Raw genomic sequence first — 139,506 nt, 5'->3', positions numbered from 1 at the left:
ACCCGACCCGCGAACCTGAAAACCCGTTTACCCGACCCAACCCATTTATTAAATGGGTTGGCGGGTCGTGTCGGGTTACCCGTTTATTAAACGGGTCGGGTTCGTGTTTGCCACAGCCGACCCGTTTAATAAACGGTTCGGGTTCGGATTGAGGTATGCTGACACGCCAACCCGACCCGATTGCCACCCCTAGTCAATGATACACGCCCCCTCCTCCTCATGTCCCCCAGTCTACCCTGCTTCAACTTTGCATCAGGGGATGCCCCTTGTAGGTTTTGAACCTTGGTTATCTCATGTTAGGTGATAAAACACATCATGTTGTTGATAATTGTGACAGCTTCAACCTTGCGGCAAGGGATGTCACCCATAGCTTTCAAACTTGCGACATATATTATGTATTGCAAACATATATTATAGACACAATGTAAAAAATATTAATGTCACAATGATAAAGCAACAAAATCATGATATTGTAAAGGGGGTGATATCTTGAAAGTTTCATGATCTTTAGGGTTTTGTCGGATTTAAAAACATCATGATAAATATGGTATTTCTCAAGATAAAAACAAGAATTTTCAAAATATCGCACTTGTGACTATGCTTTAAAAGCGTGAAACTGCATGCTTATGAAGTATTAAGAAGTGTTTCACATAATGAAAACTTCCTTTCCATTGTTGTAATCGATATTTTGAAAAAAAAATCTCAAACAGATAAGTATATATAAATATAATATAAATTATTAGTGTCAAAGACACTACAAAAAGATGTCGATGCATTAATACTGAGTTAAAAACATGATATATAAAAATACAGTGAGATTTTCAAAATATCAGCAATATTTGTTACATAGGTTATTAGCGACAGGTGCGTCTAATAAAAGGTTTAGATTATCTAGCTGGCAATTTCCATCCTTGTCCAAACATGACAAAGCACTAGAACTAAACCATAGTCACAAATCTCATTATCTGAAAATTAACAAGAAGAAAAAAATTCATAATACTTTGAACTATGTAATTTATTTGTAAATCTTGAACAAATAGGTGCATATAAAAATATAAATATATATAAATGTATAAAAAATATAAATCAAAGTATAAATACTATAAAAACTATAGTCTAGGCAAACTTTTCTATCGCATTAATATGGTGATAAAAACAAGATATTTTTAAAATAGGTGATATTTTGAAATTATCTTGTTTTTATTATAAAATGACGATACATTATCAAAATACTTGGGATACTTATGACCATAGTTACCAGGAAGCGATGCATGAAGTGGAAGCTGGGAAGCGAGTGTTAAAAGTAATGTGGAGCGAGAGAAACAAGATTCGTTTTGGAAGCAAAAAATGGATATATCACCATTTGCTTCAGAACCTATAAATTTCTCCAAAAACAGCCAAAAATATAGGTATCACGATAAGTTTTGAATAAAAACCACGATATTTTCCTTTCTTATGTTATTTTTCCAGATTTTATCTTCCAAAATGATGTGGGTTAAGGAAGAAGCCGATTTTTAAGGTATTCATTTGAGAGAGTTCATGGTTCCACGATTTATTGATATTTTGTCACCCATTTTTAGAAGGTTTACTTTTTATTTTTGCTATGTTATCTTTCTTTTTTTTGTTCTTTATTTTTCCTTTCACTTATGGGTTTGCCTGAAGTCTAAATGTTCTTAATTATGTGCAATTCTTTGCAGGTTGCACTCTATTTTCTATTTTCTATTTTTTTCTCATGTCATTCCTTTTTGTTTAAGTTTAAAACCCTTTAATTTATGCTATAATTTTTTTTTTTTGTGTTCCAATAATGTAGTAATTTTTATTTTTCATTTTTGTTTCACTTGAACATTTTCTTCTGTAGTGAAAATTGCCTTAAAAAAAGCATGCTTTGCAGTTTTTTTGTCTTAATCTAACTTCACATGGATTTGTATTAGGGGTGTCAACCGGTTGGGTTTGGTTCGGAACCAGGTGAAACCAGACTTGGATCAGATTTTTGAGTATGGTATCGGGTCTGGACCCAGATCTACTATAAGAGAAACAAAACCCGGTCCCCATAATAACTATATGAATCAGACTCGGTAAAATAATATTTATTATCATTTTTACATTTGAAAAATTGTGAGTCTTAATCGGAACTCGGGTCGGGCACGGGTCTGGTATAAAATTTAACAAACTATACCCGGGTCCATGTATTAATCGGACCTTTGGATCCGGACTCGAGTCTTAATCGAGTCTTCTTTGTCACCATACCCGGACCCTATAGGGTTTGGTCCAGGTCAGGTCTGTGTAAAACCGACCCGTTGACAACCCAGTTTGTATATAATACACATTCCTTGATTACATTTTTTTAAAGATTAGAGTGCCTCAAATTTACTGTTTTTTGTGTATATTTTAATAATAATTAAATTATCGATAAAATAAAGATACATAAGCTATATATAGCCGATATGCGATGGCAAACGATAAGTCGCCTATATATTAACTTGTGTCCATGGGTGCGAGTCGAGTGTTTGCTCTTGATATGTTCTCTTGTCACTCTATGACCCTCTCTGTCCATCGAAGGCATAGAAGAAACTCGCGCATGAAAGCAGGGGTACTTTGGTCAATTGCTATGCGTTTCAAATCATATCATAACAAACGAGTCTGCAAAGTTTGCTTACCTGCCCCCACATGACCTCGCACATGACGTCAAGAGCTGAAATGTTCAGCACAACATTACCAAAATACCCCTAAATCTGAAAGTCAGGAAATCATGACTCAAAGTTTCGAAGGAGAAAATCTTTTCTCCTCCATTTCAACATCCCTACATACAGAGCTAGAGAGGTGGCAACTTTAACTCAAACGAAGGAAGGTTCGCTCTCTAAGAAATATTTAGGGTTCCCAATTTTCCAAGGAAAGCTTAAATCGGCCTTGTGCCCCTCTTTGATTCAAAAGATGCAGTCTAAATTGGACTCTTGGAACGACCATTTCCTCTCAGTGGCTGGTAGAATTGTTCTAATAAATTCAGTTCGGAGGAAAAGTATTGAATTTTGGTTTGATCACTGGGTTGGTCAGTTCTCCTTAGTTAAATTTTCTGTAACCCTTCTTTGCAGGTTAATCATACCATCATTAGGGATGGCAGTGGACTTGGGGAAAACGGGGCTCCACCCCGCCTTGCCCTGTTTGGACTGAAAATGGAGGACATGAAATGGGGATGGAGGTTAAAATCAAAACCCGTGCGAGGATGGACTTATGCTTTCCTCCGCCCCACCCCATTCCCGCCTTGCCCTGTTTGGACTGAAAATGGAGGACATGAAATGGGGATGGAGGTTAAAATCAAAACCCGTGCGAGGATGGACTTATGCTTTCCTCTGCCCCACCCCATCTCCGCCTTGCACCTCCCCGTCCCCTATCCTTTTTTTATAAATGGCAGTAGGCCGAGATGCAATGGATCCCTCCCTGTCTTGTCCCGTTTGGATCGAGGACATGAAACGGGGATGGAAGCAGAAATGGAAGTTAAAATCAAAACCCGTGCAGAGATGGAAGGTAGGATTTTGAGACAGGGTGAGGGTGGAGACCTTGTCTCCCGCACCCGCCTCAGTCCACTGCCATCCCTAACCATCATCAAGCTGTTAATGGAGTCTCTAGAAGACCTCACCAAGAAGACAAGCTGATGTGGATAAAAGCTAATTCGTTCTCTGCAGGTTCAGCTTGGTAAGTAGTAAGGAGACCAGGTGAGAAATGGAAGTTCAGCAATTTAGTTTGGTGCAAGGATCATAGCCCAAGAGCAACTATGACCTTTAAATTTGCTATTGATACGGTAATGGTGACTCTTGACCAGTTGAAACAATGAGGAGTTCAAATTGCAATCTTTTGCTTAAAGGGAAGAGGAGTCGGTGGACCATTTGTTTGTCAACTGTCATTTGGGTAGCTAGAAGCATTTTGGGAAAGGTGGGAAGACGGTCTGAGCAGCGTAAAATTCTAAATTCCAGCTTGGAGGAACTATCAGATTGGTGGATAAAGAGAAGTTTTGAATGCAAGAAAGTTGGGAAGGCTTGGTAGGTAGCTTTGCAGCTCATTGTTACAAGTATATGGGAATACAGAAACAACATGTTCAGAGAGGAAGATTATCAAAAGGACAGAATTACTAATTCTGCTTTGAACATAATCAGGGAAAGAGTAATGTTTTTATGAATTTGATAAGATGGTTGAAAATAGTTTTCAAAAGAATCTGAAGATTTTCCAATCGGATAGAGGAGATGAATTCATTAGTTGTTCATTTTTTAAAAATATTTGAGAAATCATGGGATTCATCAGAGTTTTTTGTGCCCCAAAACTCCCGGACAAATTGGTTAGGTTAAAAGGAAACATTGTAACATAGATTTATCTACAATGTTTCATGGCCATGTACCTAAAAAAGCAGTGGGTTGAATCTTTTTATATTGTTGTATGGTTACTCGGTGAAAAGATCAGATGCAATATGATTGCAAGGCGTGATGGAGGGCGATCAGGTGCTTAATGCACAAATTTTGTGCCATGTGTATGAACCCGATCCGGACTAGGTTACTCATCAGGTTATCTAGTACCGTTTTGGGCATGATTTCTTCTTTCTAAATAAGATGGAAAACAAATCAGAATATTCCTACTTAAGAGTTTTTGGGTCACCATGCTTTCCATGCCTTCTAAACACCATAAAGGACATATCTCCATATTCTCTGATTGGGTTTCATGTGATGATACTACCGTCCCAAATCAACTGGGTCAATGCGTTCAGGATAAACCTGCTTATAATGATATCACTAATCATCGGAATCATACTTCTACTCCAGGTAATGATAAATCGAAGAACAACCCTATGATCAGGTCAACCATGGTCACCTGACTCATTTGAATAATGTCCAGCCTCACAATGAGAGTGAGCCACAACAACCGGGTCAAGGTACTACCACGATGAACAATGTGTCAAACACTCATAGTATGCTTATTCGAGCCAAGGTTGGTATCGTCAAACCAAACCCTAAGCACTTTCTACATAGACACATGAGATACCATAAGAATCTAAGAGCATAAAAACTACTTTAATCTTGAAAATTTTACCTTGGTGAGCCAGGCAACTCAAATTGAACCAGTGAGCTCGAAGGCACGCATAAATACATTATCTTTCAAGCGATAATTATTTCACTTAGGATCAAGTCCTCAATGCAATGGGTATTCGTGCAACTATGCTCCAGGATATAATTGAGCTTTTGTCTTCTCGTGATTGATAAAACTACGCCCTGCACTGGGTGATCCCAGTAACATCGACATGGACCACCTAGAACAACTTCTTGACTAGGGTTGAATCAGGCATGGATCATGGGTTTGGATCCAAACAACAACTAAGTAAGGGTCTAATCAACAACCAGATCTAGATCCTGAATAAAGATCCAAATGCAACTGGATATGAATCCTTGCACAACTATATTTGGATTCGAATCAGTGTTGGATTTGGGCTAAACCAGATCTGGATCTCTTTAAGAAGATCAGTTCTCTACTTGAGTTTGGGTTTAACCTAAAAGAAAGAAAAGCACCAAAATAAGAGAGAGAGAGAGAGAGAGAGAGAGATCTCAACTCAAGAGAGAAAAGAGAGCAGAGCTCGAGATAAAGTGGAGAGAGTAGTGAGTGATGAAAAATGAGGAAGAGGAGTTGGGTTTATATAGGCTCTCAACCCCCAGGCTCCATTAGAGGGTCATAAAGTGAACCAAACGGTCCACCATGATATGTGAAATGGTTTAGCAAGTCAGGTCAAAAAACCAGGATAAAAAGGGTATAGGTTGGGTCTAAATTGACCCTGTCAGACCCTTAATCATCCCTAGACTGGACAAAGTCAATGGTCAACAAGTCTAAGGATAAGGAAGGTAGATCTAGGAATGTTTGAGTCTTAAAGGCTATGCAAATCGTTTTAGATAATATCTGAACAGATCCAAATAAGATAAATGCATAGTATTATGGCTTGGTCAACGGACATATATGGACTTAGTATCAAAACCATCAAAGTGCCAAAAAGGACAAAGCCTAGCCAAACCAGACAAAACCGCAAACATAAACACAAACCCATATATAAATATATATAGTTTGTCATCCAAAATCTAATGTCCTTGATGGCTATGCTCTCTAAGGTACCACCCTCCTATATAAGGACAAAGAAAGTTTCTACAACCTTCAATATGGGACTAAACTTTTATAGAGAACCCTACACCCATATACTTAGGAAAAAATGAAAAGATAGATGATATACTTAGGTAGTTTTGGGCCAAAAAATTAGCAATCCACCACGTGAATCAAAACTATAAGAAGAGAACTCAAGAGACCGTTTGCAAAGATTCAGTGCATAAGTGAAGGTACCTTTTGGGTTTGAACCCCCACGTTAGTGTTACATAGTATTACTCGGTTTGAGATCTCAATAATGTTAGCTTTGAATTGAGAATCCTAATTAACCTTTCTAATACACATTTTCATTTTAAGTGGTCATAGTTTGTCTACCAATATATAGAAGCTTCACATTAAGAGTCATGTGTTATATCCCAGTTTCATGAGTGCTCTAGAGAAAAAGTCTAAGTCTCATAGAAGGCGACCCCCACCTTCTCACTCACATAGATAAGTTCATCAAGGGCGTAAACCTAATTGAAACACCTCAGTCATAAGGCTTATAGATCTTATTAAGAGTTCAATTTAAACTCAACCTCCTTATACAGATTTTGAGCACTTGACATTAGGAATGAAAAAAAATTTAAGTGTTAAATCCAATCACTCAGAGACATGTTCTTTCTATTAAACCACTCAACATGGTTTAACCCTTGTCGTGTGGTTGGATTTTCATCAACAATAATTATTTTTATAGACTTTAACCTCATTTTCCTCAATGTCTTAAATATGATATCTTGAGAAAGCCCCTTTATCAACAGATACGCCAAGTTTTGACAAGAATTCACATATTTAACTAAGATTACTCATTGCTTGAGTCAACTATTCACATAATTGTGCTTTAGATTGATATGTCTAGATTTTTTATTATAAATATTATTTTCTGCTTTGTATATAGTTGCTTGACTATCGCAACACATAGCTATCAGAGGTACTAGCTTATCTCTTAATGGTATCTTTATTAAAAGATTCTTTAACCTCTCAACTTTCATACTATCTGATGTTAGTGCTATCAACTCTACTTTATTGTAGAATAAGTTATCACAGTTTGCTTCTTGGATCACCAAGCAATTGCTATGGATCTAAAGGTAAATATCTAACAACTTCTAGATAATGACTCACTGAAATTAGAATTTCAGTTTGCATCATTGTACATTTCAAGTATAATGAGTTCTCTTTCTTAGAATATTTCATATTCTAGAGTTCTTCTCAAGTACTTCAAGACTCGATATATTTCATCTTAATGATCTTGTCCTGGATTACTCGTATATTGGCTCAACTTGCTCATGTTAAAAGCTATGTCTGGTTTAGTTTCATTCACAGAATACATGAGACTGTCAATAATACTTTCATACTCCAATTGAGATATACTTCTTTCAGTGTTAATCGATAGCTTAATACTAAGATCAATCAGAGTAGCAATGAGCTTATAATCATAATGATTATATTTTCTTAATGTAATGGGATTGAGTTAATACATAACCACTATCTTGTATATTCAATTCAATACTAAGTATAACATTAGCTAATTTCATGTATTTTATGTCAAATTTAGATGAAAGAAAACTTTTGGTATTATTTATGCATTCTACATTATTACTCATGATTAGCATATCATTCACATAGCGACAAATAATTATATCCTGACTATCTTCTAGTTTGCTAGATATGCATTTATCAAAGTCATGAATTCTAAAACCATATAAAATAATTACTTCATCAAATTTCTTATGTCATTGTTTAGGTAATTATTTTAAATCATTCAATGACCTTAACTGTTTGCAAACTTTCTTTTCTTGAACTGGTGTGATATAACCTTTAGGTTGTTCTATATATATTTCTTCTTCTAAGGCACCATTCAAAATGGCAGTTTTAATATATATTTCATGAATTTCAAAATCATCAATTAATGTCAAAGCAACCATAATTCTAATAGATGCAATCCTATTTAAAAAAGCATATGTATCACAATAATCAAGTTTGGGTTTTTATTTGAAACCTTTAACTACTAGTCTAGCTTTAAAATTTTCAATAGAGCCATCAGTTCAAAGTTTTCTTTTGAAAATTCATTTGCATTCCAAAGGTTTAAAACCAAGAGGTAAATCAACTAAAACCCAAGTTTTATTTTCTATAATAGAATCTAATTTACTCTCTATAGCTTCTTTTTAAGAAGAAGCATAAGGAGAGGTCATAACTTCAAAAAAAAAAAGATCTCTATCTATCACATAGAGATAAAAATCATGAGCAAAATCTTTTAATTTTTTTTATCTCTTACTTTTTAAAATTTTTGGATTTTCAAGCTCATAAATTCTTTTACTTGGATTATTTTCAATAACTTTTAAAGCTTCAAACGATTTTCAAGTTAAATCTTTCTTAAATTCAGCTTGGATAGACTCTAAAATCACTTTGCTTTTAATATCAATAAATTTATATATCCTATTATTTTAAGAATATCCAATGAAAACACATGTTCTAGTTTTTTGACCTAGTTTGGTTAATTTTAGTTTAATAATCTTTACATAAACAATACAACCCCACAGGTTTAAATAATTTAAATTTGGTTTTCTCTATTTTCAAAGTTTATAAGTTTGACTTAAAATATGAAACTATATTTAAGATATAATATGAATTAAGCAATGCATCACCCCACAAGTTATAATCTAAACCAGAACTCATAAGCATTGAATTAATCATATCAATTAGAGTCTTATTTTTACTTTTAGTTGCACTATTATATTGAAGAGTATATGGACCAGTATTTTGTTTATATATTCTATAAATTTCACAAAATCCAATGAACTTATTCGAAAAATATTCATCACCTCTATCAAATATAAAAAACTTTATTTTGTAATTATGAAAGTTTGCAACCTCTGCTTTAAAAATCTTAATTTTTTTAAATGATTCATCTTTTGTTTTCATGAGATAGACATAAGCATATTTTGTGAAGTCATCAATGAAGATTATAAAAAATAATTGTTACCCCCATGAGTTGAAATATTTTTAAAATCACATACATCACTGTGTATTAAGTATAATAATTTAAAAGTTCTTTCAACACTCTAAAATAACTTTTTCTTGAACTTTACTTTAATACAATTATCACATTTTCTAAGATGTTCAATTTTGCATTTAGGAACAAGTCTTAAGTTACTCATGCTTCTCAAAGATTTATAATTTATATGTCATAATCTAGCATGTCATAAATCATATGAGTCAAGTATATAAATAAAAGAAGAATTAAATTTATTACTCAAATTGAATTTAAATAACTCATTGGTGGAATAGACTTTGTCTACAAACTCGTGGTTCTTCGACAATATAATACTGTCGGATTCTATTACAACTTTAAAACCATGAGTTATAAGCAAATAGACAGATACAAAATTTTTTTTGACAGTAGGTACGTGACACACATTTTAGAGGGTTAAACATTTCTTGGAGGTGAAGTAAAGTTTGACACTCCCTTTTTCATGAACCTTAGATTCATGCTTATCACCCATATAAATTATATGATCATACTTATATCATTGCATGAATGAATCATTGATTCAGAATCTACATATTATTTTTTATTCAAATTAATTATAAATATCTCACTAACTACAACCACTAGGTCATCATCGAGTCATCACCCAGTTTTCAATACTCAAATAAACCAAATCATGTTTGTAAACTCAACTAGGCTCTACATTGTCTCAAACGATATGCTCGAACATAGTTTGATATACTTGTGAGGTATGAGATTTTATTGCAGTGTTGCATACTCCTCTTTGTTTACATGTTAGAATGCCCAGTGACAGATACTCTTGCTTTTGTACATTGATAATATTATTATGGCAGGCAAGCAATCACTTGTTTGACCTTATTCACAAGTTAAACCAAGAATTCTCAATGAAAGATTTTGGTTATATATACATCATTTTCTTGGAATCCAAGTCCAATGGTTCAATGAAGACCTTTTTCTAGATCAAAGTAGATATGTATATGATCTTCTTGATCGTGCCAAAATGACAGATTGTCACCCTATTGGTAATCTCTTGGTTGGCTGACTTCAACCTTCGGATGTTGATGAACCATTCAAAGATGTTTGTTTCTACCAAAGCATTGTTGAAAGCCTACAGTACCTTTTACCAGGACGGGCTTATCTTTCAAAGTAAATTATGTTTGTCAGTACATGCATGCGCCTAATAAATTTCATTTCCAGCTTGTCAAACTTATTTTACAATACATCAAAGGAACAATTTATTTTGGCAATCGACTACTAGCTCAGGATCCTATGGTGTTATACAGGTTCTTTGATGTGCATTGGGCCGGCTGCCCATCCACGCATTGATCCACTACTAGGTACTGCATATCTATCTTGGAGGCAACTACATCTCTTGGAGTGCCAAAAAGCATTTAATCGTTTGTGACCAGGTCAAGTTCCGAAGCTGAGCCCTCACATCTACTACTGCTGAAGTCAGTTGTATTACTTATATTCTGTGGGACTTTGGTGTTAATTTTCATATCTCAAAACCCTATTATCTTTATAGACAATATGACAACTTTCCACATGACCATTAATCTGGTCTTCCATAATTAATATCCAAGCACATCGAGATCTATTACCACTTTGCTTAGGAGAAGGTTGTTCAATGACAACTTATCACCAGGTCCATCCCCTCACACTTACTAGTGGCTGATATCTTTAGCAGGCCACTAACCAAGGCAAATTTTCAAACTCTAAGGCCCAAACTTGGCCTTTGGTGGACACCCCTGCCAAGTTTGAAAGGGGTATTAAGCTAGAGAACCAGACCCAGACCCATTATCTAAAAGATTCAGATGACTAAGAAAGGATAAAGCTCAGCTCAAATCAGCAATCTGTTCACACGCCTTTTGGAGAATGCGGTCAGCTAGCTCGTCCAATAACAGTGATTATCCTGCAAAAAAGGAAGGAATATCAGAAACAATAGAAATATTAGCAAAATAAATATAAGAACTATTACAGCAACATTATCTTCTATTGAGGAAAACTTATCGTATATGCATGGAGAACCATTATATATGTGTAAAAAGCTTGGTGAATGATAATTAGCTTTTGAGGGTTTGATCTGTGGACGTTGGCACGTAATATCATCTTTGTTTCTCTCTCTTTCGTTCTTGTTTTGGCTCAAGTTCTTATTTCATGAGACTGGCACACCAGGTATGGCTGAAGATTGGTAGTGCATGGGACTGCCTAAATCGTCCGTACCTATTTGGAAGGATATGGAGGGTCATGCTTACCAACATAGACAAAAAGTTGAAGGCAGATGTAGCATGTACCGACCACATGACATGGGTATGGTTAACATGCATATTAGTCAAATCCTTATTTTTTATATAATATATTTTCAAATTTTTAGAAATAAATAAAGTAAGGTCATTAGATCTAAATGGGTGAGGTATGGATGGATTCAGTTACTTGGTCAGATATGGAATTGCAATTGTTTTATCCAATTCTTTCTAAAATTGGGATGAGAATGATGATGATATGTTAGCTACAAGGGCGTGGATGAGAATCAACCTGACCTCCACAACCAGCCCATTTTCAGCCCCCAGCCTCTAACAATGATTCTTTGAACAATAATAGAACTGAAAGGTCAAGTAATTATCATGACATGCTGCCAAATTGTACATAATCACAGGTACATATGGAATTAAAAGAAAGGTGAAGGAGATCATGGAAAGAAACTTTGACAAGTTATACGTGGCAGTAGATAGTTTTCAGGACTTATCTTTCAAACTCTCCTCTAGTTAGGATGTATCATTTTCATTTTCCTTTGTACTTCGCTCAATTCATCACCCAGTTAATTCAATCTCTATAATCTTTTTTTGGAAAGTGAACGAAACCTGCAGCCATCTTGCTTAAGATTTTCTATGCATTATTTTATTCTCTTCATTAATATAGGGAGTGGTCTAACCTTGGGCTGGGGTGATATGGATCCGATTTGTCAGATTTTGATCCAATTCCATCTTAGTTTTCTTGCATATGGATCTTAAAATAAAATCTACATTTGTATTTTAACAAGATTAAGACTTATCACACTTTTTGGATTCAGATTTGAATTGATATTATTTTCACTCTGATCTATATTCAGTTCCAGCTGAAATCATCCATTTATACATTTTTTTTTCTTACATGCAAAATGCTTGTTTGTAATCATTTTCATAGGATCCAGCGTTAATGTGTAAAAAATCAAGTCTACCACATTGAACCTCATTCACATTCGGACTTTCGTATGATTTGCGATCAGATTCAGATCCACCATGATCCGTCCCATATCCATCTGTTTGCACCCCTTAGTCTAACCACTCTTTTGAGCTGCCTAGTGACCTATTGTCATTTGTCACAGGCTGTCACCGGAACACAGATATGGATGCGAGACATGGATACACAATTTTTTTCGAAAACTAAATTATGAGGGCACGTTTTTTTTAATTGATAAAATATAATTTTTATATGTTAATATCTAATAATAAAAAAATATTAAGAACAATATTTAAAATATCAAATTAATAATAAAAATGTAGGACATCTCATGTGGTGTGTCCACATCTGTTGTATCACCTAGACACAAGAGCTTAAATAACGTGTCCCTGTGGATCACATGGTACTCTAATTTACTCGTCTGTTGCCTCCCCTTCTATATTCTATTCTTGGTGAAAATTATATAAGGATAGTGTCTTCCATGTCTTTTTAGTTGTGTCCATAAGAGATGTACTGTGACTTTCACGTAGGTTCAAAGAGGTTTCTTTGTCCTTGTTCTCTCAGCCCAAGTTGGTTTGGACCACACCCACTTTTCTAGAAGGTCTCTTAAACCTACTGGGATGTGTACCTACTTTACTATGTATGTGGATTTGGGTCATTATAATGTCATTTTCTCCTAATGACAAGATATACCAGAACAGCCATTTATTTAATTTTCACTGAAGATTAAAATAAGACAAACTGTGATGCCCTAAGGCCCTAAACTACTCGTTCGATTGTAGAACTAAGTTACAATGCCAGTTGGTTGAGAATGCTGGTAAGTAAAATCATTGGTGTAACAGCTCAACAAACCAAAATTGGCCCAATGACTTCAAAGTATGTTTCTAAACTCCCAGAGATCAACTATTGGCCCATATCACATTGAAAAATGGCTTCCATTCAATCAACATTCAACTAACTCTTAAACTTGATAAAGTGGGTATTGCGAGCTCGACCTAGTAATCAATCTTAGACAATTGTTCTGATGAACAAAAACTAAAATAAGAGAGAGAGAGAGAGAGAGAGAGAGAGAGAGAGAGAGAGAGAGAGAGAGAGAGATCATAACAGGTTGCTTGCTTTACCAAGCCATCCCGGCAAGTTTTATTTGAAATCTTGATTTAAATTAAGGACCCAGCTTTACCCTAATACCAATATTTTAGTGACTTCATGGTAAAAGCTTCTGGTGTGTACCTTGCTGCTGTGGGGTCCACCCTGATCATGGACTTCCAACCTTTGCAAGTAGCATGTGCCATAAGTGTACTGCTTGCTTAGAAAACACTCCTCATTGTGGTGATCACTAAAGGCTGAGTCGTCTTCATTTCTTTTTATCTTTTCCTCCTTTTGTCTTTGTTCACATGATGCCATACTTTTGTACCAACCATCAACCCTATTTTGATCTAGCTCCACTTCATTTTGGGTGGTAATCGATCAAGATAGATCTCGTGCTGGTAAATGAACCAAGTTGTGCTTAACTCAGCTTGGTAATAAGCTCGTTCGGACTCATAATTAACTCATTGTAAGCTTGTTATGCCTGCCCTAAAGGGGTTTGGCACAGTGGGATGGAGCCTAGGCCATTAGGCAGGTGGTCTGGGTTCAAATCCCATGGGTGTCACCCCTTGCGCAAGCCAAAGTGTGGTGACTTCCTGAGGGCAAGGGGTAAGTCCACGAAGTTTTACACTGCCTGGACAGTGATAGTAAGTACGGTAGGCAGAACCAGCGCGGTTAGGTCTCTGATCCTGGGGTCAGTTTCTCTGTGTAAATGCAAAAAAATAAAAAAAATAGTTATGCTTAATGAGCCGAGCTTGAATGAGGGTTGCTCAGCTTGGCTCAGGCTTGTCTTGAAAGATAAAATATATGCTTTTGAGGGTTGTATCACATGACAATCCAACACATACTTAAATGCAGTATGCTGGGAGTTCAATTCTTCCTTTGTCCCTCATTAAAAATTTTTGTTTTATTTAAATGAGCCAGCTCGGCCTTCACTCAAGCTTGTGATGAGCTATTGAGGCTCAACTCAAGCATTCAGGCTTGAAGTTCATGTTCTGCATAAGCAAGCCAAGCTTGAACAATGTAAGCTTTACTCGTTAAGCTCATTTACCAGCACTAGTGGGTCCAGTTTGATTAGATCCAACTCGAGAGGACGGATACAATACATTTACTTGCCAGTCAAGTTGGGTCGGGTTTGAAATTGATGTGAACTCTTACCTGACTAGATCCCGTAACTTTTATTTTATACTGGCAGGTACGATTATACTGATATGAGTATCTTGGATCAGACCTGCCCACGTAATGGTCTCATATCCGAATCCACCCACATTTAGCCACTATATATTTTATTTCTTTGTACAGTGGCAAATGTTGCTGCCTACATGTGGAATCATCATCTGAAACTATTAAACTATACTTGCTTAATGAATTCATTATTAAAAATTAAGATTTAGAAAGTGTAATTTAACAATTCATGTGACGCTGGCCAAGTTCATGAACAATTTTGTGAACTTGGCCACGTTTGAAATGATGCCAAACAAGGAATTGGGAGTTGGAGAACATGATCAAGTTGCCAAGTATACAATTAATTTTGGCTTTTATCCTTGTTAGCAGGCTGCGTACAAACCCTAGGAGTTCCTCAACCTCTTTTCTCGAGATAAAAAAAAAGGAACTTCATTTTCTTAAAAAGAATGCAGTACCATTGGAGTTCACAAATTTGATCACGTTCCACATGTTACCATATGGAAGGAAACGTTCTAACCCATGAACTTGAACTTGTTTTATTAGCCTCCAGCTAATTCTTTTTTCTTGGGGTACAATGATTGGATCTTCTTTGGCCCCTTTCCCAGAACCCAATTAATAATGGATCATCATGGACCATATAAAATTGACGTAGTACCTACTTTCGCTTGAATATATATATATATATATATATATATATATATATATATATATATATATATATATATATATATATATATATATATATATATATATATATATATATAGATATATATATATATATATATAGAGAGAGAGAGAGAAACTAGAATATCTAAACCAGCAAAATATGTAAACTAGTATAAATCGGGATTTTCATAGTTTTTTTTGAAAATCTAACCCTGCAGATGCATTCAGCATAGTCGAGACTATTGGATCATCGTAATCAGATCAAGAAATGTGATTTTGTATGCTTGAATATTTACAAAAATTCTTAGCCGTTGATTTTCAAGCCTTAAAAGATCCTTCCTATACATCATAACCGGATGACTTATATGGTGAAATTTTAGAAAAAAATAAAAAAAAACTATGAAAATCTCGATACATACCAGTTTACATATTCCAGTTAGGGCTGTCAACACGTCGGTTTTACCTGGACCAAACCCTATGGTGTTTGGGTATAGTGACAAATAAGAAGACCCGGCTCCGGACTCGAAGGCCCGATTAATACATGGACCCAGTATAGTTTGTGAAATTTTATACCAGACGGGCCCGACCCGAGTTCCGATTAAGACCTACAATTTTTCAATGAAAAAATGATAAAAAAAATATTATATTATCAGGTATGGTCCGGATCTGGTTCATGTAGTTCTTATCGGGCCTGGGTATGGTTTCTCTTATAGTAGACCTAGGTCTGGACCCGATACCATACCCTAAAATCTGATCCAAGTCTGGTTCCACCTGGGTCCGAACCAAACCTGACCAGTTGAGACACCTAATTCCAGTAACCCTATATATATATATATATATATATATATATATATATATATATATATATATATATATATATATATATATATATATATATATATATATATATTAGTCCGATGGATCAATTAGAGAGTTGGCGTGCCAATGCATTTTGCAGGGTTGTAAAAATAAAATATTTTGTGCCAAAGGAGTGTTTGAGTTCGTGTTATTCAGCAGAATTAGTTGGAAACAGTGGCAGAATTCCACTCTATTGTGGAAGCAAGTGTTTCGTTTAAGCCAAACTGTTTTACTGGATGAATTCCTGAGTTCCAACTATCTTTGTATTTGGAACCGTCCGCAACAGTTTGTCAGAACCAATCTAACCGGATTAACAACAAATCTAATTTATCTATCCATTTCTCAACTGGGTTTGCATTGTGAGAATAAACTTGCTTCCAACAACGTCCTTTTAAGTTTTAATTTGGGCTCTGTCTTGACCTAGAATCTGGTTATTTATTTTGAGTCAAAGGTGTGTTCTAAACTTTGATTTGGTGATGACTGATCAATTAGATTAATTCTTGAACCCTTGTTGGTTCATTCTAGCTTTCTGCCTTGAAGCAGGCTGACTGGAAAGGCAAGCTTAGACTAAATCCTTTGACAAAGTCAAAACCCAGTCTTGTATTTTGATACTGGGATAGATCTGCTAATACAAATAACTATTGTTTTTTTTTTAATGAGGAGGAAGCCTGTCCAGCATGTTGGATCCAGGTGGATTCGAATCTCAAGTGGATCATACCCCTACTTACACAGAAAATAAATGTTGGTCATTTACCCCTTGGGTTTCTATAGGTTTGACCAATGGAAAAACCAAGATCTGGACTCTGATCAAGACTTAATTGGTAAAGGCCCCATAAAAGATAGGCCTGGAGATTGCCCTTCTCAATTACCAAACAGAAGGGTAAAGATTCCATGGATTTTACATGATGAAGGCAATACAATGCAAAACTGTAAGAATTGAGGATAATAACACCCAGAGGAACACGATTGACACTAACAATTGAGGTTAGTAACATCTAAGAGGAACAGTCAAGAAGCAATTCTTCCAAACAAGCCCCATATCTTGGTGTATATTGCAGGGACAGTGAATGGGCCACAAAGATCTAGCCTGTCCCCCTTCCACAGGACCAAGTCTTGGTCACCTAGCAAAGCCACCAAGGTTCATGTGCTTTGGCAGGTAACACTAGAATACTAATGTCCACTACTTTCTGAAGCATGGACCCTAACACGGGTTTGATCCAGTACAGTAGGCTCCACCTGCAATTTTAATTATAATGTATTGGCAGGCAGACCCACCTGAACTGCACCAAAGCATGGATCAAATAGTACCTCCAAGATTGCAATTGTAAGGCAAATGATGGGAGTGGAAATTGATGGTGATATCGATTGGGCGATTAGGAAAGATGTTCAACAGCTCATGATAATGGACCATACAGTCGGGTTGCCTGTAAGTTTGTCTATTTATCAGGTTTAGTCCATATCCAACCTACTTTAGTACAACATCTGGTGCTATGATTTGGAATCAGGTATCTCACTGCAACTAACCATCTCAAACCTTTACTAATGTTTCTGAAAAGTTACAATTGATTGGAGCTAAAGGTCTCTATACATGTGGTCACTGCTCGAGCTTATCTCATGTGATGTCATGTTTTGAACTAATGTGCAATCAATAGGAAACATAGGCTTAAGCATGATCCATAACTAGGAGAAGAGAAATCTCTCAAACCAATCCTCTTGAATTGGATCACAAAAAAGTTAGAAAAATAAAAAAAGTATTTCACAAGAAATTTGGAAAAATTGAAAATAGGGTATTGAGATCTTTTTTGCATTCATTATCCTCCAAAACTCTCACCATATTTGTTTAGATGCATAAAACCCCTATTTGTACTAATGGGTATCATGCTCCTTAATTAGGTTATATTTTCTTTTCTTAATTAGAGTGAAATCCTGATACTATTTAAAACAGAGATTTCTTAACAAATTAGGTAAGTTGCATATTCAAATTACATGAACTAATATCTATTTAAAGCTTGTTGACTACATCAATTTTTCTTTTTGAATCATCCTCAAAACTACTGGATAAGAAGATAATCAAACTTTACTATATATAGTAAAGTAAAACTTTGACTCTCTCGTTTGACACACTAAATGAGCTTTGGATGGACCCGAATATGAACGAACACAAATAGTTTGCTAGTTGTAGCCATTGAAATAAGTTTTCCAGCAGCTCAAGAATTATCGAATTCTGATATAACAAAGTTATGACCTATTGAAGTTGCATGTGTCGGTTTGCTCTCTTTATGAATCCACATAATAATCTCATTGATCTGAATTACTCTTAGATCCACCTGGATCAAAGCAACACCAAGTACAGAACAAGCTTGTTTAAGATTATAATATAAACTTCCAGATCAAAGCAACACCAAGTACAGAACAAGCATGTTTAAGATTATAATAATACACCTCAAAGGGGATAGCATAGTTGGAGCGAGCCTTGGCTGTCAGAAAGTCGGTGTTCGACTCCGGCAGGCAGCACTCCCCATGTATAAGCCGAAGCTGAGTGCGAAGGTCATAGCCCTGTCATTTGCCTGGCCCCGTATGGCGACTGTCTCCATACAGGGCGTGGGGTTACCCCAGGTTAAATATGTTGAAAAGGAACTATAAATCCTTTTCCTTTTCTTTTTAGTTCAGTAGTGAAAAACTGGAATATCTTAGATGCTACCAAACCTGAAATAATGCAACTAGTATGCAAGCAAACATATAACCAACTGTTAATTATTCGGAACACTTGTAACTCTTTTGACAAGGAATTTGAGCTGGAGCAAGCAAGCAAGATGAGCCAAGTAAAAATCAAGCTTGACTGGCTAGGCTCGATATTCAGCAGGAAACCCATGGTAAGCAGTCTAAAGATTTGATTGGCTCAGCACATTTACATTCTTCTTTGTCCCAACTTTCTTTAGACCTGGTCCTTGCAAGAACCAGATTTGGGTCAGCACTACATCAAATCAAATTATCTCAAACTAGGACCTAGATAAGCCCCCTTAAGAGCTTGAAGCTGGAGCCAGATTGAACTGGAACCACAAACGATTATATCACTAAACAAAATTATTAAAAGGTTAAGACATGAAATATGTTAAGTTTTTTTTTGCTGGGCCAAGGGGAAAACCCCATCAGACCACAGATTGGCAGGCCATCAGAGTTTCAAACTGTCACATCAACTTGGCGACTTGGCGACGTGTTCACAAGTTACCTCGACTAAATGAGCGAAGCCCTTGTGGTTCTAATAGTTAATCAGAAGCAAAAGGTGTGGTTCCATTGCCACATCTCGATGAATTGTGAGGATAACATTTTTACAGTTATGAACTCCATCATCCAATGAGGAATGGAAGGGAGGGGTATGTGAAGCATAAAGTGCCCTGAATTATGGCCGGAATATCAAATCACAAAGGAATACATTCTTCAAGGCACAAGGGAGCAGACAAAAACACAAGCATAGGCAATGTGATCATGGAAAAGGAAGAAATCACATTAAAAACAAAGGAATAAATCGCATTAAAACAATTCCAATAAATGATTAAAATGCACCTTGTTCTTAATGCTGAAATAAACCTAAATAAGAAAATTGGAAAATGACAAAAAAAGCCAATTCTTGGGATGAAATGACAGTAACAAAAATTAGTACACTGGGTCAACAGGGCCATTACTTTCTCGCCCTACCTGTCTTGGCAGCTTTGCCACGCCCACGGGTTTGCGCTGAGCTTTTCTTCTCAGATGAAGTCTTGGATGCAGCCCTACCACGGACTCTACTTGAGCTCTTACGCGGATGTGATTTTTTTGTCTTCTCAGACACTGAACCATTCTCATCATCATTTCTGTCATCATCATCATTGCTCTCGTCTTCGGTGTCTGATTCATCCTTGGCCTTCTTCCTTTTGTTAGACTTTCCAGCAATGCTAGTAACAGCTTTTTTCAAAGACTTTTTGGTCGGCTTTCCTTTGCTCTCAGGTACTTCACATCCAGCTGCAAATAAGATTGAAACTCCATAAGGATCAGGTAACAGCTTGATCGATTAATTTTACCACCAAGAGGATGGAATATGTTTATTTCTTTTCAAAGAGCAATACAATTCCAGTCAAAGTTGTTACTAAGAATGTTTCCACTTTCCTGCACTCAGATGGTTCTATGCACAGAATCTCCAAGTTAACAAGAAATAATAGCATCAAACTGTTCATCAGCTTCTGCATTCTGATGGTTCTATGCAAAAAAATATCCAGGTTTTCAAGAAATATTTGCACCAATTCATTTCGATTAACTTTCATTTAAAAGTGTAAAAGTTGTGTTTCACTTTCTGTTAATTTCCTTTCAGAATGACATATAAGCTGCAGGTTCAAGCTTCCATGTTTTGGCTCTGCTTGTTCAGGCTCAGTACATGTTCGGGCTTGGGGTCTTGCTCACGATGAACTGAAGCTTAGTCATCTAGGCTCAGGTTCATTTCACAATGAGCTCAGGCTTGTCTCACTGAAGCTTTTCTTTATTCTGCATTTATTTCTTACATTTTAATGCCATGAAAGGAAGAAGCACATAGAGGAGAATTGAATTATTGAATAGTTAACCTCTATAATAACAGCTGCACAGCACAAGAGCTGCACCATAAGTTCACAATTGATCTCAGTTACATGATCCATGCTCAACTTAGCCGAGCAGCGGCCGCTTAAGCTCAACTCATTTCCACTAATGACCTTGGGAATGAGGGTCAACATCAGTCCACAAAATACATTTTCCATATCCCAAATGAGCTATTGGTTACCAAACTCAAACAGATCAGCTCATTTACTACCCCTAATTTCTTTCCTCAATTTTCAGGATACAGTAGCCATGTTTCCACCAATAAAATAAAGTCTTAATAAAAGCAAATACTACACTGTAGTTTACCTTCACTGGGTCTCTCACCGTCATAAACCGCCAACTGTAACATAGAAAGGAGATGTATTAGTTGAGATCCAAGGATTAAATACATTTGCTATAACAAAATCAGATCAGTTTGGTCATTGCAGTGTCAGAAGGACAAAAGAAATCCCAGCTCATGTATCAGAAAAAAAAAATTCTTCAGATATGATAATGCACCTGTCACAGGGACACACCATTTTGGCTGTCACTGGTGACACGAGTGGACATGTTGACACACACACTACATACGGCATTATTTTAATAATTTTAAATTATATTTTAATTTTATTTCAATAAAAAGTCATTTTGTTGTTAAAATATTCAAGAAATAGTTTTTATTGATTAAAATTTTTAAAAATTCCATGTCTTCATGTCCCATTTTGAAAAAAAAAATCAAACTTTCGAGTCAAATCCAAATCCCACATCCTCGAGTCCACGAATCATTGTGACATAGGAAAGCACCATGCATCTTTAAACACTTCCCAAAATCTTACTAGGAACTGTATAGATCATAACAAGGCCTTTGAGGGCATCCAAACAAGGACTAGCTATAAATGACCAAACAAGGACTAGCTATAAATGAGAATTTAGTAATACACCAACACTCGTAAGTGGTTGCTTGCATGGCACAGAAAGGATGCCACTTCTGTACAAATTGGAAAGGAATCATTTCTGTGGGCCCACAGAGCAACTTTCCTCGGGCTTTCAAACAGCAAAGTCACCCCTTTTCAGCATAAACAAACTCAAGTTCATTTTATGTCAAGTACACATAGGAACAAATCTCAGTATCAGGATTTTCTTAGAAAGCAAAAATCTCATAATAATTTACAAAAAAAATGTAATCTGCCAAGAAAAACCCAGTAAATAAAAAAACAGAAAATATAAAGAAAACTAGTGTAGCCACAAAATCGTGATAAATTTGTGATATATGAAAAAGGAGAATTTTTCAAATATATCGTAATTTTATATGGAGTTTATTATTTTTCAAACTTGTGGCATTAAACTTGCAAGTATTCAAAATATCAGCAATTTTTGTGACAACCAGGACCAAACAGCAGCACAAAAACCCAACACAGAAGAAAACTGTAGTACTAGGAGGTTGGTGCAAGTGCAACCAACACGTGAACAGAATGAATATGGAGACTTAGTATCATAATATTACCTGATCTAATCGGTCGGTAACATTTTCTCTATCTACAACAATCAAAGAATGGCCCATACCGCAAGCAACACTGTGTTGAGAATTAACAATGAGCATAATACATTAGCAGTAAAACATGGATGAATGGGACATGAAGCAAGGAAAAGAACAATCAGGCGCTTACCTGATGACATGCACTCCATCCAGAATGTCAACTTTTTTAGGATTTGCAGAGGATCTGTAGACAAAAAGATGATCATAAATATAAATAATCTAACTAAAAAATGGAAAGTTTACTGATACAACTATAAAACTTATTGAAATCCTAGAACGAACAAAGAACCAAATTTTAATTCAGAAAATGCTTGAAGACATACTTTTGCCCCATAGGTCCATAGCCAAGCTCTCCATATTGAGCATGGCCCCAACTTATACAAGAGTCATCAGCACCACAAAAATGGTGCAGGTTTCCTGAGTCCATGCAACGAATGTTCCAGCCACTGCAAATTAAATGAAGAAACCAAAAAGCGATATTAGTGAATATTATACATACATCAAAGCAATATGTGACAATTTTGACTTTGTAGTCACTAATGTGGGGAACACCATATTCCATAAATGGAACCCAAAAGCCGAAATGAGGCCAAGGCAAATTCAAACAGCCCAAAATTGACCAACCTCTTGTACGTGAGAGAACTGATTCAATTAGACATCATATTGACCACTTGTTGAGGAGATATACCATATTGTGTAATTTACAACGAAAATTGAGCTTGAGAAATGTTAAGATGAAATTATCACATTAAACTTCAAAGAGGAAAATTGATGATGGCATGTGCTACATAATACTCGACCAACAATTCTGTTTTTTTTAAAGAACCAACCCATACACCAAAATCATGCCACTCAACAACATGAAATGTGTCATGAACCTTTGGTTTTGCGGGCGGTAATAAAAAATTGGTGAATATTAAACATCTTATCTATTTAGACCTCTCTCTCTCTTACAGCCATCATACAAGGCTTTTGGAAGGTATTTTAAAAGTTTTTTCTCAAATCTAACCATACACATGTATTCTACATGCATGATTCTATAAGAATCAATTCTTTGACCATCCAATTCTGACACATGGTAGGTTCTTATAATGTTTGAAAATCAACGGTTTAAATTTTCATAAATATTCAAGGCTTAGAAAATCATGTTCTTTAATCGAAAAAACACAAACCAAGTGTTATTTCCCAGCAAATTGACCATGCCAAATGTAATGAAACTAATCTTCAATAGGAGAATCACAATGCCACTTATGGGCAAGAGCACAAGTGCACTAAGGCACTCACAAAATCACTAGAGCACACACTTAAAAATAAAATATTTTATTGCTTGGATAAAATGCATAAAACATGCATTAGGAAACAAATGAGGGAGATGTCTTACATATACATGGATTAAAAACTACTAGCTGTTAGACTAGTCCCAATGGCTAGTAGGCCCTAGCTATATTAAAATATATATATATATATATATATACAAAAAAAGAAAATAAAAGAAATAGTTACAAAAAGAAAGAAAACCAAGATTGCATCAATACCCTACGTACAATCTACTATGTACACACACACACACACACACACACACACACACACACACACACACACACACACACACACACACACATATATATATATTATTTGATTGCATATAAATAGCAAGAGAGCCCCAATGGAGGTTGGCATAGTGGGATGGGTCCTTGGCTGCTAGACGGGCAGTCAAGGTTCGATTCTCATGGGTGTCGCCCCTCTGCATAAGCCAATGAGTAGCATAGGCCCCAAAGCAGGGGTCCTAGAATCAGAGTTTTATGCTGTTGACACGACAATCGTAGGTATGGCAGGCTGAGCCAGCGCGACCAGGTCTTTGTGTTGGGTGCAGTTTCTTCGGGTTATAAATTCAATATATATAGCAAGAGAGAGAGAGAGAGAGAGACTCAAATGCTTTTAGCACTTTCTTGACAAGGAAAGCATGTGTCATTTTCTAAAAATTTGTTTTTGAAAATTTTGGGAAAATCTCAGATATTTTAAAATAAAAAGACAAGTAATAATCAAATAAATATATATATATAAGAAAACAAAACCACACAAAACCATATTGTCATATGAAGATTATGGCATTTTCATTAAAGACAAAAAGAAGTAGGTGGTTGTAAGTAGTAGCATATTGTTACCCGTATCGATCGGGCCCAAAGTTAGATACGTATCATAGCATATCATAAAAAATATAATTTTTAATATAAAAACCAGAAAAAATAGCAAAATTGATAAAAAAATAGTAACACATGAAAAAATGATGAATTGCTCAAAATACAACCATAAAATCACATGAAGCATTTGTCTCTATGAGCTGCATAAGACATCATCAAGAGTCAACTAATATAGATAATATTGCATGCATATATCACAAGAACAATGCAAAATATTAAATATCTTGCAATAGCTCTCATGCAAAAGCCCTCTCCCTTGCGCAGGGACCAACACCCAAATCGCTGTCATGCCTCCTAAGGTGTGTGGGTTCTCCTATAAAGGCCTCTACACAAATGACATAATAGGCCATGGGAGGTCTTTAAAACCCAAATATAAAAAAGTTGAGTTTCAACCCTTTTATAGTGCGCCATACACGTATCATATAATATACCATATATCGTACAATGCGATATGATACAGTATAATATCGTTGTATCGTACAATACATCCGATATGGATACAATGCTTCCGGAGAGTTTCGGCATTGGTCCTCTCGGCGTCCATGGAGGATCGCGCGGACGAGCTTCGACAATGAAAAGAAAACTCGAACGAGAAGGAATGATGGGCGGCATGGCAAGGGAGTGAATGGCAGAGAGAGAGAGAGAGAGAGAGAGAGAGAGAGGAACCTCTTCCCTCTGTTTTCAAAGCGGATATAGCAAGACGAGAAAGCGAGGATAAACACTTCCCCTTTTTCAACTTCATATTTACGATTTTCCCACTCCATGTCCCTCCCCTTCGTTGACCCTTGGATTGCAGTGGGTGAGGGTGACCTAGCTGCAACCAAACCCAGACATGATTGGAGATGTTGATATCGGGTCTAGACTCGAGTCTAATCGGAACCACTATAAGAGAAACTATATTTGAATCCTATCAGGATTACATGAACTTGACCTGACCATACACCATAAAGCAATATTTTTTATCTTCTTTACATTGAAAAATTGCAGATCTTAGTCGGAACTCGGGTTGAGCCCAAGTCTGGTATGAAATTTCACAAATCAAGACCGTTGGGGGCCCAACGACTCTTTGTTGGGACCCCCAATGGGTGTGCATTTAATGCATAAAAAAGACAAAAAATAAAAAAAAGAAATAAGAGAAAAAGGAAAAAGAAAAGAAAAAAGAAAGGTAAAAAGACTACAATGCCCCTATTGGGCGAGTTTACAGAAATAACCCTTATCGGGTAGGTGGATAAATATTTATATATATATATATATATAATTATATATATATATATATAAATATATTGATTACATGTATTTTAACAGTAGGATCATCAAAAAGTTCTCCATCATCCAGTGTTATTAAAAATGTCTCAAGGCGTGCAAAAAGCGTGTCTCGCCTCAAGGCGAGGGGCTTTATGCCTTGAGGCGCATGTACAAAGCGCAAAAGCCCCGAGGCGTGCACCTCAAGGCGCGAGGCGCGCCTCAAGCCGAGGCGTACACGCCTCAATTTTTTTAGTCAAATGAAGGTCAAAGCCCTCATTTGACCAAAAATGAGGGGTTTTTTACGCAGTTTTAACTAAGCCGCTAGTAAAAAGGGCATTTACTACCTTGTTCAAGCCCGCTAACCGTAAGTACGTCCGACAAAGCCAACTAGGTCTCTAATCCTAGGGATGGTTTCTATGTGTAAATATAAAAAAAAGGGCATGATAAATGCACAGGCAGTGCCAGGTAGGGGTGTCAATGGGTTGGACCTATGTTAAAATGAGTGGGAACAAACTTGAATCTAACTAAGTAATGTAGGTATCATATCAAGATTTGGGTTTAACTGGATTTTTATAAGAAAAAATATACCCAGATCCGATAAAAATTACATAAACTAGACCCAGTCCATACCTGGCAAAATAATATTTTAAATTATTTTAATTTGAAAATTTGAAAATCTTAACTGAAACTCCGGTGAGACCTGGTTTGGTATAAAATTTTATAAACCATACCCAACTCATATAATAATCGGACCTCATGGGTCCAACCTGAATAATTAATCAGAATCCCTTCTTTACAACCCAACCCTGGCCCTATAAGATCCAATATGTGTCAGGATCGGGTCATACCCAATCCATTGACACCCGTAGTAGCAGGTTCACCAATTTGCAATCTAACAGACACTCAAAGCAACCACGTTAATGAAGTCATTAAGATTAGTTGCTTCGTTTCACAGAAAATTAATATCACTATGTCAACTTGTTCAATGTATTCAATTTCATAGCAGCAATAATCTCTTCTAGAATGTGACGTAAAACCCTTTTAGTGGTAAAATCAAGTCATGCAATTACATGCATTAACATTTGGTTGTTAATGCTAAAATGCATTTTCTAATTATGACATGATATTGTTAATGCTAATATGCATTTTGTTGTTAATGTTAATTTTTTATTTAATAAATGCTCATGTTTTATTTCTTAGATACTTACATAGATCAAGTTGTTGCATTAATGTTATTTTTACATGTTAATCTCATATTTTTTCAGTATTTATTTGAGATTTTTTATTTCTTGTTGGTTGTTGCTTCATCAATAAAGATTTTATTTATTTATTTATAATTTTAGATATTTTTTATAGTTTTTTTAAGTTTTAAAAAAAAAACTTTGAGGCTTACGCTTTAGGCCTCGCCTCAGATTTTGGTGGAGCGCCTTACTACGCCTCAATGCTTTTCACAACACTACCATCATCAATTCTCATTTTAACATTGACAACTTATGGAGTATCTACTTTCTTATAATCTGTAATTTCAAACCTATAAACAATATTAAAAGCAAATTTAGATTGAGACATTAAATACCCAGGAGGAGGAATAAGCAACTTCAATTCCTATAAAATATCTTAATAAACTTAAATTAATCATTTCAAAATGAGTTTTAAGAAGTTTTTTGATGTTATCAACTCCCTGTTTATCGCCTCCGGTGATGATCATGTCATCCACATAGAGAAGAAGTATTATAATCCCTGCATCAGAATTCTTAATAAACAAGGCAGTGTCAGTCAAACAGGATTGAAAACCAATATCAAACATAACATGACTAAACCTATCATATCAAGCTTTTGGTGCTTGTTTTAGCCAAAAATAGCTTTTTCTAATCAAAGAGCTTTACCCTTAGGGATACTAATATCAGGTGGGGCTTCTATATACACTTCTTCAACTAGGTTTTCATTTAAAAAGCGCAGTTTTGACATCTATTTGAAATATGGACCATTTTCTAATGGAAGCCAAGGCAATTAAGGTTCTGACAATGGTCATATGATCAACTGGGGCAAAGGTTTCTTCAAAATCGATGCCACATTCTTGGGCATAGCCTTTGGCCACTAGTCGGGCTTTACATCTTTCAAGAGTTTCATCACTCTTGGTTTTAACTTTGTAAATCCATCGATAGCCTATAGGTTACTTACCTAAATGAAGATCTTGAATAGTCCAAGTAGAAGCCTTTTCAAGTGCATCCAACTCAGTTTTCATGGCTTCTACCCATTCTACATGATTTTTGACTTGAAAGTACGATAATGGTTCTTTCATATAAGTGTATTAATGCAATAACTACTCTATATGTGGGTGAAAATGATTCATAGGACATAATTTTATCAGGAGGCCTCGAAACTCAGGATGACCTTCTGGTGGATACTTCGAAATATTTTTCTAGTGCACATGGAAGATTTGACTCTCTTCGTCTAGAATATTATAAACTAACATCCCTATGGATTTATTCTTCATTGTCATCATTGTGTTCGAAATCAATAGTACTTTGATCATTGCCAAAGTCACATTCAAGATCACATTCAATAGGTTTTGAGATCAAATCTATTAGGAAAGAATATTCAGTGACTTAGGTTTTTCAAAATCAAAGAAGCTTTCTTTCCTAAGGAAAGATACATTTCTTAATACACAGATTTTCATTTTGAAAATCAAAACACCTATAGTCTCTTTGATTATAGGCATATACTAAAAAGGTACAGGGAATCGTACGGGGAGAGAGTTTGTCATTTTTGTTAGTGAAAACAAAGCACTTGCATCCAAACACTCTCAATTTAGAGTAATCCGAAGAAAGATTCACAAGTTTTTCAATTGGAGTTATATTTTTCAAAGAGGAAGATGGCATTCAATTAATAAGATAGGTAGCATTTAGGACAATTTCTACCCAAAATTCCTTTGGAACATGATTTGCTATTAATAAAGTCCTAGTTGCTTTCATGATGTGTCGATGTTTACGTTCGACCAATCCATTTTGTTGCGGTGTATATGGACAAGACCTTTGATGCGTAATGCCATGTAAACTGAAATAGTTTTTGAATTCTTTGGACATAAATTCTTCCATGAATCTGTGTGAAAAATGGATATATCATTTTTAAATTTGTTTTTAACTATGTTATGAAATGTTTGAAAGTATGAAAAGACTTCTGATTTATGTTTAAGGAAGTAAATCCAGGTAGGACTACAAAAATCAACAAAAATGACATAATATGCAAATCCACCATTTGAAATAATTAGTGCAAGACCCTAAACATCTGAATGTACTAATTCATGTGGTCTGGAAGAAACAAAAGTTCTATCATGGAATGGTAATCTTTTCATTTTGCCAAAAATACAATCTTTATAAGTACAATTTTTAGAATTACAAAATTTTCCAAGACTAGGAAAATATTGAATTTTGGCCATATGAGGATGACCAAGTCTTTTGTGCCACAAATCCAACCTTTTTTTATGAATATTATAACAGAAAGCATTTTTAGGCAATTCCAAAAAATCCATGTAATAGAGTCATTTTTTATAGCCTTCCCTAATCAGCTTTCCTCACTGACGATCATGTACCCAACCATGAAAAGAAAATGAGACATTACATCCATAATCAGATATTTGAGAAACAGATAAAAGATTTAAATTTAGTTTAGAAATATATCTAACTTCTGGAATAAAAAATTTCTTAGTTTTATGGACCTTTCAAAATTTCTTATTCCTTCTATTTCAAGAGAGGTTCCATCAGCTGTAAAAACTTTTAACACACTTGACTTATCTTTGAAACATTCGGATAAGCTATTGTCATTTGGGGTTATATGAAAAGAAGCACCAGAGTCAAGAAGCCAAGGAAAGTTACATAGATCAGAAAATGATGAAATAGATACTCCACTTGAGGGTTCAGATGAGGAAGCTCCTTTGATAAGGGGTTGGAGAATCTTCATTAATTGAGCCATAGAAACCGGTGCATCTTGATCTTTGGGTTCTGATCAAACAGTCGCAACTCTCTTTTATCTTATCTCTCTGAGTTTAGGACACTGAGGCCTGTAGTGCCCTGGTTCATGACAATGGTCGCAAATAACTTTTCTCTTGTCAAAGTCACCATTTTGTTTATTGAAATGAGGTGGCCTATAAGAGTGTACATGGTTACCCAGTTTAGACACAGTTAGAACGGAATAATCATTTGGTTTTGGAGTATTCTTTCTAATTATATTTTCCTCTATAGTATCAACAATAGAGAGAAATTTTCCTCGATGAAGAAGAGTTGATTTAGTCAACTCAAATTTCGGTCTTAAACTGTTTATAAATTGATAAAAATATTCCATATCAAGTTGTTTTTTACGGAGCTCAATGTCTTCGGGACAATGTCATTTTAGCTCTAAAAGAGTCAGTTTCTCCCAAAGTTCGGACAACTCATTGTAATATTCTTGAATGGTTTTATCTTTTTGAGTCATTGTCCGAACTTTGTCTTGTAAATTGCACACGTGTCTAATATCTTTAAGGGAATACATATTTTTAAGGTATTCCCAAGACTTATCGGCATGTTCGAACTTAGCAAGGTTAGAGCATTTTTTAATGTCTATGCTATTAATTAGCCATGACATAATTTTTGCATGCCCTATCCTCCACTCTTTCCATTTCTTTTCATAAGTGGCTAACGCCTTGCTCTTCTCCTCTTCTGTTAGAGGAACTTCTTTATCACCCTCTATTTTGGTGAGAGATAGTTTAGGTTCCGAATCGGAACCATCCATTATACCCCATAACCCTTTTCCCCAAATGTGTTGCTTCATAATCGAAGCCCACATTACATAATTAGTATCATTTAGCTTCATGGGTATGATGGTGATCTTATCAATGTCATCCATCTTTTACAAGGGTGAGAAAGGAATAGATGAGAAAAGAGAAAGAGAAAAGAGTATAAAAGAGAGGATGAATAATACAAATTTTTGTAGCAAAAGTTTCTTCAATAGCCTTCTTTCTTCAAATGAATCTTCTTGAGCCAAGAACAAGGTGATGAAATACCTTTTGCAAGTGAGGCATGAAAAACGAGACGAAAGCTCTTCAAGATCTAAGATCTCCACAACTTTGATACCATGTAATGAAATGGTGGTCTTCCACAAAAGCACTTGAATCCACCAAAAGAGTATCTATAAAGACACTTCAAGCAAAACCCATAAAAGGGTATAAAAGGAAGAACACAAAAATGAAATAATAAATCTTTATTGATAACAAAATGCTTAAGAAGCATTGATACATACAATGGAGGGGTTCATCCCTATTTATACAAGAAGAATGGAATGGGGAGAGCTCACTTTTAGCTCTCCCAAAAAGAGTCGTTGGACTCTAGTCCAATGGCTCTCGTCCAATGGCTCTTATTATAGCCGTTGGACTCTAGTCCTCCAACGGCTAGAACCTAGTCAAGTTCTAACTAAGAACTTTACTAGATTATATATCTAGTTCAAACTGAACTAAATATATAATGAAGAAAGAATAAAATAAAGAAAAAATAAAAAAGGTAATAAATATATCTCTCTATATATATGTTACAATTTACATTTTAACACTCATGGCTTTAAATTAAGACAATTAAAAATTAAGCTAATTTTTGCCAATGAATTTATTGAGAAAATGTCATGTTAATGATAGTATTGTAAATATAATATTTCAAAAAAATTTAAAGATGCACCCAATCTTATTGATCGTTTTCTCCGCCTTCTCCAATGAGTGGTCTTTCTTCTCTTTGCAGTTCTCGAAATTTGTTGTTTCCATGGAGAACCTAGAGATACATACATTTTAAGGATGAATCAATTATAACAAGAGCCAAAATAGACTGAAGAGCTATGTAACATGGCACTTTAAAACACCTAGTATACCCAAGTCTATGTTGACATATCATGGTGTTGATGTCGTGCACTTCTACACACACGCATAACGTATTGTTCATACATATAATTTATTTTTATATGTGCTCTCTCTCTCTCTCTCTCTCTCTCTCTCTCTATATATATATATATATATATATATATATATATATATATATATATAGGTCTACTTTACAAGTCATGTTTCTCCACTTGTAGGTCCACTTTACAAGTCATGTTTCTCCACTTGTTCCTATCTAGAACTATAATTTGGGCACCTTACAGTACTTCCATTGAACTTATTTATTCAAAAAGATGTGGAACAAAATAACTTGCAAAGCCATCAATTTGTGCATACCAAGGACGAATTCGCGCCAAATTTGCCTATAGAAGTAAAGATGCCCCCATAAATATTGTCAATTTTTAACCTTAAGAATTCATAGGATAATTGGCAATTAATTGGTTGTTGCTAATTCTATTCCAAATTACTAGTAAATATTGAATTTGTAGGCTTATTCTAACATTTTACAGATGCATGAATCCATAATTTACAGCAAGAGAAAGGACTATACATTGTGCCAATACGTTCCACAAGATTGAAAGTTTCCTCGGAGTCAAGACCACGCTCCTAAGTGTACCCTTTTGCCACTAACCATGCTTTATAACATTCAATGCTCCCATCACTCTTGTACTTAATTTTGAACACCCAATGACAGACCACAACATTTTTTTATCTCTGGAAATTGGAACTACATCTCATGTTTGACATTCATGTAATGCTGAAATTTCTTCATTCATAGCGTCTACCCATCTGGGATTCTGGCATGCCTTATGATAGAATTGTGGCTCCTTTTGATGAACGAGAGTTGCTGCAAACAATTGAAATTTTGCAGTAAAGGTAACATACGAAACCCATCGTTGTGAAGGATGTCTAGCTCAAATACACAATCGAGGAGTAGGAGATGATGGACTGTTTTCAGTTGTAACTAACTCTGGAGCAGCAGCAGATGAAGTTGGACTTGAAGTAGAGATTTCACATTCAGATTGAACACACGGGCTGTTGTGTATGAGCTGCAAACTATCTTCAGAACTTGAGTGGAGAGGTGCAGCTGGTTCGTCTAGCATAGTAGACGGCTGTGCGTCCTTCTTACAAGTGTAGACTCGAGGAAAAAACTGAAAAAGTTGATGCAGTTTGTTGATCTAAACTGTTATGATCAGATCTGTTTACTTCTCCAGATGACGCCACCATGGGAGTACAAATTGTACTCTCACTAGCTGCAGATGTATTTTGTAATGGTGAAATATGGAAAATCGGCCAAAATGACCTAAAATCTGTTGCATCATATTTATTTTCTGCACATATGCTGGAAACATAATCATCTTCATGGAAAACATGTCTTGAGATGACTAATTTCTGAGAAACAGGATTGAAACATCTATATCCAAGATATTCATCATCATATCCAACAAATTGGCACTCTTGTGACTTAAGTGTAATACCTGCAAAAATTCGTTTAATATAACTTTTAAATTCGAGCAAAATTTAGAATAAATTTGGGTTAAATTCAAGCAAAATTCAAGGGTTTAATTTAAATTATTAATCTTGTTTAAATTGAGTTTAAAATTATGCCTAATTCGAATCTACAGTGAAAGCAAAAGTTGGATTTGAATTTATACGTGTAACCCGATTTTAGTTTGAATTTCAAAGTGAATTTAACTTGGATTTAACTTTGGTTTAGTATGGAGATTTATTTAGTTTAAATCTGAAATTAAGTAACGTATGGGGCCCACTGGGTCACTCTCAGTCCTTAGGGGTGCCACATGTCAATGTAGGGGCCCACGGAGAGTGTGAAGGTGGTCAAGGGTATAATGGTCTTTTACACCTTCGCTATGCCAAGTGGCGAGTCCACAATGCATAGAGATTTTTCAGGTGGGTCCCATAACATTTGAAATTTAAAATGATTATCTAAATAAAGTTAATTAGGAGATTTAGTAAAATAGAAAAGTTACCAGAGTTTGGTAACTCTCTCTTTTCCTGATAATGTAAATGGAATTCAAATTAACTAACTAATTAATTTTAATAGAGGATTCCAGAAGAGGTTGGGACGCCCCCCTAGTGGACCCCACATGGTAACTAGGTTAGTTACTTGGTTAATTAGGTTAGTGGGGTTAAAAAACAAAGAGAAAGAGAGAATAGTGGGTCGACCCCCTAGTGGGGCCCACCAGGATAGAGATGAGAGGTAGTTTAAGGAACCACCTCCCTACATTTTGGGAAATAGACCAGGGCCCACATTAGAGAGAAGAAAGCGGTTAGGAAACCACCTCTCATCAAAAAGAGGCTTTTTTTTCCTCTTTTATCTCCTTTTATAGAGGAAAACTCTCTCTCTCTCTCTCTCTCTCTCTCTCTCTCTCTCTCTCTCTCTCTCTCAGCATAGAGGTTTGAAGTTTTGCAACAGGCGACGAAGGTGTGAGAACCTATACATGCACATACGAGGTAGAGTTATTCCTACTTTTAGATATAGATAGGATATAACGCATAGATCATGTGTTTTTCGTGGTGGGTTCGATTAGATCTAAGGTTAGATCATATCAACACATCTCCAAAGATTTTACAAGGATTGAAATTTGATTTTTTTTTTTTTTGAAAAAAACACTAGGTTTTAGTACTCAAGTACGGTTTCTTTTAAGGATTAGCCAAAAAAATGTGTGAGTTGTGTCAAAACCTATTGTTCTCCATTAAACTCATGCTACTTGGTTTATGTTTTAGCATATCTTATGGTTTATATGATGATCCTTAGCAGGTTAATGAGTTTTTTATGTTTATTTACATTAGGTTTCATGTGTGCTCATATTTTGTTTTGAAAGCATGTTTTAGCATGATCATGCTTAGGGCTGATTTTTGTTGTCATACCTCATAAGCATGTTGATCACACTGAAAACATGAATATTAGATGTTAAATTATAGGTTTCTTAATGATTTTTATGTGTTTTATCATGATTGAACATGAAATTAGTTCAATACGTTATGTGCTATTTTGTGGTCTCGCACAGCAGTGATTTTTCTATCCGACCAGAGTCAGTAGAAAAATCACATAAATTAGAAACGATGTCCGACAGCCGTAAAAATTTATGGAGACCTTAGACACACGTAGGAGAGATCACAAGAAAAAACAAGATCCATTTGGTGTTCGGAAGTGGCCCAAACAGATGCTGCAACAGGCAGCAGATTTGTTGTCTTGTGCACAGGACCTATTTTGGGCAGACTGGAAGAAGAAAAATCCAGAAAATCAAGTTTAACTCGAATGAGTCTGATTTTCGGACAAGGTCTACTCGACCCGACAATGAATTAGAGAAAAATAAAACACAAATTTCAAGCCTTACCTGTGAGGCCCAGAAGCTAGCCCAATTCGGGTGAGTTTCGGGATTTTGCAGAAATTCAGAATATGAACTGCGCCCGGACAAGGTTCAATGCAGAAAATCTAGAAAATCTAAGGTAGGGAGTTTTTCAACAAAATTTGATTCATTGGAAAGCCGTTGAGTCGAACTATCAAAAAAAATGTTGTCAGATTTTGATTGTTGAATTATGAATTGTTAAAAAAAATGTTTTGAAAACTGAGTTCTGACCTGTATGGTCAATACAGAAAAACACACTACGGTCCAAAAATTTCTACGGACAGTTGGGATGGAATTTTTCCGAGCTTTCACTTGGAGATAAAAGTTGGCATTCCCTGTTATGTCCTGAATTTTTGTTGGGCCTATGTGAGCTCTGTAGAGGAAGTTGTCGAGCCATGGATAGTAGAGAAATGTTTTCGTGCACAACTTGAATGTTATGTGTGTTTTGACTAGTGAACCATTTTTTAAGTTATATGTTTTTGCTTAGACATAAGTAAAGTTTAGCCTGCATGTTCTTATTGGTTGGATTATGATATAGAATTTATATCCATGTGACATGTGAGTACTTTGTTTTTATTATGCACTAATGCATGTTAGTCCACATGAGAGCCTATGGGGTTTAGGCACTTAGATGAACCGTGTGGGTGCAATGCATAAATAAGTTTGTTGCATAGGTGTGTGGTTCATATTATGTAGGTTTAGATTGCATGTGTGAATCAAAGAGTTTGTTAGTGTAGTAAGCCATGAAATGCATGCATACACTGGCTCACAACTGAGTCGGGTCAGGTGCCAAGGTGCATCTGGTAAGTTAAAAAGGGGTAACATACTCATTACACACATATCAGCCTTAAAGAGGCAGAGATCAGGGCTACCTTGGAGTGTATGTGGGGGTGTTACCTATGAATTTTTCGAATAGGCCATCTTAGTGAGCTAATGGTACCTTAGAGCAGATGTAGAGGTATTGGGCTTAAGCCTAGCGAGGCATCATAATGGGTTACCAAGAGTGGAACTTAGGACTTAAGAGCCCAGTGCTTAGCGCACCGAGTTTACTAATGAGCCCATTGTCATGAATGCCCAATAGCCCATTTGAATCCAGTCCTACCTTTGAGAGGGTAAAGATACACACGACCGACTAACCACGTGTTTTCGAAGAGCAAAAACGTCTCCTGGTTCCCAGTTGTCAGTTGTAGGAAACTAGGCTACCAAAGAAGCCTAGGTGGGTAGTTCTTCACTCTGCAGAGTAGGAATCAGGATTCCGCAAGGACCACTATGATGTTATCATGGCCACAAGACGCTCTAGTGGGTAGTTTAGACACTTTGCATCCTTGGAAAAATAAAATACACAATTAAATATACACCCCTTGTGATAGATGAGTTGAAGTAGAGTCCTTGGAGTGTACCCCCGGGTAATAAAGCATAACAGTGTAATAATGTGTTCGGGTGGTTCACAACATTATATTTTTAATTGGTTATAATATGGATTTCATGCACATTTGTCGAGTCTGCATGCAAATTTGAATTTTATGATCTTGATTACTAATTTCTCATCGGTGAGTAAGAGAGGTTTGTGAATGCCGGTATGTCTATTGTGATTATAGATATTGTAATCAAGATATGTATGTTGTTATGCTATGTCATAATCTGCGTTATGAGTGCTTTGATTTCTTGTAAAAAATGCAAGACTTATGTGGTTTATTTCTCTTTATGTCTATGAGTTGAAATAATCCTACTGCCGGCCTGACGCATATTACGGTAACCAATGAGGCTAGCTTGTGAGGACGGGAGGCTCAAGGCTGCACCAGATCGTTCACAGATTTTCCCATGGCGCCATATTAGATTCTACAGTAGCATTTAGACTTTATTTGATTTGAACTTTTGATTTAAATGTAAACTCTAATCGATTATGAGACTAGTTCAGGATTTGATATGTCTTGAATTAAATGTATGGTTTGATTAAATTAATTTTAGTCTTGCATGTGTGTGTTGGAGATTGTAACCCACCCAATACTTGAATCGGTTTTCAAATTAATCTGAGTCTTTCGATGTACCCTAAAAGCGATAAGTATTTAAAAAAGAAATCCTAAATTTTTCCAGTTTATAAAATTGTGGTGTTACATTAGGTGCAAGTTTGTTTCGTAATGATGCATGGATGTGGACAAAGCACTTGCTCCCAAAGACTCGCATAAGCGCATAGTTCGGGTGCTTGTCATGCAGAAGAGAAAAGGAGGTTCCTCATAGCTTCGCTAGAGGCATTTTATTGATGCAATACAAGGTTGTATGAAAAATCTTTGTCCAAAGATCCTTTCGAACTCTGGAATCTAGTAGCATCGTTAATGTTGTCTCAACTATGTTACGATACTTTCTCTCAACCACCCCATTTTGTTGAAAGGTTTTCGGGCAAGACATTTCACATATTATACCATTTTCATGCAAATAATCAATAAAAGCGAAAGAAATGTATTCACCACCACTATCACAATGGAAATGAAGAATTTTTCTAGAAAATTGAGTTTCAATATAGGACTTGAATCTCCGAAAGATTTAAAAGATTCCATCTTTATGTTTTAAGAAATAAATCCAAGTATACTTTGTGAAATCATAAATGAAAATAACGTAGTACTTGGATTTAGACATAGAAAAGAATGGGAGTTGGGCCCCACACATCAAAATGAACCAATTCAAATGGGAATGAAGCTCATTTATTAACCAATTCAAAGAGCAATTCATGACTTTTACATAAGACACTTGAAACATAAAAAGGGCACTTTTGAAGCCGTATCCTTTAAAAGAATAAGACCTTTATTACATAGAATTTGAATAAAAATGAGAATTGCAATGTCCAAGCTTGTGATGCCACAGTTGGACTTCTTTATTATTGGGACTGATTACATATGACACAAGAAGAAACGATTCACTGTTGGGATTTTGGTGAGCTTCATTCATGACATAAAGGTGTCTGACTCTTTCACTTAAACAAGGGTTTCCTTCGTAAGAGAGTCTTTCACAGAAAGAGGAGAGAAAACAATGTGAGATTTAGTTTGATCAATCAATTGAGAAACAAAAATAAGATTTTGATGAATATTGGGAACAAAAAAGGTATTAAACAGATTAAGAACCCCATGAGAGGTAGGAGTATTTGCAGTTCCTACGTGCGTAATAGGGCGGTGTTTACCAACTCCTGTGATAATGATGTCATTTTCACAATAAGGTGTAAGACTAGAGAGTTTACCAGAGTCTCCTGTGACATGATAGGCTGCACCGGAATCAACCAGCCAAGTGTTTTGTATCGGAGAGTTAACATTTGATGTTGCTGCCCAAGTTGGAACATGCTGGCCAGCAGCCCAAGTGTTTGGATTAGCAGTATTATGTGGCAAATTCCCAGCAGCACTATGCTGAAATCCAACTTGGCTGAAAGACATGCTCATAGCATTGATATCACGACTCAATCTGGCAATAGATGGAGTGTACCCTTGTCCACCATGAGGTGGAAATCCAGAAGATGAAGGAGATGGTAAATATGCTCTAAAACGGGGGTAGATAAAGTACATTGGGAGGCCTGTAGGTAGGAACATACCGCCAATAACAATCGGAGCAGTTGTGCCCGTTCTTACCACACATCCGACAGATAAGATTTGGTTGAGCGCCGCGCTGTCCACTACCAAGGATAGGAAGGAGGCCACCGCCCCCTTGAAAGTTGTTGCCCCCATATCCTTTTCCACGCCGCCCAGATCTTATTGCATTTGAATTTGACCGAAGAAAAGAGGCAGCCATGAGGACTTCATGACTGCTATGTTGTTCTTTCTTGGACGCAACACGGAAGATAGATTCAAACTCTAACAACATTGAATGCAGCTTGTCAAACAAGGGTCTTGGGCTTTGTCCCACGTACATAGCCACAAACATGTATTCTGGACCTAATCCTCGAAGGGTCCAAGTACAAACAACTTCATGGGAAATAGGACTTTCTATGGCATCAAGCAGGTCTGATACAACTTTGAGCTTATTATGAAACTCGAATGGGCTGAAATTACCTCTTTGTAAAGCCCCAAATTCTGACTTCAAGTGATATATCTTGGGCACATAGATTTGCTCAAACCAATTATGCAGGATGAGCCATAGATCTCGTGCAGACACGCTTGTGGGAATGTGCAAAAGCACTTCTTGAGATAGAGTAGTTGTGATGAAGGCTACAACGGTTTGGTAATTTTTCCTCCATGAAACGAAAAGGGGATTCCGAACAAGTGAGGGTAGTTGTGATGGAAGAGTCTCCTCTGATTCCTGACTCTTCTTACCCTCGAGTGGAAGGGCACAAATTCTTAAGGCATGGGCTCAGTTCCCTCAAGATGCCCCATGAGATCATGGCTGCTGATAAACAGAATTATTTGATTTTTTCAGGTAAGAAAATTATTTTCATTCAGCTTATCGGTAACAAGCTGATTGAGGAACGAGGAATTAAGTGGAGAAGAAGAAGCCACGGAAGAATCACTGAAGGGAGACAGTGAAATCAGCAGTGCAGGAAATATGCAGCAAAACGCCTTGCTTGTTGTAACCTGCAGTATTTTAAAAGCAAAGTTGCTAAAGATAAAGAAAGAGAAAATGAAGAAGAATAGATGAAGGAATTAAATAGGAAAAGTAAGATACACAAACAAGAAAGTCAATTGCTGCAGTAAACAACAATATGATAGTTGTAGGGAAAGATAAGAGGAAGGAAATAAAGAAAGGAAAGGAAGATTAGAAGTAAATTAGAAAGAAAATGAATACGGAGATAACAGAATAAAGGCAACAAGAGATTTGCTAACAAGGAAGATGTGACCAGATTTATTGGAGAAATAAAGGCAAGAAGTAATTCTGTTGTAAATACAGAAATTTTTTTGACCCAATACGACAATGTTTGATATTGGCCCCTTTTTCAGAAAAGAAATGCATCCCCTTTGAAAATATTTTTTGAGGACTGCACTTAATCAAGGTGGTTGGTGACTGCTGCAATCAGGTTAGGTGTTGCAATGAACAGCAACAGATTTTTTTTGGGTATACAAGAAAGACAAATGATTGAAAATGAATGAATAAAAAGGAAGGAAAGAAAAAGGTAAAAGAAGGTAGAAAAAGGAAGAAGAATAAAGAGTAGGTATGGAGAAATTTACCTGGGAAAATTTGTTTTTTAATAATCAGCAGCTTTGATCTCACCGGGTCTTATCCTTGTCCTACTCTGATACCATGATAGAAATGGACCTGCAGAACTTTACCTGGCTACCACACAAATGTGAGAGAGAAGAAGAAAGGAGAACTTAGAGGAAAGAATCTAAAAGTGGGTTGTGTATGTGCTGGTCATGTCCCATCATATATATATATATATATATATATGAATCTGTTATAATAATGCCCTTGACTATAAGGGTAAAATACAACACACATTTATGAGATACAAAGCACAGAAATACCCTTATATATACATGCCATTTTTTTAACATTCTTAACATATAAATGCATATCTATGTCACAGGGACTCGGCCAACTGGGTACCGCACCCGCGTCAACGCGATGCGGGTGGGTGCGGCACCCAGTGCGGTCAACCTGAACCTGGGTGTGGTCAACGCACCCAGGGTCATTTATGTCCAACTTTTGGACTTTATATATATAGTTTTTTATTTTTGCCGCACCACCGCACCTGCACCAGCACCCATGTGACATAGATGCATATATACCCTAGCAAATCTGGTACTATGAGTTCAGATTGGTCCAAGAGTCAGATAAGATAATATTGGAGATGTCATGGATTGACTTGTTTTGGATGAAAGGAAGATGAAATCAAGATAGAGGTTCAAGCTCAATGGCTGAATAAGGCTGTTGCCATGTTCTGTTCGCTAATGTACACTGTTGTTGATTAGTTTGAGTTATAAAGAGATAAATATGGTTAAAATCCTGGAAGCGACTAGCTTGATCAAGTCTGCCACGCACCAAAACAGACCTGTGGTCACGTCTTAGGATTTGACTAGGGGCTGTTCATTTCTGTCTTTTGAGTCTTTAATAAACCTGGCATAACTTTATAAAAAAAAGAATATGAATATTTAAAGAACATTTTATACAACTTTATCTAATCTCAACTTTCATTACAATTTTTAATAGAAGTTAAAATACAACTTTCGAATGATTACAATGTTTTCCAAGAGATAAAACTGGCAAACTAAATGACTAAACTATAGGTTAAGACACGTGACTTCCTTGTTGATATCCTTGTCGAAGTATCTTGTGTCGCTCTAGATTCTTGCTACACCTATTAAATTTCTCAGTATGAAACAATACTATTTCAAAATCAAATATTTCAAGTCATTTAAAACTTTCATTTGATTTTCAATGCTATATCCGATTTCTAAAATACATAACTGGTCTCATCTCTCTCCAAACCTAACAAATTTTGATAAACTCAAAGAGGGTAATATCAACAAAAAAATTTGCGTGCATTCAATTCAAACAATGATCAAATTCATAAAATAATTATATTTTGAAACAACTAAACAAATAATTGATTTTCCAAACAATTTAGAAAATTAGTTCAACTTGAAAAAAGTTGTTAAACCAAATAAAAGGCAACAAACTTTGTGATTCATGAAAAACTAGTAATTTGAGAAAATATGAAAGTTGCAATCAACTGTTTACTATACCAAGTGTACTACTAAAGAAAAAGGACTAACTTTTAAACATTCAAAACACAAGGTACTTAGTTTTCAAGAGTTATAATTAATCAGTTACTTAGAAGAAAATTAACTTGTGACAAACTTTAACTGTAATTATTAGATTTATGGTTATCATGAAACTCATTTCAGAAATGCTAGCTTTAATTATAGAAATTATGATTAATTATTTATAAGAAGAATAATTTATGACAGCTTAATCCTAATTATCAAGATCATAATTTCTTACAAAACTAATTTAAGAAAAATATCCTCTACTTATGAAGTCATAACTATCTACTTACAAAACTTGACCCCTACTATCAAAACTATAATTAACTGTATAAAAAACTAATTTAAGAAAGAAAATTGAAACAAAATTATAATTAATTACTTATCTGGTGATGTGAAGCTCCTCAAGTTGTCTCGACACCCTTACTCCTAGCCCTTCTTGAGGCCCTAAGGCAGCAAGATGGTTGGGGGGGTGGGGGGGAGGTGGATGTAGATCAGCAAATGGATCCAAGATAACATTATAAGTATATGTCCTCATTTACAATTATTTATTTTTATTCTTTATTTAATTAAGACATGAAGTGTAAATAAGCAAATACCCCTTATTTAATACCATTAAAAATAGTTAAAAATTCAAATTCTTGAATAATAAAGAGTCAACTCCAAGGTTTTAGTGCAAAATTCAAAATTGCAAATGATTCCATTACACCTCTAAATCTTAGGTATTTATTTGGAATTATATTTTAAGAAAAAAGGCTATTTTAACAACATATTATTATATTGTTTCAAAGGACCGAGAGAAAATTACTTATAATTTAACTATTTAAAAATATGTTCCCACTATAGACACATTTTACAGCACTTGGACAGATAAGGAATTCTATATGACTTTTATATAAATCACTAGAATTGAGGAAAACTTAAAGTCCAAATTGCGGATTAATTAGGGTCTATGTCACAGGGATTCGGCCAGCAGGGTGCCGCACCCACGTAGAGGCGACGCAACTCGGGTGCATTCAAGCCGACCCTGGGTGTGGTCAACGTATACAGGGTCATAAATGTTCAAATCTGGACTTTAAAAAAAAATAGTGTTACTGATGTTAACTGTTATAAATTATATATATATATACCCTCCCGCACCTGTGTCCAAGTTTTTTTAAGTGCCGCACCCGCACCTATGTGACATAGATTAGGGTGATATGTCATAGAGTCTTGTCATTTTGACATAAAAAGCCTTGTCATGCATATATGATTAAAGACATAATCTCTCTAGTTTGGTTGAGATTGATGGATAAGAAAAAATAGATCTACTTAAGAACATATCTAGACTTGAATCCCTCCCAAGTGAAATAAAAGTTTAAGCCCTATTATGAGTAGTTCAGACTCAATAATTCACACTCAACAGAATATGGCTTGGCCAAAATCTGATACTGGTGAAAATAACAAATCACATACTCTAGAAAGATTGTGCTTATTGTAATAGGAAACAAACAATAAGCACTAACGATACACCTGAATCTGGCCTATTATCAGTCAGTCCATTAACTATGAGATCATAAAAGTGCGACCAGAATGCAGACCTTCTGAATCCCTATGCATGATCCTCATGACTAGCATGAGGCAGAAATGGACAATGAACAAACAGTAACAAAGAAAAAAAGTGACATGCACACTTACAAAGTGTTAGCGCAGCAGCACACTAAGGTATTAAGCCGTAAGTAAAAGTAATTTTGCATTGCAGCTACTCTTTTTAATGGCTTTGCCTTCCACATACAAGAATCTATTTCAATACTACTCAGAACAAGAGAACATCCGAGGGGATTTATGGAATTTAACCAGTAATTCGTTTTCTATAGACTAAGCAATCATATAGTTCAGGTTGACTGCAAAATAATTGTTTAAGAACTTCTCAGGCATCCAAGTAAATGTTTTAAGTGCTACGAAAAAATCAGTAGTCAATCACTTATGTGAGTCTGATGTGATTCCTATTTAACTACATAAATAAATTGCATTTTGTGCATTTAGAAAACAATGTAAGGTGGCTCTGTTTGGAAGTTGACGGACAGAGGACCCCGGAGCAGAAGCGTGGAATCTACAGCACTCAACGGATGCTTGGGAGCATGGAAAACTGGTATCAAAGGGTGTTTGGTGTGCATTTATGGACACCAAATCCACAAACCGACAGACACCACAGGGAGGTGGTAATTTCCAAAGTCTATTCTGATGCCCACCTACCTTATTAATTCCTTAATCACTTCAACGAGATACCTTGGAAGCCCTAGCAGCTCTCCTATTTCCTTTTCCCCTTCTCTGCTGAAACAGAACTACCGGCTGTTGTGCTTACTATGCAGAACATCTCAAGCAGGTAACATCTCAAGCAGAGGCATGGTGTTTGTCCTGTTTCTTGTTCAAGTTTTTGCGTCCTTTTTATGACAGTTTTTCTTCGTTTCTTTCTTTCTCATTTTTTCCCTTTTTGTTGGTGGTATTTTTTGGTAGTATTTTATGTGATGACTATGTCCTTGATAACTTCTTGATCAATTAGCTCCCAAACAGAGGCCAAGGATCTGTTACCAATACCTTCACTTAACCACATGCATAGAAAACCACTGCATCTGCAGCCAAAATCAGAGTTGACAATTGCACAATTGTAGCCCTAGGGTAAATGCTTCCTCTGGTGGTAGTATTTGCCAATTTCATGAAGTGAGGGCCGGCTTTTACCTTTCGAATTTCATGAACTCCCCACCTATGGCCAGCACCCAAGCATTACCCATAATTACATGAATTATCCACAAGTTTCACACGTATTACAAGCAATCTGATGTGCCTGGGAATGGCTGGCCATTTCAAAATGTCAAGACCAGATGAGAAGCAGAGCGGTTCTCAAAATGAAGAACTCCAATTATATATGATTTGCATGGACCTAGTTCAAGCATTTTGAATAAGTAGACCACTGGGTCACAGGTCAACCTAGTCAAAACTAAGTCTGAGCCTTAACCTCTCAAAAAAGGGAAGTACCATATTCGAATATCTGTTTGGAAACTTGCACCTGAAGAGGCAGCTTTGAAATCCACACATCCTCCCAAAAAAATTCAAAAATGGATTTCACAAGTGCTTGCCGGAATTTTGAAGGTGCTCCCAAACAGGCATGTGGGAAGTACCAAATCCACAGGATTTGTGGATTTCATACTTCCCTCCTCAGCTACCTCTGACTGGCAGCTCCCAAACAGAGCCTAACTGGAAGTGAAACTGGAACTAATTGGTCATAATATTCATTGACAAATACTTGGACATGAAAGCAAGTTGGGACACTTGAGAGCCAAGTCTAGATGTCGGTCCAGTTACCATTTATATTATGAACATCCACGGAAATAAAAAAATCCTCAGTACATGAAATAAAAAACTATTCAGACCAATGTTGTCAGAATTGGTGTGTATCGGGCTGTATCGGCCGTACGTATCATATCAGCAGAAAATCGATATGTTTCACCCCTGAATTGGCTATTTTTTAATAAATATAAAAAAAATACTTTACATTTTTTTCTAATACTATTTTAATGACTTTAACACGTGTCACGTTCTGATTGACACGTATTTTTTAATTATTTTTTGGCCGATTCAGAATGATTCACTTGAGTATCGGCTATCGGCCAATTCATCTGAATCATTGACCAAACGATACAGGGCCGATACTGATACTGATACTGACAACATTGATTCAGACCAAATGCTGCATTCATGAGTTGCACAGAAGCTACTTCAATAACTTTATAGCTGCTTCACAAAGTTTCGGAAAAGCAAATGTTTGAAACAACAAAATATGCTTAGACAACATGCATTGAGAAGCTTAAAATAAATAAGCAGAACAGAATAATGAAAAATAATCAAGCAAACAATCAAAATAAATTCATAAATTCTATACATACATATATATACTGAATAACATAAACAAAAAAGGAGATCTTGAAATAACCTCAAGTCCATAAGAGGCTTGGGGTACATCCACTCATCGCCTGTAATCTTCAGCTTGCCCCACATGTACAACTGCCCTCCACCTAAAAATGCATAATTATCATCAAATATCATGATCAAGAAAAAAAAACCTACATGCATATTTACATAGTGCTGAAAGAACATGCTCACAAAATTCTTCCTAGCTGTTTTTGAAGTTGATAATGGATAAAGATATTCTTTTTTCTTGTCCCCATGATATTATGAAATGCCATTTCCTGCACAATGCTTCAATGATATGTAGAAAATAGAAATGTAGATTGTAGGGACATATGGCACTTATCCAAGAGGATGAAGATTCAAGTCTTGAGGTCCGACTTTAACCTTTATCCTATCACAGATCATAAGGATTTAGGGCCAAAACCATATCTAATTATAATTGGATGTGGATATGGTTTTCATTTGTTGCTACCAAATCCGATGAATATCCGATTTGACGGATATCCAAATCCGTTTACATGTAAAAAGGCAGATTTTCTATGAGATTTTCACCATTTGAATCCGAATTCAAATCCATTTAGCATACATGTGATTAGTCGGAAATGGTATTGGCCACATCCGAATCCGAACAGACTACATCCCTAGCAATAGGCTGTATGTCTAAAACGATATTTGAACAAGGTCCCACATTTACTAGAATACACTGTTATCAGACTATAGCATCTGAAAACCTTAACTTCAGCTATGTGGTCAGACACCTTAAGATCCATCACTGTTGTTATTAAGATGACTTTTTTCATAATGCAATATTCATTATTTCTATGTCCCTACCAACTATAGCATGCTTTCATAAAGCCATGGAGTCATCCCAATAAAACAAATGTAATTGAAATGCCATGGCATGTGAATCAGTAAGCAGAATGTGGGTCATCATATCACACCTGTAACAAAATAAGCACACAAACAACAAATAAATGCAATTAAGCAAGCCAAAAAAAAAGAAATATAAAATTGACCAAGATATGTCACTTTACAGAGTCAAGCAGTGGCAAAATTGCATTGTAATGGCATACCAGCAGTACATGCAGAATTAGCTGAACCAGCTGAAACAATAGCAGAAGGAGGCAGCACATTGTGCCTTTGGAAAGTTTCAATAAGTCGAGGTATCCACTCATCCTTCTGCTCCCTATGTCCCAGCCTGTAAAGAAAGCATGTCAAAACTGTCACAACAATCAAAACTAGATGGAAGAAGGAACAAACAACAAGAGAGTGACCAAAGAAGTTCAAGGGTAAAATAGATAATGAATGTCAATTAATTACTTATGCACAGCACAAGACATGAAAAATAGATGTTAAAACCCATACCTTCCATATCCACCAAATCCCCACCTGAAACAGGAACAACATCACAACAAGAAAATCAGATCATGTATGAAAATGATAGGTGTGTGATTTGTTAAGATATCTAGCATAAATAGTCATGAATCCAAGGCTACTTAACATGATGGCCAGAAAAAAAATGCACCAATGTGAATGAAAGCTTTGAAGCGCCCATATGCATTTGGCAAAGCCATGTCACTTCAGAAGATGAGCTCCAATTTTACCCCAAAACATAAATTATAACAAATGCAAATGTGACAATGGTAACAAAAGTGTGCCCAATAAGTTGCACAAACTTTCATGCAATTTCTATGGTATCAAAAAGGAAGATATGGTTAATAGGTACGTACGTGTAAACATAGCCATTTGAATCAACCGCAACTGTATATATACCACGCAGTATCATGACAAAGGTTAGTAATGAGTACCAAAAATATTCATAAACAAGATATTCTAAATATCTAACTGAAGCTACAAAAGATGATGCATCAAAAATATCTAAGCATGAAATAACTAAATACTTGAAAAGATATAATCGAGCAAAGAAAAGAATTTGGTGTTAAGCAGCAACCTGTGTGATTTGTCCCACATGCAACTTTGACAATCATCTTCTCAGCAAAATAAGCTACAGCTCGTGGACGAGGTTGTGGTTCATAAGCAAGTTTAACTGAACCATCCTTTGCATTGTACTGAAAAGAAGGGTGATATGGTTCCCTACAGTGTTCAGTCAAACATGGAAACAAGCATTCGACAAATGGAAGTGAAAAGGAGTTCACATGCCTCATTATCAGTCCCATGGCCAAGTTGTCCATATTGAGGAAGACCAGCAGTCCTGCAAACAAACAAATTATTGCACATTTAAAAATAAAATAACCCTTGAACTTAAGCAGGAACTTATCAGGAGATAAGTAGCATCAATTGGCTGTTGAAAATAATATTTTAAAGAATTTAGCAAGAACAGAAGATGTGCAGATCAGCAAACCATACAGTATAGTTGATCCTTGAATCGAAGAAAGCCACACAGTGAATTCACCCCCACAAACAGCATTTGTTGCTTGAGAAACAAGGCAATGGACTGGAGACATCTCAATTTCTGGATAAAAAATTAAGACAAAATATCAATTTTGCAATAGAAAAGAGGAAGCAACTAATAGCAGAATAAATGGAGAATTATCACATACAAAAGAATAAGTATATCCTTATCAAAGGAAAAAACAAAGAATAAGTATAGCATCTTTAAAGAACCACTGTGATCATAGGATATGAAAATTGTGCACAGCATAAAGTGTCTTTTTGTTATTCATCTACAAAAAGAATGAATATTGGATCTTTCAATTAACAGTTTTTTATCTTTGTCAGACAATAAATTCAAAAAATAAAATATGAGGATGGTAGCTCCTATGACACTTGATGGTCTTGATAACTGAAAACCACAATCGAAAGGACATGTTTTCTACAATTTAGCCCAAGAAAAAAAGCAACTATCAATGGAAAACAAAAAACACTGAACTTGTCAAAACTAAATAAATTAACATGGAGAAAAACCACAAGAAAAAATATAGAAACAGTAAGCATGAATAAGTAGCATTTTCATCATGCAAGCAGTCCATTTTAGGCTTTGTTTGGGAGCCAGTGTCGGGTGAGTGTTGGAGCGGATTCACTGACTCCCTCCTTCGTTTGGGCTCCCCGATTTGCCAAATACGAGATGGGACTGAGTTTGGCAGTGCCAAATCCCGCCCATATCCTGATTCTGACTACATCCTGTAGAGGATGTTGTCATGAAATCCATCCTCAACTCCACTCTCATCACCATCCACGGTACATTAGCATGGTGTACTCCTGTTCAAACCGGAGTTTGAAACCAATGGCTTCTACGCAAGCTGTGTCGAGGAACAGAGCGCAAATACATTTTGTGCCACCCACCCCTTCATCATTCTTCATGACCTACTCACCTACCCACATACCTGCCACAATTTCTGAAGGAACCTTCTTCCCCTCAATCTCCATCATCTTATTCCTCTTCTCTATGAGATCGATGTCTCGCTTTTCCAATGAGTGTCTCTTCTTCAGGTTCTGGTCAAACCCAACCCTCCCCTGCATTGGGTCACCATGGACGATTATATTCAGGTCAAGCTGGTCCTGCTTCTCCCCGTTAACAACCCTCTGGCTCCCGATGTTGTTGCCAACTCCTGCAACCCTTCTAGTGAGGTTCGCAGCAAGAACAATGAAGTGGGTGCTGATATTCTGAGGCCTCTCTGCTGGAAAATGGTGAGTTTATCAATTGAAAGCCTATGGATTAATAAGTGGCCATAGGATTCAAGGTTAAAATAATGAGAAAAATGATGGGATTCAGTGTTTCTACCAGAAGAGTTTTTAGTTTGCTTTCAGAAAAATCTTTGAACATGCATTTTTGTGGTCGCCATGTCCTGTTTTCTGCTACTTTCAAACATGGTATGGGATCTTTGTGAATGTAAAGACCTGTTCACTGGACAGAATTGAACTACAATGAAGATAATATAATATTTCTTGATAGGCATAAAATGATGATTGTGTACGTTGATCATACATTATGGTTCACATTACCCTTGGGTAATGTGTAAAAAATCATTTTTTTCAAAAGGCTTTTTTTTTTTAAAACATCTTTTACGGTAGCACAAGAGTCACAGAAATTTCACCATAGTTGACCAGTTTCATAACTTCATGTTTTCATTGTCAATTTGGGAACTGGTAGTTGGTAAGGAGATGCCAACTCCAGCCAGAACCCTAAAACGGATTCCAAACAACTCGAGGATTTGACAAATCCTAAGGCTCTCAAATCCTGGGTTTGACAAATCCAGGATTTGTCATCTCATTGCCAACATCGGCTCCCAATCAGAGCCTTAATCCAGTTCATCCAGTTTTTGAACTATGGCAGAAACTGTAGGGCAGATAGGGCTTTTGCAACAGTGAACCTTTATCATGAATGGAGGAACCTATATTGAGATAATAAAAGCCAACAAGCCAACTTCTCAAGAAACCATGTATAATATCAGCCTCGGGTTGGATCAAGGTTGTCAGACTAGGAAGCGGAAGCATGAAATGATACAGGAAGCAGAAGCGAGAAGCGATGCATTTTGAAATGTATAGGAAGCGAGAAGCGAGGAATAAAAAAACCAATATAAGAATTGAATGAGAATCGAAATAAAATGCAAATAAAAACTAAAATAAAAGTGATTATTCTTAAATTTCATGATTTTTTTAGTGTAAGAATTAAATTTTCAATAAAATCTAAGAATAATGATTGCCAATTTAGAGAAACACGTGGATGTGAGTGAGAAGCGTGAGAAAAAAATAAAAAACATGAAAAGTAGAGTGAAAGAACATATAAGAAGAATAGATGAAGCATATGGAAAGCATAGAAGTGTGGGAGAATTGAGACACTTATTTAAGAAGCTTCTGGTAACTCTGGGTTGGATGCAGTATAATTTATATGCTCTATCACATAGACACGGATAAATGGCCCACATACCCATGTGTAGACATAGCCTGACACGAGAACGGGTACCGGGCATGACACGGGTACGTGTTGGGCCTGGATCAAGTCGGGTCCAACCTGGACCCAACCTGAAACCCAAAAACTTTTTTTCGCTTCGCAAAACCTTTTAAAAAAAAGCGGAGAGGAGAAAGAGGAAGAAAAAGAAGAGAAGAGAATAAGGAAAAAAGTGTAACGACCCCAAAATCCCAGACTTGTAACTTTTTAGGAAAATTTTGAAAGCCTTGTAATCATTAGTAATTCAGTGAAAAATGGTGTTTTGAAATAACAAATGAACGGACCTTGGACGCATTATTTGTGAACCTTTCCTTTACACAACAGATTCGTAACTCTGTACATTCATTGAAACCAAATATATTCAAAACGAAGTTTTAAAGTTTATACGAAAAGTGAAATTTCGAAGAAACCCTTTTACCAAATTACAATAAATGTCCTTAAGAGCAAAACGTTAAGGAAAGAGTCTCATCTTGATATCATCACGCCATCGTGCCATCGCTTGTGCTACCGACCTAATTATCACTTGTACCCATTAAACGGGGTCAGATCGATAAAAATCTAGTAGGTGCATAGATATAACAATTTAAAATAAGACTAACACATGTGTAGTTCCATTCGTGATATACAGTTCAGAATAAGCAAAAATGAGAATGCTAATCTTGTTTTTGTATCGTTCCTATATTATCAGATGTCTCCGAAGAGTAAGCAAAATGAGCGTAATGAGTACAACAAACAAAATTCAGAACCAAACTAATATATACGATGTTTCTTTCGTGGTGTGCAAGTCAAAATAAGTAAAATGAACATGATAACTTTGTTTCGATATTAAATTATCCTAAGGGTATGCACAAGAAAAACGTAGAAACAACTGAGATTGCCCGGGAATTTGTTATTCTATCTATTTTGATACCCTGAAAAACTAACTGAGTTCGCTCCTAAGGAGATGGCCAATGACCGAGAGAGAATTCCCCAGAGGCCACTCGTTCAAGGGAATGCATCCATACTTCTGCAAAAGTCATTGAGACCTACTACCTAGGATAATGTTTGGTAGCTCAGTCCCCTAACTCCGATGACTAGGGATACCTAGTCATTTGCTCGAGGGTAGTTGTTAACAACCTATCCATCAGAGTTTTTTTGTGATCTCATCCTCTCTTTTGACGAAACCGAGAGACGAATGGATACATCAAGTTTTATTTTAACTAACGACTCATTCTGCATGCTCTAGTCTTTCAAACCAAAACAAGCATCTTACATGTGAAGGCGATGATCACCATTTATGTGATTTTCATATTATCATTATGCATTTCCACGCTACGAGGTTATCATAAACCTCTCATCCAATCATCGTAGTACTAGCATGTCGTGTATGTCTGATAGTACCGTCATGATGAAAGGGGTATTGGTTTCTCAAAAAGAAACCCTAATATTATTTAGAATTTTCAAAATCTCGACTATTATCATTTATGTGATTTCATTTTATCATTGTGCGATTGCACACTACGAAGTCACCATAAACCTCTCATCCAATCATCGTAGTACTAACATGCCACGCATGTCTGATAATGCCACTACAATAAAAGAGGCATTGGTTTCTCAGGAAGAAACCTCAACTTTTCGTGCTCTTGGCCGAGGAGATCCGATTCATTTTCGGATATCAAACAAAAGACCGTACGTACCTCTTAAAGCTACGCAGGTTTGAGGAAAAGACTTGGATGTGAATGAGCAACTGTCAGGTATTCATTTTTTTTTTTTGCTTTCAAAACCACGTATATTCAAATACTGGAATCTCGCAAGAAATCCCTTTTTCTTTAAATCTTTGGCAGACATATTGGAATCCGCATCTTTAAAAAGAACAAGCATAATACAGGGTAGGAAAGAATACGCAAAACTACATAGCTTACAAGGTTGAATATATGTACGTATAATGCATATATTACATAATGCAGGCATGTGCACATTACAGTGCGACGGCAATGTATAAAGCAAGACTCAATGTGCGAACCACCCATCGAGCTAAATAAATATGTAAGCAATGCACAAGGTACGAAACCATATCTCGGATAAATAAAGGCGTAAGGAGTGCATGAGGTACAAAATCATATCTCGACTAAATAAATGCGTAAACAGTGCACGAGATACGAAACCGCACTTCGACTAAATAAATGTGTAAGCAGTGCACGAGGTACGAAACCGTACCTCAGCTAAATAAATGCGTAAGCAATAGCCTGTGCACGTAATAGCACTGCGGCGAAGTAATTGACATAAAGCAAGACTCGATGTGTGAAACCACACATCGAGTTAAATAAATTGCGTAAGCAATGCATGAGGTACGAAACCGTACCTCGGCTAAATAAATATGTAAACAATAGCTTATGCACATGATAACGCGACGGCAAAGTAAATGACATAAATTTAAATAGACAAGGATACGCAAAATTGTGTCCTTAAGTTAAAAGCATATATATATATATATATATGTTAGAAGTGTTCTTCCATTGTCCTCGTATGCATCTTTCCCCTACCTCAGAGATTTTCGGATTCGCTGACAATTACGAGCATAGGTTATAAATGGCTTGTGCCTCTATGCGCGTGTCAAGTCCATTGCATCGATGGGGTGCGCTAAAGGTATTTTGTCGTATTGCGAAGAAAATGATGAAATCTTTTTACGTTATTGAACAAATAAATGCTTATGTCGCAAGGGCCCAACCCGAACCTTATTCGAGCCGCCTAGCAGAGTTGGGTCTCAAGTCGGGGTGAGCCGAGCTGGGCCGATTAACAAGGGAAGGCAGGGGGCAGCGCCCCTATCCTATGTTAAAAAACAGAAACAAGCAGGGGGGGGGGGGCATCGCCCCTTTCCTGTTGGCCAAAAAACCAGGGAAAGTAGGGGGTGACGCCCATTACCCTCTGATCGCAAAAAGAAACAGACATGGGGGGCATCGCCCCCTACCTGTTGGCCAAAAAAACAGGGAAGGAGGCAGGGCTGTCGCCCCTGCCTGCCGACCGAAAAAGAGAAGGAAGCAGGGGCATTGCCCCTGCCTGCTGGCCGGAAAAGAGGAGGGCAAGGGTTGCGCCCCTACCCGCCGGCCAGAAAAGAGAAGGGAGGCAGGGGTTGCGCCCCTACCGCCGACCAGAAAAGAGAGTGAGGGTAGGAGTTGCACCTCGGCCGAAGAAGAGAAGGCAAGGGTGTCGCTGTTAGAAAATAAAGGGTTCGATAATGAACCCATAAATGCACACTTAAGGTGCAAATACACAAACCCAATAAGAGGCAACCAAAACCACATAAAGTGCTAAACTCATAAACCCACAAAGGGGTTAAGCCAAAAGGCTAAAAGAATACTCCTTTATTACGAGAAATAGGGTAAAAACCCTTTTACAATGGAGCTAAAGCTCCCTCAAGAATTCTCTAAAATACAAGGGGAAGTCCCCTATTTATAGCCCACAAAGAGAAGCAAGGAGGGGCTCCTCTTATAGACGATGGTCACAATTGTGACCGATGGAGGGGCCCAACGTCTCTAAGAGTGGGCCCCTTATTGTACTTTGAGAAGTACAAAAATAAAAAGAAAAAAAAGAAAAAATAAAAAGGGTTACAATCATATTCGTTAGATAGAATATGCGTAAAATTAAGTGAAACATCTAAACTACCCCTACGGCTAATAATAGAGAAATATATATTTTATATATATATATATATAATTAGGTAGATACATATACATATATACCATATATGTCTATGTAGCCACCTTTATATATATAAAATATATATATGATTACAATGATTGAAGAATACATTTTAACACCCCTCCTCAAACTTTGCGTGGGAGAACGAAAAGATTGAAGAATACAAAAAGAAGAATCTCAAGGCTTCAAGAGTCTTCAAAAAGGATGTCATTGAAATTTGCAAACGTCTTCCTCCAATTGTCTTTAATGGTGAGCACCTTCCATGATTTATCCAAGGTACTCATTTCTATCTCATCTTCAAGATCCTATGGAACAAACCAAGAAAAGGTCCAAGTAAAAGATATTTTGCACTTTAATCAAGTGGAATATTTCAAACAAGATGAATCAATTATATCATATTATTCATAAAAAAAGAACAATGGTGTAAAAAGATATTCTATGCATAGTAAAGGCATAATTATTTTATTTAAAGCAGAGTATACGTCAGTACAGGATAATTACTTATACATGCAAACTATTTTTAGAAGACCAACCTTTAAAAACATATCCTTGAAAATAAGTAAAAAATGAGAATATTTTGAAGTGTATGCGGAAATATAGAATACCACGTAAGAAAGTAGGCAAAAATTAATAATAAGAATGCTTAATGCATTCATAAAGTCCAACAATGGACAAATACGAACCCACAATGAGAATAAACAAATAGTCCACGAAGGAACAACACAAGAAGCCTTCAAAGAGGCAACACATAAGAAAATATATGAATCTTAATTGAGTGAGGGATTAAAAAGCCATTGTGAGCATATGCATACGATATCATGTAATGAAATGGATTAACACTAAAAAGGTTATTTAATTAACCATGTGAAAATATCTCAAAAGAGATAATGTGCAAAATAAGCACCACCTCCACAAAGGAAAATGTGCACAAAGGCACTAGAACACTTAAAACAAAATGTACACAAGGTACAAATGGGGAACACAAATGCCAAAATATAAAGAATTTTATTGAACAATTAGAGAACAATGCTCCAAGCATTCTTTAATCAAGTATATTACTAGAGCTTACAAGACGAGAAAGACAAGTGTTATTGAATTGAGCAATTCTCTTAAAGGAGATTTCACAAAGGAAATGCTCAAGAGCATATGATAAAAGAAAGTGTATAAAACACAAGAGTTCTAAAGTTTCACTTATGAGACAAAACAACCAAAATATATTCATTGATTAAAAGAAAACATGTGCACATACAATTGTGCTATAAAATGAATATGAATTAGAAAATCTTATATTAAAACCAAATTTCAAATTCCCATAAATATGAAATTTTGTAAATCTCAACAGTAGTTCATCCACTACAAGCAATCACCTTATTAGACCTTCAAAAACCCTCAAATCAAGTGTATAAGCAACTAGAACAAGAACATAAATATAATGCCACCAAAAGGCCAAAGACACACACTAAGATGTGTTAACATCTCTTGTCTACATATAATAATACTTGAAATGAGTGTATCAGCGACTAGAACAGAGTACAAATGCCAACATGAACTAAAAATCACACATAAAAATGTGAATAAACAGCTCTTGTCTACGTATAATGACACTCTAAATCAAGTATGCTCAGCTACTAGAACAAAAGTACAAAGCCAACCATGGGCTAAAACACACACTAAGGTGTGACAACACATCTCTTGTCTACATAAAATGACACTTGAAATGAGTGTATCAGCGACTAGAACAAGGACACAAAAGTCAACCATGAGCTAACATCACACACAATGGTGTGAAACAACAATCCTTGTCTACATATAACGATGCTCAAAACAAGTGTGTTCAGCTATTAGATCAAAAGAAGAAAGCCAACATATTTCTTGTCTACGTATGATGACACTTAGATAAGAGGCATAAGAGGAGAAAACACTTGAGGTAAGGAAGCTTGTAATGAAAATACAATTAAAAAACATTAATTTTTCAATATACCTTGAAACACTATGGTTTCAAACCTTAGACATCCATCACAGGTATACATAATTAAAAGCATCTAAAAAAATCAATGGACAAAAACAAACGAATGAGACACTCATAATCAGAGATCACATAACATGTCATTTAAAGTCAAACTACAAGTTGACAATCTAAAATTACATAACACAAGGTGCACATAACTCACCTCAACAAACATCTCTGTAATAACAAGGCCAAAAAGTGATGCATTATATAACAACTTGTGATGGACAACATAAGAAGAGTGCCATAAAAGGCAAAAAATACGCTTTAAAGACAACATTCTTTCGAATGTGCAATGCTATGTGAAAGAATCATTTTGGGATAATCAAGACTAAAATCGTGCTTTAATATTCCTTGATTGTAATGAGATATGCGGAGACATAAAAATGCTATAAGCACTTACAATGTCCTACAATGGACAAATAAAAGAGTCAATAGCCAAGTCCACTAAGGGACAATACATACACAAGCCTTGAAAAAGGCACTAAAATATAAAAGCTTCTTTAAAGAGTATTCAAAACAAGCACTAATACTTTCACAAAAGAGACAATACGCATACAAGCACAAATACTTTGGAAAAGATGTGCACAAATGTACTCATACAACACTTGAACAAATACGCATAAAAGCGTAAAAATAAGCAAACATGCACAAAGGCATGTATCTATTAAAAGAGGTCAGTGCTTGACACTTTCAAGCTTTAATTATGCAATTATATTTTCAAATCAATGTAAGAAAATGAGAACATATTATGGCCAACGTAGGCATCTTTTAATAGAAGTGATATAATCAAGAGGTTTGGAAATCTCATGAAAAATACAAACAAACAAGTTTATAAACTTGCACCATTAGAAGAAAATCCAAACTAATGAAATCTTTTATACCAAAAGATCTTATTAATAAATACAATATGGAATTTTAATACTTACCATAAAAACTTTTAAAGATTCTTTAAATAAACCAAAAACATTGAAGGACCTTTACAATCCTTCTTTTCACAAAGATCGCGGAATTCTCACAAATAGTTATTATTAACAAGAACCACTTAGGGTTCATACAAAAAATGAAAGACTTAATTCAAATATGAGAAATTCACATTCAAGAATTACCAAATTTATATATTAATTTTTCGCAAAAAGTGCACTAAGACACAAACAAGAGAAGACCTCAAAACAAATTAGGTTTCATATGAGAGTCAAGAGTATTAAGCAAAACTAATAATACTCATTTAGCAAGAAAACATATATAATTTTAGAAGTTGACTTATAAGTCAATCATGAAACAACTATGTAAAAATCATCAATCTTACATAATTGAAGACAATTTTTGAAAAACATAAATTACTATTATATGTAATGGGTAATCGATGAATGCGTAGTGAGGTATGTGAATTATCACAATCCTTCATATACTAAAATTTTCAATCTCAACCAGACTTTCTTTAAGAGCTTCCTATAAAAGATTTTTATTACAACCATGTGTGTTCATTTATGTAAAAATCTCAATATAAAAAATATATTTGTGTATAAACACAATGCCAAAAACAAGAAGTGTGCACAAGGACACAAGAAGAACTTTCACAAGTGCACAAAGGCATGGAAAAAATGAACTTCAAGCTTTTAATACTTGAAGTCAACACAAAATTAGAAAACTCCTAAAGCCATACACGAGATAAGTAGGATTGACATTAAAAAAAAAATTTAATATGATATAAGACCCATTTTTGAGCAATCATATAACTAGAAAACAAACAAGTTTACCAATTTTAAAAGAAAAATTTAAAACATGCGAACAAGTGAAATGTGATATGCGGAAAAAAAGGGTTCTGAAGTACCACAAACACTAAAATGTGCAAAATAATACAAGAGAATAGTTTCATAATGCATAATATTTTAAGAAAAAGGGATACATACTGAATAGCTTCAAGAAAGAAAAAAAAACAACGAATACTTCACCATTCTTTGAAGTTTCTTGAGCAACACGCTTTCCGATGCACATCAAAGACAACCCGATCATGACCTTGCTCTGATACTATGTTAGAAAACCAAGGGTTCAATAATGAACCCATAAATGCACACTTAAGGTGCAAATACACAAACCCACTAAGGGGCAACCAAAAGCACATAAAGTGCTAAACCTATAAACCCACAAAGGGGTTAAGCCAAAAGGCTAAAAGAATACTCCTTTATTATGAGAAATAGGGTAAAAACCCTTTTACAATAGAGCTAAAGCTCCCTCAAGAATTCTCTAGAATACAAGGGGAAGTCCCCTATTTATAACCCAAAAAGAGAAGCAAGGAGGGGCTCCTCTTATAGACGTTGGAGCCCCTCCAACGGTCACAATTGTGACAGATGGAGAAGCCCAACGTCTCTAAGAGTGGGCCCCTCATTGTACTTTGAGAAGTACAAAAACAAAAAGGAAAAAAATAAAAAATAGAAAGGGTTACAATCAAATATGCGTAAAATTAAGTAAAATGTCTAAACTACCCCTATGGCAAATAATAGAGAAATATATATTTTATATATATAATTAGGTAGATACATATACATATATACCATATATGTATATGTATCAACCTTTATATATAATATATATATATATATATGATTACAATGATTAAAGAATACATTTTAACTGCCGCCCCTGCATATCGGTCGAAAAAAGGGAGGAGGCAGGGCACCACCCCTGCCTGTCGGCTGGAAAACAAAGGAAGGCAGGGGTGGCGCCCCTACCCTCTGGTTGAAAAAAGAAAGAAAGACAGGGGACGACGCCCTTGCCAGACAGCCGGAAACAACAGGCGATGGCAAGAGGGCAACGCCTGCCGGTCGAACCTGGGAGAGAGAGAGAGAGAATAAACAGGGAGAAGAGAGGGAGGGCGCGTACATGCAAGGTTAGGTAGCTCCGACGAACGACTGGCGGCTCCAACAAACGGAGGGGGAGTGAGTGTTGCTCAAGGGTGAGCGTCAGGAAGAGGAGGAGAGATGAGCGCTTGGAGAGGGGGCTCCTAGCGGGGGTCGGGGTCGAGCAAAGAGAGGGAGAGAGCAGTGAAGGGGGGGAGAGGGCAAGAGAGAACACGCAGGGGTTTCTCCTTTTTCGTAAAAGGGAAACCCCCTTATGGGGGTTTAAAAAGAAAGACGGGGGTGGGTGTTGGACCTGGATTCGAGTTGTATCCAGTCGGATCCAACCTCGATCCAATTTTTTTTATTTCTCGGGTATTACAGAGAGAGAGGACCTTCTACCCTTCTACTTCCTCTGCTGCACCTTTTTTATCCAATCAACAAAGATAGAGATACACGATGGGACAAAAACCCATCCCCTTTCCTTTTTATCGAACCCCCAGAAGAAAAGGAAAGAGCGAAGGACAAAGAGGAAAAAGAAGATGAGGAGAAGAGGAAGAAGGAAAAGAGGGAGAGAGATGTTAAAAATTGTAAATGTATATACAATGTATGTGTACATATATGTATTTGTGTATATACATATATATGTATATATATATACATGTTAGGTTGGTGTCTAACTAGGTTAGTTTCTTTTTAGTTTTCCTTTTGCTTTTAGAGAGACATTGAAGAGAGAGCCCAACGACTCTATTGGAGCCGTTGGGACCTCTCAGAACGTCTCTCTTACGAGAGCCCTTTTGTGTGTATAAATAGGGGTGAAACCCCCTCTCAAATATATTATGCTTGCATTGTCTTGATCAATAAAATATTATTTTTATTCCTTGTGTTTGCCCCTTTAGTGGTTGTTTGTGTGTGAGCTCCTTTCGTGGCTTGTGAATGTTCTTTTGGTGTTTTGGTAGAACTTTTTAAGTGTCCACCTTGTTTTGGTGAATACAAGTTGGAGGATCATGCTTTGTTACATGGTATCAAAGCTATGAGATCAAGCTGATTTTTTGGTGCATTAGGAAGCATGCCACTTAAGATATTAAAGAGATAAAGTCTCTTTTGCAAAATTTATTCAAGTGTTTGTGTTCTTCATTGGAGGTGCTCTCTTGGTGGTAAAGTACTCGTGATACTTTTGATTATTTTCTCTCTTTCTTCCTCCTCTTTATCTTCTTTCTCTTAGCCCTTATAAACATGGATGACAACGATAATGTCACCTTAAAACCCATCAAACTCAACAACACAAACTTTGTAACATGAGCTTCAATCATGAAGCACTTCATATGAGGGGAAAGGATTGTGGGGATTAGTGGATCAGTCGGATTTGAAACTCAAACTAATTCTTAGTAAGATATAATTCTCACTAAGATAGAAGGAGAAAAAGAGGTACCTCTTACGAAGGCGAAAAAGACCAAGGCTATGGTCACGTATGAGAAAAAAGGAAAATAATGAATAATGAGGCATGCCAAGATTATGTCTTGGCTTATTAGTAGTGTTGATATCAAGAAGTGCCCAAGTCTAGCTAAGTTTGAACATGCAAATAAAGCATGAGAATATCTCAAGAGAATGTATTCTCTCAAAGATATTGCTGTTAAAATACATGTTATCTATATATATATATATATATATATATATATATATATGTGTGTGTGTGTGTGTGCGTTTATATACCCAATAGGGGTACTTTAGTCATTTCACAAGTACCCGATAGGGGTACTTGTTATTTTCTCCTTTTTTTGTATTTATTTTGCACATTATTTTTTCTTTTTTAGTTTTGGTTTTTACCCACATAAGGGACCCCACCATTGAGTCGATGGGGCCCCCAACGGTCACATTTGTGACCGTTGGGGGCTCCCAACGACTCCATGAGGAGCCCCTTTTGTGGCTCTTCTTTTTAGGCCATAAGGCTACCCCTCTCTCCCTTTCTTTTTGTATATATAGGGGTGCCCCCCTCTTATATTCTTCACTCTTGAGAGCTCTCGCTCTTTTCAATAAGAGACATTTATATTTTTATGTTGTGTTGTCTCTTTGTGGATTTGGGTGTTATCCCTTTTGTTTGTCCATTGGTGGATGTTGTAAGTGCTTATCGCACTCTTTGTTTTTCCGCATATCTCATTACATGGTATCAGAGCCATGTGTATGCTCTTGATTCTTAATATAGCTAGTTGAGTAGTTATATATTTTTTCTTTTTGTATCTCTTTGTTTGTCTTCTTGTGAGAGATTAAATGGAAGGGGAACAAAAGATTGATCTCTCCTTCAAGCTTAATGGCTCCAACTACATGATGTGGGCCGCCGCCATGGAGAACAACCTCAAAGGTAAAAAACTTTGGGGCATACGTTATGGGCATCATTCCGGAACCACAACTTCAACTCACCAAGATGGATGGTGATCAAGAAAAAGCTCTTAAAGGAAATGCCTGCATGAAGGCCATTGAAGATCACCAATCTAAAGTGGAAGATTGGGAAAGTAAGCATGCGAAGATTCTTGTTTGATTCATGAACAATGTGGAGCTCAAAATTTGCGCCCACATTGCTAAATTTCGGATGGCTAATGAAGCATGGTTCTTTATGAAAGGTATGTTTACTCAAAAAGACCTAGATCGTCAATTCTTCCTCCAAGAAAAAATTCGGACTATCAAGAAAGGAGAAATGAGTGTAAGGGATTACTTTAGCACTCTTGGACCCTTATGGGATGAGCTATCTTTACTAGAACCAAAGTGGGTTTCTAGTGTGGAACTAAGAAGAGAACAAATGAAAAAAGAACACTTTTTCCAATTTCTACATGGGCTTAGGCCCGAATATGAACAAGTTAGATATTCCCTTCTTCATAGATCTAAGCCTCTTCCCTTGGAAGATGCCATAGCCGAAATATGCCAAGAAGAAACTTGTCTTGGCATGATTAAAGGAGGAAATGACGTTTTGGTCGTATCTAAACCCGGCAACCATGTAAAAGCCTATAAACCTCCACACTTTGGAAGGCAAAATAATTATAATGACAACTATAGAAAAGCCATTTGCCATCATTGCCAAGAACCGGGTCATATAAGACCTAATTGCCCTAAGTTGAATGAAGCACCTAAAAATAATGTTGCCTCCGTTGAAGAATCTACTCAAAAGAAGGAGGAAACTATCAAAGGAAAAGAGTCTTTATTTCTTGCTCAACTATCGGAAGCACTACAAACTCTACTCAAGATACCATCAACCTCGAGTGTCGCCATAGCTTTTTCCTCTCCTCCAGGTATGTCTTCTTGGATCCTTGATTCTGGAGCTTCCTTTCATATGACTCCTTTTGAAAATGAGCTTTCCGATTTGTGTAATAACTCTAAAAACTCATATGTTTTTGAAATGCCGATGGTACATCTTTACAAGTAAAAAGTTTTGGAACCTTAAATTTTTTCAAAGATTTCTTTGTGCCAAACGTAAGAGTGGTACCTCAACTTAATTTAAATCTCCTCTCTGTTACTTAAATATGTGATCATGGATGTGAAATCTCCTTCTCAACTAAAGATTGCTCTATACAGGATCTTCGGTCCGGGAAGCATATTGGGCAAGGCCATAGGAGGGGAGATCTCTATTACATAAGCAACTTGAAACTTTCAACTAACTCTTTTTGTAACCATGTCCAAGATAAAAATATTGAAATTTGGCATCAAAGACTTGGACATCCAAGTTTCTCAAAAATGTACTCCTTTCCATTTGGAAAGAAATTTTGTAATGAGAAACATTTTGTTTGCAAGAGTTGTATTTTTTGGCAAAATGAAATCCACTCATTTTTCAAATCGAACTTTTGTGTCCAAAAGACCATTTGAGTTAGTCCATTCAGACGTTTGGGGTCCTTCTCCGGTCATGTCTAAGGGAGGATACTCCTATTACGTTACTTTCATTGATGACTACACTAGGTATGTGTGGATCTACTTTCTCAATTTAAAATCCGAAGTCTTGGACTTCTTCAAGAAATTTCATATGATAGTCAAAAATCAATTTTCAAGTAATATCTCTACTCTTAGATCCGATTCGGGTGGAGAATATCTATCAAATGAATTTCAAAATTATTTAGAAATAAATGGAATTTGTCATCAAAGATCGTGTCCTAAGACTCCTTAACAAAATGGTTTAGCCGAAAGAAAGCATAGACACATCATGGAAACCACTAGGACACTCCTTATTTCCAAGGAAATTCCAAAGAGTTTTTTGGCCGAAACCGCCTTAACCTCAACTTACTTAATAAATAGAATGATATCTTCATCCTTACAAAATACATCTCCATATGAAAAACTATTTAAAAGAACACCCGATTTCAATAGATTAAGAATTTTCGGGTGTAAATGTTTTGTCCTTACACATAAAAGAGACAAATTATCTCCTAAAGCTATTGAATGCGTTTTCTTAGGATATGGAGAAAATCAAAAGGGTTTTAGATGTTTTGACTTGAAAAATAACAAACTCTATGTGTCCAAAGATGTAACCTTTCTGGAAAATGAAAATGGTTTTATGAAAACTAAAGATATTAACGAAAGTGAATATGCTTTCTTATTTGATCTTCTCTCCCAAGAAGATGAGACTCCTCAAGAAGAGGAAATCTCTAATGAATCGTTAAATGACCTATAGGATATTCCTCTTAACAATGTTGAAAATGAAAGTGATAGACCAATCCAAACCTATGTTAGGCGTGGTCAACAAGCTCAAATGAGCGCCTTAGAAAAATACTCTCAAGGGTCCAACATAGAAGAAACCTCTTTAAGGAGATCCGGCCGAATCTCCAATCTTCCTAATAGGTTTGTTTCCTATGAGTCTCTAACTCCAAGGTATAGAGCGTGTCTAATTGTGTTACACTCATTTCATGAACCTTCACATTATAATGAAGCCAAAAACATTCCCCAATGGGTTGAAGCCATGAACTTAGAGCTTAGTGCCCTTGAAAAGGCAAAAACTTGGGAAATAACTTCATTACCCACTGGAAAGAGATCGATTGGATATAGATGGGTCGTCAAAATTAAAACTAAAAGTGATCGTTCATTAGAACGCTATAAAGCCCGATTAGTAGCAAAAGGATATGCTCAAGAATACGGTATAGACTATAAAGAAACTTTCGCACCCGTAGCTAGGATGACTAGTGTTAGGACTCTTATCGCCGTTGCGTCAGTTAAAAAATGGCCTATCTATCAACTACATGTTAATAATGCATTCCTAAATGGTGAATTAAATGAAGAGGTTTACATGGATCCTCCACCAGGAGTATGTATTGGTAAAAATAAAATTCTCAAACTTAAAAAGGCATTATATGGTTTGAAACAAGCTCCAAAGGCTTGGCATGATAGATTTAATAATGTAATGACAAGTTTGAATTTTCGTTCATGTTATACTGACACTGCTTTGTTTGTGAAAAGTGCAGGGTCTTCAATAGTTATTCTACTACTTTATGTTGATGATATGATCATCACTGGAAGTGATGAGCAAGGAATTAATGATATTAAGAAAGTTTTAAAAGAAAATTTTGACATTTCTGACCTTGGTTTCTTAAGATACTTTTTAGGAATTGAAGTGGTGTACTCTCCTCGAGGGTACATTCTCTCTCGGATGAAACTTGTTGCTGACATTTGTTCCAAGTCTGGTATCTCCGATGATAAGAAGACAGAAACCCCTGAAGCAGTGTTGTTAAAAATGTGCCTCAAGGCGCAAAAAGCGTGCCTCGCCTCGAGGCGAGGCCCTTTTCGCCTTGAGGCGCACTTAAAAAGCACAACGTCGTTAAAGCGTACGCCTTGAGGCGAGGCGCGACTCAAAGTGAGGCACGCATTAAAAATCGGATGGCCCGGACCCGCGTTCGACCCGGATCCGGGCCCGTATTGTCGAAAGATCGAGAACCTGTGTCTTTAAAAAAGACACAGGCGCTTCGGGGCGAGGGAAAGCCCTCGCCCCTTCTCTCTCCACTTCGTCCCCTCTCGTCCCCCGCCACTGTTGTCGCTGGCCACCACTCGCCGCCGATCATCGCCTCTTCCACCTTCTTCTTTCCTCTGCTTCCTCTGCTGAGAAGGCATCGGCGACCCGCCGCGCCAGCGACTCACAGCCACCACCGTGCGACCACTCGTCGCCGCCACTGTTGTCGTCGGCCACCACTCGCCGCCGATCATCGCCTCTTCCACCTTCTTCTTTCCTCTGCTTCCTCTGTTGAGAAGGAATCGGCGACCCGCCGCGCCAGCGACTCACAGCCACCGCCGTGCGACCACTCGCCGCCGCCACTGCTGTCGCCGGCCACCACTCGCCGCCGATCATCGCCTCTTCCACCTTCTTCTTTCCTCCTCTGAGAAGGCATCGGCGACCCACTGCGCCAGCGACTCACAGCCACCGTCGTGCGACCACTCGTCGCCGCCACTGCTGTCTCCGGCCACCACTCGCCGCCGACGACCTCTGTGTTTTCCGGTGACAGGTAAAGTTCTCTGTTTTCTGAGACATCGTTATCTGAAGGTAACAATTTTCTGGATTTTCTTCTACCCTTTTCGTTTTTTATTTTGTTTCTCTCTCTTTCTTTCTAGTTGTTTTTCGTGATTTATACGTAGATGTGTTTGTTTCTGAACAATATGTTCCTTTGTTTTTATGTTATTTTGCATCTAAATATGAATGAAATTATACCATTTTTATCTTTAAATGTAATCGGTAAGTTTATTTCGTTCATTAGAATTAGTGGGTTCCTATTTTTATTAAGTTTCATCTTTTTTGTGTTGATTTGTGTGAACTCATCTGATTCAGATATTTTAAGTTTCATTAAAATATGTATTTTTTATCCCTGTCGAATTGCTGGAATCAAAAGATCTCAGTCCTCTAATTGGAAATTTTCCATATATTCCCCCTTTCTTATGTTTTCTTTCCCCTGTTGACTGATTCCGTTCATTAAAATTAGTGGGTTCCTCTTTTTATTAAGTTTCATCTTCTTCTTCTTTTTGTTGTTGATTTGTGTAAACTCATCTGATTCAGATATTTTAAGTTTCATTAAAATATGTATTTTTTATCCCTGTCGAATTGCTGGAATCAAAAGATCTCAGTCCTCTGATTGGGAATTTTCCATATATTCCCCCTTTCTTATGTTAAGCATCTGAAATATTCGAACATAATGGTGACCTCTGTTTAGCATATTCAATATATGTTTTTTTTTCGGCATTTTCACAATTTCTTGGGGTTGATCTCCGGAGAAGTTCTTGATATACCTTCTTGTTGAATTCTAGGGATGGTTATTTTGTTGGGTTAACATGCTCTTCTTTCTTCGAAAAAAAGGAAGACAAATTTCGTTGGTGTTTTATTTGTGTTTTTAAGGATATTTTTTGTCTTTTGTTGGTGCTTTTTTGTGATGGTATTCATTTCAATCGATGCAAAATTTGTTTGGAGTGCCTTGGAGTTGGTTGGTGTTTTCTTTTTGTTTTTGAGAAGAAATTTGGGATCCAAACCACCTCCACTCTATCTCTACTATGTGTGTGTGGCTATAAGTGTGCATTATTGAATGAACTTTGAGACCCAATTAAAAAACTAACCTAATTATATTTATTGTTTTTTTCTCGTCAATTATGTTTTTTTCTAGGATTCGTAGATAGCTTATACACCAAGATTGTCCATTTTGCATTTGTTTTCATGTAATGTGGTCAGCAGAATGCATGATGTTAATATATATTTTGTGTTATGTATTTTAACGAGGAGATACGTAAGAAGGTAGGTGTTGCACCCATTGAAAATAAGATGCGAGAGAATCGTTTACGGTGGTTTGGACATATTCGGCGAAGGCCTAATGATGCTCCAGTTAGAAGGTTGGAGAAATGGGAAAATATATTAGTTAAAAGAGGTCGGGGTAGGCCTAGGAAGACTTGGATGGAGATGATAGGAAAGGATATGAATGCTTTGAACCTCATCGAGGACATGACATTGGATAGAAATGATTGGAGGAAAAGGATCCATGTGGAAGACCCAAAATGAATTTCTTTTCTGGTTCATATCGCTGACCCCAATTGTTTTGGGATGAAGGCGTAGTTGTTGTTGTTGTTGTTGTATTTTTGCATGGGATCATGGAGTTAAAGTTTTAAATCCTACTAAAGATCTCAAACTCGTAGGACATTAATTTGCAATTACTATCATAAAGAGACTACAAGAGGCATCTATAAGCTAAAACATCACTTAGCTGGCACAAAGCATGGTGTAAGCATGTGCAAAGCGGTTCCACCTTACGTGAAAAGATTTTTTTAGAATCATCTAAAGGATCATATGCTAAAGAAAGAAGAGTTAGAACAAAACAAGTCGGATATCGGGAGAAGTGTTTATTTTGGATCATCAACCGGCAATAATGTAAATAAAGAAGCTAGTAGATCAGGTAGTGATGCAAAAACAAGTGTAGCTGGTCCTATGGACCTTTTTGTGAACAAAGAAGCACGACAAACCACAATAAACACTGCTTTCAAAAGAGATGAAAGAAAAAATGTATGTCGTGCCATTGGTAGATTTTTTTATGCAAATGCCTTATCATTTAATCTTTGCAACAGTCCATATTTTTTTACAATGATAGAAGCTATTGCAAATTATGGGCGAGGGTTCAAACCACCTTCTTATCATGAGATTAGAACGTGGATTTTGAAGAACGAGGTAGATTGTACTCATGAAATTTTGAAAGAGTTCAAAAAAGAGTGGCCAAAGGTTGGTTGCAGTATTATGGCAGATGGTTGGACAGATGGGAAAGGAAGAAACTTAATTAATTTTCTTGTGAACAGCTCATCTGGGACAGTATTTTTGAAGTCCGTTGACATCAGCGACATGGAAAAAACTGGTGCAAATTTGTGTAAGTTATTTGAAGAAGTTGTTAAAGAAGTTGGTGAAAGTAATGTGGTGGAATTCATTACAGATAATGCACCAAATTATGTGACAGCTGGAAATATGTTAACAGCAGGAAAAACATGTTTTTGGACACCATGTGCAGCTCACTGCTTCGATCTTATGTTAGAAGATATTGGAAAGATATCAATTTTTAAAGATACAGTGGAAAAGGCAAAAAAAATTACAAGATACATTTATAGTCATGCATGGGTATTAAATTTAATGAGAAAATTCACAAAGAAGAAAGAACTTCTGCGTTCAACCGTCACTCGTTTTGCCACAACATATCTTACACTTTATAGTATTGGATGTTATAAGAAAGAGTTAAAGTCGATGTTCTTATCTTCAAATTTTAGAACATCTAATTACTATAAGAAATTTGATGCTAAGAACATTTCTTATATTGTTCTTAATGATCATAAGTTTTGGGCTGCCATATCATATGCAATTAAAGTTACACTACCTCTCGTGAAAGTGTTGTGACTCGTTGATGCAGACGAACCTGCTATGGGATTTTTGTATGAGGCAATGGATAGAGCGAAGGAGGAAATTGCTTCAAACCTTGACAATGTCCAAAGAAAATATAAACCTATTTGGGATATCATTGATAGACGATGGGACTTGCAACTTCATAAGCCTTTGCATGCAGCTGCCTATTATTTAAATCCACATTTTCATTATGCTGACAACTTCAACCCTGATGGAGAAGTTATGGGTGGCTTTTATGATTGTGTTGAAAAATTAGTTTCTGATGCAAATATTCGGTTAAAAATTACAACACAAATCGATGCATTTAAAAAGGCAAAGGGCTTGTTTGGCAGAGAGGCAACTGTTACAACAAGAAAATTAAAAAGTCCTGGTAAGTTTGCAATTATGTTGTTATTTGTCAATATTTTTTATGTTTTTGTTAATTATGACATTCTTAATGTTTTTATCAATTTTTTATTATTTTATTTGAATGCAACTGATTGGTGGAGTTCATTTGGGCACAAAAATCCTGAGTTGATGAATTTTGCAATTCGAATTTTAAGTTTGACATGCAGTGCATCGGGCTGTGAGAGGAATTGGAGTACTTTCTCATTGGTTTGTGACTTTGTATTTTATTTTTGAAATACATTTTTATATGTTTAATTATCTTATATTTGATTATCAATGATTTGAAATTATAGGTGCATACAAAACGAAACTTGAACAAGATGAATGCATTGATTTTTGTAATGTACAATATGAAATTAAGAGAGAGAAATATGAAGAGGAGGGCTACCAAAGACCCTATATGTCTACATCATATAGACTCAGACGATGAATGGATTGTGGAAAAGGAAGATCCAGTGTTGCCAAGTGATCCCAATTGGTTGGAGGATTCATGGTTGGATCCGAACTTCGACATAAATGTCATTGAGCATATGCCTGTTGAAAAAGTCACTCCACCTCATGTTTCACAAAGTGGTTCTAGGCAAGACATGTCTTCAAGAGATCGAGGTAAAGTTATATGCATTTTACCTAGCTATGAATATAAATGTATTTTTTTAATTACATAACATAAATATTTAATACATGATTTTTTATTGAAGGAAAAAGAAAAGCAAAAGAAGTAATTGAGGACGTGGATGAAGAAAGTGTAGATGATGAAGAGTCAGAGAATTAAGATGAAGAAGAACCTATTTATATGGATTATTCATATGATGATATTGAAGACTTAAATATTGATGATGACGAGACACAACAAGAGCCTAGGCCCTAATTCATATCATAGAGCTATTGGCCATTTATATGTTTTTTGGGACTTTCAGTTGTAATTGTGAATGTTAACACTCTCATTTTGAAGAATTCTGGACAAATACATTAACATTTGGTGGTTAATGTTAACATGCATTTTTTAATTATGACATGATGTTGTTAGTGCTAATATGCATTTTGTTGTTAATGTTAGTTTTTTATTGAATGAATGCCCATATTTATGCAATTAGATACTTATATAGACCAAGTTGTTGCATTAATGTTACTTTTACAAGTTAATCTCATATGTTTTTCGTATTTATTTGAGATTTTTTATTTCGTGTTGGTTGGCGCTTCATCAATAAAGCATTTCTTATTTATTTATAATTTTAGATCATTTTTATAGTTTTTTTTAAGTTTAAAAAAAATTGAGGCTTACGTCTCGCCTCAGATTTTGGTGGAGCGCCTCGCTACGCCTCAACGCTTTTCACAACACTGCCCTGAAGTCATCAATGCAAAGTTAAGATTGGAAGATGGAACACCTCTCGAGGATCCTACTCCCTACCGTCAACTTGTTGGGTCTCTAACCTACTTATCCCTCACTCGGCCAGATATAGCTCATGTCGTCCACTCTGTCAGTCAGTTTCAATGTGCACCTACAACCGTGCACATGAGTGCAGCCTTAAGGACTGTCAGATACATTAAAAACACCATAACTAAGGGAGTTTTTCTTTCCTCTTCTTCATCAATTGATTTAATTGCTTATACTTATGCTGATTGGGGAGGAAATCTCAATGACAGAGTCTCAACTACGAGTTTTTGTGTTTTCTTAGGTGACTATGATTTCTTGGAGATGCAAAAAACAATACAAAGTATCCTTGTCCTCAACGGAAGCGAAATATCGTGCTATGGCCACTACAACCATGGAACTTGTATGGCTGAGAAGTCTCCTCAGTGATATGGGCATTGTCATCTCTACTCCTTCGAAGATGTATTGTGACAACAAAAGCGTAATTTACATTGCAAGCAATCACACATTTCATGAGCGTACTAAGCACATCGAGATGGACTGCCATTACGTACGTGATGAATACCTAAGAGGAACCATAGCACTACCTTACGTCACATCCGAGTACCAGTTGGCGGACTTCTTCTCTAAAGCCCTTGCTGCTCCTCGTTTTTTGTTTCTCCTTAACAAGCTTTCGGTTATATCCCCGTAAAGCTTGAGGGAGGGTGTTAAAATACATGTTATCTATCTATCTATATATATATTGTCTAATATACCCAATAGTGGTATTTTAGTCATTTCACAAGTACCCGATAGGGGTACTTGTTATTTTCTCCTTTTTTTGTATTTATTTTGCACATTATTTTTTCTTTTTTAGTTTTGTTTTTTACCCACATAAGGGGCTCCACCATTGAGTCGATGGGGCCCCCAACGGTCACATTTGTGACCGTTGGGGGCTCCCAACGACTCCATGGGGAGCCCCCTTTGTGGCTCTTCTTTTTAGGCCATAAGGCCACCCCTCTCTCCCTTTCTTTTTGTATATATAGGGGTGCCCCCCTCTTGTATTCTTCGCTCTTGAGAGCTCTCTTTTTTCAATAAGAGACATTTATATTTTTATGTTGTGTTGTCTCTTTGTGGATTTGGGTGTTATCCCTTTTGTTTGTCCATTGGTGGATGTTGTAAGTGCTTATCGCACTCTGTTTTTCCGCATATCTCATTACAATTGCCCACATTTGCAACTTACCAGACAAAGTATGTACCATGACTCAAGGAGGAAAAAGTATTAGAGAATACAATAGTGAGTTGTCCGACCTTCGAAATGAATTGGCTTTTCTTGAGCCATAATGGCATTGTCCCGAAGACATAGAACTCCTTCAAAGACAAATTGATGTGGAGCATTTTTATCCATTCATCAATGGTCTAAGGCCAGAGTTTGAGCCTACCAAACCGACTCTTCTTCATAGAGGAAAAGATCTTTCTATTAAAGATATTATTACAGAGCTAAGTATGGAGGAAAATAAACTAAAAAAGAAAATATTTAAAGAAGATGATGATTCGGTCCTAATCGTGTCTAAGCCAAAAAACTATGTTCATGCTTACAAACCAACACATTATGAACCAAAACATGTTAAGACATATTATCTTAAATTAAAGAGGTCCTAAGAGAAGAAGATAGCATCGATTGAACAAGAGTCAAGTGAGTTAAAAGCTAGATAAGAATCAAACATTGAGAGCATGTCTTTGACTCAACTTCTAGAAGCTCTCCAACCTTTACTCAAAGGAGCTTCATCAACCAGAGTCACGGTCTCTTCTGTTGGCATCTCTAACCCTGGTAAGACTTTTTGCCTTCTTGACTCAAGTACCTGATTTTATGACACCAAATGGTGATATCCTATCTAAATGTCATAACTCAAGCGAGTCAAATGTTTTTACTACCAATGGGACATCCCTTGAGATAAAAGAGAATAGGAAATTTCGAAAATGTTTCAAAAGGTTTTTTTATTCTAAAAAATAGATATATTCCTAAGTTAAACCTAAAATTTTTGTCTGCCTCTCAATTATTTGACCATGGGTATAATGTTTCCTTCTCTTCTATTGGTTGTCGAGTGCAGGATCATCAGTCAGGGAAGCTGATTAAGGAAGGCCATAGGGAAGGAGATTTATACTACATAGATTTTTTAGAAATACCCAAAAATACATTTTGTTACAATGTTCAGAAACTGAATTTTGATTTATGGCATAAAAGACTTGGCCATCCTAATGTATCCAAAATCCAACACTTTTCAAATATGAAAAAAAATTGTAATTTTGAAAATTTTATATGTGAAGATTGTATTCTTGGCAAGATAAAAAGATTGTCATTCCAAGAAAGAACTTTTGTATCTACACAACCGCTGAAGTTAGTGCATTCGGATGTTTGGGGCAGCGCACCTACTATATTTAAGGGTGATTTGCATATGTTGTAATCTTTGTTGATGATTTTACTAAACAAACGTGGATTTATTTTCTCAAATATAAATCTGAAGTTTTTTTCATATTTTTAAATATTTCATAATTTGATCAAAAATAAATTTCAAAAGGATGTCTTCATCTTTCAGACTGATTTAGTGGGAGAATTTTATCAAAAGATTTTAAAGATTATCTAGAATCAAATGGTATTACACATCAAAAATCTTGTTCGTACACACTACAACAAAATGGCTTGGCCGAAAGAAAACATAGACACATCATAGAAACTACAAAAACTTTTTTTATCTCAAATCAAGTACCTAAAGAATTTTGGGCCAAAGCCACTTTGACTGCAGTTTATCTTATTAATAGAATGTCATCTGTTATCTTGAAAAATATATCACCGGTTGAAAAACTCTTTAAACTTACTCCTGATTATTCTAAACTAAGGGTTTTTGGATGCAAATGTTTTGTATTTACTTATAAAAATGATAAACTTTCTCCTTGTGTTATTCCATGTGCCTTTTTGGGGTATGCAAATAACTAAAAAGGTTATAAATGTTTTGATTTTAAAAATAAGAAATTATATGTTTCAAAAAATATGGCTTTCTTAGAAAAAGAAAAAAAATCAATTTAAAAATCCTAAAAACATGACTGAGTATTAACAAAGCTCTAATAAGTCTAGTTCATAGTTCATAGTTCATGTAGAAGTCTTGTCGTGCTTGTGTCTGAAGCTGATGGAATCTCTCCTGAAGTCAAACTTTGGCATCATACACTAGGTCATTGCAATTTGAGTTTTGTCCAAACTTTATTTAATAAAGGTCTTATTCCTTTGAAGAATAAGATATCTAAAATTCCCCTTTCATGTTCTTCTTATCATTTAAGAGTCATGCTCTACCTTTTGATTATGCTAATAAAAGAGTTTTGTTTTCATTTGAGTTTATTCATTCTGATATCTAGGGGTCTGCTCCATATGTGTCTATGTCTAATTCTTGTTACTATGTTTTTTTTATTGATGACTTCACTAAGTATACCCGGATCTATTTTTTAAAAAGCAAAGACCGTTTGAAACCTTTAAAAGATTCAAGGCCTATATTAAAAAAAATTGCTTGAAAAATCCTTTGTTTTCGTAGTGATGGTGGTGGTGAGTATATGTCAGTAGCTTTCACTAAATTGTTGCATGAAAATGGTATTTTGTGTGAGGTATCTTGTCCAAAAACATCTCAATAGAATGGGACAACAGAAAGGAAGCAAAGACACATAGTAGAGACTGCTTTAACTATGTTAATAGAGTCAAAAGTAAGGAATGACATGTGGGGAGAAGCCTTTCATATGGTCGTGTATTGCATTAATTGTATATCTCTCTAATCCGGAAGGATGGTCACCATACTACCTATTGTTTGGCAAGCAACCTGATTATTCCCTAATGCATGTGTTTGGCAGTAAATGTTTTGTGCATATTGATTGCTCTTTGCATAATAAGTTGTCTCCAAGAGCGCAGGAATGCCAATTTATGGGTTAGGATGATGAATATTTAGGATACAGATGCTTCAATCCAACCACTCTAAAGCTGGTCATATCCAGAGATTGAGAATGATCCACTAAGAGAGGTGGTTCCTCAAACAGATCAAATACTCAGCCACAAGTTCCATTGGCCAACGACCATGTCATTAACATCAGATCAAAATCAATTGATAGGTGTTGAACCTTTTGAAAGGATATAGAGTCTATGGCAGTACGGGTGTAAGAGTCCAATTCGTCCCACATCCCTCGCATTTTACCAAGATACTCATAGAAGGGTTGATTCTTCATTTTTTTATTTCGTAGAATGCTTTAAGAGAGTTGATACATACGGACTATATCATAGTGCTCGCTATATAATTCTCACGCACTTTTCCACATTTGCTCGGCAGTTTCAAGGAAAAGAAATCCCTCGACAATTTTTTACTCCATTGAATTGAGCAGCCAAGACATGACTAAGTCATTGTTACATTTCCACTCTTTGTACTTAGGATCACGAGGATTCGATTTAGATTGGTCACCTGTAACGTATTCGAGTTTTGATCTCCCACTTAGATAAAGCATGGCTGCCTTTGACCATGACGCATAATTTGTTCCATTCAGCAACAGCAATGTTATCTTGTGTGAAGGACTTTTAGATTCTTGAATGACAATGGAGGTTGTGCCGCTGCCAATTGGTGATGTCAGAGTTCCACCATTGTTACCAGATCCATCGGCCATGATCGCAGAGAAAAAGAATCAAAAGAACACCAAAAGATCAATATCAACGAATGCCTGCTCTGATATCATGTAGTGATTTACATGATATGGCTATTGAGATTGTTGTGATTTGTAGACAACGCCGGGTCACGATTTACACGGTGTGGCCGCTAGGATGATCACGATTTGTCACAATAGATAATTAATGTGGTTCGGCTATAGAGCCTACATCCACGGTGGAAGGCAGCTCAGAGGCTCACTTTTTCTATATATCTCTTCATTGTTTACATGAGATATTTATACAAGAAAAGAGGATAATAAGATAAGGAAAGAGAAAAACTATAGTAATTGCCTTAACAAGAATTGTTAAGAATCAGCTCTAACAAATCTGCAGGATTCTCCCATAATTTCCAGAAGTCAATCTTATCGTGAAAGACTGGCTGCTTTATGGAGATATTTTCATCAAGCACTATATGGTCTAAAACAAGCATCAGGGGTCAGGTTTGAAACATAAAGTAAGAATCTTTGTGCCTTGGGGTTCTCTCGTAGCCAGTGTGATTATTCACTATATTTGCATTATGATCAAGTGCATAGTACTATCGTTTTAGTATATGTTGATGACATTATCATTAAGAGAAGTGATGTGTCATGTGTTAAAAAGTTAAAGAGTATTCTTGGCATGAAATTTTATATGAAAGACTTAGGTGACTTAAGGAAATTTCTCGGTGTTGAGATAGACTATGAAAGTATATGACTCTTGTACAGCAAAAATAAGACAAGAATGTCCATAGGCCTAGTGGGCACCTTGCAATACTTAATGTTTACGCATCCAGATTTGATTTTTGCAATAAATCAAATATCCCAATCTATGCATGCACCTAAACAAAGTCATAAGGAGGCAGCCAAGAGGATTTTGCGCTATATGAAAGGCACTATTAGGGATGGTTTAGTTTATCAATGTGGTGTCAAATTCAATGATATACCATTCACTGTTTTGGCTTATTCCGATTCCAATTGGGCAAGAGATCCTTCTACTAGATGGTCAATTACACGGTATGGAGTTTTTCTTGGTGACCATTTGATTTCTTGGGGAAGAAGAAAACAGCGTATAATAGCACGATCAAGTACCGAGGTTGAATATAGATTCATGGCAGTAGTGACCTCAGAAGTCTTGTGGATGTTAGACATCTCCTCACAGCATTACATCAGCCCATTAGTAAATCTTTGTTCTTTTATGGCAATCGAAGTGCAATTGCAATTGCCTCCAATCCCATTCAACACGGCAAGATTTATGTCACATGGGTGCGGGTGCGACACGGGTGCGGCGCAATTTTAAAAATTTTGGACACGGGGACTCGGCTATATATATATATATATATATATATATATATATATATATATATATATATATATATATATATATATATATATATATATATATATATATAGTATGCACTGTGACTGTGCACAGCACAGTCACTGTGCACAGCATAGTCACTGTGACTGTACACAGCACAGTCTCTTTATATATATTTTTTTTTTAAATATAAAAAAATCATTTTTTTTTTTAGTTTTTCACCTTAAAAATGAACGAATATAGACTCGGTCAATGTTGACCGAGTCCAAAACGAAGACGGACTCGGCCTCGATTCGTTGACCGAGTCCGGACCGTGTCCTAAGCCGCACCCGTGTCGGGGCGTGTCGACTCGGGTGCGGCGCCTCCCTAGCCGAGTCTGTGTGACTTAGGGCAAGATGAAACATGTTGAATTGGATCAACACTTTGTTCGAGAGAAGATTGAAAGTCAAAAGATTCAACCTCTATTTACTAAAGGAAATAGCATATCTCTTTACAAAGCCACTCTCAGTTGCTAGGCATTGGCATCTCAAAGGCAAATTGTCCATGGTGATTTCTACCCCCTGTTCAGTTTGAGTGGGGGCGTGTTAGAAATATGAACCAGACCAGGGATATTTCTGTCCATGTAAAAACAGTGTATATTTATTGTAATATACTCATCAACATTAAGGGTATTTCTGTCATGACAAGTGTTTTAATATAAAAACAGAAAAGGGCGTGACCTAACAGAATCACGACCCATTGTTCTCTCTCACCTTCTTTTCTCTTGCCTTCTTGTTTACAGTTGGGATGAATGGGATAACCCCATTCGTACCTCCAGACATGCTCTTAGAATCTGCAAGTGTGTGAAGCAGATTCAACCTTGATTAAGTAAATAAGACCCACGTGGTCTACCCAATCCAACCCACCAGGTATTGATGACATGTATCCAAATATTTCCATTATGTCCTTATTTATATTTTTTCTCATGTTCATAATAAGTTAAAACTTTATGCGTAAGCTTCATATTTTTTCTTTTTTAGCTAAATAATTTACCCCTAAGCTATCTCACATGCATATGGTAGTAGATACAGGGATATTGACAGTTTTATAAGTTATCAATATCACTAGTTTACAAGGGAATATATTACTGTTACAAGAGTAAAAATGAAGCATCCATGTGACAATCCCTCAGATGTGTGGGTCATGCTGTTCAGATGAAACTAATTTTGGCAACGGAGATAAAAGGGAGGCCCACTTTCTGAAGCAATGACTCGACAAGGATTTAGTAGCCAGCTGATATATATGATGGAAATCACAAAAATTAGCCTCAAAATCTCAAATCCGATTTCACTGGCACAGCTCAACTCTTTATTAGATATCGCTCCTCCCAGGAAAAGAGAAAAAAACAAGGATAGTTGTATTTTAGAAACTATCTACTTCAATGCCAATTGTAGTTGATCTTTTGCAGGTTGAAAGAGAAATAGCGAGCAACTTTATAGTATATACTTCTCATTCAAGAAAAAGAAGTTACGATGACATAACATGAGAAATATTCATAATTTAACTAACCATTTTTTATGGAACCTGACCCTAACTGGCCGTGCTTATTCCAACCAAAAGAAAATGAGTCTCCATTTTCAGTAACCACCACTGTATGGTTCCTGCCAGCCCCGGCTTTAATAATTTTATATCTGCATCAATAACAATCACATGTAACTACCTTTCAAAAAGCAGTAGAAAAATAAAACAATTAAAAAAAGGACCAGTATAAATGAAAACATGAATTATCTAAGTTAAACAAGAAGTCCCCACTCCACTAAATGAACTTGAAATCACTTTAGAAGCTCAAGAAATTTCCTACAGTTTTTTCTTTCTTAAGATTAAGACTAGGAGAACAAATTTGTGAAAAAGAAAATAAAAAGGATGAAATTTTTCAAAAATGGGCCACAAACTATGTCACATAGGTGCGGGTGCGAGTGCGGCGAAGCAGCACTTTAAAAAAACTTGGGTGCAGGAGGGTATATATATATATATATATATATATATATATATATATATATATATATATATATATATATATATATATATATATATATATATTAACAGTTAACAATAACACTAATGATATAAAAAACAATTATCATAATATCATCAATTCATCATGCATACAATAAATCAAATTAACAATCTACACATTTATTCTTCATCATAAAAACTAACACCACAATTAAATCAACCTAAATATATTGTAGAAACAATCAAACAATTAAAGCAAAAAAGAAGTAATATCATTTTCAATTTAGCAATGGAATGGTAGGTTTGCTGCATATCATTTTCGGTTAGCTTTCCTTCATCTTTCAATATAAATGCATGCCTTAGCATCCTCATTAAAAAAAAAATTAATATCATTTGTTTTATCAATTTAGTTTGGTTTTATTTTCCTTTTATTTTTATCTTTTTTTATTGGAAAGAATGGTCCATTGATCTGTTAAAGATACTTGTAGTCGGCTCCAAATTAATGATGATCTGAGGGTGGTTTCTCTGTATAAATATAAAGACAAACAAATCTGAGAAAATGGATAGTGAGATTTGGAATCACATTTGTTGGTGCCACTTTGCTCACAAGATTTCAAATCACATAAGGTGGAATAACATGTGATTTTGAATCACATTGGAAGCAAGCAAATGTGCCCTTAACGATATTTTGGAAAATCTTGAGAAAACATTCTTATATATACAAATATAGTTTGCATCATACTGTTCTCAGAAAATATCAGTGATATAAAGCAGCATGAAAGATCAACGGTACCCATGATTGTCGCATTGTGACATAACATAAAATATTGCAAAATTTGTTTCTGTTGTGTTAATATCACGATTAAAACATGATGAAGATGTTTCCAAATCACTATCATGCATCGTGTTATTAGAACGTGAGATTTTTTTGGGTATCACATTGACCTTAGAAAATATCGTGGTAAAACTTCAAAATATCGGTGATAATTGCAAGTAGAGGAGAAGGCCATTATGATGACCACTCCCATTACCATTGGATTGTGACAGTCAGCGCCTGCAACACCCTTTTTTTCGACAGAGAAAGTTGTGCTCGGGTTCGAGAAGACCGGCCACCACCGTTGCAGGTGGTCGAGCCGTGACCTCCCTGCCTCCGGCAGAGGCAGAGAGGAAGAAAAGAGGGTGAGGGGAGAGTGGCCTCATCCACCCCTTCCGGCAGGCCTCAAGAAGAAGAGGAGGTTGGGGAGAGAGAGAAAGATACGTGGAGGGGAGAGAGAGAGGCAGGGTGGGGGTTTAGCCGAGAAGAGCGAGAGAGACAGGGAGAGAGAGAGAGATTGAGATACAGTCGCCGAAGGAGATGGGCTGGGTTGGAGAGCTCTCTGAGGAGAAGGGGAGGCGTCGGGGTCGGGGGGGTAAATTTTTTTGCCCCAATCCCCCACCCAGCCCCCATTTCATCGAGATTTTTTTTTAGAGTCTTGATTTGGGCTGTTATGACTCTTGTTGTGTTGACCGCACCCAGTGTCGGTTTGACCGCACCGAGTGCCACATCCACACCCGCACCCGAGTCGCATCGCATCGCATCGATGCGGGTGTGGCACCCTGCTGGCTGAATCCCTATGACATAGGTCACAAAGAGATTAGGTATTCTCATGTATAGAATGGAGAATACCCCGATTTATGGATTTTCGATGGGTCTTGCATCTCTTCACCCATTGATGTAAGACTAATCCACAGCAAGTTCACTTTTAAATTTTAATGCAATACCCAAAAAGTCAAGACAGCTTGTTAAGTGTTCCTTCTTTCACACATGAATGAGAGAAGGAGAGAGGTAGAGAACATTAATAACAATCTATGTCGCAATGACACCATTTTTTGTAAGTTTCCAACATTACTTAGTACAGAAGGGGACACGACACGAGAATGGTTTGGAGTATCCTTGTGACACTAATAACAATGCATTTATGAGAGAAAGAGAAAGGGAAAGCATTAAGAGCAATGCATTTGTGAAAAAAATTAATAAATAATTTTTCATTTGTCATATGATCCATACATGAAAAATGAGCCTCATGAGGAAAAGAGTCCCATGTCAATAAGTGGAAGAGAAATTCTAAAGGGTCGGCCTTTGGATCAGATCGAGCCTGACCCACTACATGACCCAATAAGTGGAGACGGATGAATTTGTAAAATATAATTTGAATGGGAATGGGTATAAGGGCCCAACTCAGGCCGACCATGATAACTGAGCCCGTCCATGTGACATGGCCTTTTACTTAGAAAGTTTCCCACCTCCCCCAAATCTATGAGAATTATATTAAAAATCCTAAACAACCTTCATAAAGCAGTAGCAAAGAGATGTACTATTCCTTTGCAAGAGATGAGACCCTAAATTTCTGTCTTCAACCAGTCAAAGTGACACAAATCATGTCTTAGAATAATCATAAGTATGCCATTAAATCAATACCAACAGCAGACACACGTGTTCGTGTGAGCACGTGTGCATGTTTCTGTGCTAGTGGTTCAGGGCTCAACCTAAGAGTTCTGCTAAGCATGAAAAAGAAAGCAAATCCATATGCATACATACGCATATTCAAACAATTGTATACATTAATAAATGCCTTTTATTTGTCAAAAAAATATGATAAGAAAATTTTGGTGTCAGGCGACTCAGGCTCACTAGATTTAGGGGCAAACATAGTGCCAGCCCCAAAATTTGAGACCATTGAAGCTCTGTCAAATCAACTTTTTCTCGGTTAACTAAAGACCAACAAGGTTCGCCCATAATTGTTGGACTAAATTCAGGCCCAGACATTATCAGTTCGGGAATAAATCTTGGCCCATGGACCACCCTGCCACATATTGTTAATCAGGTAAGGATGGACAAATCCTTTTTTCTTTGGGAAAATTGTTGCAGAACCAAACCCAATTCAATAAGCTTAAAAATTTTAAATCAAAGATTTTTTTATCTGAATTTTTAAACCAAGTACCAGAGTGGCCATTAGGCTATGAAGCTGGACTAGATAAATGTTGGGCAGAGTCTAGGTCTAACAATCATCTAGCTTTGGCATGGTTCTTTTTCCAACGTCAATTCGAGCACCAGCCTGGAAAGTCGCCTGAGAAGCTATCCAAAATGGTGCCCACTTTAACTAGATCTTACAATCTAAACTGCAGCAACTTTAAGCACTGGATTTTTATGAACTTAAAGTATTATCATCATAAACTAGTTAAAAACTGGAAACATAATTAACTTTAACCAAATCATTTCCCCTGCTTTTAACCATGAAATGCCACCTGTTAGTGTTGGCCAATGTGTAAGTTTGCAGTAAACGGGTCCTGCATGCTCAACAAATTATGTAACAATGACGAAAGACAAACAAACTTGTGTAGCTACAGTTAAATTGTATATATATACATAATATATGTGTATCTATATATACATATATGTATATATATTTATTGTAAATATTTTCCTTTTCTTTTCTTTCCCTTTTTTGCTCTTTTTGACTAATCAACATAAAGTTGATTAGTTTGACTAGCCGTTGGAGCTAGACCAATGGCTACAAATAGAGCCATTGGACTAGTTCCAACGTCTCTTTTTGAATCTCTATGAAGTATATAAAAAGGGGTGAAACCCCTCATTTTATGTAATGCTTCTTGCATTTGAGTTATTAATAAAATCTATATTTTTTTACATTTTGAGCCTTCTTGTTTGTGCTCTTTGTGGGTTTTCTGAGTGTACCCTTAGTGGCCACTTTTGTGCTTGTCCATTTGGATCTTTGGTAGACACTTTGTTCTTAATTGAAGGCTCTTGATTCATTCCATCGTATCAGAGTTTCGTTGCTCGTCGACCTTTGGAGATTGATCATCACGATTTCGTGTTGGGGGGAACAAGAGGAGACCCTTGTTCATTGGTGATTCAAGTATTTGTATGTTTGTGCCTCTAAAGATTGACTTGGTTTGTTGGTTCGGGTGCTCGTTGATTCTACTCAAAGTTCGTGGTGTGGTGCTCGTGCTATTGTTTCCCCTCTACTATGACACCAGGGTACGGGTATGGGTATGGATGTGGGTACAGGTACGGAGGGTACGACATGGCAATTTCAAAAAATGAGGGTATGGGGACACTGCTATATATATATAGAGAGAGAGAGTTTGGGACTCTGGATTATGCACGAATCTATATTATAATCCATATTAAAAATCTTGTTTTAGCTTTATTGACCAAGTTTGGACTAAAAGCCATGTTATAAAAGGGGAAGGGTGTAGCCCCAGGCCATCTCTCTCTCTCTCTCTCTCTCTCTCTCTCTCTCTCTCTCTCTCTCTCTCTCTCTCTCTCTCTCTCTCTAGGGTGGGAAGGGGAGGGTTTCGACAGTTAAAAAACAAAAAATAAAGAGTGGGTTTCGGATTGGGTCTTATTTGGACCCGACCCAACCCACCTACCTGCGTACTTTGCCGCACTTAGTACCCGTACGCATGTCCGGCCATGTTGACATGGGTAGTGGCCTAATTGGCCGTGTCCTAGTGACATAGCTCCTTTACATTCTTTTCACTTTCTCATCTCACATCTTTTTTCTTCTCTTTTCTTTATCTCTCTCACCCTTTGCAAGAATGGATGACAAAGAAAGTGTCACAATCACGCCCGTGAAATTTAATAATACAAACTATGTAATATGGTCTTCAATTATAAAGCATCACTTTTAGGGAAAAAGGTTGTGGGGACTAGTAGATGGATCTGATCAAGAGCCTAAACTAGTTATCACTAAGGTAAAGAACGAGAAGGAAGTGTCACTTACGGATGGTAAGAAAACTAAGGCCTTAGCCACCTATAAGAAAAAATTGAAAGAGTGAAGAATGGGACATGCCAAGATTATGTTTTGGCTTATTAATAGTGTTGATATTAAAAAATGTTAAAATTTGAGCATGCTAATAAGGCTTAGTAATACCTAAAGAATATGTATTCTCTTAAGAATATTGTTATGCAACTTGCAAGACAAAGTTCGAATCATGACTCAAGGTGACAAAAGTATCAAAGAATATTATAAATTATAATGAGTTATTCAAACTTCGGGAAGAGTTTACTCTTTTTGAACCTAGGTGGCATCCCCCCAAAGATATTGAATTCTGCAAAAGGCAAACTGATGCGGAACATTTTTTAACAATTTTTAAATGGTTTAAGACCGGAATTTGAGATTATCAAATTGATCCTCCTTCATAGACGAAAAATTCACTCTATTGTTGACACTATTGAAGGGTTAAGTATGGAGGAGAATAGGTTAAAGAGGCATACTGCAATGAATAAAGATTATTCGGTTCTAGCCATCTCTAGGCCGAAACATTACATACAGTGTTGTGAAAAGCATCGAGGCGTAGCGAGGCGTTCCACCAAAATCTGAGGCGAGGCGTAAGCCTCGAGGTGCAAAGCGTACGCCTCAAAAAAAATTTATTTAAAAAAACTGTAAAAATTATCTAAAATTATAAATAAATAAGAAATGCTTTAGTGAACCTTGGGAAGAAGAATCTCACATACCTTAGGAACTCTTGCAGCGTGTTACACACGTGCCCCCAAACGACCTTCAGCATCCAGTAGAAGTTGAAGGTCGTCCCTAACACCACCCATGTGATGCGGTCCTTCATGAACAAGCCCGACCACCTGAACTGGGGGCTGAGGACGTTCAGGTCGATACCGTTCTGCAGGTTAACGTCGACGTTGATGCCACGCTCCGTCAAATACTGCTGCAAGTCAACGTTGATCTCGTTTGGGGAGTTGGCGACCTTGACGTGGAACCCCCAGACTAACTTCTGGCCGGTGTGGGGGTGGGTAGGGAAGTTGTCGTTCTCGTCGGAGAAGGTGAGGCCCAGTCGCAAGAGGCAGAGTCGGCCGGTGTTGATGTTTTCGGCGAAGTGAGCGTAGTTGATGCCCGGTGTGTTTTCGCCATCGGGTAGCAGTAATAGGTCGTGGCTAGCTTTGGCGAGGATGGGCCACATGGTGGCGTACGGAAAGTTGTTACTATGTGGTTTCGGATGTACTCCCAACTCTCGAAGGAGGTTGACAGCCCAAACGTGCATGACGTATTTGCCACCATCTTGCAGGTAACACATACCGGTACGAAATAGACTCCATAACATCATCAATAGCTTTCACAAACAGCACCGTCAGGAATCCACTGGAAAGACAGTGAAGGCTTTCACTAAAAACAGCAATACAAGTGCTCCCCTGTCGGTCGACCAAGAGAGAAAAGCAGAGGGGGAACCCCCTGCCCACGAGAGGCGATGACAGGGGGCACCGCCCCCCTGTCGGTCGAACCCAAAAGAAAGGCAGGGGCCCTGCCGACGAGAGCCGACGACAAGGGGCTCCGCCCCCCTGTCAGTCGATCAAGAGAGAAAAGCAGAGGAGGGGGTAACCCCCTGTCGATGAGAGGTGACGACAAGGGGCTCTGCCCCCCTGTCGGTCGACCCCTCACTGAGAAAAAGTAAAGAAGAGGGTTTACCTAGCGTCGGAGACTTCGACGTCACCGAAAAACGCAGAGAAAAGGCGGTCGAGGATGTCGACCAAGGTCGCCGGAACAGACGGCGGTGGTGGTGAGTCGCTGGCACCCTCGCAACAGAGAAAAGAAGACGGTGGTGGTCGGTGAGTTGCCGACACCTTCTTAGCAAAGGAAAGAAGGTGGAAGAGGCGATGACCGGCGGCGGGTGGTGGCTGATGGTGGCCGGTGGTGGCGGGAGACGAGAGGGGACGGAGCGGAGAGAAGGTTCGAGAGAGGCGCCTGTGTCTTTTTTAAAGACACAGGTTCCCTCAAACCATCGAGCATACGGGTCCGGGTCGGACTCGGGTTCGGGCCCATCCGATTTTCAATTGCGCGCCTCGCCTCAAGGCGTAGGCCTCAAGGCGCATGAGGCGTACGCCTTGAGGGTTTTACGCTTTTTAAGTGTGCCTCAAGGCGAAAAGGCCCTCGCCTCGAGGCGAGGCACGCTTTTTGCACCTCGAGGCGAGGCACGCTTTTTGCGCCTTGAGGCGCATTTTTAATAACACTGATTATATGCAAAATTACAAGCCACCTCATTTGTCACTATTGCCATGAACCAGAACACATTAAACCTCAATGTCCAAAGCTAAGAAAGAGAGAAGAGAAGAAGGTGGCTTCAGTTGGCTCACCGCAAGAGTCAAATGACAATAATAACCCACGATTTATCGAAATATTACAAGCCACCTCTTTTCAAAGGAGCATTTTCTTCAGCTGGAGCCGCAATTCCATCCTTCTTTGATCCCGATAAATTTACTTTCCTTTTTTACTCTAGTGCATCTTTTCATATGACCCTCAATGGTAATATTTTGTCTGAATGTCATACTAACCCAAGCATGTCAAATGTGTTTGTTGTCGATGGTGCATATCTTGAAATAAAAGGAATACGGGATTTCGAGAGTACTTTTCAAAACCCTAAAAAAATTACTATGTTAAAAGTTAGATATATTCCTAAGTAAAATCTAAGCCTCTTATTTTTTTTCTCAAATATTTAACCATAGATGTAATGTCTCATTCTCATCTGATGGTTGTTGGGTACAGGATCGCCAATCAGGGAAGTTGATTAAGGAAGGTCATAAAAAAAGAGGCTTCTACTATATGGACTTTTTGAAAATACCAAAGAATACTTTTTTTGTAATGTTCAAAAATTGGATTTGGACTTGTGGCACAAAAGACTTGGTCACCCTAAAGTATACAAAATTCAATATTTTTTTAGTTTAAAAAAAAATTGTAATTCTAAAATTTTTTCTTGTAAAGACTGTATTCTTGGTAAAATGAAGAGCTTACCGTTGCAAGAATGAATGTTTGTCTCTTCTAGACCGCCTGAGTAAATACATTTAGATGTTTGAAGCCCAGCACCAATTATATCAAAGGGTGGATATGTAATTTTTGTTTATGATTTCTCTAGGTATACTGAGATGTACTTAAACATAAATCTGAAGTTTTCTTACATTTCCAAATATTTCACAATTTGGCCAAAAATAAGTTTGAAAATGATATTTTAATCTTTCGTACCGATTCAGGGAGAAAAATTTTATCCAAAGAATTTAAGAATTATCTAAATTTGCATAGCATCACACATCAAAGATCTTTTCCTCACAGACTGCAACAAAATGGTTTGTTTTTACTAACAAAAATGATAAGTTTTCCTCTCATCTCATCCCTTGTGTCTTTTTAGGTTATGCAAATAACCAAAAAAGGATAGAGGTGCCTTGATTTAAAGAATAAAAAATTATAGGTTTTAAGAAATATGTCATTCTTAAAAAAGGAAAGTTTCTTTGATTTTGAAAATTCTAAGAAATTAACGGAGTATTCATTTTTGTTAGATTTAATTTCGAAGTATGATACTGATGATTGTCATTATGAATGTAACCTTGATAATAGTTATGACTTTAGAAATGATATGGTAAATGAAACAATCCTATCATGATATGAGTAGTGAAGAGCAATCTAATAGGGATGGGAATTGTATGCAATATTGTGAAGAGAAATCTAATAGGGATAGGAATTGAATGCAATATTCCAGGCATAGAGATCCTAAACATCCATTTGCACTAAAAAAATATTTTGATATTGAAAATCATTCTGAAGTGCCAACAAAGTCATCTAGAATCTCAAAATCACCTGAAAAGTTTGTCAATGACTCCATTTCACCCAAATAAAGGTATATATTGCATTAATTCATTCATATAGAACTTTCAACCTATGCTAAAGCCAAAGAACATTATAAGTGAGTAGAAGCCATAAGGGTGGAATTAGAAGCTCTAGAAAAGGTGAGTACTTGGACTATTCAATATATCCCACAAGAAAATAAACCTATAAGTTATAGGTAGGTATACAAAGTGAAAACCAAGAGTGATGAAACTCTTGATAGTTATAAAGTCGAATTAGTTGTCAAGAGATATTCTGAAGAATATGTCATAGATTATGAAGAAACATTTGCTCCAGTTGCTAGGATGACTACCGTTAGGACCTTAGTAGCCTTAGCCTCTATTATAAAGAGGCCTATATACCAAATAGATGTAAAAAATACCTTTATTAATGAAAACTTAGTTGAATAAGTATATATGGAAGCACCAATTGGTGTGAATATTCCTAAGAGAATGCGCTCTTCGTTTGGACAGAGCATTTTATAGTCTTAAACAAGCACTGAAAGCTTGATAGGTTTAGTCAAGTTATGCTTGATATTAGATTTAGAACTTTCTTGACTAACACGGTTTTGTTTGTTAAGATTTCTTATGTAGGTATTATTATTCTCCTCCTCTATATGGAGGACAGGAACGTCATCGAAGGAGACAAACGAAGAGTTGAAAACAATAAAAAACTTCTCAAAAAACTCTTTGAAATGACTGATTTGGGTTTCTTATGACACTTCTTAAGAAACACATACAGGGTATTTGTTGTCTCAATCTATATTTGATTTTGATATTGTCTTCAGTTCTAGAATCACAGATGATAAGAGAGTTGATACTCCTGAGGTTGTCAATGTCAAGATGAGAATTGATTATAAAGAACCTCCTGAAGATCTAACTCCTTAGAGACAGTTTATACATTTCAATTAGTAGACCTATTATAGCACATGTTGAAAATGCAACTAGTCAATTTCAGCACACTCCTTCTCTTCACATGGGAGCACTTTTGCATATTATTATATAAATTAAGGCATCTTATTTTCGAGACCTCTTCTTGTTTGTTTCATCTAGATTAGATTTAATTCCATATAGTGATATTGATTGGGGAGGTGATCCCAACAGCATGCACTCAATCACAGGTTTTTACGCCTTTTTAGGTGAATCTCTAATTTTATGAAGGTGAAAGAAGCAACATAAGGTCTCTCGCTCGTCAACCGAAGCTGAATACTGAGTCATGGCTACTACAACGATGGAAGTGGTCTAGCTCAGAAGATTGTTTGCTAATATGGGAATTCAAGTAACTGAAACCTCATGAATGTGTTGTGACAACAAAAGTGTGATATACGTTGCCAGCAATGGTACATTTCATAAACACACTAAACATATCAAGATAAATTGTCACTATGTATGAGAAGAGTATCTACATGGCAATATTGATCGACCATATGTTACATAAGAGTACCAGTTGGTAGATTTTTTCACCAAACCTCTCGCTGCTCATAGAATTCACTTCCTTTTAGGCAAACTTTCAGTTATTCTCCTGTAAGTTTGAAGGGTTGTTAAATTGTATATACATATAATGTGTATATATATATATATGTGTGTGTGTGTGCGCGCGCGCGTGTGTATATATACGTATTATATATGTATATATATTTATTGTAAATATTTTTCTTTTTTGAGCGTTGGAGCTGGACCAACAGCTATAAATAGAGAGCCAATGGACTAGTTTCAATGTCGCTTTTTGGCTCTTTTTCGCTCTCCATGAAGTATATAAAAAGAGGTGAAACCCCTCATTTTATATAATGCTTCTTGCATTTTGGGTTAGTAATAAAATCTATATTTTTTTTACATTTTGAGCCTTCTGCTCTTTGTGGGTTTTATGAGTGTACCCTTAATGGCCACTTTTGTGCTTGTCCATTTGGATCTTTGGTATACTTTGTTCTTAATTGAAGGATCTTGATTCATTACAGCTACAACTACCAAACTATATTTTAACCATTAAATGGCATATAAGTTCTCCAAGCACCTGGCAATCTTTGATCTGCAAAACACTTCTGGTATTAGAGATACCCTGATTCTAGTATTCAACTAAAACAAGTAAAACCAAGTCCTTCCTCAATAAAAGAAAACAAAGGGTCAGCCAGATGAAGCTAAACAATATCACAGAAACAAAGTGGGGGGTCTTTCAAAGAAACCAAATACCAGCTCTCAATCAACCTCATTTCGAAAAGGGTTCATACTAGGCAGCATGATTTAGCAGGTTGTTACAGTGCAGGTTTGTCTCAAAGTTGACAGGAAGTCCAATTATAACTATAGACATAAGAACATTACCCTGACGACTAAAAAGGTAAGAACATTGGGCAATACTCATATCTGATGGTACACACGTCTACATGAGAAAAGTGCAAATTACTTACTTAGAAAGTTCAGATACCACAGTGGGCCTATCACGTTGTATAATATCCCCATGCCCAAGTTGTCCCTTCTGCAAAACAAAACCTGTGAGGACTGTAGAGAAACCAAAAGATGCCATGTGATCTTGAATATACCTCATTTCGACCCCAAGTGTAGCAACGTCCATTGACATCCAAAGCAACACAGTGGCAGGAAGCTGAAAAGCAAACAAAAAACAGGGAAAAAAACAATGAGCCCATTTTGTTTTTATGTGTTACAATATGTGACAGCAATAGTCCTCGAGGCATATGTGCAGCATCAGTCGAAGTTTCATATTTTCATAAAAAACTATTTCAGAGTGCTTTCATCCTCGGCCAGTGCACCCAGTATTACATGATCCCACTTCAGTGACTTAACATCCACCACCAATTTTTAAAAGCATAAATAAATTACAAAAATTAGTATGTAAGCTGAATCAAGCCCGGTTCCCAGTTCAAGCTCAGCTTATTTATAATGTCAAGCCTGTGCTTGATGACCAGACTCAGATAACTTGTTTTACATAGTAAACCAGGGCCGGACTTAAGCGAGCCGAGCCCAGGCTTAACCGGTCCATTGTGCACCCCTAGTCCATACGTGTGTTGGTTAAGATAGAGAAGTTAACACACACATATAGGGATAACAATTGGTAATAGGGTTATTACCTACAAACACCTCCCTTTTTTTCGTTTTTTTGGTTGTCCTCATGAAATTAACCATACAAGTATGATCTATATGTTTTCCAATGTTGTAATTATCGTATCGGAACCCGTATTGGAAGGGCTGGTGATACAGGTGTATTGTACCGTATTGTATCATATTGTAACACACAAAAAAAACATTTTCAAAAATCACAAAAACTAAAAATATATATAAAAAAAAACTGAAAATTTTTCAAAAAAATATAGAATGAAATTAAAAAAATCAAATTTAAGCATTATGAACAATTAAACATACGCAGAAAACATATTGTAACAAACTAACAACTAACAAAACAAAAGCTTTGCTATTAAAGAGTCATATTAGATAACAAACAAAAGAAAAAAATGAGTAAACAAACTATACCAATCACATAGTTCAAAAGTAAAATAAAATTTAAAATGACTATAAAAAATTAAAAATATGACCCCAAAGAGAAATAAAACACATTTAAGTAGTCAAACCGTCAAACTACAATATTAAGTAAACTTAATTATGAAATAAATTGAGCATGAAAAACTATGTAACAATTATCAAATACAAAAGCTATAATTATGATGTTATAACAAGTGAATCAAGGAGTCCTCAGTGTGCTTGAGTTTGGAAGGATAAACCACCAGATTGGTTTCCTTCATATTTAGATATATAATTTTTTATTAATTCATGCTGGTAGGGTTCGGCCCAACCCCAGCTTGCCAATCCAAAAAAATAAATAAATAAATAATTTGCATCCATAACATATATCAATAAAGTCTGAGACTAAACACTAAAAAGTAAAAAAAACGAAAGTATAGGTCCTTTCAAAAATAGTAAGCATTAAAACAAAGAAGTTTCATAATGTATTTCATTAATTAGTTTCACTAATAAAAATGAGCACAAAAGATGAATAATGTATGCATCCATAATAATACTTCTCTTCTTTATTGTCTTCACTAATCACAATAAATAAAGAAGAAATTCCGACAGTTTTGTGGTCATAGCTTACGAAATAAGTGACAACACTCTACTAAAGTCTTATTTATGTAAAAAAGTGTCATTAAAAAGTGAAAGGATCAAAAATACATTGCTTGAAAATTTCAACAAAAAACGGTGAAAAAATAGATGTATCTTACTCGTACAATACAGCGAGTTACACTGTATTTTCCGACCGTATCGCATGGGTTAGCAATACCACGATACACCATATCATATCATATACGAAATGAAATGATACTGATAACACTGTGTTTTCTCAAAGTCACAAATATCAGTACCGGTTATATCTCGGCAAGGCTGTTTCTACTTTCTACCAATATTATAGGTTAGAAACTTAGGGGAAAATCTTGAAAAACCCTTGGGGATTAAAAATATAAAAATAAAGAAAAATAAAAATAAAAATGAAGACCAAAAATATAACAAATGAAGATCTAAAATATAAAGCTATGTAATATATATACACATTTAACACCGCCCTCAAACTGACGGGGAAATGACCAGTTGTTTGTCAAGAAGAAAAGAGAAGTAAGATGATGGCAAGGTTTTAGTGAAGAAATCAACAATTTGAAATTCTGATGTGACATAAGATAGCTCGATAGTTTCCTTGAGGAATTCTTCACAAACATAGTGACAATCCATCTATATGTGCTTTGTCCGCTTATGAAAGGTGTGATTGCTTGCAATGCAGATGGCGCTTTTATTATCACAACACATCTTTGTAGGAGTAGAGATAAAAACAATATATAATAAAATAAATAAGTAAAAATGTAAAAGAAAGAAGAAAAACATATCTATGATGCAGAAGATAAATAAAAACAAGAAAAATGATTGATGATAACAAAATTCTTTTGATAATATCAAGACATTATCACGAGAATATCGCGATATTATCATGAGAATAACGCAATATAATTAAATTGAAGATGTTTTCAAAATACCACAATATTTTAGCTTTAATATTGTTCGTTGAAAATATAATGATAATATCGTGATACTTTGAAAATTTCATCGGTATATGTGTATGGTTTTTCATGGTGGGAATTGGTCTTAGACTGTCCGATTTCGACAAATGTCATCGATAAATGTGACTATGTTTTTTCTTAGTGGGAACCGGCTCTTAGACTATCCGATTACAACATTCGAGCAGGTTTTTATAAGGCATCAAAAATCAACGGCCTACTATGTGCAATACTTTCCCAGGTCATAAAATTGTGTTTCTTCATCGAAAAAACATGATCCAAAAAACGGTCTCCACTATTTTAAACATGTCAAATCCATCCATGAGGTCATATTGGATCAAAACAACTTGTACCATGGAGATCCAAAGGTGTTTGTAAGAAATGATATCATTAACAAATGTTATCCCCCCTCACCCAACACACACATATGAGTGATGAAAACATGCCAAATGGGTTTTTCATACTTTTTTCATGTTAATTTTAAATTCTGACCACACAAATGCAGTCTACATGTTTTATTTTATAGGGATCAGCTCTTGGAGTGTTTGATTCCGACACACGTGTGGGTTTTATATGGTTCAAAAAATTAACAGTCCAAAATCTTTGGAAAACTACAAATATCATTTCTTTCGAGACTATAAATATCATTTTTTCATTGAAAACACATGATCGGAGTGTTAATTCCTAATAAATTGACCATGCCAAACACATGTATGAAGCTGGAATTGTGAAAAAGGCACCGGAAAAACTCAAAAACTCATTTAGCATGTTTTCATCACTATATATATTAGATGGTAGCTGCCTACCACAACCTACCTGGATTTTGAAGGGTTTTTCTTAATTCTGACCATACAGAATCACAGATGTGTTCTACATGCTTGATTTTATAAGAATCAATTCTTGGATCACCCAATTCCTACAAGCAGGTAGGTTTTTATAAGATTTAAAAATTGATGGTCTAAAATTTTCATAAATATTTAAGGTTTAAAAAATCATGTTTTTATTTCTACTCAACATATATATATATATATATATATATATATATATATATATATATATATATATATATATATATATATATATATATATATATATATATATATATATGTGTGTGTGTGTGTGTGTGTGTGTGTGTGTGTGTGTGTGTGTGCGCTCTCCCGGAGCACCTACTCCCACCTAACAGAAAGTTCAAATTTTCAAAAAAAAACAGTTTTTTTCGTTTATCAGACCCTATAGATATGATCTACAATAATTATTTAGTGGAAAACAAGTTTGGATCATGTGATTATGGCATACGTGTAGGTTTTTTAAGAATCTTCAAAAATAGACCGCTCACAATGTACCAAAATTTCATGACTTAAAAAAACTTATTTTATGTCCAAAAAACATTATCCAAAACATGATTCCCATCAAATAAACTATGTTAAGTACATCTATAAGGTCTCATTGAGAAGATGCAACCTACAACTATGATTTCTATTATGCGGGAGTAGGTGCGCCCGAAGCACCGTAGCGTTACTCATTATATATATATATATATATATATATATATATATATATATATATATATATATATATATATATATATATATATATATATATATATATATATATATATATATATATACACATAAAGAGGGAGAGAAAGATATGAAAAACACATTGTTATTCCACAGCTATCGAAACCTCATCACAAAGAAGGCCCAAATGAAGCCACCAGAGAACGAGAAACCAATACTAACACAAAGAAGAAGAGAACGAGGACAACGAACTCACCGCAACCAGAAGCAACGAAGCAGATGTTGACTCCGAGCAGCGGCCGGAGCCTCGTCGGAGACACGAGGTTCCCGGCGACGGAGGCGTCCTTCTTCCGGCCCATCGCGTCCCAACTGGTCCCCCCGCAGAAGAGGAGCTCCCCGGCCTCCGCCTCACTGCCCTTCGCCTCCTCCTTCGCCATTTTCCGTCCGAACCACCGCCCCTCGCCGGAAAACACCCCGCGAAACGGCCACCGACCCTTGACCTAATTTATAGAGAAAACCCCAAACCCTTCTCCCTCTTTTCGCCGGACAGGTTCGTTCCCCCAAAATGAAGACAACTAAAAATTAATAATGATTCAGCAAAAAGGGAAGGAAAACAGTAAATGGCGAACGACCAATTTGGGGGTTCGCATTTTCTTCATTTCTTTTTTGTTGCTTACTTTATGGAAAGGGAAAACTGAAAAGTAATTAATTCCTGATTTTTTCCTACCCGTTTCGTTCTTTTTTTAGAGCGAACACAAAAAAAAAATCGGGTTAGTGTTCCCGCGGTAACCACGTCGAAAAATTAAAATCGAGAGATTGACTATAATACCCTTAACATTTTCTTATTTACAATCTTGGTCTTTGCAAATTGCAGGTACGGATGCAGCGGATTGGATATAATCGGATATCTGCTCCGAACCCAACAATATTATTTCTGTATTTTGGATTTGCTAAATCGGATTTCTTTCGGATTCCAACCTGCATATTAGGTCGGATCTAATTCAAATCTGGACAAAATCCGATCTTTTTTTTTACATGCAATGAGTTAGTCTTTATTGTCTTTTATCAGATCCACTATTGCTACATATATTTGGGATCTGGGTTTAACCCTACCATTTTGGATCTGGTTTGGATCCGAATCCAGGTTTAGAACTACAGACCTACATTGTTTATTTCAGAGTTTGGATTTAGATATAAAAGAAGGCTGTCTCATGTTTGATCCGTTTGCAGCCCTGCGCTATTCACGGGGATATCAATGAGTCGGGTTTGTGCGGGTTGTTCGATCCAGCACAATGGTGAAATCCCAACTAGAAATTGATCAGATTTAATCTCGAGCTGGATACAAGTCCAGTAGAAATTGATTAAAATCTGCAATCCGTCTATGAAGTAGTCCACCAATATATGTTCGAAATTTAATACTAATTTGGTTCTCATCTGGAGGCCCATATCCGAAAATAAAATATCAGTCTCGGATCGGATATGCGACCTGATTCGACCCATGTCCACAATCGCAACGGTCCTAGGGGTTTTTCGTCATTACGCAATGAGGGGTAGTTTGGAGTTTTCCTGTGTAAGAAGAGATACGCAGAGGGTATTTTCATCTTTTTATGTGAAACCTGTCTTTACGCGAGATTTGCCGTTGGATGGATGCGAGTGATTCCGCATCTACGGTCGTCGTTCGGCATGTGATTTTTTATACGTGATCCGAATCCCGCGAAAAGGTGAGCACCCCCGCTCCTCAGGTTGATCGGACCCAGTGGGTCCCAGTTTAGGGAATTAGCGGATTGACCTTTTGACTAGAGAGACAAAGACTGTCCATCAGGTGCTTGACTTAAGCGGGACTACAAATTAACGGGTAGGAAACGGCCCAAGTCATATTCAAAATCCAAATCCAAAATTTATGCTGCAAGTCCATATTCGAGACTGGGTTTGACCAGATCCGATCTAATCAATCGAGTGTGTGTAGTATTTGATCCCAAAGAAGAAAATGTCAAAATCAAGGGTTTTAAATAAGGCCAAGGGTTGGACATTGGAACAGGCGGACCTACCTAATCTGGAAGCCTGATCCAACATTTGTTTGGTCCAGGCCAGGCTTCAATGAAATGAATTATCATTTTATCTCTACCAGAAACCAGATCCGTGGGGCAGGCCCATTAGGTGACCTAGTTCTCTGTGAGGGTTCCTCTTCATCAAAAAAAAAAAAAGATCCGCTTACTATTTGGGCCTGGTCAGACACAACATTTATCCAGCCATTAGTTTTACATGTAAAAGGTGCAAACAGGCCTGAACTGATTATTGATCTGGCGAAAATATAGATCCAAATCCAAAACCAAATATTGAAAGTCCTGTCATATAAATCTCAATCCAATCTGAATACCACAGTCTTTTTATTTTTAAGATCCATATTTTAGAATAGTGTGTTGGATCTAAATCGGGTATCTGACTTTGCATCCCCACTTGACTGTGTGAAATATGGGGAGAAACATACCTAAGCTGACATTGTATCCAAATCTGAAACCAGATCTCATTTGGATAAACTTGGGACCCAGACCTTAGGTCCAATCAGAGATTGGCAGCATTGCTTGCTTGAGTACTCGATAAAATCCAAATCTGCGCACAAGTAAAACATAGATGGATGCGTAAAAAAGCTAATCCGAACTAAATCTGTCAAATCCAACAAATTGTCGATCCATATTAGGATCCAATTGCATGCACTAGAAATCTCTTTTAAATATTTGACCCAATCAAAAGATTCAGCATCAAGAAATGGATTCAAAATGACCCAGTGAAATTGACTTGGGATATCAACTAGATCAAGTTTGGCTTTGACATCCAACCGAGCCCATCACGCTCGACCCAGATTCGTTTAGCCCTTTCAGACCCAATCAGTTACAAATATTGGATCTTGTTCGGGCTTTCACATTTGAATTTGGCAAAAGACAAATTCACTACCACCCAAAGCATGACTGTATAAGCATCCAATAAAAAGGCTTTTTCGTATTTTGGTTCATCCCTAAATCCAACCCAAAAACAATTCGACCATTTGAAAGGCCCACATCTGACCCAGTGGTGAATTCAGAATTTTGCTTAATGGGGGGGGGGGGGAATTATAACAAATTAAAATATAAAACTAAAATAATTTTTTATATTTTGCTTAAAGGGGGCAAAAAAATTATAATAAAATGAAAAATAAAACTAAAATATAAAGGGGGCAATATAAATTTTTATATTTTGCTTAAAGAGAGGCAAAAATATTTATAATAAAATAAAATATAAAATTAAATTTTCAAAACTTGTGGATGACTTCAATACTTGTGCTTAAATGGAAGCAGAAAAAAAAATCAAAACTTTATGACCTAGAACCGACCCTTTACATCTCTAGCATTTTGAATATAAGCTTAGTTCCAATATATCATAGGCCTTTTTTATCAGGGAAAATCAGATGGTTGTCTGTGGAGAAATTAACGTTATGCCGCATGGCCGACTCTCAACACTTAAAAGTTAAAACTACTCGGCCACCCCATTTAGGGATGTCAACGGGTACCCGACCCATCCAGGTATATTTGAATCCATCCAAATAACAAATTGTTGAGTTTAGGTTTTGTCGGGTCATGAAAATGGAATCCCAAACTCAGACCCACATAATTTTATTTTTTTATTAAAAATACTATAAAATACAAAAAATAACTGTAATATATGACTAATTTGACCCTATTTCCTAAAAACCCTATATTTTTTTATATTTCTCTTAATATCTAAATTTATAAATATACAACATCGTTAGGACCCTTTTACCTTTCTCAACAGCAAATTTATACCTTATTGCGATAAAATTGTACTAGCCGTCGGCTAAGTCTAACTCTCACTTAAATCCATAATTGCAGGTTTTTATGCTCAAACTGACAACTCGCATAAATCTATTTATGAAATTTTGGTGAAACTGACCAAAATTTCAAATATCATACTCTTTCGCATATATTTCACAAAATTGCAAAAATATGTGTGAAATTTTACTTACCACTTACCACTAAATTCGCAAATATCCTATGATTTTGCATATACTTTTTTATTTTGCATAAGTTTATATGTAAAACTTAACTTATAACTTACCATCAAGTTCGCAAATATCTTACTTATTTGCATATATGACTCGGTATCACATAAATTTATTTGTGAAATCTCGGTATCACTAAATTTGCAAATATCTTACCAATTCGCATATATGACTCGATATCGCATAAATTTATCTATGAAATCCCATGTACCACTTACCACTAAATTCATAAATATCTTACTTATTCGCATATATGACTCGATATCACATAAATTTATCTACAAAAACCCATGTACCACTTAGCACTTGTATAAATTTATCTAGCAAATCCCGCATACCACTTACCACTAAATTTGCAAATATCTTACTTATTTGCATTTATGACTTGATATCGCATAAACTTAACTGTGAAATTTCGTGAGCCACTTACCACTAAATTCACAAATATCTCACTTATGTGCATCTACTATACAATCTTGCATAATGTCATTTGTGAAACGTCTTATATCACATATATTATATTTAACTATTTGTAAGAGTATGACAGATATATGATATTGTTTATTTGTTCCAAAATATTTGTTTGAATCATATATAAACCTATTGTGTTCTCCAACCTGATTATTTTCGCATAATCTAGGGTTCTTTTTAGTATTTTGTCCCCAATCTGTAGTCCTCAACCTGTATTCCTTTTGCCAATTATTTTTGTCAAATGTTTTCGGCAACTATTTTTTGCAACTATTTATCAAAGTCATTTCATCATTGTTGAACCACCGATAATGCATTTTTTCGGTAAGCACAGTTTGCCCTTTTGTTTAATGGTTGAATCATACATTTTTCCATTATGTTTAACAACTTAATGAAATATTGTTCACTTTTATTTTTTTGGCTTAAAATAAAATACTTTTTTATTATTTATGGTAAACAGAGTGTTCCCTTTTTTTTAATGTTTTTTTAAATACAAATAGTTTGTTTATTTTTTACAATGCTTCTTAAATATTCCCTGTATTGTTATTGTAGGAAAATTTGAATATGTTTATTAATACAATTTTGTGAAGAAGAAAAAGACCATGTCAAAGAACTATGAACTGGGTCATCTTAGTAATTTGAAAGCACAACTTAGTGTGCAAAAGTGAGTAAAGAGGGAGCCACGTCCATTGCCAAAAATGTGGGTGTTCGGCATTTTTCACAAAAAATGCACCATCAATAATCACATACAATTGTGTCCAGGCAGTAAGCTAAAAAAACATGAATTATTATACAATGAACAACTACAAATTTCACAGTGGCTTGTATCTAAGGCAAAGTGTGCATAACAAGTTCAACAGTTTCTAGGAACAATCTTGTCGCTCATCTAAGAAGCATCTAGGGGGGGGGGGGGGGGGGAGGGCGACCCATTGGTTGGCTATGAGGTTTGCTAACCTCAATGCCCAAATAAAGGAAGTTGGAGATGCAGTCACATGTGACATGGCTACCTGTAGTGGCAAAGCGAGAGGGCGAAAGAGGTACCTGACGAAGGTGTTGAGGTTAATGTGAACCATCCTCAGGAAGTATATATCAGTGAGGTCTTGTGGTTGGGTCGGATGTGAATACCACTCAGGAATCTGGTATTGCTCTCCATGATGAGGAGAAAGTGCAATCTTTGATGAAAAGGATGAAGTGGGAAAGAAGATCTGGTGCTCGTAAATAGGTATCTTGTTCATTTGTTATTTTATAATAATCATTGATTAGTTTAATGTTGCTACTATATGTAAATGCAATTGATCAGTTTGTTTTGTATGTGTAAAACATGTAAAAATTTATTGCAATTGATTGATTTTATTGTTTATATATATATATATATATATATATATATATATATATATATATATATATATATATATATATATATAAAGAGAGCGAGAGAGAGTAGGGTGTAGGTACTTGAACATTAGGTGCTTGACACCTACTTGAACATGTTGGTTATTCATCGTGCACTTGATGGACGACTAGCATAAAAAAAACAAAATTTCACCAATCGAGCATTAGCAAGGACTTTTGTCACCGCTAATGACCTTTAGCGACAAAAGTTGACGCTAATGCTCATTTTTTTGCCAAACAAGCATTAGTAGTAATTTTGGCAAAATTTTACATTTTTTATTCTTTTTTTTTCATTGGCCGCCATCAAGCACACAATGGACGGCTAGGATGTTCAAGTATGTATTCAAGCACCTACTCACTATTTATATATATATATATATTGCTAATATAAATGAATATAATTAAATTTGAAATTGCTATTATACATGAATGCAGTTGATTAGTTTGTCATGTATATGTGAAACATGTAGAAATTCATTGCTATTGACTAATTTCATGGATTAAATTGAGCAATATATATTGTTACTATAAATTAATTTAAATTTGTTATTAATTTGTCATGTGTGTGTGAAACATATACGAATTCATTGTAATTGTCATATATAATTATTGCTACTATACATGAATGCAATCAATCATTGAAACTTATTGCAATTGACTCATTTTAGTAAAATTATTTTGGATTAAAGGATTCTTAACCAATTGATCCAGAAAAGCCAACATCCTGCATGCACCGGTTCTACAACAACCAAGCACGGAGGAAACAAAGGAGTTGTTGGGTCGAATGCATTTTCATAAATTCTTCGAAATCACATTATGGAACAACAGACACCCCCTCTTAGAGGCCCTTTTATAGTTTTGAAATCCAGCAATCAAAACATTTCAATTCAAAGATCTTAAGATGACCATCACATTGGAGGATGGGACATGAATCATCAGACTGAAGTGTCATGGAGAGCTAATGAGTGGATCATGTTGGAGAGATTTAAAGAACTTGTGTCATATTTATTTGCAAGCAAATGATGTGTTCGAAGGCAATACGATCATATTTTCATAGTTTATGAGCTACTATGACTCCAGTAAGATGAGGAGGATAAAGGCAAAACTAGCGTGTGTTGGAAAGAAGGGCAATAGTAGGGTGGATAAGACGTTCAAATCATTCTTGCTATACTTCTTTGGCTCAAACTTATTCATCGACACTGGTGAGAAGTCGATTCATGCATCATACATCGAACTATTGGAAGACGTGGATCACATTGATCAATATGCATGGGAAACAACCACACTTGCACACTTATATGCAAGTTTGAGTAGCATGAAAAGTGAAAGAAAAAACTTTGTCAGGATGTTGGTGTTGTTGGAGGTATTTATTCCTTCATTATACCTAAACTTTTGATTTATAATTATTCACATACTTATATGTTGTATTAAGATGCATATTGTGTATTAATCGTTGTTAATCATTGTTATGCAGGTTTAGATATGTGAGCACATATCCATTGAAATGCCTCAGATGTGTGATGTTTCCTATAAATTTTCATGTGTCACGATGTGAAGTCGGTTATGTAATAAAGAGGGTCGTGACTGAAGATTAGGGGGTCCTTGCATGTCATGTGTCGAATGTGCTGCCTGACTAGGATAAATATAAGTATTGTTGTTGATATTTCATATATATTTTTAAATAAATGCTTGTATGTAGGCCTAACCATAAAGTAAATGTAGGTAAATTGGTGCTCCTATAAAGACATGTTAGAGGAAGGGGAGAATGCCAATGTGGTTGTAAGGGTGAAGGATATCGCCTGGAAAGACATTTGGAAACACAACGTGAATGAAGTTGAGCACCAAATGGCCAGCTAAGTCGTTCGACAATTCGAGTTTGTTCAACAACTCTGTCTCCCATGCGCAGTTAGCAGATTTTTTTTTGCATGCCACAAAGGATTACTCCACAGTATTCCTCTCTGAACTTAAAGACCGGCGTGAAGGTGGTGAAGACATCGACTTGTCGTCTATGACACATGCCACCAATGATGATTTTGTAGTTGCCTTGGAGGTTGTAAGTTCTTCAATGACAAAGAGGTTTTTTAAGGAGGAGAATGTTGTATAGAAGCATAGATAGATCGTAAGTTGATTGGAGGGAGAGTTGGCTCTTACACTTGAAGAAATTCTCACGCTGAAGAATATGGTACATACTCAAGATGGTATGATACGTACTCAAGCTAGCTTTCTAGAGAACTTAAATAAGGTCATCGAGGAGCTACAAATGCAACAATCACAATATCCTCAACTGTAAAAATTTATTTGATTGTTTTTTGTTTTTTTTGTATGTATTGAAACATCAACATTGTAACTATTGAGTTGTATATAATGTTATTTGAATTTTCTATGAATGAATTGTTATATAATCATTTAAATGTTTATATGTTTTAATTGTAGATTACACAAACCAAAACCACTTTGATTTTTTAAATAATTTGCATATAATGTCATTGTTTATATGTTTATATATCTATATATTTTTAAATCATTTAAATGTTTAAATGATTTAATATTTATTTGCTTACATTCACTATTATTTGGGTTGTTATATGTGAAATCCATATAAAAACTCAAACCCCTAAAATCGCAAATACTTCATAAATTGGTTTAAAAATATGTATGAAACTTCACTTAAACTAAAATCACTAAAATTACATATATCATACTTTTTCACATATAATTCTTGAATTCACATAAACATATTTGTGAAAATCCTACATAAGCACAAAAATACAACTATTTCGCAAATATCTTACTATTTTACATAACCGCTAAAACCACTAAAATCATAAATACCAAATTCATTTACGAATATGTAGGGTTTTCACAAATATGTTTATGCAAATTCCTGAATTATATGCAAAAAAGTATGATATATGTAGTTTCAGTTTAAGTGGTGTTTCGTAAATACATTTATGGAAATATTAACGTATATGCAAATAAGTAGGATATTTGTGATTTTGGTGGATTCAATTTCACCAAAATTTCGCAAATAAATTTATGAGAATTTATGAGTTTGTGCATAAAAAACATGTGATTTTGGATTTAAGTGGGAGTTGGACCTAGCCGACGTGCGGTACACTTTAATCGCACAAAGGCATAAATTCATAGTTGTGAGGGGTAAAAGAGTTCTAACGATGTCAAATATTTACAATTTTGGATATCGAAAGAATATAAAAAATTGTAGGGTTTTTTAAAGAATCAGGGCAAATTATCTGTACAATACGTTCATTTTTCGTGTAAAATGCTTGGGTTGGGTACCTGGCAAAAAGCATGACCCAAACTTGGTTTGCCTATTGTTCGGGTCAGGTTCAAGTCACTTGAATACTGTTTGGGTCAGCACTTTCTACACCCATACCTGATAATTGAGGTTGTGTGCCCGATACAAACTGGACCCGGCAGCCTTATCCCCATTGCCCACTAGAGAGCCTGTTGCTTTGGTAAAGCAAGGGACACACACTCTAAGCATCAAACTCTATGCCCTTCAACTCAAACTTCATCAATTAACCACCTGACAGATCCCTTGAGAGCTTTCCATATATCTATGCTTACTGCTTGTAAATATTATCTAGCCCACTAAAACTGCTCTTTCGACTACAGAACAGCTCATGACATCTCAAGTTGAATAGAGATGGTAGTGGACCGGGGTGAAATGGGGATCCGTCTTAACTGCCCAGTTTGGGGCGGGGATGGAGGACACAAAACGGAGAATGGATCAAGGATGAGGGTGAAAATCAAAACTCGTATGTGGATGAAGGCGGGGATGGACTTACTCTTGCCCCCCCCCCCCCCCCCGAATGAAATTATAATATACCTTTATTATATTATAAAATAACATTTAATATATATATATATATATATATATATATATATATATATATTTTTTTTTTTCTAACCCTAAAGAAGGGTCGCCTTTTTCCTTCCTCTAACAACTCTAGAGAACTATGTAAATCCTGAAATAGGAGGAAAGAAGGATTCATTAGAATCCACCTCATTTGGGGCAGGGATGGAAGACATGAAATGGGGAATGGACAGGGGATGAAGGTGAACCCGTCACAAGGATGGATCGGGAATGGAGGGCAAAATTTTGAGACAGGGGGCGTGGGTGGACAGCTTGTCCCCTGCACCCACCCCGGTCCATTGCCATCCCTACTCTGGAGTTTGAAACCTATGTGTGGACCCCTCATTGCAATGCCAAAGCTGGGTGTACTGCTAGCAGGCCAGAATGGTCTGGGATTTTATGAACATGGCACGGGTCAACCAATTGTGCGTTCCAATGACCAAAAAGTCGGCAGTTTTAAGCTATTCAAATAAAAATACAAATATTGCAAATATTTATAAGCAATAAAGAGAAAATTGTTGTTGTAGAATGACAAAATAAATTTTAAATATACATAGGAGGCTACAACAATATGAGAACAAGAGTGTGAACTGTTCATAGTTTTTTTATTCAATTAGACCATACAAATGTGATCAACATATTTGGTTTTAAAAGGACCGACACTTGAATCATCCAATTGTGAGGCATAAGCAAGACTTTGTAATGCTTGAAAATGGACGGCTATGAATTTTGGTAAATATTCAAGCATCCAAAATTTGTTTTTTTGTTACAAAAAAGAAAACATTGTAAATGCCTAGTTCACGCTCTAGTTCTCATATTCTAGTGGCCCTATGAATAGGATTGTATTGATAAGGTATGCACCTATGGTGGATCTAGGCAAGTCTTCTGGGTCTTCATGATCCAAAATGGATACTATGAATATAATGTGGCTCATTATCCTAAAATTCTAAGTTGACAGCAAGTGGATTTTCATTTTTTCCAATTGGGTTTTTATATAAGTGAAAGCAGGACACTCCAAGTTCGGGGGCCAAGGAGTTTCACAAAACATTCTTGGGGAAAAAATGCGAGTAAAAGACACCACTGAATAGAATTTGGTCAATGAATCTAAGAAATAGTGAGAATTTTTTCTCTCAAAATCTCTTTCTTCCACTTCGTCTACACCAGCTCAGGGGCATGCTTTCCTCTAAGGCAGAGATCTTCCCCACCGATGCATTTAGAGATACCACAGCTTTGGCAGATCGCTTAGCCCGGAAAGGCAATCTCTACTTCCTCTCTGGTTCAGTTGGACAAGCTCATCACTTAAAGTGTCTTCTTCCTTGGCTTGCTCATGCAAGCTTTACAACCATTAAGAGTCTAGTGTCTACAGGGTCATTGAAAGTCGACTGTAATAAAAACGCCATATTAGATGCAAGAGTCTGAATTGATTAAACACAAGTATGGTAATGGCTTACTCTCGTGGGTAAGGAACCCATCAGTGAAAAGCTGTAATCTTTTAATCTTATTTTGTTTTTTCCGCATATTTGAAGAATCAACAATCTACAATGTATCAATTTTCAACCCTCAAAAGTTCATATTTTTATGTTGAAATATAGGTTCTAAGGGTAGATTCCCAATATTTCGACCATGCTGAACACATCCATAAGGTCAAATTTGGTAAAAGTCTCTCCTATAAGTTCTAACTAGGGGATTCCTTATCCACAAGGGTAGCAAATACCTTCTCATTAGTTTCAGCAGTTATAGAGTTGGGACTTTTTACTGAATCCAACTGAGTTGAATTTAAGATTATAATAAGACAACTTAAAAACAAAACATAAACATAATTGTTGAGTAATGTCCACTACAATAGAGAGAGATGAGAGCATCTTCAGCATGTTTACATGCATGCATGCCTTTCATTATAAATGATACAGTTAAAACAATAGGATGATGATAAAAGGTGAGAAAGCATTCATACACGAGAACTTGATCGGTGGAAGATTCACCACCATGTTAGTCTTGGACTACACTATTGTCCTGAAGCTTTGGCAATCTTGGGTACATATGCGCATAAGGTGTAACCCAAAGTTTAGGTAGTTCATCATAAAAGAAAAAGACAGTAATAAAATAAACTTAATATAACTTTACTGATTAAAAACAACAAATTATCTATAGATCAAAACAGTTCAATCTGTTGCTCATATATCTCAGTCCAAGATTTGTACTTGGGACTCCAACAGACTCAAGGTGGAGGCAGTCAAAGATGGTTTTTCTGGTCATTTCTTTTTGAAAACTTGCCTGAGTTCACATGCAACCAGCAAGTGAATCAGCCATGATTTCCATCAAAACCTGGACCAGGTCCCTCATTCCAAAATTGGCTCATGACCTGTATCTAGCAGACGTGAAATCTGTAGGTCAGTGCTGCAGTTGAACAGGAAAAAACAATTAGAATGCAAATATTTGCGCAAGAAATAACTAATATTGCTCCATTACCCACCATAATTTATGCTGCAGGATAGTACTCAACCATTCTCAGCTTTGTCATAGGCATTTGACTTGTGTTTAGGTGTGAAAGTAAAACCATCAGGCACAGGTCCTAGTAGCATTTCAGAAATGCGAATCTGCAGTCAAAGATGGTGTGAAAATCAGGCTTCCCAGATAAATGTTTAAACTAAAAGGTAGCACCAGGAGAGTCACCAAGTTCGACTGTATTGCTTATGGACCGAGACCAACCAATTTCATCCAGCATAGATCAAATTAGCAACTCCAGTGACTTGACCAAGTAGCTAACAAGGTTAACTCGACTAAGCCTAGTTCATGCCCGGACAAGTATTTATATGTCAACTGACTTGAGCTACATGGCTCAGACTGAATACTGAATGGTGTGCTACATTCATAGGGACCAACCAAATCACTATCAACCAATAGATCAGAAGTATTTGTGCAATGAAAGCAACAGTTTTTAATTTAAAAAAAACAGCATTTTACCCAATCAGCAGCAGATTCAGATGCCATTAGTGTTTCAAGGTCATCACGCCCAAAGTAGCTAGGTGGCCGCCAATTCAGTCGCTGAGGTATAACATCTAGCAGTCCAACCGGTACGTATCTGTGCGTGTAACTAAGCCACTCTAACAAGAAATACCTGGTAGTCTCTACACCTGTTAGTAAATAAAAGATTGACCATCAGGAGGTCCTTCCTGTGATAGTAGTACTGTGAAGTTAAAACTGTTCAAGTTGATTAAATAAACAGTGGCATCGTGAAGATAAAGTGATAAACTACATTTACTGCAACAATTGCTGCACGCGACATAGAATTCAAACAAACAGCTAAAAGCAAGTTAAACTTTCTACAGTAGGGATGGCAGTGGACCGGGGCGGGGGACAAGGTCTCCACCCCCGCCCCGTTTCAAAATCTGAACCTCCATCCCTGCACGGGGATGGAATTTAACCTCCACCCCCGCCTCCATCCCCGTTTCATGTCCTCCATCCCCGGTTCAAACGGGGGCGAGGCAAGGGCCCCACTTCCCCTTGGTCTATAGACATCCCTTAAATGATTGGGGGCGGGGCGGGGCAAGGCGGGATTGAGACGGGGACAGGGCGGGGGAAAGTGTAAGTCCATCCCCGCACGGGGATAGATTTTAACCTTCATCCCCGCCTCCATCCCCATTTCATGCCCTTCATCCCCGGTCCAAACGGGGTGAGGCGGGGCGGGGCCCCATTGTCCCCCGGTCCACTGCAATCCCTATTCTACAGGCATAAACCCAAGAGAAATCAAGAGTCATAACCAGCAGGCCCTTCTGCATGCAGACCAATCACATCATAAACTCTAAAGGCAAGAAATAATACCAAGGTTGCCAAACTAGGAAGTGAAAGCAGAAAACGATACGAGCGAAAGCGAGAAGCGAGGCATTTTAAAATTTATACAAAGCAGGAAGCGAAGTATCAATTTGAAAGCGAAATAGGAATTAAAATTAAAGCAATATGATAACGGAATAGGAATTGAACAAGAAGCAAATAAAAACTAAAATAAATTTGATTATTCTTATATTTCATGATTTTTCAGTAAAAGAGTTAAATTTTTTTTTAAAATCTAACAATGATGGTTACCAATTTAGAGAAAGTACATGGAAGGTAGGTGGAAGCGCGAGAGAAAATACATGAAAAGAAACAAGAGAAAAGCATATACAAATCATAAACCATGTGTGTGGGAAGCATAGAAGAAGCATGGGGAACCAAGATGCCCATGAAGTTTTAGAAGCGTGGAGTATCGCACTTCCGAAGTAAGTTTCCAGGAAGCATGTTTCCCACCAACCTAAGAAGCGTCCGATAATTCTGGGTAATATCAAGAACAAGTTTAATTGTCAATTTCTTTACACATCCTCAAACATTTGGCATGCATTCCATGCCATCACTTCAAAATCAGGATGACCTATTGTCACGAGCATAGCCCGAGTGAGGCAAACAACAAATTTTTGCGCTTGGCATGCCTCAAACTCTTGTGATTCCGCTAGGCAATTGAACCTAGCTTCAATACGCATTTCCTCAAACATGTGTAAACACACAGAACAAATACTCGCTTTTTCCAAGACTCCTTTCCAAGGATCCTTGAACCTTGTTGCATAGCCGATCGTCACTTACGTGCATTGTCGTCACATACCGATTAGCACTTTCAACCAAAGATCCAAACATGCATTGTCACTCCCACATGCAAGAGTATGCTGACACCAAGGCCAAACCATGCCTTTGCAGCACTACGAACATCCCAACGTTTGATATGGGTGATAAAGAGCATAACGCATCACTTATGCATTGCCGATGCACAGATTGCTCTCGAGTTCCATTCTGAGTAATTGTTCCAAAGATCCATCCAAAGGCAAAACACACACGGGTGTTTTAGTCTTGCTTGCCATGGAGCGTGTAGCAACTCCATGGGCACCACCCTCACATAACCTCGCCCACCAAAAGGAAAGATCATTTGACCCCCAGTCCGAAAACCAGTTGATAGCTAAAGCGTCATAGCAAACAACACTACCTAGATTGCCCATCGACGCCTAGGCATTCACCCGCCTAGCCCCAAGTCACCATATTCGGTTGGAACCACCTAATTGTCACTTACGTGCATCGTCGTCCCATACCGATTAACACTTTCAACCAAACGTGCATTGCCACTCCCACAGGCAAGTGCACACTGCCACCAAGGCCAAACCATGCCTCTGCAGCACTACGAACATCCCAACGTTCGACACGGGTCATAAAGAGCATAACACATCACTTAAGCATTGTCGATGCACAAACTGCTCTCGAGTTCCATTATGAGTAATCGTTCCAAAGATATGGTCGTCTGAAGGCAAAACGCACACGGATGTTTTAGCCTCGCTTACCATGAAGCATATAGTGACTCCATGGGCACCGCCCTCACGGAATCGCGCCCACCAAAAGGAAAGAACTTTCGACCCCCAGTCCGAAAACCAGTTGATAGTTGATACGTCATAGCAAACAACACTACCCAGATTGCTCACCGACGCCTAGGCATTCACTCGCCTAGCCCCAAGTCACCATATTCGGTTGAAACCACCTAATGTGATTCCTAAAAAAATTAACCCTAACCCACATGCACCCCCGTGTGACCACTACTATGTGTGGGACAACTCATCCAAGTTGAGAAGTCCTTAACCAAGTCTCCAAAGGCAATATCCTCTGATCTGTTGGGATACTACTTAATCAAACTGTTATACGTTTGTGCCGCCACACACCATCGCATCAACGACGATATTGTTGCCTATCGCATGTCATGCTATCACCGCATGTCACCGATTAGCCCAACGTATACCGCACGTTTTCACATTCAATGCATTTTTCACTCAATAGAGCTCTGCACTGCACATGCCCCATTCCGAAGGTTCGGTCCGGGACACCTATAATAACTTATCATAAAGACCACCAATTTATCACTTACTAAGAAACAAGCCTCATCTTAACTCTTTAAATTTTGCCTTTATGAGTTCCTGTAAGCACAAGAATGTCATTTATCTACTTTTCCTTTGTAGTCATTTGTCCTGGTTATAGAAATGAAGTATTAGAACAAGTTGCCTAGGTTTTTGATGTGTGCATTAATACTGTGCACATGAGAGAGAAAACAAGAGCTAGGACTAGATGGATAAAGGAACATTTTGAACTGTCACATGACTACTTGTTTTCCTTCATACTACGTTCTTATATACTACTAAATATTAATAAAAAAATATACAAGAATACATTCCAGTTAAGAAAGATAAAAGGGGATGATTATATAATATACCATGTAATTTCAAACCCTGTCGCAAACATGCAATTATTTTGTTAGCTCACAACAAGGGCTTACTTTAGCCAAATACATAACACATCTAGAAGAGGAAAGGGCTGGGTTTTGGAGGCTATCACAAGGGTTTTTCACTTAGTATGTGTATCCCAACAATGAACACAATGCAACAAGAAAACACAATGACACTTCAAGAACACAATCAAACCTGTATTGGATGTGGTCAAAACTGTGTCCCTGAATTCATCCTTTTTTAGTAATCTCCTTTACATATTTTGTATTTACTTTTGTCTTTTTATTTTAAAATTTGTCATTAGTTACAGTACTTATAGTATTGTTGCAAGTACTATTGCATGTCATACTATCGCTAGATATGTATCATAACTATTAAGTAGTTCGACATGATACACACCTGTATCTTAGTACAGTGTGTATCATATTTGTATCGGTTGTATTATATGATACACCCTTGTATGGTATTATACACTATGATATTGAGTGCATGATACACCCCTGTATCTTGCGAGATATGCATGACATTTCAAAACATATTATCTTGATTATTGGATCTTCGATGTGTTTATAATTGTTTGATATGCGATATTATGGTTTCATTTTATAGCTAATAATTGTGTCATTAAGAAAATTCACAATAAAGAATTTTCCTAGTTTTTTATCTTTTAATGAAAAGATATGATACGATGCAGATCATATTTTGGGCCCAGTGAGGGCATCGACGCTTTTTACAACCTTGAGTTATACTACACTTCAATTTTCAATTTAGAGTTATACTATGCTATCTTTGAGTTGATCAAGAAGGAAAGGAAAAAACGTGATTGCATCCCTCTCTCAATTGTTCTCTCTCTAGCTCACGCCCTGTCTTGGGTGTCTCTTCTCTCTCTAATGGGCGTGGCCCACTCTCTCTTCTCCTTCCCCATTGCGAGTCCCTAACCATGACTCGTCTCCCTCTCTATCTAGGGCTTGTCCCTGACCCAACTCACTAGTTGGACCCTAGTGGTCAAGCTCGCTACGTGGACCAAGGCCACAACCAAGGTCTACCTACATTTGGTAGATTGCATCAACCCTTGTGGCAACTCCTGCGTTCCCCGTCCATTTTGTGGAGCCCATACCTTCCCCAGCTGACCAAGACCCTTTAACCAACCTAGTTAGACATAGCCCAAGACTGGAAAGTCAATCCCAACCGACCCTAGTCAAACCCACGTAGGAACCCACTTGACCCAAAGTAGCCTTCAAGCTTGGCCAGAATTCTATTGTTAATTACAGAATTTAGCCAGAATTGCATCAATCATATCTCCCAAACCCGAGCTAATCTAGGCTTGAAACTTTAACCCTAGGTTCTACATGTCCCCAGGCTACCCTCCAAAAATCAGCATTTATCTCCATTCCGGTTGTGAGATCCTGATTTTATACACAAACCTGTCTTAGCCTAAACACCGTCCCGACCCAGTCCAAAACCCTAATTTCTGTCGCCTGTTCCCAAGCTCGTATCTCGCGAATCCAGTGGAGTTAGGCCGTGAGATTGTAACAGGACCTCCTTCTACATGTCTAGAGCTTTTCCCTAAAGTTTGGTAATTTTCTGTGCAGTAGATCGAGAGAAACAAATTTTCTCCCGAATTCTGTAAGAAACATATGGAACCAGACCCTGCCTTGTCCATGTTGTTCCTAAATTTGTCCAGACCAGTCCCAGTGTCGCCTGACCCTGAAACTTGTTCCATACCTCCATTAGGGTTTCTGGAACAATCCCTCAGATTTTTTCTTTACAACGTTTAGGCGTACCAATTTTTCTATCAAAATCTGTCAGTCAACCCGAACCCTGATACCTGGTTTTGACTTTGACCTAGTCCTAAACCTAATCGAGCTTACCTGCTGCCTAAATTTGCTAACCCAGGCCCAACCTCGAAATGAGAACACATCTTTTTGTTATTCATCAAGAATACAAAGTATTTTTGTGGATAAGAAGGAATTCATGTTCTCCCAACATCACCAAGCACACTCATATGTTTTGAAAGGGTATTTCAAAGTCCTATTTGATAAAATGCATTTTAAAGAGTATTTTCAAAAGTTTTCGGTGTTCCCGAATCCTTTTTGAAGGAAATTTAGTTTTAGCAAACTTTTACCTATAAAATAGACATCCTCAACCTCTTTCAATGAAAAGTAGAGGTTTCTAGATTTCAAACGAGCCAAAAATCACTTTGATCTAACATCAAAGTGAAAAGTTATAACCAAAACATGGTTTTGGATGTCAAAATAACTAGTTTAGAAAGTAGAGCCCACTTTGAGGGCATTTTTTACATTTTAAATGTTTGAATTTGGTTTTGAGCCTAAAAGACCGATTGTAGCCAAGGATGTTAGCTTTCCAACACCAAATTGTTTATCAAATGGACTTATAAAACTCAAGATATAGGCATTTTCCTGTGATGTGTCAGAACGGGACTGGACGAATTTGGATTTTTTATCCAAACCAAATTCAAATCCACTGGATTGGACACTGACGCTAACCCAGTGTGGGTTAGGTCAAATTTGGATCTAGTTTGACTCGATCCGGATCCAGATCTACTGGATTGGTACAAATGTAACACTAGTGCCAACCCAATATGGGACTATGGATCAAGTCTAATATGGTTCTAGTTTGACCCAAACCAGATCCACTGGATTAGTGCCAATGTGGATCATGTCTAATTTGGATCCAGTTTTACTCATCTTGTATCCAGATCCATCTGGATTGATGTCAGTGTGACCCACTGGCGCAAATCTATTTGGATCTTAATCAAGGTCTGGACTTGATCCGACTCGGGTGACTAGATCTGGCAAAGACTAGTGCCAGTTTTACCAACTGGCACCAATCTTACTGGATATGGATTCGATCTGGATATAATCTGATCACATCCGACCCACCCTGAGCGGATTGATGCTAGTGTTACAGACTGGCGCCAATCTTACCAATTGGCGCTAGCCTGGCTGACCTTGGACTAGACCCAGATCCGATCCAATCTTATTTGATCCACCTTAACTAGATTGGTGCCAATCCAAGTTGGAGCCAATCTTACCAATTGGCACCAATTTGGCTGGATCCAGACCAGACCTGGATTCGACTTGATCAAACCCAATCCATATTGGGAGACTTGGTGCCAGTGTATCCATCTAGTGCTAGTCAGCCTCGGCCTGGATCAAATTTGGATCCAACCCGACACAAAATTCTGTCCAGAAAATTGGATTGGCGCCAGTGTGTCTCATTGGTGCCAGTCAGCCCATCTGACGCCAACTAAGACTAGCACCAGTTAGTCTGTCTGGCCCCAATTTGGGCGGGTACACCCTGTGAAAAACCTATAAATACCCCTTTTTGGGTTTAATTTTATACATCTTGAGCTCTTGGTAAGCTTCCCACTTTAGCGTGCATGCTTGAGTGTTAAATTGGAAGTGTTTACCTTCTTCCTTGTCCTTAGCATCGGGGAGCGACACCTAGGTAAATTTCAAGCCTTCCTCTTAGGAATAGGTAGATTTTCTTAGGCAAGTAGTTTCCTAGGTAGATCTCATAGGCTAGTTTTCCAACGTGGATAGCTCCCAAGCTAGGAAAAGGGGTAGGGTGACTAGCATTCTCCCACACCTGGGTTAGTTTGCTTTCTCGCTTTTTCTTGGGATTTTCTGACGTAGTTCATGGGAAAATTCTAAGAACTACTCTAGCAGTGGCTTAGTTTCCTTTCCTAAGTTAGTGGAGTAGCTTTTCTATGGAGAATGCCCTTCCCATATAGGATTCCCGGTTAAAGTAGCAATATTTTGCCGGATTTGCGACTCGCTCTAGAGTGGGGAGACTTTGCTGGATAGACGAGCAAGGGATAGGGCTCGCCAGAAGCCCGAGAAAGTATCTTCTTCCCTTTCCTCTTGTTTATTTTCCTGTGAATTTATTTTCTTACTCTTGCACTAACTTTCACAAACTAGTTTAGCTTTTGTTTGGGCCTATTTTACAGGTGCGTGTGTCCTTTATTTTAAATTCTGAAATTTCTGAAAATTTGGCTAAGTATTTCGTAAGTTGATAGAAATCTTCAATTTCTAGGTGACTTCAACTAAGTTTGGGCGTGGCCTAGGACCCATTGACAAGACGTCAGCTAAGTTTGGAGGTCCTTGGTATCCCGACATTAGATATTGATGTTTAATGTTTCGAAGGTTGATTCGGTCGAGGGCTAAGTTTGAAACTCAGTAATAAAATACAACTTGTGTATTAAGTTACCTTGAGAATCCTACTTGACCTCAGAAATTTTTACCTGTTTAGTGTATTCGCGGACAACGATAATAAAAAGAGAAACTTAAATGTGTGCATCCTAATAAGAACATGCATATAATAAGAGAACTTGATAAAGATAATAATTTATTCATGCATGTGCACTGACATCATGCATTTTATTGTTATGCATTAGATCATGCTGTTTGTTTCTTTACTTATGATGCATGGTTGATATTATGATATTGCATCATGTTGCATAATGAATATCTTTACTGCTTAAATGAAATTATGAAAATTGTGTTAGTGTCATCCCTCTAAATTATTGCATGGATCTTATCTATATTCCTTATGCTTATTTGTTTCATTAGAGAGATTCATAACAGAATTCCTTAGATTTTGACACCCTAGTTTTGGTGTTTTTCACAGCCTCAGATGCCCAATAAGGTGACTTGCTCATGAGAGGAGCTACGAGGGAACTACACGATTGCTTGACAGACTCTCTTGAAGAGCGTGACTCATTTCTTTTCTTTTAATTTTTTTATGAACTCTGATATTTTGCAATTGTCTCATGACTATTATTTCTTAATTAATAAAGTTGGTTTGTTATGGTTTGAAAGATGTGTGTAAGATCCCCTATGATTCTTCGAGTTTCTTAGTAGTGTTGGAACTGTAAAGGCCCCGGGTCTCTGAAAAGATTTTCGCAATGGTTTAAAAAAAAAAGATCGCATTTTTTCTTGGGTATGAGTTGGGGTCGTTACAATTTAAGCATCTTTTATTGGTTTTCATCTCATGCTTATGATGTTTCAGGGTTAAAGAAATTACAGTTCGAATCTTGCAGAATTCGAAGTTAAAATGAGAAAGTTACGACCATTTTGCGATTTCAGAGCTAATCCCAAGGCAATTTAAACCTTGATCCAGTCCAAAACATGTTAATTGGATCATGGATCCAATTCAAACATGTTCAACAAATGAAAATACCCATTTCAATTCAAACATTTTAGAAAACTCCATTTTGAATAGGCGACACCCTCTTTTAGATAGTTAGGGTCTATTTTGGAAATAAGAACAATTAGGGTAGTTAATTTGTAATTATTTTAAAACCTAATTGTAGCTATAAATACTCATTAAGGGCTGGAGTGAAAGGGGTCTTCAGCCCATTTCAAGCCAGCTCTAATCTTTCTTCTTCACCCCTTCTTCATTCCATGCATTCTCCTTTTGCTTCTTTTTTCCTCTCTTCTTTCTTCTTTCTCGTTTTCCTTCTTCTTCCTTGATTCTCATCAAGCAATGGAGGTATGCATGGAAGCCCAATCGGAGGGCTGGACATTTACAACTAGTTGAAGATCACTCTTCTTCACCCTCACTCATCGGATTAATTGGATTTTGCAAGAAATTTGGTGGATTCTCTCCATCCCTCTCTTTTTTTCATGCAAGGAATTTGATTAGTTTCTTTCTTTCAATTGCATTTTAATTTCTGTAATTTTAATTTTAATTCTGCAATTAGATCATTTAGGAATTAGATCTTAGTCCATGAATCTCGAATTTTTCATCCCTTGATCTAATTCAATAGATCAAAGTGTGAAAATCAAAATTCTAGAAATTTGTTTTTATTGATTTTCTGTAGCTTTTTTTTTATCATAAATCGAGTTTTTGAAATCCAAATCATGATCCGTAAAATGGATCTGATTCTTGTTTGAATCCTCTTGCTCTTTGCAAAAATTCAGCAAGATCGAATTTCGTTTCACGGTCCATTCTGAGCTTTTTCAGGCAGGATATTCCGACAACTCTGTTTTCTGCAATTTTTATTTTCTGTATTATTTCTGCTTTTTGTTTTTGATATATCTAGACCTTCCAGACTTCAAATCCAAATCCGTAAAATGGATTGGATTCTTGAACAAATCTAATTTCGGATGTGAAATTTTCGTTCATTTCCAATTTGTTTTACTATACAGAATCTATTAAATACCAAAAGCTCTAAGAAAATTTGACAGCAATTTTCAGAGTTTCGACGTTGTTGTTCATTTGTTAATAAATTGAGTTTTAAGTTGAATTTTACAATTCTGTAAATCGGATTCTCTTCATTCAATGTTGAGTACATATCTAGAAATTTTGAGAATGATCTGAATTCAATTGATACTTGATTTGGTCAAATTATAAAAACTTGTTCTAATAGAAAATTCTGTAATAACCAGTGACAGAATTGTAATTTCACTTATTAATTCAAATTAGCATAGAATTTTGTATTTTTGTTGATTGTTTTTTGCAATGAGGCGCCATTCCCTGATTCCACAATGTTAAAGTGAAGTGTATTTGGATTTAAAGTGAAGAGGCAAAGGGCGAAAAAGCTTTATTTTCATTTTTTTTGTATTTTTCTTTTTCTAGTTAATTAGAGCCTTTTTGGCCACATTAAGGATTTGTAATTAATTTCAATTCAGTTCTTGGGTTTATAATAATTTCTAATTACATTTTATTTTTATATTTTTTAGTTAATTCAAATTTTTCCTTTTTAGGCCAATAAACAATTGGCATTTGTGGAATATAAAGTTTTATCAACCCATTCCTCGAGTTCTATACCGGTTCTCACTACTTGTGAGAGTTGGATATTTAAAGTTTTGTGGCCAACTTTAATAAATACTTTTCATAAAAATATTCTTTTAAAAATACATTACTAAAGTAGACACCACTTTATTCGGGAAAAAACCTATAAATACCCCCTCAAATGCATCATTTTTGACATCTTGAGTTTGGGTAAGCTCCTCTACTCGAGTGTGCTTGGGTTTTGGTGGAGAATTGGGAGCGTCCACCTTCCTCCATTATGTCCTTCGTTTCCAAGAGCAGCCCCACCAACGTAATTTTATATTCCTTTCTCAGGATATGCAATTTTCCCTAGGTAGCTTAGTTCTCCTAGGTAGTTTTCCTAAGCTAATTTTCATGCTTAGCACTCTACCACTTCCTAGGATAGTTTTGCTTTTGCTGCTTTAGGATTTTCTCATGTAGAGGTGGAAAATTTCCAAGCTTTACTCCTATAGCTTACAAATTTGTTTTCCTAGCTTAGTAGAGTGGTTTGTCCTATTGGGAATGCCCTTTCCCACATAGGATATATGTTCAGAGAGGCGAAGATCAACCGGATTTTCTGCTCAAGGTCAAGTGGAAAGACTTTGTCGGCGCAACGAGCGAGGGATAGTGCTTCTTGAAGCCCAAGTATTCCTTTCCTTCTTCTCTTGTTATTTTTCCTGTGATTTCTCTTTCCTATTCATTGTTCATTAACTTGCACAGTCTTTGCTTGTTTGAGCCTTGGGTGGGTCCACTACTCTAGGCTTACTACACAAGTGCTAAAAGGAGGCTTCAGGGGCTCATCTTTCTTCGGAAATCTCATCCTTGGTTATTATCCCACACCACTTGGGAGGTGCAGCCTCGTACCTGCGAGTATCCCACAATTGTTTGAAAAGAAGGTTTTAAAAGAAAAACCTTTTTAAAATCTCTTCACAAATAAAAAGTTTTTTAAAGGTAGGATTTTGGTCCTACAATTCTTTTTGGCGCACCCAGTGGGACATAGGTAAGCATAATTTCAGAAATCAAACAAGACTAGGTAATTTGATACTTATACTGCATATTCATCACTATATTAAGAGATTCAAGACAAAAGAAAGAACGTTTTGGCTAAGGTGATACAACATACCTTTGGAATCGGAACCCCAATGCTCAAGCCCATAATGTACAAAATCTTTTAAAATGTTAAACCGTTCATTCGAACTGATATCCCAATGCCTTTGTTCTTTAATTTCTGTAAATATCCAAGGCTGTATATGATAGAAATTTGCTAATCAGTTGTGAAAACCTAAGAGGCCTCATTTGCAACAAACTAGGTTCGGATAGAAAAAGATACACATGGATCAAACCATGACTTAAACTACGCAAGACAAAATGTAGTATAAATCCTTTTCCTATTGTGAAAAGTAATTCAATGTAGGTGCCCTACAGCAACAGACAACAGTGACAACACCCATGAGGAAATAACCTTAATTAGTGCTCCTCGAGCGATCATGCAAGTTGAAAGTTTTGTGCAATCCAAAAGGTGCTTATTCCAATCAATGTATGAAAAAACATCTCCATTCCCGAGAACCTGCAAAGAATCCGATGCCTTTTCCGCACATTGGTAGATGTAATCCCAATCAGGAAGTTTGCTATATCGTTGCTGTCGTGATCTACCATGTATTGTCACTGCACTGGCCCCCCAGCGGCTAATATCTGTAATCAAAGAATCAATACGATTTCTCCCCTCAAAATAGCCTGTTCGTACCTAGTGCATGAAAACACTTTGGTAACATTACATATTGGAAGATACAAACATACAAGCTGAACTGATTCACACATATTCACAAATGAAAGTTGCTTAGGTATAAAATATTTTGAATAAAACCAAAACACCTGCAGCCATGAATAGCACATGATGTAATGCAAATGTACACAGCAGCACAATGCCCTGCTTGATTAAAAGAAAATGTCCTGGACAAGGCAGTCACATCAAGTAGATTGGTTGAATGATGCCTGAGAGGGATGCAACCACTTAGGGAACACGTCATTGCATGGGGTACCATCATTGCCTATGCAGAGGATGCCCAAGTGAGGTATCATGATCTCCCCACCCAAATATGCTTAAAATGCTTGGTGAGGCAATAATTGTTAAGTGGTACATATAAGTATATATTTAGTTATATACTTATATATATGTGTACGTACTTATATATACATATAAATGTGTACAACAACAACAACAACAACAACTACGCCTTCATCCCAAAACAATTGGGGTCAGCGATATGAACCAAAAAAGAAATTCATTTTGGGTCTTCCACATGAATCCTTTTCCTCCAATCATTTCTATCCAACACCATGTCCTCGGTGAGGTTCAAAGCATTCATATCCTTTCCTATCATCTCCATCCAAGTCTTCCTAGGCCTACCCCGACCTCTTTTAACTAATATATTTTCCCATTTCTCCAACCTTCTAACTGGAGCATCATTAGGCCTTCGCCGAATATGTCCAAACCACCGTAAACGATTCTCTCGCATCTTATTTTCAATGGGTGCAACACCTACCTTCTTACGTATCTCTTCGTTCTGAATCTTATCTTTTATTGTATTTCCACACATCCATCTAAGCATCCGCATCTCAGCTACACTCATTTTTTGAATATGATGTCTCTTGGCAGCCCAACATTCCGTACCATATAGTAAAGCGGGTCTAATAGTCGTCCTATAAAACTTTCCCTTCAACCGCAATGGCATTCTACGATCGCACAGCACTCCAGTAGCACTTTTCCATTTCATCCACCCAACCTTTATCCTATGATTTACATCTCCATCAATTTCTCCATACTTTTGAATGATGGATCCCAAATATTTGAAATAATCATTCACCGGTATATCTTGCTCACCAAGCTTCACTACACTCCCATCACTACTTCGTTGCTTACTAAACCGACATTCCATATATTCAGTCTTACTCTTACTCAACTTAAAACCTCTAGCTTCCAATGTCTGTCTCCATAATTCTAACTTAGCATTAACCCCAGCTCTAGACTCATCAATCAAAACAATATCATCAACAAACAACATACACCACGGTACATTTTCTTGAATTGATCTCGTAAGCTCATCCATCACTATCGCAAATAGGAAAGGGCTTAAAGCAGATCCTTGATGTAACCCAACCGTTATCGGAAAATTGGTTGTCACCCCTCCACAAGTGCGGACATTGGTTACTACTCCTTCATACATATCTTTAATTATACTAATGTACTTGAGAGAAACACCTTTCTTCATCATTGTCCACCAGAGAACGTCCCTAGGTACTCTATCGTATGCCTTCTCTAAATCAATAAAAACCATATGCAAATCTTTGTTCCTCTCTCTATATCTTTCAATAAGTTGTCTAAGAAGATGTATAACTTCCATAGTTGATCTTCCAGACATAAAACCAAATTGATTCTCCGATATCATGACAACCTTCCTCAACCTAGACTCAATCACCCTCTCCCAAAGTTTCATAGTATGACTCATGAGTTTTATACCACGATAGTTTGTGCAATCTTGTATATCACCCTTATTCTTATATAAAGGCACCAAAGTACTCTTCCTCCACTCATTTATCCTATTTATATAAATGTGTATATATATTTTTTATATTGTATATGTTGTTGTAAAAGGTAATAACCATTAGGGGTATTTTGGTCATTTCAGTCATTGCAATAGGTTGTGCCCATTAGTGACACATTAGTCCTTTTATTTATTTAATTATTTATTTATTTGTCCTTTTTAGAATTAATAGGGGCTATTTGGTCAAATACCAAATATAGCTGTTGGGAGCATCCCAACGGCCCAACAACTCTATTGAGTCTCTCGCCTATATAAAAGGGGATCTCTCCCCTCTCTTGTACTATTGCTTGTCTCAAGCATTTTATGTTCAATACATTTTATATTTTTATGTTGTTTCTTGCAAATTAGTGCATTGTGCTTGTGTTCTTGCATTGACCCTTAAGTGGTCCTTGATTGTGCACACTATGGTGTGTTCTTAAGCCCATAAGAGACATCTACTTATGCCTTTTTTATTTTATTACATGGTATCAGAGCCTTGGCGCTCTTGGATTGTAACTTGCTTTGAATGTCACGTGGATTGAGAGATAGGGGGGAGCATTGGTTTATTACTTCGGGAAACATGCCATCAACCTTCATCTTTTTCTTGTCAGTTCCTTTTCCTCTTTTCTCTCATATCTTCTTTTCTCTTTGCCTCCTTGGCCGACGAGGTTGTAACCATTGTTTCCATCAAGTTTGATGGGACCAAATACAACATGTGCGCCACTGCAGCAAAAAGAATTCTAGTGAAAAAGGAGTTGTGGCATTTTGTTGATGGTTCTACTTTGGAACCTCAACCTATTCTTACCAAAGTTGTTATGAGAGAAAATGGTGAAACTAAAGAAGTCCCTTAAAGGGAATGAAAGAGAAAAGGCTCTCTTAGACTATAAGAAAGCCTATAAAGAGTGGGAAGTGGGCCATGCAAAAGTGCCCTCTCTTCATGCCATGTGAAAATATTTTAGAGTTTAAAAGAGCAAATGAAGCGTCGACCTTCATAAAAAAAACATATACCCAAACATATGCCGCTCACAAATGAGAGTTGCGTGACAAGATCCATAATTGTAAACAAGGTGACAAAAGTGTTAAAGAGTACTATGGAACTTTCAAAAGACTTTGGGACCAAATGGCTAAATTGGAGCTTATTTGGGGCACACCTAATGATGCTCAACAAATGAGGAATCAAATCCTTGAAGAATAATTTTTCCAATTTATGAAGATTGAAGAGCCTTAGACCCGAATTTGAACTAGGGTCACTATCACTCATCATAAGAAAGATGAACTTCCACCAATACAAGTTGTTGCCAAAGTATGCATGGAAGAAACAAGATTAAAGACCATGTCCGAGCATAAGGAATCAAAAGACAATGTGTTGGTTGCCTCAAGACCCAAAACTAACACAAACACTTATAAGCCTCCTCACTTTACAAAGTCCAATTTCGAGAGACAATGTAGTGATGAAGGGAGGAATAATATTGTATGTCATAATTGTGGAGAACCGAAGCCCATCAAACTTTATTGTCCCAAATTCAAAGGGATGAGCGAAAAGTGGTGAGCGTAGATGCATCACATGAGGACAAAGTGGAACCAATGGAGATTCCAAATTCGTTGGAACCATGTCGTTGCCCTAACTAGTGGAGGCTCGACAACTGCTTCTCAAGGGGTCATCTTCTTCCATCTCGGGTGTCGCAGACTCCTCTTCTTATCCTCCAGGTAAGATTTCTTGGCTCTTGAACTCTAGTGCATCCTTCTATATGACCTCCAATAATTATTTACTTCCAAATGTAGAAATAATTCAAGTAGATCTAATGTTTTTTACCATTGATGGTTCATCTCTTGACATAAAAGAGATTGGTGATTTTTAGGACTCTTCAAATTTTTTTATACATAAAATTTGATTTGTTAGGTCATCCTAACATATCTAAATTATCCAATGTACCTCATTTGAGAAAATTTTGTAATAAAGATTTTGATTGCATTCTTGGAAAAATAAAGGTCATTCCCATTAAAGAGACAACCTTTCTTGCTACTAAACCACTTAAATTAATACATTTGGATGTGTGGGGACTGACATTAATTGTATCTAAGGGTGATTATGCTTATTATGTGATTTTTGTTTATGATTATTTTTGGTTCACTTGGATTTGAAGTATTTGAAACTTTTAAATCTTTTTACAATTTAGTTAAAAATTTATTTAAAACTATTATAACTATTTTTCGCTCAAATTCATGAGCATAATTTATGTTAAATGATTTCAAAAAGTATTTAAAAATAAATGAAATTGTACACCAAAGATCTTATGCTCATACCCCTTAACAAAATGAATTGGCAGAAAGAAAACATAGGCATATTATTGAAACTATTAGAACTCTACTTATTTCAAAAAATGTTCCAAAAGAATTTTGGGCGGAAGTTGCACTTACTGTTGTTTATCTCATAAATATAATGCCTTCTGTCACACTTCAAAACATTATCTCTTGAAAAACTTTACAAAATTTACCTTGATTACTCTAGGTTAAGAACCTTTGGCTGCAAATGTTTTGTGCTTACCAACAAAAATGACAAGTTGTCTCCTAAAGCCATACCTTGTGTCTTCCTCGGATATGGTGAAACTCAGAGTTAGATGTTATGATCTAAAAAATGATAAACTCTATATTTATAGAATGTGACTTTTTTGGAAAAAATAATTCATTTTATCAAAGTGTGGCTAAGAAAGCTAGTAATTATTTTTTCTTGTTTGAATTGCTTCCTAAAATTAAGGAAGATTCTTTGAGTATTGATATGATGAATGAAGAACCTCAACTAAATACTCCTGGTGATGAGAACCGTGATATAGATTGAAGTGAATATGTAGTTATTCAATATAGAAAAAGAGACAATGATAGTCAACCTAGTGCTTTAGAAATATATTCTAGCATTGAGTCAGAGCAATCCAATATCCTTAAAAACTCTACTAGGGAATCTAAACCCCTCAAATAGATTGGTGTTCTATGAGTCTTTTCCCCCCAATATAGAGCATGTCTAGTGAAAATATTCTCCTATTTTGAACCCACTACACATAAATAAGCCAAAAATGATCCCAAATGAATAGATGTGATGAACATTGAGCTTGAAGCTTTAGAAAAAACTAATATGTGGAAAATAGAAGATCTACCAAAAAAATCCATAGGTTCTAAATGGGTGTACAAGGTTAAAACCAAGACTAATGACTCCCTATAAAGATATAAGGGTAAGTTAGTAGCCAATGGCTATTCCGAAGAATATAGTATAGACCAAGGTTACTGGTGTAATGAAACACTAATGCAAAGAGCAATGTCACAAAGTGACAACAACGAATGACAACAACGAATGCACAAGCACGTAAACAAGAAGCCACTAATGTGCAAAATACAATAAGCCACAAAGGGCTAGACACCAAACACACACAATGTGAGAGAGCTTAAAAATATAAAGACTCTATTGAGTCTCTCTTGCCTATATAAAGGAAATCTCTCCCCTCTCTTGTACTACGATTGTCTCAAGCATTTTATGTTCAATACATTTTATACTTTTTATGTTGTTTCTTGCCCATTAGTGGCATTGTGCTCGTGTTCTTGTATCGACCCTTACGTGGTCATTGGTTGTGCACACTCTTTTGTGTTTGTAAGCCCATAAGAGGCATCTAATGTTTTTTTCTATTTCATTACAATAACAAAGATAAGCAGTTAAAGGGAAGTGAGACACTTGTTGCTTAATACATAGGTAGGATCTCCAACATGGACAGATCTTCGAGTATGCCCTCTGATGGTAATCTACAATACGCACGTACACTATTTAAGACATGAATACATGCTGACGTAAATAAAACAGTTGAGCACAGGTACAAAGATAAATAGGTGCTGTACATGTCCGTAACCTTCTCTAAGGGTGAAAATGGGAATTCCAACTGGGGTTCAAACTGGATAAAACCCAGTTATCAGGGTCAGATCCAGAACAAAAAAACATAGGTCAGCCTATTCCAATCTGGGTCAGAAGTGGATAGGTATATAATGTTGGATCTACACCATATTCAGGTTAGAACACAGATTTTACCCATTTTCAGTGGACCAATAGAGGCTCTTATCTCAACCAGATACAGAATATTATGAGATCCGATGGATCCAGAACCACGCTTCAAAAATGGACCAGTGTAGGGCCAAGCCTGACCCGACCCATATCCAGCCTGTTTTGCATCCCTAATCTTCTCCCAATAACAGATTGTTAAAGCTAAACCAGCATGGAAAATTTTCCACTAAAATTTCTAAGTGTGCATTCATGTTCCAGTTTAAAGGGAAAAGCCATCCTATCCCAAAGCTAGCACAATGAAGTACATACACTTTTAGAGAGAATGCAATCAATGTCCAAAAATAACCCATGTAAACTATAGGATTTTCACTTTTATTTAAATAATTAAACCAAGAAATATTTATCTTTAGAAAGGTGTGATCTATAAGGCTACAAGCGTTTACAAGCCTTCAGGCATGTACTTAGTAAACAAGAAATAGTACTAAAATTCTATAGTGGTTAGCAATCCATGAAATTTTAACATGCAGGAGAAACTGAAAGAGAAAAAACACCTTGATTGTGATAGGTTTATCCAGTGTAGCAGAGGCTACTTCTATAATATTTTTCATCCTCATAGGCTTTGTAAGAAGAGAAGATCCAGCACCTCTATTGACAACAATATCAATTGGGCACCCCATGTTTATGTCAATGAAATCAACAAAGCATTCACGATCAATAAGTTCAATAGTTCTTGCAACTGTATCTGGATAAGCACCACAAATCTGTACACCAAACAGGTCCTCAGATGAATGTCGCCTAAGTAGTGCCCATTCTGAGGCTTGTCCCTGTAACCATATTCGATTGCACTCAACTATCAATGCAGTTGATTAATCCTTAAATTCAACAATTCTTTTAGAAGTTTCAGAAGCATGAATTATTGATAACAGAGATACACATTAAAGCTGAAGCATGCACAAGATACAACTGCTAAAGATTGCAATGATAAAAGATGGTGTCTTTATATTACCACGAACGTGCAAAACAAGATGAAACACAAAATGATCTTATGCTTACAAAAATGACACAACAGACAAAGCATGCAATAAATAATTGTTATAAAAAAGATGATCTTAAGAAAACCCCAAGAGATCACAATCACTTTAGTTGGTTAAGCGACAATATGAAGTTCATGGAAAAGTTCTTCTGTAACACTACTTCAATCTCATCCCATTTTTCAGATTGATACATGAGAAGGGGGACAGTGAACTAGAAAACGACCATATGCTTCTAAAAATGATGCACCAGGAAAAACAATTATCTCAGAATCTAATAGGTTTCAGTTTTTAGTGAATTTACCAATGTTCATCAGCCTGCTGGCTCAACTTCTATTCAAAATTTAATTATTTCTGGCTGCATCATTAAAATTCCAAAAAAATCACCCGCATCTAGTTAAATGTGTGCCTTATTAAAAGCATCTTGGGGTTAAGCAGCCTAGACCAAATCATCCTCTTGCACTGTGAAATTTTTGTTACTAATTCTTATATATAGAACTTTTTCTGTAAGACTAAGAAAGGAAGGGGTAAATAAATGAGCAGCATAAAATCGTGGCTCAATCGCAAGAAACCAAAAGGTAATGAAAGGACAAACCTGCAAAAGGTTTGTGCACATGGCCATTTCACCACAGGTAACATCAGCTCCTAAGGCCTTACAAACCCTTCTAAAAGGTAGATTTCCAACAGTTGTCAAAGGAGCAAGATACAGCTTTCTTCTGAAATCAATTATTTTCTTTTCACGAGGATTTGATTTAAGATTTATATAACCTTCCGGCGTGCAAGGATCATCAGTACTAGACATATTCTGACACTCCGGCTTTATGCAAGTATCTTCTGAGTCTCTTCCCAAAGAAACACCACCTGCACAATGCTGGGCCTCTTCACAAATAGAAAGAATTGCTTATACTATGCATAAAATTGTTGACAAAAATGTGAGCAAGCTGCAGAATAGCACAGCTAAAAAGTCTGTAGACTGCATGTCCTGTTCTAAAATTACCATTAACCACATGCTTGGTGGAGTAACTTTCATCTGATGGAATTTTAGCCCTCTTTGGAGGTCGGATATCAGTTCCTGCGATCACTTCATCTGAGCAGTGCTTCCCAACAAGCACATCCTCCAATACCTTAGTATCATCCATAGAATTGCAGATCTTTTCACTGCCCTCATCATTCTGAAGCACACATGTGCCATCTAGGGTTGCTGAAGTGTCATCCACCAGTTTCTCCTCTGCCTCTCGAGCCTTTGAGCTGCCCTTCCCCTGAAAATTCAACACCATAAGCAGCTATCAAGTCCTGCAACTAACATGTTTTAGTTTGAATATAATTAAACAAAATATATTGCAAACCAATACATTATTTCTCTTTGATGCAAAAACAAATGCGCTGGGAAAAGAAAATGATGGTAAGAACTGTACAGAAATGAATAAAACTTAGGCACTGGTCCAGTTTCAATAAGATAAAGTGATTTCTGAAATCATCGATTCAAGATAATTTCTAGAGAAGTAACAGTTTCACACATTGCTTTCCAGTTTTACCTTCAAACCATAGAGTCAGCCTCAATACATCAAGAATTTCATCTAGGACTTAGCCCAGGTAAACAATCTTGCCACAGAGGAAACTCGATATTGAAGCAGAATCATGAAATCAAGTACAAAGAAAAGGTAAACTCTAAGAAATGATTTACACAATAAAAAGGCTGCAGTCATACAAGCAGAAGCACAAACACTTCACATCAACTACTTTACCTAAAGAAGGAAAGGCAAAGGATCATAGGAAGCCAACCCAGTTTAAGACAGAAATATACCAAAAGACCAAGGATCTTAAGCTGAAGATCTGCTTTGGGAAAACTGATTTTATTCTTCCATAAGAGCTTCTGCACATCTTTGTTCAACCCATTCTTTTCAAAACTTCTGTTATGCGGAGACAAAGTTTCTGTTGCCAAATCATGTTTGTGTGTGCTGGCAAATCTACAGGTGATTCCATAAGGGCATGGCTCTTCATAATGTAGAAAAGGACAATTCCCAGGCAGATCCTTTGGTTTCTGCAGATGAAAAGGACAATGATATAAAATAGATATAGAAAGGTGAAAAATGATAAGTCATCCAAAACGGAGAGATTTACACTTGCTTGTGAGCATACCTGTGCCAGAAAAGCCTCCACGTCATGACTGAAACGGCATTTACCATCATAACGGCATGCTTTGGAATTTCCACTTTTTGCTACTCCAGGGCAAATGTGCAGAGCAGATTTTCGTTCCTGAAAAAGCAACACCATGTTTATGCTTGTGATCCAATGCACTTGGAGTATATACACTGTAAAGAGCACATAAAATGCCATCTTTGAGCAACTAGATCAACACAATTTGATCATAATCATCTAAGGCACCAGAAAGAAAGAATTTTAAAAAATGACATAAAAAGGTTCAATCACTTTGGTTTAAGATAAGTCTATTAAATGGATGATATTATTGAACCCACTGGATTGGATCAACTTTTGTCTTATTATGCTTTAGAGTGAATATTAACTAGAAAGAATCGTAGAGTAGGCGATGCAAAACCAAATAAAATCTGCTTTTCCTTAATCATGATTTAAAGTTAATATTGATTAGAAAGTGGTGTAGATTAAGCCATGCAAAACCAAAGAACTATAATTTCAGGTTCTTGTCAAATTGTTGATTCCTTTCATGTTGCAGATAAGGCGCAGGCTACATGTATGACTAATGCGTTGAATTTGTTTCTGCATTCATGTGACACAGAATGATCTTACCCTAGGAATAGTGCACATATGGATGTGGCAAGTTGTGAGAGAAACCTGCAGTAACTATGAGAAAAGAAAGGCAAACAATAACATGAAAAAGCTACATGAAGCTAAACCAGACAAACACAAAATTAAGTGAGAGAAGCTGACAGATCAAGAATAATAATTGTTTTATCCATAAATCATACCCAACATATCCCATGTGACTACCACTTTGTCAACACCATCTTGAAGGGCATCATCTCCTCCAATATCCATAGTTGCTTTGGTCGGAAACCCAACAAAAGTAAGTCATTTGAGCAGATCCTCTTCATAGTGATAGTCAAATTTATCCTTACTTTGACCGAAAAGATCATGTCTTTTGACCAGCACCATTATGATGTCAGATTGGCCTCAAACTGATGGAATGACACCAGCCATCATTGTCGACGTCACCTTACAAGCATTTGAATTGTGTTGCAAATGATAGAATATATGACAGTCGCAAAAATCTCAATTGTATACATTTTCCTACATATACATGTGCAAAAAAAATAAAATTTATAAAAAAATACAGTTTTTCACTAGGGGTTTCCTTACCAATGAGGATCATGTTGCCATGGAGCCTCATCCATGGCTCCATTCAGTTAGAGTTATTGGTGTCTTTGTCCCTAACTGAGTGACCTAACTAACTGATTTACCAAAGTTACTTCTAGTTTAAGTGAGTCATTTATCCTAAACCAGTTTTACACTTTTACCTGTGTTTTTAACTTTCGTAATTACCTACTTTCTATACATTTTGGCAGTTTAACAGAGTTATATTATGGTGGAGTTTGAATGGAGAGAAAAATCAAAAGGGGCCATTTCACAAGCGATAAGGTTAACAAAAGAGATGAGGACAACTATATAAAGACGGAATCTATTAGAAAATATAGATGAGAGAAAAATATACAGCACTCCTATCTCTCTTTTGGTTATTCTGGTTCCCAGAGGATCACCAGCCTAACTGCAGTTCCACTCTTGAGTTTTATCTCCATCCGAATCTCCATTCTTCCTAGTTTTTTCTTGGGGTAAAAACCAACAGTGGTATCAGAGATACGGTACTCAATCCAGTGTTTTTTGTGCTGGTGCTACTACTACTACTGTTAGCAAGCTGCACTGCAGTCCACCTCTCTCTGGTTGTGCAACTGAATATGGGTTTCCAAGGCTAAATCATAGTTTGAGGTGCAACAAAAACTCAAGAGTGCCTTAAAGGCTACAATGAGATACAAAAACAAAGTGGTCACTTAAGGACCAAAAGCATTCTCACAATGGAGACACACTAACAACTCACAAAGAGAGTCACAAGAAAAAAATATAAAAGAGTTCTCATTAACAAAATGCTTAGAAAAGCATGCATTGCATAATAGGGAAGATCCCTATTCACAAGCAACAAGAGAGAGCAAAGGGGCAGCCTAACTAGAGGTTGGGCTAGCCTTCAATGGTCATAAATATGACCGTTGGGACTAGCCCAATGACTAGTTGAGCTGTCCCTAATTAGGGATGCACATGAGCCGAGTTCCAGCCGAGCTTGGGCTGTTCGAACTTGGCTCGGTTCAAAATGCATGTGTTCCAGCTTGGCTAAAGCTAGGAGCCGAGCTTGAACAGCATTGTGTTAAAACATATGTAATTATATACATCTATATATATATAAATATAGATGTATATTCACCATAATACCCGATAGGGGTATTATGGTCATTTCACAAGTACCCAATAGGGATACTTGTTTTATTTCTTTCATTTTGCTGTTTTTTATTTTTGTTTTTTTTATTTTTTAAAATGCTTTTTGGATACCGAAAAGGGGCCCCACAATGGAGTCGTTGGGGCCCCCAACGGTCACAATTGTGACCGTTGGGGGCTCCCAACGACTCTATTGGGAGCCCCTTTGGTCTCCTTTTCTTATAAATAGGGGGAACCCCCCTTGTATGGTGTATTGCTCTTGAGAGCTCCTCTTCAATAATAGTGATATTATTTTTCATGTGTGTAGCCTTTTTATAAGGCCTTTCGTATATCCCTTAGTGGATTTCCTCTCTTATGCTTGTTGCATTTGTCCGTGTGGGACATAGTGAATGCTTTAGCATTCTTGGATTCTTCCGCATATTTCATTACATGGTATCAGAGCCATACGATCTTCTAAGGTAAAATTGTGTATCTCTCTACTTCTTTTTTTTCTTTTCTCTCTCACCTCCATTTTGTAGCAATGGAAGTCAAGATCGATCTATCATTCAAGCTCAATGGGAAAAATTACATGATGTGGGCATCCGCAATGGAGAATAATCGTAAAGGAAAGAAGCTTTGGGGTTATGTAATGGGGACCATTCCGGAACCCCAACTTAAGCTCACAAAGATGGAAGAAGATCAAGAGAAAGCACTTGAAGGCGATGCTCGTCTCAAGGCTATTGAAGATTATCATCATCAAATGGAAGATTGGGAGAGTAACCATGCAAAAATCCTAGCATGGTTTATGAATAATGTTGAACTTAAGGTATGTGCAAATATTGCAAAATTCCGCCGGGCAAATGAAGCTTGGTTTTTTATGAAGGGTATGTTTACCCAAAAAGATCTTGCAAGAGCTTGTTTTTTGCAAGAAAAAGTGAGAACCACAAAACAAGGTGACATGAGCATACAAGACTATTATAGTGCTCTAAATCCTTTGTGGGATGAATTGGCTCTTTTAGAGCCTAAATGGGTGTCTATGGAGGATGTGGTACTAAGACAAAAACAAATGGAACAAGATAGATTGTTTCAATTTTTATTTGGGCTTCGTCCCGAATTTGAAGTTAGATCCTCACTTCTCCATAGATCCACGTTTCCTCCCTTAGAAGAGGCTATTGCCGAGATTACTCAAGAAGAGACTAGGCATAATATGGGTAAAAGCATTGATGAAGTTCTTGCCGTATCTAAACCCGACAATCATGTCAAAACATACAAACCACCTCATTTTGGTAAGCAAGGGAGTGGTGGAAGAAAAATGATTATATGTCATCATTGTTATGAGCCGGGACATATTAAACCCGTTTGCCCAAAGCTAAATGGAGCATTCAAGCCAAAGGTGGCTTCCGTTGAAGAATCATCCACCAAAGAAGATGACGGCAAGAACGGGGATCTCAAAGATACTCTTGGACAAATTTCCTTGGCTCTCCAACAAATTCTAAAGGCTACTTCTTCTACCTCCGGTGCCGCAATTGCCTCATCATCACCTCCCGGTACGTACTCTTGGATTTTAGATTCCGAAGCTTCTTTTCACATGACCCCTCATGAAAATGCATTAACCAATGTGCACACCAATTCAAAAATGTCTTGTGTCTCTACGGCCGATGGAACTTTTCTCAAAATAAATGGTGTTGGAACTCTTGATTCTAAAAATGTTCAAAATTTCCTTGTTCCAAAAGTTAGAATAGTTCCAAAATTAAATCTTAACCTCATTTCCTTTTCTCAAATAGCCGACCATGGATGTGAAATATCTTTCTCATCCCAAGGGTGCTTTGTGCAGGATCTCCAGTCCGGGAAGCGGATTGGGCAAGGCCATAGGAAGGGAGACCTTTATTTTATGGATAATTTAATGCTTCCAAATACCTCATTTTGTACTTATGTCCAAGACAAAAATATTGAAACTTGGCATAAAAGGCTTGGACATCCAAGTTACTCTAAAATGTATCTTTTTCCTTTTGGACACAAGTTTTGTAAAGAAAAAGATATCAATTGCAAAGATTGCATTTTTGGCAAAATGAAGTCTACTCCTTTTCCTATTAGATCCTTTATGACAACAAGACCTTTTGAATTGGTGCGTTCCGATGTTTGGGGGCCATCTCCGGTTCTATCTAAAGGTGGTTATTCATATTATGTTACTTTTCTTGATGATTATACTAGATATGTATGGATTTATTTTCTTAACTTTAAATCGGAAGCTTTTAACTTCTTTAAAGAATTCCATGCAAAAGTTCAAAATCAATTTCAAAGTCAAATATCCATTCTTAGATCCGATTCGGGTGGAGAGTACTTATCAAATGATTTTCAATCATATCTAAAACAACATGACATTTGTCATCAAAAAATCTTGCCCAAGAACTCCTCAACAAAACGGTCTAGCGGAAAGAAAACATAGGCATATTTTGGAAACCACTAGATCCTTACTCATTTTTAAAAATATTCCTAAAAATTTTTGGGCCGAAGCCGTGTTAACCTCCACCTATTTAATCAATAGGATGCCATCTTCAAAATTGAACAATATCTCTCCTTATGAAAAACTTTTTAATATGACACCCAACTACAATCATCTTCGGATTTTTGGGTGTAAATGCTTTGTTCTTTTACATAAAAGAGATAAATTGTCACCTAAAGCAATAGAATGTGTATTTTTAGGATATGGTGAAAATCAAAAAGGCTATAGATGCTTTGATCATAAAAACAATAAGTTATTTGTCTCCAAAGATGTAACCTTTTTAGAAGATGAAAATGGATTTGACATATTGGAAAAATCAAATAAAATTGATTATATGTTTATCAATGATCTTTTAGAAGATTCAAATGATGACTCTTTGAGTCATCCGGAAGTTTTAGAAAATACTCATGATTCTCATGATAATGATGTATCACCAACTAATGGTGACAATCTCCAAGTATACACTCGGCGTGAGGAAGCCCAACCTATTAGTGCTTTAGAAAAATTCTTGCGGCTTAATGAATCCCTAGAAGAGACCTCCCTTAGGCGTTCTTCTAGAGAATCAATTCCACCTAATAGGTTTGTCTCATATGAAACTCTCTCACCTAAATATAGAGCTTGTCTAATAGCCTTGCATTCTTACTATGAACCCTCCCATTATAATCAAGCAAAAAGTATACCTCATTGGGTTGAAGCAATGAAAGTTGAACTAGATGCTTTAAATAAAGCTAAAACTTGGGAAATAGTTCACCTTCCTCCAAATAAGAAAGCTATAGGATGTCGATGGGTCTACAAAGTCAAAACAAAAAGTGATGGTTCCCTAGAGCGTTATAAAGCTAGATTAGTTGCTAAGGGATACTCACAAAAATATGACATCGATTATGAGGAGACTTTTGCTCCCGTGGCTCGCATGACAAGCGTTAGAACTTTAATTGCGGTAGCATCATCTAAGAAATGGCCTATATTCCAATTAGATGTTAAAAATGCCTTTCTTAATGGTCAATTGAATGAAGAAGTATATATGGACCCTTCGCCGAGAATCAGTGTTAACCAAGGTCAAACCCTTCGGTTATTAAAGGCTTTATATGGTCTTAAACAAGCCCCTAAGGCTTGGTATGATAGATTTAGTGCTATCATGTTACAATTGGGATTTCGCTCATGTTATACTGACACTGCTCTTTTTGTTAAACGTGCAGGTAATAGTATCATCATCCTTCTGCTTTATGTTGATAATATGATCATCACTGACAATGATGAAAGTGGTATTCTTAAAGTTAAAAATATGTTAAAACATAATTTTGATATGTCTGATCTGGGTTTTCTCAGGTACTTTCTTGGTATAGAAGTTGCATACTCTCCTCGAGGGTATATATTGTCACAAATGAAGCTTGCTGCAGACATATGTTCCAAATCTGGGATTTCAGATGATAAAAAGGTGGAGACTCCCGAGGTTATCAATGCTAAACTACGACTGGAGGATGGAGTTCTGCTGGATGATCCTACGCCCTACAGGCAACTCATAGGCTCCCTCACTTATCTGACTATCACCAGGCCGGATATTGCTCATGCTGTGCACTCTGCAAGCCAATTTCAGCATGCTCCTACATCTGTGCATATGAGTGTTGTGCTCCGGATCATTCGATATATTAAAAATACTTTGACTAAAGGGCTATTCCTATCATCAATCTCTTCCTTAGATTTACTAACTTATACTGATGCTGACTGGGGAGGAAACCCAAATGATCGAATCTCAACTACTGGCTTTTGTGTGTTCCTAGGAGATTCGCTAATTGCTTGGAGGTGCAAGAAACAGCAGAAAGTCTCATTGTCTTCTACTGAAGCAGAATACAGGGCTATGGCAACTACTACAATGGAGCTGGTGTAGCTTCGAAGTCTTCTTCAAGATATGGGAGTCGAAATTACCGGGGCTTCGAAGCTTTGTTGGGACAACAAAAGTGCCATCTACATTGCCAGCAACCACACTTTCCATGAGAGGACTAAACATATTGAAATGGACTGTCATTATGTACGTGATGAATATCTTTGTGGGACAGTTACACTGCCATATGTCACTTCAGAATATCAACTTGTAGATTTCTTCACCAAAGCCCTGCCTGCTCCTCGCTTCTTGTTCCTCCTTGGCAAACTTTCGGTCATTCCCCCGTAAAGTTTGAGGGGGGGTGTTAAAACATATGTAATTATATACATCTATATATATATAAATATAGATGTATATTCACCATAATACCTGATAGGGGTATTATGGTCATTTCACAAGTACCCAATAGGGGTACTTGTTTTATTTTTTTCATTTTGCTGTTTTTTATTTTTGTTTTTTTATTTTTTAAAATGCTTTTTGGATACCGAAAAGGGGCCCCACAATGGAGTCGTTGGGGCCCCCAATGGTCACAATTGTGACCGTTGGGGGCTCCCAACGACTCTATTGGGAGCCCCTTTGGTCTCCTTTTCTTATAAATAGGGGGAACCCCCCTTGTATGGTGTATTGCTCTTGAGAGCTCCTCTTCAATAATAATGATATTATTTTTCATGTGTGTAGCCTTTTTATAAGGCCTTTCGTATATCCCTTAGTGGATTTCCTCTCTTATGCTTGTTGCATTTGTCCGTGTGGGACATAGTGAATGCTTTAGCAATCTTGGATTCTTCCGCATATTTCATTACACATTGTAAAGGCTTGGCATGGTTCCAAGCCGAGCTTGACCGTTATTCAAAAAAAAATTGCCAGAACAAGTGGGTTTCGAACCCCAATCTCTCCAGATGGAGGACAACTGACCCACCATTATGCCAGTCTCTGTTTTGAGATTAATATGAACCAGAAAATTTACATATAGTAAAAACCTGCTAGATTATTGAAGAGAAAAAAATTCAGACGTGAAATTCGAGGTCAACACCTCTTGGGATAGAGACCAACGGCTAAACCACTACGGAGACGACTTTCATGTTTTATGTTGCAAATATATTGTACATATATACTCTTACGCAAGCCTTATTGAGCTTAATCGAGCTCAACATGTATCCACACCGAGCCTGGACTTCTGTTCAAGCTCGGTTCATTTATTTTTTGAATGAGCTCCAGTCGAGCTTAAATGGGTCGAGCCCAAGCTAGCTCAGCTCGTTGTGTATCCCTATCCCCAGCAATCACATTAATTAAAAAAATAAAATAAAATACAAAATTATAAAGTTAGTCCCTAGTGGGCTAACCCTTATTACAATAGGAAATGATTGGAATATCTCCGACGGGTATTTCAGTTTACATAATATATATATATATATATATATATATATATATATATATATATATATATATATATATAGAGAGAGAGAGAGAGAGATACAATATCTTAATACATTCCTCAAGCTCACAATACAACAACCGAGAGTTTGCCAAGGAGAAAGTGAAATCTGGACAACAAAAGTGCTTTGGTGAAGAAGTTTGTTAGTCGATACTCATATGGCACATATGGCAAAGATATGGTCATCTTCTAAAAATTTTCACGGACGTAGTGGCAATCCATTTTGATGTGCTTGGTTCTTTCATGAAATGTATGATTCTCCACTATGTATATTACGCTCTTGTTGTTGCAACACAACCGTGAGGGTTCTGCTATGTGAACTCACAAGTTTTATAACAATTGTCGCAACCATACTAATTTGAAAGTAGTTATCGCCATGACACGACACTTTGCTTCTGTGGAAGAAAGAAACATCTTTTGTTGTTTCTTGCATCTCCACAAAATCGGAGTCACCTACAAATACACTAAAACCGATGATTGAGCGTCTATCATTCACATCTCTACCCTAATCAGAGTCAGAATATGCAATCACTTCTAATGAAGAAGAAGATAAAATAAATAAATTGTAATTTATAGTGTTTTGAATATATCTAATAATTCTCACTACAACACTCATGTCTACTAATAACAAGGGCATGCTGACATTGGCTAACAAAACAAATAGCATGAGCATCATCAGGATGAGTAATAAAGAGATAAGATAGGGCTTCAATCATTTGTCTATATAGACTTAGGTCCTTCAGAGGTCCTCCATCATCCTTTTCATCTTAGCATTGATGACCTCTGGAGTATCAATTCTTCTTTCATCAAAAAGTCTGGATCATTCTATTATCTCGGGACCATACTTAGTCTGAGACAAAAAATAACCACAAGGTAAATATGCAACTTCAATACCAAGAAACAACGTAAAAAACCAAGATTTAACATATCAAAGTTGGACTTGAGAATATCTTAGATATGACTAATTCCCTACTTATCACCTCATATGATAATCATGTCATCCACATAGAGCGACAAGATAATTATCCCTATATCAAAAGACTTAACAAACAATGCAGTGTCAGTATAACAGGGTTTAAAACCTAATTAAACCATCACAATTAAATTGATCATATCAAGACTTAAGGTATTGTTTTAGGCCATACAGGACTTTTTGCAAACGAAGAACTCTTTTGTGTGCCAACTCTAAACTTGGAGGTGATTCCATATAAACTTTTTCATTATGATTACCATTTAAAAAATCATTTTTAATATCCATCTCAAAAATAGGTCATTTTTTAATTGAACTGGTTTAACAACTCATAAACATCATGCATATCTATATGCTCCAGGGGGGGGTTCATTCTTGAGAAGTTGCTAAAATATAGATCAGACCATTACATAATTGTTACCCAGATGCTATTCTCTGGTGTCAAAGGCATCTGCATTTATATACAATATTTTTCTACTCTATGTTATAAAAAATAAAACATTAGCAACGTCCGGCTGTCACCAAGTTGACTTGTCCAAGTCCCAAGTGAAGATTAAACAAGTCACAAATTGCAAGGTTTTTGAACTATGGCATCATATAAAGGTAACATGATGAAGACTTCCAACTATAATATTACATACTATCAGAGGAGTAAGCCCCTAAGGCCTTGCTACTCCCATCTCTCAGACACCATGTTCTGATGAGTCCATCTTCTCTAATTTTTTCTTTATCACCCCCGATGTAGATGTACCTTTTGCCAGCTACATTAAAAAGAGGAGGTGGTGACTATGGTGGAACCAAGGGTGACAGGTTAAGAGAAATATATATTAAAAGGATGGATCACATCAGCATGTAAAGTTTTATCCACGGGGTTGGAAGGATTCTAGAATGCTTCTTTGATTGATTTTTGTTAAAACCAAACATGCCAAAATCCATTCTGCACGAAGGGCTGTTGCAAAATCGAGTTTCAATGATCAATATCAATCTCTTTCATTCCTCAAAACGCTGCATTAATTATTCACATCCACTGAGCATTGATTCTATTGGTTTATCATAATTCCCTTAACCTATCTCCTGAAGTTATCTAACAAACACGTTTGCTATTGATTATTTTGCACAATTCCCCTGCTTTTATCCCTTGTTATTACTACTTTAACGTGAGATCATTGATATCAATATCTAAATCCCCAATAATTTGTAACTGGGATCCACAGTTCAACTAAACCTCATTTCATCAATTCCACAACATCGCACTGAGAAACGGAAGAAACAATTAGAGCTACACACAGCTTCATGAACTACAAACCAAGGAAATGCACAAAACGTTCATGAACCAATGAGTCGACGTGACTAAACGATTGGGAGGATGACGAGAGAGAGGGCCCTTACCAGTTGCCGCTCCCTCTTGAGCTGCCGCTTCGACTTCTTTTCCTTCGCGACAACGGAGATGGGGGTGCCTTTCTTCTCGGGGCCACCTTCGCCAGCCTTTCCGTCGCGAGCAGCGGATCTTGGGGGCGCGGGGCACAAGAAGTCTCTCTTCACAGGGGCGATGGCCCTCGCCGCCAACTCCTCCGGCGTCGGGGAATCCTGGGAGGCCGGGAGGAGAGGGGCCTCCGGGGGTTTCTCTCCGACCTCCGAGGTCTCGCAGGCGGCCGCCATCTTGTTCTCCCTTTCCTCCCTAGGGTTTCTTCTCCCTTTCAACCGCTGCGGTTCGCGCTCATCCTCATAGTCTATACTCGAGACAGTTTAAAGAGTGGCGCCCATAGTGACAAAACGAATTCAACAGCAATTAAACGGACGTTAATTTTTCGGGACAATTTTTCACACCATATTTCTCGTGTTTTTTTGTTACGTTTATAATAATAGAGAACTGAACATATTAGGCCCTTTTTTCTAGTTCTGCCCCATTCTGTCCTAGATAGATCTGAACCGTTAGATGTATTTATCATGTTAGATTTAGTGAGAATAGACTATTGAATCATATTTTTTTTAAAAAATATGTTTTTATGAGCCAGAAAAATTGATCCTTTCATAATTATTGATTTTGGATCACGTAAAAACTTGTATAGAGGTGATGATCCAAAAGTCAGTTCTCACTAAACAAAACCTATAGATCACATGGTGTTATTAGATGGGAGAAAAAAATACCAAAAAGCTGCCATTTTGAAGGGGAAGACAGAGCAAAACAAGAAAATGAGAAGAACCATCACATTACTCATGATAATATATATAAAAAATGACTAAAATATAAGAATACTTAAAACTTATAAATATCAATTTCGTCCTGGGATATTGTCAACGAAGTGTGGATGATGTTTTCAAACATTTTGATATTTTGGCTGTTTGGAATGGGAAGCAAAATTCATACTTTTTTTGACAGTATATTAAAAATATCATAATACTTGTCACACTTGTGGTGGCAAGACAACGGGTCTAGGTAAATATCTAACGAGACAAATTTGTTTAGCCCATTATAGTACAAAAACAAACATGCTGGACATGGTTTGAGTTAGTGCAGAATTGGCACTTGGGATCTAGACCCAAATCAAAATGTGAGGTAAAGATTTAGATATGTATAATAAGAGACCCTCGTGGTAGTGGATACATTAAAAAATACATGAAATGTATTGTTTTTCACATAAAATTTTGTGAGGTTATATTGATTGACCAAGTGTAACTAGTAAATTGATATTTCACAAATTAAATATTAATTTATAGCTAGTAAATTGGTAAATATCTAACTTGTTAAATGTGTTTAGCCCATTATAGTATAAATGCAAACATGTTGGTCGTGGGCCAAGTTAACGGAGAATTGGCACTTGGTCTCAAATCTAAATTGTGTGTGTCAACCTTTGATCTAGACCCAAATCAAAACATGAAGTAAAGATTTAGACATGTATAATATGAGACCCTTGTGGTTGTGGATACACTAAAAATGCATAAAATGACTATATTGTATGACAAGAAAATGTATTTTCCGAAATGCCTCATAAATTTTGAAATCCTCCGTGTCCAAACTTACAAATTTCTGGATTTAAAAAAATATTTTTACCCTTTGCATAATTGAATCCTCCCAAATATGTGAAATTCCTCCTAAATATGTGAATTTTCTCTCAAATATGTGATTTTTTTTGTAAATATGTAAATTTGCTTCCACATGTGATTTTTCTTCTAAATATGCAAATATATAAATTTTCTCTCAAATATGTGAATTTTCAACTAAATATATGTTTTCCTCATAAATATATGATTTTTCTCTTGAGATTCGTGTGATACATAGTTACGCTCTCCAGATCTCACAACCTTTCACTAAAAATTGTATTTGCATGATG

The 139,506-nt window shown here is 36.6% G+C and overlaps 2 protein-coding genes across 5 annotated transcripts; both read right to left on the bottom strand.

The window, feature by feature from the left end:
* Positions 1 to 19,690: 19,690 nt before the first annotated feature.
* Positions 19,691 to 94,023, bottom strand: LOC149835901 (uncharacterized). The gene is made up of 16 exons (XM_090008837.1): positions 93,701 to 94,023; positions 89,411 to 89,472; positions 89,279 to 89,346; positions 77,768 to 77,889; positions 48,016 to 48,121; positions 47,809 to 47,860; positions 47,600 to 47,717; positions 47,379 to 47,409; positions 47,014 to 47,037; positions 46,722 to 46,846; positions 45,671 to 45,752; positions 22,628 to 22,750; positions 22,435 to 22,488; positions 22,272 to 22,341; positions 21,095 to 21,128; positions 19,691 to 20,182 (listed from the first exon to the last, which is right to left on the bottom strand). The coding sequence occupies exons 1-16, from the start codon at positions 93,879 to 93,881 to the stop codon at positions 19,863 to 19,865; spliced, it is 1,572 nt and encodes a 523-aa protein (XP_089864963.1). The 5' UTR covers positions 93,882 to 94,023; the 3' UTR covers positions 19,691 to 19,862.
* Positions 94,024 to 105,101: 11,078 nt separating this feature from the next.
* LOC149835900 (FMN-linked oxidoreductases superfamily protein) lies at positions 105,102 to 137,893 on the bottom strand. 4 transcript variants are annotated; one of them, XM_090008832.1, is made up of 11 exons: positions 137,564 to 137,893; positions 127,093 to 127,209; positions 126,758 to 126,994; positions 125,951 to 126,212; positions 125,549 to 125,814; positions 124,474 to 124,746; positions 117,765 to 118,046; positions 117,426 to 117,546; positions 106,200 to 106,369; positions 105,709 to 105,832; positions 105,102 to 105,632 (listed from the first exon to the last, which is right to left on the bottom strand). In XM_090008832.1, the coding sequence occupies exons 1-10, from the start codon at positions 137,831 to 137,833 to the stop codon at positions 105,734 to 105,736; spliced, it is 2,097 nt and encodes a 698-aa protein (XP_089864958.1). In that variant the 5' UTR covers positions 137,834 to 137,893; the 3' UTR covers positions 105,102 to 105,632; positions 105,709 to 105,733. The 4 variants fall into 4 exon arrangements, 3 of the variants coding, with proteins under 3 accessions (XP_089864958.1, XP_089864959.1, XP_089864960.1); XM_090008833.1 differs by having other exon boundaries at positions 105,102 to 105,603; positions 137,564 to 137,891; XM_090008834.1 differs by having other exon boundaries at positions 105,102 to 105,597; positions 137,564 to 137,891.
* Between the last annotated feature and the right edge of the window lie 1,613 nt (positions 137,894 to 139,506).

Source organism: Nuphar pumila, chromosome 6 (assembly GCF_984573655.1).
Source record: "Nuphar pumila chromosome 6, dmNupPumi1.hap1.1, whole genome shotgun sequence".
Lineage (NCBI taxonomy): Eukaryota > Viridiplantae > Streptophyta > Magnoliopsida > Nymphaeales > Nymphaeaceae > Nuphar > Nuphar pumila.
This window is presented reverse-complemented; position numbering and strand designations above follow the sequence as displayed.

Excerpts from the sequence above, each read along its gene's own strand:
- LOC149835901 (XM_090008837.1), bottom strand. The coding sequence starts at position 93,881 with ATGGCGAAGGAGGAGGCGAAGGGCAGTGAGGCGGAGGCCGGGGAGCTC. Across the intron at positions 22,342-22,434 it reads GATGGAGTGCATGTCATCAG|TGTTGCTTGCGGTATGGGCC; the intron begins GTAAGCGCCTGA and ends TTCTCAACACAG. Across the intron at positions 20,183-21,094 it reads CGGTGAGAGACCCAGTGAAG|CTGGATGTGAAGTACCTGAG; the intron begins GTAAACTACAGT and ends TCTTATTTGCAG.
- LOC149835900 (XM_090008832.1), bottom strand. The coding sequence starts at position 137,833 with ATGGCGGCCGCCTGCGAGACCTCGGAGGTCGGAGAGAAACCCCCGGAG. Across the intron at positions 125,815-125,950 it reads CACCAAGCATGTGGTTAATG|GTGGTGTTTCTTTGGGAAGA; the intron begins GTAATTTTAGAA and ends AGCATTGTGCAG. Across the intron at positions 105,833-106,199 it reads CTGAATCTGCTGCTGATTGG|ATTCGCATTTCTGAAATGCT; the intron begins GTAAAATGCTGT and ends CTTTGACTGCAG.